The sequence below is a fragment of the Musca vetustissima genome, unplaced genomic scaffold (genome assembly GCF_032173495.1).
Source record: "Musca vetustissima isolate MV318-11 ecotype Yass unplaced genomic scaffold, APGP_CSIRO_Mvet_v1 utg7560, whole genome shotgun sequence".
Taxonomy (NCBI): domain Eukaryota; kingdom Metazoa; phylum Arthropoda; class Insecta; order Diptera; family Muscidae; genus Musca; species Musca vetustissima.
In genome coordinates, this window is record NW_026878577.1 from 106,584 (window position 1) to 243,491 (window position 136,908).

Sequence of the window (136,908 nt, forward strand, 5' to 3'; positions counted from 1 at the left end):
TAAAAATATACATATATATATTAAGGAAAAGATACATAAAAAAGTGTTCAACACAAAACTTTAGACTTAGAAGCGAAAAAAAACCCAAAAGAAAAAAAGCAACGTCGTCATTATGAATTAACTAAATAAAGGAATCACATTAAACAAGAAAAATAAACTACTAAACTACAAGGAAATATTGCGTAATAACAATGAAATTATCTCTAGTTATATTTAAAAAATCTAAACAACAAAAATAAAACAAACAAAAAAATATTCGCATTAAATCTAAAACTAAATAAATTGTTGTGTTGTAAACTAAACATACATACATATTTAAAGAGGAACATTTTGAAATCGCTTGAATTTTATTTTCATTTTTGTTTTTTCCTATAGAAGAAATGCACGCCGTCAACAACAATTCGAACAAAATAATTATAAAGAAGTCAGTTTTTATTAAACTTTTGCAACCCAATCATCTATCCTTTTCTCTTTTTTATTTTATTATCATTTAACTAAACTCATTCAATTTCTAAATGTTCCTACCGTCAAAACGTCGTCTGTCTACCAAGCTACCCGCGTCCCTACTACATATAATCCCTCTAAATTATATATGTTTTTTTTATTGTTTCTAATAATAAAAAAACACCAGGAAATTAAGTTTCTCATAAATATATTTAATTTTCTTATATTTCACACGTTTTTTTTTTGTAATTTAAGCTTATTTTTAATAGTTTTTTTTTTGTGTTTAGTACAAATACTAAATACCTTCTTCAAAGTGTCCTATTATTTTAAATGGTTCTTGCTTTAAACAAAACTAATAAAAAAAATCAATATATTTAAATAAAATACCAGAAAAAAGTTATGTAATTATAAAAACAAAAACCTACAAAAACAAATTGTAATATTATGTTCAGATTTTTTTTTTTGTATTTTCTATAGGTTAAAGAGTTTTTATTGAACTGTGTGTTAAAAAAACAACAAATAAAAATTATTTTTTTTATTATTATTCTCAAATTATTTCAAGAAATACAATAAAATATATTAAAAAATATATATATATATATGTAGTTTTAATGTTTTTGGTTTGGTTAGGGATGTACGATTGTTAGTAACAACCGCCCACTCGGATACTATTGTCCATAGTGATCATCCCTTATACCTGAAAAGAAGGGAGGGAGGGAGAGAGGAAGGGAGAGGAAAAGGTAGTAGGTGAAGGGAGAGCCTAGAGATGGTTATTTTAGCCATATCAGATTTTTGACTAAGCCTAGGATCTGGTTGAGGGCTATTTTAGAGAAGAAGGGTAGATTATCAATTTCATATCTTTCAAACTGTTCTTCTTTGTCTAGTTCTTCTTTGTCCTCACATAGACGACAGTAATCCTTTCCGCTGGAGTCCCATTTCGAAGTGAGAAGAAGCGAAGGAGTTCTTCGACAAGAGAATTCAGGCCAGATAGCTTTTGAGATTTTGCAACCAGGTTCTTTCGACCATCTGTTACCGACTACCTCGCCGTAGATGGTTGCACAGATCTCTCAATCGGAAGATTGAACGATTGTGAGCACCCTCGAGCAAGCTCGTCGGCTATCTCGTTCCCTTCTATGTCCCGTATTATCGGCAGTAAGTTTACTATCTCGGTCGCCTTCGTGATTGCAAGTATTTCTGCTTGAAATACGCTATAAAGATTGTTAAGTTTATATGAGTTGTATATTTCTAATTCCCGACAGTAAACGCTTGCACCAGTAGCTTCCTCCATCTTTGACCCGTCTGTGAAAAATGACAGACCTGGTAGAGGTATGGAAGGAGCCACTAGTCCAGGATTCCCTACTAGGAAACTCTACTCTGATGTCATTATGAGATGGAACATAGTCACTAATGTGAGAATTTCTCCTCAATAACTCACATTCTGGCGTTATGTTGAGAATACTAGCGTGACCATAGTTCAGCGATTTCCAGGCATCCGTTTCTCGGAGCCTCAGCGCACATCTGTCCGCCTGGAATTTAATCAGAATATCATTTATTACCAAAAGCCACAGAAGGGGAGATAGTACTCCTCCCTGTGGTGTGCCTCTGTTAATAGATTTCCTCACGGAACTCTCTCCTAAGGATGAGTTGATAATTCTGCTATTCAGAATTCTATCAATCCAGTCCGTTAGAAGTGAGGGGATACCTGAGCTTACGAGAGCAGAATGGATGGCCTCTAGCTTTACATTGTTGCAAGGGAACGCTGCCAAAGTGTAGCCAGAGGACTCCATATTCTTCTCGATGCATCCAACCACCTCATTTAAGGCTGTATCCACTGATTTTCCTTTGATGTGTGCATGCTGGGAGTTGCTACGTTTGCTTTGGTCAATAGTATTTCTAATTTCTGAGTATAGTAACTTTTCTAAAGTCTTTCTTGTTACCTCCTTCTGTAGACTACGATAGAAGTAGACAAGCCCTAAAAATGTCTTGCAGAGAGGCAAATACTCGTTCATCTGCCCGTATTTATACAACACATACACACAACAACACAAATATTTTTTTTTTTGGTTAATGATCCTTTTTCTCCCTCCTTCCTTAATCCTAATAAATCTGCCTATGTATATTTAGTATATATTTCCTCCTACACACACACACACCTCTCCTAAACTATTCTTTGTGAAATAGTCTTATGATGATGGATTTCGAAATAAGATAATGGAGAAATTGAAAAAAAGAATTATATTTTGAAAAACGAAACAACAACAGATTAACCCCCTTATAGCCCCGTTTTAATATCAATACCACCCAGACAGCCACATTGTGATTTTGTAATTCGAGAATTCCTTTTAAAATTTCTAAGCATTTGTACTTGTGATTCGATTTTGTAATTCAAATTATTACAAATCATGCAATTCAAATCATTTAATTTGTTATGAAGAATTTTAAATGGAATAATTTGAATTTCGTATGGAATAAATTGGATTATAAATAGAATAATTTAATTAGCAAATAAAATGTTTTGAATTACAAATAGAATAACTCGAACTACAAATGAAATACTCGAAATCCAAACACAATTTTAGGCCATTAAAATATTCACTTTAAATTCGAAAATTCCTTTTTAATTTCCAAAACATTTCAATTGATATTCGAGGAGAATTCCATTTGTAATTCAAATTATTACAGTTGTAATTCAATTCATTTAATTTGTAATTTAAATTAATCTGCTCTCAAATAATTCCTTTTGCAATACGAACGAGTTCAATTCAAAAAAATTTTAACAGAATTATTTAAAATTTCAAATTTGAAAAATTCAAATGAAATAACATATAGAATAATATGAAAATATGAAATATTCGAGACTTGAATAACCAAAAATTACAAATTGAATTCTTAAACTTAATTCGAATATTCAAATGGTATTTTAATTAAATTCTTTGGTTATTCAAGAATTTCTTTTGGATTTTGAAATAAAAAATTTAAATTATTGCATTCAATTTTTTCAACATTTGAAATTCAAATAATTTAAATTTCAAATGGAATATTTTGAATTGCTATTGAAATAGTTCGAATTTCAATAAAAAAGTTATAACAAAAAATATTCGAATTTTAACTAAGATATTTTGAATTACAATGTAATTCAAATACAATACCATACGAAATTTTAATTATTCCATTCAATTTTTTTTCAACATTTGAAATTCAAATAATTTAAATTTCAAATGGCATATTTGGAATTGCAATAGAAATAGTTTAAATTTCAAAAAATATTTATCAAAAAAAAAAAATATATATATATATATATATATATATTGGAATTTCAACTAAGATACTTTGAATTACAATGTAATTCAAATTCACTTGTAATTCAAATTCACTTGTAATTCAATATTTTAAATTTCAAATGGAAAATATTCCATTTGCGATTGAAATAGTTCTTTGGTTATTCAAGAATTTTCTTTGGATTTTGGAATACATTTGTGCAATTCAATTCGAAATTTAAATTATTTCATATTTTGAATTACAATGGAATAATTTCAATACAAATCGAATTGCACATAAAATTGTATAACTTATTTTTTGGAGGTAATAATATTTCAACTTTATTTCAAAAAAATTTCCGGTTTTAAGTGTCAATATTTAAAAAAAAAAAATCGAATAATTCCAAAAGGAATATTTTGAATTTGGCATGGAATAATTTCAATTACGAAAAAAAATATTTATACGTAAAATACTGTAATTTGATCTAAAATGATTTGAATTCCAAAAAAAAAAAAAAATTAAATTGAAAATAATTTTTTAATTACAAATTACATTTGATTTATAACGAATTTAGCTATTAATCTAATACAGGAGGAACTAATTGATAGATTTATAATAATCAACCCTCAAATCTATAAGTAATTTTAAGGGAGATGATGAGCTTTTTGTTGGCATCTATTATTGAGAATCAACCGCTATCAAGGGTGGTTTCATCTATATCAAAATTTCTAGCAGCTAATTTTTGTTTCAATTTCCAAAACAAAAAAATCTCCATTCTCTACATATTTCGCAAACTAATCCATCTACAGTTGTATCAAAACTGTTCAGGTTTTATTTTCTTACTCTATTTACACTATAATTATTATTATTAATATTAAATATATATATAAACATGATTTACATTTCATTTGTAAAATCTTTCATAGCGAAATTTTTTATTTAAATAAGTGTAATTATTTTATATTATTATTGCTATTATTTGCTTCTTTGTAATGAACTCTATTTAAAGAAAAAGAAAAAAACATTTAAAAATTTAAAAAAATATACATATATATATTAAGGAAAAGATACATAAAAAAGTGTTCAACACAAAACTTTAGACTTAGAAGCGAAAAAAACCCAAAAGAAAAAAAGCAACGTCGTCATTATGAATTAACTAAATAAAGGAATCACATTAAACAAGAAAAATAAACTACTAAACTACAAGGAAATATTGCGTAATAACAATGAAATTATCTCTAGTTATATTTAAAAAATCTAAACAACAAAAATAAAACAAACAAAAAAATATTCGCATTAAATCTAAAACTAAATAAATTGTTGTGTTGTAAACTAAGCATACATATTTAAAGAGGAACATTTTGAAATCGCTTGAATTTTATTTTCATTTTTGTTTTTTCCTATAGAAGAAATGCACGCCGTCAACAACAATTCGAACAAAATAATTATAAAGAAGTCAGTTTTTATTAAACTTTTGCAACCCAATCATCTCTCCTTCTCTCTTTTTTATTTTATTATCATTTTAAGTGTTGCTAATTCCAAAATAGACAAACAGAATCAAAACAAAAAACTAAAATCATTCAATTTCTAAATGTTCCTACCGTCAAAACGTCGTCTGTCTACCAAGCTACCCGCGTCCCTACTACATATAATCCCTCTAAATTATATATATTTTTTATTGTTTCTAATAATAAAAAAACACCAGGAAATTAAGTTTCTCATAAATATATTTAATTTTCTTATAATTCATACTATTTTTTTTTTTTTTTGTAATTTAAGCTTATTTTTAAAAGTTTTTTTTTGTGTTTAGTACAAATACTAAATACCTTCTTCAAAGTGTCCTATTATTTTAAATGGTTCTTGCTTTAAACAAAACTAATAAAAAAATCAATATATTTAAATAAAATACCAGAAAAAAGTTATGTAATTATAAAAACAAAAACAAATTGTAAAATTATGTTCAGATTTTTTTTTTTGTATTTTCTATAGGTTAAAGAGTTTTTATTGAACTGTGTGTTAAAAAAACAACAACAAATAAAAATTATTTTTTATTATTATTTTCAAATTATTTCAAGAAATACAATAAAATATATTAAAAAATATCTATATATGTAGTTTTAATGTTTTTGGTTTGGTTAGGGATGTACGATTGTTAGTAACAACCGCCCACACGGATACTATTGTCCATAGTGATCATCCCTTATACCTGAAAAGAAGGGAGGGAGGGGGAGAGGAAAAGGTAGTAGGAGAAGGGAGAGCCTAGAGATGGTTATTTTAGCCATATCAGATTTTTGACTAAGCCTAGGATCTGGTTGGGGACTATTTTAGAGAAGAAGGCTAGATTATCAATTTTATATCTTTCAAACTGTTTATGTCTTCGGCCAATCAGTGATGGACATCTACAGAGGACATGTTCAATTGTTTCTAGTTATTCTTTGTCCTCACATAGACGACAGTAATCCTTTCCGCTGGAGTCCCATTTCGAAGTGAGAAGAAGCGAAGGAGTTCTTCGACAAGAGAATTCAGGCCAGATAGCTTTTGAGATTTTGCAACCAGGTTCTTTCGACCATCTGTTACCGACTACCTCGCCGTAGATGGTTGCACAGATCTCTCAATCGGAAGATTGAACGATTGTGAGCACCCTCGAGCAAGCTCGTCGGCTATCTCGTTCCCTTCTATGTCCCGTATTATCGGCAGTAAGTTTACTATCTCGTGATTGCAAGTATTTCTGCTTGAAATACGCTACAAAGATTGTTAAGTTTATATGAGTTGTATATTTCTAATAATCAATTCTGCTCTCTAACGAGAGCAGAATGGATGGCCTCTAGCTTTACATTGTTGCAAGGGAACGCTGCCAAAGTGTAGCCAGAGGACTCCATATTCTTCTCGATGCATCCAACCACCTCATGTAAGGCTGTATCCACTGATTTTCCTTTGATGTGTGCATGCTGGGAGTTGCTACGTTTGCTTTGGTCAATAGTATTTCTAATTTCTGAGTATAGTAACTTTTCTAAAGTCTTTCTTGTTACCTCCTTCTGTAGACTACGATAGAAGTAGACAAGCCCTAAAAATGTCTTGCAGAGAGGCAAATACTCGTTCATCTGCGTGTTGCAGCATGACCGGTATTATACCATCTGGACCAGAAGATCTATTGTGTTGAAATCTATATATCGCCCATACCAGTTTTGGGTAGATTATAGTAATTTCTACAAGCTTCTCCTTCTCCCTCGTTCGAACCATAAGCTGATGCGCAAAGAGTCTCACTGCCAGAGTTTGTCCACGTTCCATCACTTCGCTTAATATTACATGTAGATTTTGGATCTTTAGATAGTACTCTGCGAAATGTGGCCGCTGAGTTGACTCACTATAACAGACCCCAGACTCACGTTTAGCCTTCTTGATTTCGCTCTAGTACCTATTGAACTGTTCTCTATAACCGTCCCAATCTGTACGAATTTTTGTCTACTAGCTCTATTGCATGCTTTCCTTGCAGCCTTCCTCAAGGATTCAAGGTTTGTTACCACCATACCGGCTGAGATTTTTTCCCAGGGTATGTTAGGGGACATGAAGCCTTATAGCTCTTCAGAAGGGTGACCTCAACCGTTTTCAGATCTTTATGACCCAGGATTGAGGCTGCTGTTTATACCCTTCACCACACTGTGGTACAGGGTATTATGTCTTTGTGCATATGTTTGTAACAGGCAAAAATAATCGAGATAGACCCATGGTTCCTTTTGAGAATATACATAGAATCACTTTCTAAGTCGATTTATGCATGTCCGTCCGTCCGTCCGTCTGTCTGTCCATGTTAAATTGTAAACAAAGTACAGGTCGCATTTATGATCCGAATTGGATGAAATTTGGCATAGGTCACTTATTCGGCCCAAGGACGAACCCTATTGAAATTGGGAAAAATCGGTTCAGATTTAGATATAGCTCCCATATATATATTTAACCGATTTAATGTAAACGGTCCCTATATATCTTTCGATTTGCACGAAATTTGGTACAGCCTAATCATTTAGGTCTAGAATGATGTCTGCCAAGTTTCGTAAAAATCGGTCCAGATTTAGATATAGCTCCCATATATAGTTTCGTCCGATTTCATGTAAATGGTGCCCCAAAGTCCTTATATATCTTTCGATTTGCACGAAATTTAGCATAACGTACTGAATTGAGCTTAGAATGATGTCTGCCAACTTTCGAGAAAATCGGTCCAGATTTAGATATAGCTCCCATATATAGTTTCGTCCGATTTCATGTAAATGGTGCCCCAAAGTCCCTATATATCTTTCGATTTGCACGAAATTTGACATAACGTACTGAATTGAGCCTAGAATGATGTCTGCCAACTTTGGAGAAAATCGATCCAGATTTAGATATAGCTCCCATATATAGTTTCGTCCGATTTCATGTAAATGGTGCACCAAAGTCCCTATATACCCTTCGATTTGCACGAAATTTGGCATAACGTACATAATTGAGCCTAGAATGATGTCTGCCAAGTTTCATGAAAATCGGTCATGATTAAATATATCTCCCATATATAGTTTCGTCCGATTTCATATAAATGGTGCCCCAAAGTCCCTATATATCTTTCGATTTGCACGAAATTTGGTACAGCCTAATCATTTAGGTCTAGAATGATGTCTGCCAAGTTTCGTGAAAATCGGTCCAGATTTAGATAGATATAGCCCCTTTTATTATAGATTGATTTTAAGTAATTGACGCACCATATATATTTTCGCCCGATTTCAAGTAAATTGGGCATCAAACTCCTCATTTTAGCCAGATTGACATCAAAGTTTGCACATCGTACAAAATTGAGCATAAAATTATATAGTTGCGTTTTCTAGAAGTACAGACATAGCCCTACGGATGACCTATTTATATTTGTTTGAAGTCGATTTACATACTTTATGGATAGATCTAGGTAGATTCACATTTAGATAAATATCACATATTTTATTTCATCCAATTTCATGCTAATAGTCCTGTTTAATATACCCATAGTAATGAAGGGTATCATATAGTCGGTCCCGTCCGACTTTACTACTTTCCTTACTGGTTTTGATTTGATTTTGTCCCAGTTTGTCTTCCGAGGATTCCTATAAGGCTTCTGTTTACCTCTGGAGGTAGGAATCTGGAAAGATATCAGTCTATGATCCGAAAAGGAGCATTTCTCGGATACTTTCCGGTTCATATCCTCAGAGTCGTCCATATTAGTGAGGGATATGTCAATGACTTCGCCTCTCACTCTGTTAACGAACGTTTGTGTATTGCCCCTATTACAAATTCTAAGATTATAGCTAAGTATAAACTAAAAAATGGACTCACCTCTCGTATTGGTCACACCCGATGATGAGATCACCATTTCTGCTCATCTCCTCCATTAAGCGGCGTACTTCCATACCGGGCGGGTCAGGAGCCTTATAAGGGAGATAAATGACAGAGATTATCAGGGTTTTCGAGCTACCCCTATCCAGCCTGACTGTCGTCATATTTCCATTGGCCGAGTAAGACTCGGGTCGTTTCGGATCTCAGACCCCTCTGTCGTCGAATCTACTGGTACGAATAGTATCTATACTAAAAACATCTGATATTTGCAGTAAGACAATAGGAAAATAAATAAAACACATTTGTTTTTTATTTTTTTGTATTTAATATATATATTTATATTTCTTTTTATATTTCCTTTTTAAAATACATAAACATACATATGTCTAAATCGACGACATTTATCCGAAATAATATAAATTGTATTTTGTTTTATATTATAACTATATCTCGATCGGTGTTATGTCGGTCTGTAGTGTGGCGATCTCTCTCGATTTTCTTTCATTTAGTCATTTCTTTTTTTTTAATATTATTACTATTCATACAACTATAAATAAAAGTTGGTATTTAAAAAAATGTTTTTCTTTTTTTTTTGTAATAATTTTAATATAAAATAAATTTAATTTAAAAACTAGTGTTTTTTGTATTATTGTTTCTTTTTTTATTTTTCGCCATAGAGAATTATTATATAATAATATATAGTTTTAATTAACATAACATAAGAGCAGTTAAGATAAATTTAAAAATAATAATTAAAATAAAAAATCGGAAACTAATAAAATTATTAAAATTAAACAAATAGAATGGGTATATACTAATTATTAAATAGAGCAATATACATATAAACAACAATAAAATCGCGGTTTATATGTGGGAAAAAGTATGTGGGTGTGTGTGTTTGTTTGTTATTTAAATATAAATATATGTTACAATTTTAGTTTTATTCGTTAATAGTAATATAACTAATAACTAATTATATTACTCATAGAGCTCAAATGTACATGGTGGTGTGTGGTTTGTATATATAAAAAATGTTTAAAAAATGGAATAGATTTTTTGTTGGTTTGTTTGTTGAAAAGAAAGACAAATACGCACGCGTAGTTAAATATTAATAAAAATATATATAATAAAAATAATAGTACTATACAAAATATCTAAAAAAATGTTTTTTTTTTAATTTAGAAAATATTACACATTGTGCGTAATTTTTCATACATGGAATCATATCATAAATAAAATTATGTACGTAAATAGTAGTTACTATAAAATATATATATTTATGTTTATATTTATTTATGTATGTATATATATACCATCATCAGCATAAATGCAAAATTACGTTTTTTTGGCTTTGAATTATTTTTTTCGGATCAAGTTAATAATAAATCTGAATTTCCTTGCAATAATTTTGAAATCAGTCAGTCATGTAATTTTAAAGTTTAAATTAGAAGTAAATAAAATAAAATTAAAAAACCGAAAATTATTATAAAAAATAGGCCTTAAATGGGTTTGCATTTATGATGAAAATTTATTTATATATATGTATGTATGTTTTTTTGGCAAATAAATTGTTTAATTGATTGATATTGTTGTTAAATAGATGTTTTCCTACGTTGGAATAAATAAATATAAATTTCAGGTAGGGTACGACTATATCACACTAATACTCTCCTATTTGGATACAGATTTCCATTATCTATTTGACACGACACTAAAAGGTTACAGTTTAAACACCCATTCTGGCAAGAAGTTTTTTATTCGCCAAAAATCTGACATAGTAAATTTCAGAAATGTCGATGCAAAACAAAAAAAAATCAATTTATCCTGCAGAAAGCAGGAGTTGCCAATCTCCTACTAGACGCATCTTCCCGGGTGGCGGATGGGAAGGAGGATTTGTAAGATGTGCGGGGTGAAACCGATCTAGGTTAAACTAGGGCCGAACTTTTACCTGTACTTCGTGGAAACCTTGGAACAACAAAATGAATCGGGATAGTTCCCTTAAATAATTAACTAAGATGGGTAAAAAGAACAGGAGAAACAAAGTTACGTTGGATGGAGTTAATAACCCATTACCCGCTGTAATCGGTGGTGATACCAAAAGCCAAGTGTCGTCGGCTGCTCTAGGTGTGGATGCCTTAACACCAGCAGCTGAACCTGCTACCAGGCTGTAATCGCTGGTGATACCACAAGCCAAGTGTCGTCAAAATCAAGCGATTGTGACCCGGCTGCTCTAGGTGGGGATGCTTTGGCACCTGCAGCTGTACCTGCTACAAAAGCATCTAGTAGCTTAACCCCGATAAAAGATAATGAGCCGGCAAATTCTTAGTCGATTTAGTCAAGACTGATGAGAAACAGTCTACGACGGAGAAGACTGCAGTCTTAGGAGGGGACGAACTACATGGGACCCTTTGTGCCATATACGATTGTCTAAAGAAACAGAATAGGGAACTCTTCGACCAGACTGGACAGACTTGTACCGCAAAAAGCAAAGTGGTGATACACTTCCGGAGGAACTGCTACAAAATCTAATCCAAACTGATGATAAGAGCTGGACACCACGCTGATTCCGGCCAAGTCGTCTACACAGGAAGATTGCTGTGGCTCCAACGTAGGGAGTTTAGACACTGTTGGTTAACCGAATGCAAATCTGATTCCGACTAGTCCTGTGTGTCGGCACATGCCGACAATAAGCTACAGAGGCAGACCGCAATTGAATCGAGAAACTGCTACAAAATCTAATCGTAACTGGTGATTAGCTGATGATTTCGGCCAAGTCTACACGGGAAGATTGCTGTGTCTGCAATGTAGGGAGTTTAGACCCTGTTGCCCAACCGAATGCAAATCTGATTCCGACTAGTCCTGTGTGTCGGCACATGCCGACAATAAGCTACAGTGGCTGACCGCAATTGATTCGATGTCCGACAATGGGGAATCTAACGCCAAACAACGGTAAACGACTTAAAGCTGGGAACTGCCCGAGAAGCATCCGATGCGAAACATTATCAAAGTGCTGTATCATATCTTCGCAAGTTCGTAGGGTGTGATGCGAAGATTGCTGTGGCTCCAGCGTTGGAAGTTTAGACCATGTTGCCCAACCGAATACAAATCTGATACCGACAATGAGCTCCAGAGGCAGACCGCAATTGATGGGGAATCTAACCGACGATGGGGAATCTAACTCTAAATAACAGTTAACGACTTAAAGGTCGGAACTGCCTGAGAAGCGGCCGATGCGAGGCACTATCAACGTTGTATCATATCTTCGCAATTTCGTGGGGCGAGATGCGAATTTGCTTTCAAGGTTTATATGAAATTTGTGAGGAAATTCGAAAGAACATATCCGCACGCTTATCATCGAGAGCTTCAGATGGAGTGGATCATCTTCCTCCTGAAACAAATAGATGCTCGATCAAAAACTTCTAGGGAGACTTCCTTCAGCTGGTCCCTATAAAGATTCCCTTGAACTCGTCCTTATAAAGACTCCCTTGAGAAATAACTATACGCACGCTTTTCACCGAGAGGATCTTCCTCCCGAAACAAATAGATGCTCAATCAAAAACCTCTAGGGAGAGACTCCCTTCATTTCGTCCTTATAAAGACTCACTTCAGCTCGTCTATAAAGACTCCCTACAGCTGGTCCATGATGCAATAATAAGGTGATGTATCAAAACAAAAACCTTTGTTTTTGTCTCGACCATCTGTCAATTGTGCCATGAGCTGGTCTATAAAGAATATTTGAACAAAAAAATTTCGATAGGGTCTCAGGATATCGGAAATATTTGTTATAAGATTCTTGTTACCTTTTTTAAAATTTGAAACATGCATTGGGAAAACAATCTAAATAAACAAATATCAATCACTAAAAAATTTACTCAATTTTTTGTCTGCTTATGTATCGTTTTGTTTTATATAGAAATACTGTACAATAACACTATTGTTAGATATAAAGATTATATAATAAACGTTTTTAACGTTTTCATTTTTTTTTTTTTTTTTTTTTTGTATATAGATTTTGTATATGTATTTGTTGTTTGTTTTTTTTTTACTTTTATTAAATAATGTTATTTTTTGTCTTTATAGGAATTTTCAGTTTTAATTTTTTTCGTCTGTATATCGTAATATTTTTTTTTATATTTAACACTGCATTTGTATTTTTTTAGTTTTGTTATTTTTATTTGTAAAATTTTGTCTTGAGTTTGTTGTTTTTTGAAGGTGCCTATTTCTTTTTAGTTTTTTCGTTTTTTGTACATTTCAAAATCCTTGATGTTGTTTATTTTTTGTTTTAATATTTGTCATAAGATTTTTTTTTATTTTTGTGTCTTTGTAAAATTTGTAATAAAAATGGAAAATTGTATTATATGGAAAATGTGTATATATAAACAAATTTGATTTTATCTTGTAATTTTTAATCCGTTTGTTGTTTTTCTTTCAAATAAATATAATATACTGGAAATTTAAAATTTTTTTAAGTTTAATAGCTTCGATATATAGGGGGAGAACAGATTCAATACCTTTTAGATTTTTATACAAATTATAATTGAAAATAGTTGGGAGAAAAATCTAGTTGAAAAGTTATTTGAATAGCAATCGAAAATAATTTTATTATTTAATGGCCAGTAAAGACAAGAATAGAAAATATATGGAATATATATTTCAAATTAAAAGAATATGTTTGTCTATTTCTTTTTATATAAAATATTATATATGTACATTAATAATGATAATAATAAAAAAAAAGAATTTTTGTAAAGCGGAAATATACATTTTTTTCCACGCTACAAGAAAGTTTTTTTTTTGTAATTGAAGGAAAAATGATTTAATATTTAATTTCAATAAAAGAAAAAATATACTTTTGTAATGAGAAAATGTTGAATATATTCCATGTTACAAAAACACATTTTTCTTTTTATTAATTTATAGTGGAAATAGGTTATGTTAAAAATGTATACAAAACACATTTTTCAAGAATGTTTTTTTTACTGTCCTTGCTCTTGTACTTCTTCGATCATATTATCATAATAGAGAATAAAGTATTCCATATTATAAGAACATGATAAAAATAGACATATATATTAGGTCGGGCCAATTTGTATCGAGCAGAAAATTGCGATTAAATCCAGCCCCTAAAATGATTCTATGGACAGACAATTCTAAGAAACTTTGGCACTATCAATGTGTTGTATCGTATTTTCGCAAGTTCGTAGGGCGAGATGCTGAACGACTTCATTCCCAGTGCGCCAGTTATTTGGATGTTTTCCAAGAGTAAAATTAAGTAAAAAAGTTAAGTGATATTACTGTAGTCTCCTCCTCTTGTTTTTCTTGCATCATATTATCATAATAGAGAATAAAGTATTCTATATTATAAGAATATGATAAAAACACACATATATATTGATAGATCCCGATTGAAAATCCCTTAACCAGCTACTTATTTTCAATAGTCTTTTGAGAGCCTTCTTTCCCAGTGTGGTGGCCACAATGAGGACGTTTCATCAGAGGCACCAAATATATTAACTGGCTGATTTCTATGCAGGTTGCTTTTCGTTTTTGTTAGCCCATTAATCGAACATCTTGATCCACCCAAAACATATATATGGCTGACTTTAATCCTTGATGGAACAAATTTGATTTTGAATTCTCCTGATTTTACTGTGATTTCGGCTACGTCATTGGAAGAAGACTGCTTTTATAAGAACTTCTTTTCAGTCTTACAGGTTCAGTTTGGTAGTCTCAATTGGTAAATGGTAAGAAATTGATGACGATTGATGTTCAAAAAAGGCACATCCGCAATTTTTTTACAATGAAAGCAAGCATTTCTAATTTTTCCATTGTAAAAAATTGCTGATGCGCCTTTTGGAACACCTGTTTCTATATGAAGGCGTTGCCAGATCGAAACAAAATTTAACATGTGTTCATAACAGAGATGGACGTTTCCAAAACACTTAATTTTTTCTGTTTATACCGCGCTTTCTAGGCTAGGCTAAGAACTGCCCTCTAGAGGATGATTTTTTTTCTTTTGTAGAATAAAAAATAATTTTAAAATAGAAAATAAACTCAATTTTTTCTATTTCAAGAATATTTTCAATTATTTATATTATGTTTGGCAAGAAAATTTAATTTAAAATTTTGTATATTTCACACATTTTTCCACAATAATATAATTTCCATTTTTTTCATTAATTTATTTTAGAAAATTTAAAAAAATGTTAATTATGCGCCTGCGCTTTCAGCAAAAAAAAAAAAACTTTATTTTTGTTTTCTTTAAATTTTGATTTAAATTTAAAAAATGAAATGTATATGGAGGAGAAGAGTTTTTCCTTATGAATTTGTTTTTTTTTTTTTATTTTTGTACCTTAAGGAAAACAGTTTCAGTTTGGTTTTGTGTTTTAGTAACATTATTTTTCATGATCGTGTATAAGTTTTTTTGTATTTGTCTTTTGTATAAAAAAACGTTTTAGTATAAATAATTTTTTTTAGTTTTGTTTTATTATTATTCTGTTCAAAAATAGTTGTTTCTCGAGTTTTTTGTATAATATTTGTTTCAATTACAGAAAGGCACAATTGATTTTACTTTTATTCCATAATATAAAACAGTATCATTATTTTTGATGTAAACGTCGTGTGTGGAAGAGAGAAATGAAATGAAAAAAAGAAAATGCAGTGTGTATATATATGTAAAAAGTTTGTTTCACTTTTTTGCGTATAAAAATTCAGTCTATTTGTTTTGTATTTTTTTTTTATATATATATATATATTTACGGGTTTTCTTTCCATCTTTTTGAGATTCATTTTTTTTCTTTTTGTATTGTTTGCAAAAATAATGTCATCAAGGAATCTTTTTGTTACTTACTAAAAAAAATTGATAAAAGAAAAAGAAAACAAAACTTCAACGCAAAAAAATGTTTAGTCTTTTATTATAATATAATCTTTTCTTTAAAACAAAAATACATTTTTTTGCAATTATGTAAACTCTTGTACATGTTTACATATTATATATGTAATTGATTTTGATATATATATTTGTTGTATATACTCTCATTTTATTTAATTAGTTTTCTTTTTCTTCTAGATTTATTTCGCGTTTCTTTCTTTCTTTTTGTTTTTTTTAATAATACATTTTAACTTATACAATTTTTTCATATATCTTTGTTATTTGCGTTGCATGTTAATAGTTTGTTTTTATTTTTTGGATTATTACTATTATCATTATTATTTTGAGTCTGCAGCTAAATGCATGAATCGTTTTATGAAATAATTTTTTTTATGTATACAGAGCAAGTCCTTGAATGTGAAAATGTAAAATAAACTACTTAATCTCTCGCTTAACTTTCTCTCTTGTTAAAGAGTGTATACTTGAAATTAAATTAAAAAATAATAATGAATGTATATAAACTTAAGCACTTACATATTCTTTCTTTCCTAGTCGTATTAATGCTGTGTTGTCAAAAGGGAAGGGAAAATATGTGTGGGAGTGAATGCTTCCAGTCACATTCAATGCTTGGATAAATTTAAGGGTACATCTGTAAAGAAAAAATAAAAAATAAATCGAACGAAATATAAAATTATTCTGAATTTAAAACAAGTAAAAAAGTGTCAGTCGGTGTTACCGACAGATATATACCCCCACCATATGGTTTGTGAAGGAGGTCTTCGGAGTTATACACATGTTTCATTATTCGTTTTATATAAGATAAAAGGTTGTGCCAAATTAGGTTCAAATCGGGCATTTGTTGAAAATGTATACCATTTGTGTGGGAGGTACCAAAAGGAGTGGACCAATTGGTCCCATCTTCAGACCTGATCTGGCATTGGTAAAGATAATAGATTGTACAAAGTATAATTCAAATCGGACATTCCATTCACCTGATAGTTGATTTATAAATATTCAAAATTTCGACCTTTTGTGGGGAGGTACCAGAAGGAGTGGATCAATGGATCCTATCTTCAGACTTTATCTGGGCTTGGTAAAGATAATAGGTTCTGCAAAGTTTGGTTCAAATGGGACATTTCAATCGCCTGATATTGGAATTATAAATACTGAACATTTCGATCACTCGTGGGGGAGGTACCAGCAGGAGTGGATTGGGACCCGTTGGTCAAACTTAATCTAGGCTTGTTAAGGTTATAGGTTGTGCAAAGTTTGGTTAAAATCGGACATAGAATTAGCCTGATATTGACTTTATAAATATTGAAAATTTTAACCCTCTGTGGGGGAGGTCTAAGCTGGGTAAAGATAATAGTGTGTACAAAGTTTCGTTAAAATCGGATAGTCTGTTTGCATGTAATTATAAAATTAATTTTTAGCACAATTTTCACCATTTTGTGGCGAAGGTAGCAGAAGGAGTGGACCGATATTCCCCATCTTCGAACTCAAACTAAGTTTGAAAGAAATATTAAGATATGCAAAGTTTGGATGAAATCGATTATTCCCTTCGAGAGTTATCCTGCGCACCAGCCAGACAGACAGACGGACAACGGACAGACGGACATGTCTAAATCGACTCCAAATTTTCTGAAACAGATTTGGTCCAAAGAAACATGGGGTCTAAAACCAATTTTCTTTTACGTTCAGGGTACAGGGTATTATGTCTTTGTGCATATGTTTGTAACAGGACACAGAACAAAATACACCCATGATTCCTTTTGAGAATGTGCGTAGAATCACTTTCTGAGTCGATTTATGCATGTCCGTTCGTCCGTCTGTCTGTCCATGTTAAATTGTAAACACCGTACATTTTGCATTTATGATCTGATTTAGATGAAATACTCATTTATTCCAAGGACGAACCCTATTAAAATTGGGAAAAATCTGTTTAGATTTAGATATAACTCCCATATATATTTCGGTGCCACCTGGGGTAGCTATTTTCATCCCCGTTGAAATAGTGAGCTGATATGTGCCGCGAGTTCACTCATAAGAACTATAAAAAATGGGTTGAGGCGTCGGGTTAGTTGCCCACACTCGGAAAACCCAACCTACTATGAAAAAGCAAAGAAAAAGAAAACCAAACCCCCCTTAATGTTGACGACCCCCGCAAACGTATAAAGGGACCACGACCAACGAATCTGCACTTGGAATGTGCGCACGTTGTCAAGAAGTACAAATCCGATATTATTGCCTTACAGGAAATGCGATGGAAAGGGACTGGCGTAAGTAAATCAGATGATTTCGCCCTGTATTATAGCTGCCATGAAACGAGACATGAATTTGTCTGCGGATTTATGATTAACAGGAGAATAAAAGACCTCGTCTCCAGATTCATTCCAGTAGATGAGCGAATTGCTATAATCCGCATAAAAGCGAAGTTCTTCTACATCATTCTTGTTTGCGCCCGTGCTCCGGCCGAAGATAAAGATAAACAGGCCAAAGACATATTTTACGAGCGCCTAGAAACAGCATATGACCGCTGCCCTGCCCATGACATTAAAATTCTGCTAGGAGATTTTAAAGGCATAATGGCAGAGAATTGCCCACTCCCTACAAACTGCAGCAAAAGCAATACTTGGGTACCAAAGACCACAATCAAGAAACACGTGGTACGATCAAGTGTGTCGTAATGCTACTGATGTGAAAAACGCAGCGTATAGGACACCCTGCAGACAGTAGCAACACGTAATGCGTTGGAGAATTATCAGGAGAAAAGAAACGTATTTTCAGAAAAAAAAAGAACAAGAAAAAAGTGAGTGTGAGCAAATCGAGATGTACAGGAGGAGTCAGAATGAAGTCCGGAAATTGTTTCCAACGCGTAAAACAACAAACCGAAGGCTTTGGCGCAGGCACATCCTCCTGTAGAGATGGTGACAGATACAGACATCGTGTTGAGGATCTGGAAGGAGCATTTTGAAAAGCTTTTGTTATCAAATAGGGGTGGTGAAGAAGATACCCCATAACAAATACGAGATGACGGTATAGAGTGTGTACCAGCTAGCCGACTGAAGAACAATATATGGATTACCAGCCGAACTATTCATGACCGGTGGGGTGGTTAGATCCTGGTCAGGAGCATGCACCAGCTTATTTGTACAATTTGGCTAGAGGAATGCATGCCCAATGATTTTATCCTCAGCGTCCAGTGTCCCGTGCACAAAAAAGGAGACAAGACGATTTGTGCCAACTATAGAGAAATTAGTCTCCTTCCCATCGCATATAAAGTGCTATCTAGCGTGCTGTGTAAACGACTGAAGCCAATGGCCAATGACATTATTGGACCATACCAATGCGGCTTCAGGCCTGGCAAATCCACCATTGACCAGATTTTCACTCTACGCCAGATCCTGGAAAAAAATCCACGAAAAACACATCGACACATTCCGCCTATTCGTCGACTATAAAGTCGCATTCGACAGCCCTGTTCGTTCAGAGGTGTTTAAAGCCATGTCTGTGTTTGGCATTCCTGCAAAATTAATACGGCTATGCAGTATCACTTTAACTGGTACAATGTCAGTAGTTAAAGTAGGAAAGGTCCTATCGGAGCACTTCGTCTGACCTGTTCAACATCCTGCTGGAAAAGGTCATACGAGATGCAAATGTGAACATAAATGGCAATATGTACCCCAAACAGCATAAGTTACTCAACATCGACATAATGGGTCGAATATTGCGAGCGGTAGCAGTCACCTTTGAACAAATTGAGGAGTCTGCCAAAGTGGAACAAGCAGTAAATTGCAAAAAGACCAAGCTGATGGTATTGACGCGCAAGACGTTCAGTAGACTCGGACCAACTGTGGAACTTGAAAACTACAGCTTCGAGGTAGTGAACGATTTTATATACCTCGGTACCGCCATAAACAAAACTAATAACATCAGCTTTGAAATCCGGAGTAGAATAGTGTTGGCAGATGCTACTATGGTCTGAATAAGCAACTCAAAAGCAAGGCCACCTCTCGCCAGACCAAACTCACACTCTACAAGACGCTGATATTACCCGTTGTATGGATCTGAGCATGGGTACTTGCGCAAGCGGATGAGGCAGTTCATGGAGTGTTTGAGAGGAAAATTCTCCCAAAGATCTATGGGCCGATCTGCGTCGATGGTGAATATCGCCATCGAGTTGCAGCAACTACGTTGACTAGGCCATCTTGTGAGAATGAATGAGAATGCCCCAGCTCTAAAGGCATATAAAAGCTAGCCAAGGGGAAGGCCACGAATCCGATGGAAAAATCAAGTAGAAGACAATTTCTCAGAAAATGGTCTTCTGAAAAACTTTTTTAAGCTCGACTTATGGAAAAAAAACCGTTGTCATAAGCCAGCTAAGTAAGTAAGTAAGATGTGAATATCATATAAACAGCCGCGGACAATCAACGGTTCCTGGAGAGGGGAAAGTCTCGGAGGAAATGACCAAGTGCCTATTATCCCAGGACTGACGAGGCGAGAATGGCGCCTTCAAAGGTTTTAGGTCACTACCTTCCAAAGTGACCTCCCTAAGGCTGCGGTGTCACCGTGCCAGTGTTCTACAGCTCGCAGTTAGGGTCCCGACTGTATTAGACCGGAGCCTTGATGATACCTGGACGGCTCAACAAGTTTTTTAGGCTTAGTTGCCGGACCTACCATGGTAAGTGGCTATTGCCATGGCCGACCTCAAATCATATTTTTCTATGGAGCCGAATTTTATTTAATCGTATGATTTTCTCTATAAATATGCAGATTTGGAGGTGGTAACTTGTATGCGGATCTAATCATAATTTCCTCGGCGAAACAAGTGTCAGAGATATGTCCAAAAATACCGATTTACTCTTCCGTGTTGACTTATCATGCTTGATAATTAAAATTATTATGTACTTCTGTTCAATCTTACATACCTGTTAATTGTGAAGAAGAAGAAGACGATAATGACGTTGATGATGAAGATGAGCTAGCTGTGTAATTGTTCTTTGATGCTTTGGAAAGATCTGTTGTTATTGTATCAGTCATTGGTTGTGCTGGACCTAATGTCGTAGCTGATGTTGGCTGTGGTAGCGGTGCTGCTGCCGATGATGAAATGCCTGTCGCGGGGACTAAACCTGCTGCATGCATGGCGGCTGGATGTGACGATGACGATGCCGTCGTCATGCCATGAGCCGTTGGATTAAACATTGATCCTGGCGGCGGCGGTGGTTGTAATACACTGCCCGAGTGGTGTTGTGGTGGGGTAGCCGCTGACGTGCTACCGAAACCAGCGGCAGCAGCCGCAGCTGCCAATGCGGCTGCATTGCTTACACCATTATATTGAAAACCATGATACGGTGGCGATATACGTGATGCTGCTGCTGCCGCCGCCGCTGATAACATGCCAGGATGTCGAGATGCTTGTAGCAGAGCAGGATTTGCAACTGCGGCTGCAGCAGCATTTTGATAGTGTTGCATCCACATTTGTGGATGACGCATTGCCGCCAACGTAGAAATATATGGATGATAATAGGGAGATCCTACAACGGTTGGAATGTATGAAGCAGCTGCGGCTGCCGCAGCGGCGGCGGCTGCTGCTGCAGATGAATTATTTGCTGTTGTAGGCGAAACAGCAGATGTAGAATGATGTGGACTATTTGTGCCAGGTCCATAAATGTACGAATACGGATGCATGGGTGATGTCTGCATATTTGATGCCGCCGCCGCACTGCTAGGCGAGGAGCGGTGCAACATATGCTGTTGCTGCTGCTGATGTTGTTGATGGTGTGATACAGGTGTCCGGCGATCGTTGTCTTCAACACGATTTTCGGAAGAAGGTGACGGACAACTACTATGATTATTACTCGTTGTAGTGGTGGTTGGTGAAGCGAATTGTCGTCGTATTGAAGCAGTCTTTTTTGGTACAGTACGAGGTGTAGTTTCACGAGGTGAAGCTGTCGTTGATCGCTGCGGAGATAAATCCCCCCGTGGAGTCGTTGGAATGTTATGTTGTTGTTGCTGTTGATGATGAAGATGACTTCCACCGCCGGTGGTGGATGATGTTGGTGTGGTTGCTCTAAAGGCGGAAGAATGGTGACGTGGTGAACGGGAACTATTAGTAGTCGACGTTGTGCTTGTCGAAGATGTCGACGCCGTCGATGGGGAAGAAAGGGTGCTAGCGGCGGCAGACAATGTTGACGACGCTGGTGGAACATAATGTGGTGAAGTCATATAGGGCGAATAAAAACTTTGCGGAACATGATGTTGATAATGTTGCTGTGGCGGTGGCTGTGGTTGATGGTGCGGAGATGAACCCGCCGAACTTTCATGTACTCCAGAATATTTCATCTTATTATAGATGTCTGTCATTAGTCTAGGTGATCGTCGGCCATAATCATAGCTATGTGTCGAGTTGGCGCTAGGACTTCTTGAATGTGTTTCTCGCATGGGCGAACTGTATGGCGGAGACCTTTTCAATTTCGAGGAAGAAGGAGATTTACCGCCACATGTTGACGCTTGATGACCACCATCTGGGGATTTTGGCGAATGATGAGGCGGTAATGATGAAGCAGCAGGTGAATGTTGATATGCTAATGATGAATATCCCATAGAATTGCTTGTTATGGTTGCTGGTAAATCATGTGATTTCTTGCACGACGACGGAGACGAAGATGAAGAACTTGAAGAATTTCCTCCCAATAGGGAATGTATACTGTATGAGCTATATAGTTTGGTGGGAGCTGAAGATGCTGTGCTTGCGGCACTTGTCCCTGATGATCTAATGCCGGTGCCGGTGTTGGAACTGTTGTGGACATTATAACTAGCTGGAAATGATGATTTGCTGATGGGCGATGACGATGATGATGATGATGATGATGTCATATTTTGAACATTGCCAGTCCCACAACCGGTTGTCATATTGACATTGGTGTTGTTGCTGCCTTTGGCACGACTTCTTTTACCGCCAGCAGCAGTTGTGGAATTATCTTCCAATGATACCTTTTCAAATTCTCTTAGTATACGTTTTCGTGGTGACACATGCTGTTGGTGATATTCGACTAGACGTGAAGCGGCTGTATTAGATGGCGGAGATACTTTGGAACTTTGGAAATGTTTATGGGATCCATCTACTCCTCCACCACCAGTAGCTGCGCCGTTATTAGTATTGACCGACGGTGTTGGTGGCGAATGTTGTTGTTGTTGGTTGTTTATGGTTTTGTTCGATAGAGGAGGACCAGTCTCTGCTATTCGAGATGCAGAAGCATCTATAAGCTTTTGTACGATTGAAATGAGCTTGGCTCTTGATTTATTACTTTCCGTCGTTTTAAGTCTTTTTTCCTCGTCTCCTGATTTCTGACGACATTCGGTTTTTGTTTGTATTTCGTCTTTGTTTGGCAACACAGTTCCTTGAACATGATTACCGCTGGAATCTTCATTTGGGATATTACCATTTAATGATGATGATAATTTCTTCGACGATTCCATCGTCGTCAAAATATCTGCCTCGCAGTCACTGGTATTCATTTTTTCCACCACGTCCTTTTCTTGGTTACCATCGTCAGATTGGTTTTTGTTTTCCGTCTCACGACTTGACGGCGAATCCTCTTTCTTAATGGATGAAGAAGATATCTTGGACATTTCCACATCTTCACAACATTCATTTGAGATTTTTCTTTCTGAATTTTCGGCATTTTCCCCCGTTTGATCATCAGCAGTTTTCCTGGTGTCATCATTTGTTTTCATCTCTTCATCATTTGCATGGTGTTTGGTGTTTGCCTTTTCTTCTTCATCCGCTATGCCGCCTTTAGATTCTTGATTGCAGTAATTTTCATTTTCACGTGGCTCAACTTTCGCCTCCACATCTTGCGTATATTTTGGTGATTGTTGAGTTTGATTATCCAATGTTTCCAGAGGCTGAAGCGATCGATCATCATCACTACTATTTTTTCTCTTGGCTTCAAATAATGATTCACCATGTTCCAATGTTATCATGTTGTAGGGATTTCTACGTTTTCTCTGTGCCAATAAGAGAGCCGGAGTTGTAAGTTTTCGATATGCGGGCTTGTGATAAAATAGCGACATTTCCTTTGAAATATTTTTGTGTGGCGCCGTTTGTTTCCAGCCATGATCTCTTTGCCATGGTGAAGATTGTAGGGAACTATTGTCATCGGAAACTGAAAAAAATGAAAACAAAAGAAAACGATAATTGTTGACTATATTCAAACCACTTTAATTATACGTACAACTTAATGAATTGGAACATTCGTTCTTAGTATAGGAAACGCCGGTCGCGGCATTATTGGCGCCATTGGCGCCACCAGCACCACCGCAGCCGATTATCGATGCTGGAGAAGCGTGTAATAATGGCGATGGTATTACTCCGCCAGATGTTGGGGCTGTTGCTGTTGGAGTAACAGTTGATGACGTTGCTGCTGATGGTGTACGAAATATTTTTCTGGGAACCGAAACCCAACCGCCTTTTTCTCCATCTTTGGAACGTGCTAGTTCCAAAATAAATTTGCCATCTGCAAAAAAAAAAAAAAAAATGAAGAAGAAATATTTTTAGAAGGAGGAGTTAATGGGTTGGCATTGGACATTTTCTTTTTGAACAATGTTATGTTTTATTAGTGGGTGTACCATCATTGTTCAAAAAGGAATGAACCCAATCCTTAATAATTTTCAATTACATACCTTTAAAAAATTGTAAACGTCCACCACCAAATCCTCCAACACCACCACCGCCACTAACATTGGTTTTGGCATTATGAAAATGATTATTATTATTGTTATTTGCTGAAGATATCGGATTCCTGCCAATATCTGAACGATTATATTGATGCGTATTGTTATTATGGAAAATTTTATGATGATGATGATGATGAGGATGACTACCAGAGTTGTTGGTATTTGCAGATGAAGATAGATTTATAATCGCAGATGACGAGGAGGAATTGGTATTGTGGTTGTTGTTATTTTGGCTACTTGACGACGATGAGTTTACCGTATAATCAATAACACCCAAGTCACCAATGGAGGATACTGTTGACATTGTGTTTGTTGTTGTATTGGCGTTACCGCAACTACCCTTCTGGTTAGAAGATTTAAATGGTTTGGCAAATTGCGATGTAGCTGTGGTGGTGCTGGTGGTGGTGGAGGCGGCAGTACTAGATGCGGGTGTTGCCGCTGATGATTTCGTTGACGTTGAATTTGGAGATCCCAGCAATGAGCCATTGTTCAATTGTTGATTTGTCGATGAGGAATTTTTTGAAGACGCAGAAGAAGAAGAAGAAGAACTATTGTTGTTGTTAAATGCAGAACTATTCAAGGCAGCCAATGTATTGGTCAAACGTTTATGATGATGTATATTAGAGGCATTTACCGCAGCAGCAGCCGTTGCTATGGCCACTAAATGTGCAGCATGGGCTGCAGCAGCAGCAGTGGCATTGGCAGCAGGCGTTGTTGACGACGAAGACGGCGACGACGTAGGAGATGTAGATGATGTTGAGGACTCTAGATTTTGCTGCTGTTGTTGCTGTGGCAGCTGAAAATTAGCTGCCGCAGTTAGAAGGGTTGCAGTGGCTGTGGCAACAGCAGCAGCTGCAGCGGCATTGGTACCATTTAAGCCATTCTTTAATAGAATTTTTGCTGCTTCGGCAATTATTAAATCACTGTTGCTACTATTTGTTGCTGTTGTAGTATTGCTAGTACTCCTGTTCGAATTGTTACTGCTAATAGCATCGGAATCTTTGTCTTCTAAATTTTTTAACGAAGTATTACAATCCCCTGTTGTTGTTGTAGTTGGTGGTGACGGTGTTTTTGTTGATGTCAGCTCATCTGTCATTGCTATTGCTGATGACACGGTCCCAGGTGGTGATGGTGCTGTGACACTCGGATGATGCTGTTGCCGCTGCTGCTGCTGCTGTTGTTCGGCAACATTTTGCAATATTTTATTCTTTAACGTTTTTGCTTTACGCTTTTCAACTACAATCGGATGTTGGAGTTTTTCCTTTTCCGTAACGTTGTCATTCGTTGCCGTTGCGCTTGCAGTTTCGTTTTGCAAAATTTTCATGACATCGTCGATACGGCAACAAAATACATGTGATAAAACTCAAGACGACGACAACAACGGTGGCAACAATCCCCAGGCACAAATAATATGAAGATTGTTTTTTGCGGCTATATGGAGGTATATTCTTCACATTTGCCAAATAAACGTCAGGCAATTATTCCTATAAAACAATAAAAAAATTATATTAAATAAATACACAAACAAAAGAAAAAATATTATTATTTTATATTTTACAATTCTTGAATTAATTTTCATATAGCCAGCCAGGCGGCGACCGTATTTTTTCATCAATATGCGCGCATGTGTGTGTGTGTCTGTTTGTATTTACATTGCAATTCTTTTTTCCTTTTTCAATTTGTTGTTCGTTCCATCATGCTCTTTGGCCAGCCACCACTTTTCATCTTCATTTGAAATGGATTTACACATTAATTTCATTTGTCAATTCATTTTATTTCATTTTCAATTTTTCACACTTCAATATATATATTTCACATTCCTTGCATCATATTCTTTGGAAAATGGTTGATTTAAGAAAGAACATAATAATTATACCAAGTAAATAATAAATCTTTATATTATTTTTGTCGTAGTTTTTCCCACTTGTCTGTGTTGTTTCGTTCGTCGTTGTTCGCTCACCACTCACATCACATCACACAACTCTGTACAGAAGAGTGAGTGAGTTAACATTAACATTAAGCAACCGCCTTGAATGTTGTTGGCTTCAATGAATGTTTGCTAGCTCGCTAGCTGTTATCGTCTGTCAGCAGCTTATGTTGTTCTATGCAATGTGGAGAGCAAGCAACAAAAAGAGAATGTGAATATATGTATTTGGTAATGGATGCACAATTGATGGGGAGCCTGCAGGCCTGCTTACCTACCTCTCTCATTCAATGTTTTGTTTTATATTATCTTCCCATTTTATGTTGTTATTCACAAGAGTCCTATACAAATGTTATGCTGCAGTTGAACTATAACAGTATGGTGGGGTTTTTTCAGACAATGTTGTCAACACAACGTTTTTGATTAAATGTAGTATTGGTCTGTTTCCGTACTGCAAGAATCTAATAGATTTTACTATTTTTCGTTAAATTAAGGAAGCTAATCACCGATAAAATCATTTACAGTTTAAAATTTTTAAAGAAAATCTGTAAAATTTATCAAAATTGGCAACAATTTGTACAGTACAGCTAACATTCGGAAAATGCAAAATATGAAAATATGAATAGAGTAATGCCTACTTTATCTATTTTAGCCTCAAAGAAAGAACAATTTTACAGTTTGACAAAAAATATAAAATCTTATCGATACTCTGAAGTGGCTAAAATTTGAATAAAAAACTCCTTTCCAGAAAGTTTCCCAATTAGGTTCACGATTTTTACATAGCTCTTTTTTCATTTTACCGAGTAAACAATGTTCTAGCAGGATATGATATAGTAACCATATGGAGTACCCAAACATTTCTTGAGAATATTTTAATATACAATGTGGAGTATATTAAAATATACTCAAAAAATGGTCCAGGATATAAAAAGTTCTCACCAGCCGAACTTTAAGACTTTTTATATTTTTACAGATGTACTGATCCTTTTTTTAACATTGGAAAATCATGTCCATAGCGTGAAACTTAGAGACATTTTAATGTGTCAACGTGAATTCGAAATAATAACCAACATTTTAACTAATTTCAGAAAAAAATGCTAAACAAGGTGCTAGATCACTAAACGAAGAATTTAAAAAGTGCTAAACCTAGCATTAAAAATGCTAAATTGGCAACACGGGTGCTAACCCACATACCAAATTGCAACGTTTGTATCAAAATAAATCTCATCTAATAACAATGATAATTTAATACAGTGTTGCTCAACCCTTTACGTTTTCGTGACAACAAACCACACATATTCTCTCTCAATTTAAATTTGCCGTTAGTATAGCATAGCAGGAGAGTAACATACAAATGTCAATGCAAGTATTATGAGCATCACTGATTTAATACATTGTTCCCTTTAATTTTTTTACAGAATGTTGACAACACTGTTTCAGCAATTTGACAGGCAGCTCATTCGACGGCACTCGTCGTGTCATTTGTAAAATGCATAAATATTGCATTGCATTTGCTGGCTGGCACCAAATACAAAAAATCTTTGTGAATTTTTTATTCTTCTTCTTTAGTTAAACACATTTATTTAGTGTTTTTTTTTACATAACAAATAATCTCTTCGTAGTAGCAAGCTTAGCTTTAATAACTATGGCGAAAGAGCAAACACACAAGTAACCAATATTAAAAAACCAACAACAACATCAGAAGAATAAAAGCAAATGACAAGAGCGACGGCACAAGCCAAAAAAATAAAATAACACCACCACTACAAATATAAAAAAGAACAACAACAAAACAACTTTTCAACAGTGTTTTGGTTTCCCCTTCTCTTGATGTGAATGAACTGATCTGGTGGGGGAGGGGGATTACTACTACAAACTTTTCTTTCTGCAGTATTTATTGGGAGCATCATATTTAGTTCAATTTTTTTATTTGTCGTTTTTTTTTTGCTGTAATAGAATTAGCAGTGCAATTAAAATATTATTAAAAAGAAGAAGAGGAAGATCTATGCAAAGTGGCTGTCATTAGCTAATAATGAGAATTGACTTACTTTATGAAAACAGTATCGCGATACCATAATTAGCATACCATCTCAAGCAGCCAAAGTGCTAAGTAAAAAAAATTGGATTTTTTAAAGAGGAAATTTGTTTATAGGTTTATCCTTTTTTTAATATTATTTTTTAAAGAGAGAGATTTTTGTACGCTTTGAAATTAAAATATTAATAAAAAGAAGAAGAATATCTATGCAAAGTGGCTGTGAAAACAGTATCGAACCCATAATTAGCATACCATCCAAAGCAGCCAAACTTCTAAGACAAATAGTTAGATTTTTTAACTAGGAAAAGTGTACATATATTTGAAAGATTTGATTAAAGATAGAGATTTGTAAACGCTTTGTCACAAATAACGTTTTTAATAAAAATACGCCACTTTTCACGTTTTTATTCTTAGAATTTTACATCTAGAAACTACGTGATTAAAATCATAAAAATTTACTTCACACGATCTGATTTAAATGTGATCCTTCCTCTAAATCTCAAATCGTTGGATTTATTTGACTAAAAATGACATACTCCCACAAATTCCGAGGACGTCTTCTACTTTATATGAATTACATAAAAGTTAAATTGCAGCCAATTTGATTGGAAAATTCTTTGAGAATTTGACCTGACGATTGACAAATGGCATTGGTGTACAAAATGTCAGCCCCCAAGCCGTGTTGCAAATTTAGCACTTTAAATGCTATATTTAGCACTTTTCAAACTCGTTTAGCACCTAAAAACGATCTAGCACCTAGCACCGTTTTTAGAATTTTTTTTTACTAAAATTAGTTACAATTTTGGTTATTATTTCGATTTCACAATGACGCATTAAAAAGGACGCAAAGGGGTGGCAACCTTTATATAGCAATAGCCCAATTTTCCATCAATTCTTAGATGAAGATATGAATCTTTCAAAAAAAAAAAAACATAATTCAAAAAGATCCCGGGAACTTTCTCTAATAGGCATATGTCGATGATTTTTTTTGGGAATTTTTTTCAGAGGTAGGTATTTTTATCCTAATTTTGGGGATATCCGGTTACCCGACTATTTGACCCGGAAGTACGTGTACGGATACCCGGTTATACACGTTTCTACGGATCCGATTAATACAAATTTCAAAGCTCATGAAAATCCATCAGCTCCATCAGCAACCTTGACTCACATGATAGACTACAATTTGCCCTTTTCATGACCTTTTTATCCAAATTTTGGGGATATCCGGTTATTTGACCGGGTAACCGGTCATACCAGATATGAAGGGGTTATCTCAACGTTTGGGAAAAACTGGGTTTTGGACCCTTTTTTGAAAAACTCACTAAAATTCAAACTTGGGTCTATTATAGTCCCTCACCAATCCTGACTCAAATGACTCTTCACTACATTTCCCTTTGTTGTGGATCCAAAGGTATGACATTAAAATCCATTTGTGGTCGCCCTTCGGCCTCGAATTTAAGACTTTCTCCTATGGACAGATACCCATTTTGTATTAATCGGATCCGTATAAAAGGGTATAACCCGGTAATCGGGTACGTCTACAAAGTAAAAATATATCCCGAAAATTAGGATAAAAAATATATTAAATTTTTTAAAGCGATACGCCTTCGTCTAGACGACTTTAGTCCAAGTATGTCTTGACTTACGTCCCCCAAGAAAAGATATATGCCGAAAATAAGGGTAAAAATACCTAGGTCTGGAAAAAAATCAGAAAAATCCGATCCTTTTGACTAAACTATAGTTGTTACGAATCTCCTATGGCCAACACCGGCTATGCAACATAAAAATATAGGTATTAAAAATTTTAAAGCGATCCGCATTTGTCTAAACTTCAGTCCAGGTAAGTCTTAACATATGTCCCCCAAGAAAACATATCCTCAGGAAAAAAATTCAGAAAAATCTGATCCTTTTTACCAAACTGGAGTTGTTCCAAATCTCCTATGGCCAACACCGCCTATGTTGCATTATATTTAATATTTAAAGCGATCCGCCTTTGTATAGACGACTTAAGTCCAGGTAAGTCTTTACACTCTGATCGCGAAAATATAGGGAAGTCCATCGTTCCCGAGATATGGACGAAAAATATATCCCGAAAATTAGAGTAAAAAAACCTACCCCTGGAAAAAAATTCCAGTAAATCTGATCGTTTTTACAGAAACTTCTTCTAAATAGATTTTTTTTTTGTGTAGATTGAAGACTTTCTTCTAAAGAAGAAAGCCACATGTCGCACCATTTTGGAAAGGGCAAATTGTGGTCTATAATTTGAGTCAGGATTGGAGGGGGACTATAATGGACCCAAGTTCGATTTTTAGAGGGGGTTGAGATAACCGCATCCGTAGAACCGGATATAACCGGGTACCCGTACCCGAACTTCCGGGTCAAATATATCTGAAAAAAATATATCTCCATAATCAGGGTAAAAATACCTACCTCTGGAAAAAATTTCAGAAAAATCTGATCGTTTTTACTAAACTAGAGTTGTTCCAAAAATCCTACTCTCTATTATTCCCATTAATTGCAAAGGTAGCACATTAGTATTATTGCATCTCAAAGGGGAAAAATGTACCGATCATCATTGTTGAAAATTGAGATCCAACAACATGAAATGCAGCGGCAGTGCCGCAGTGTGGCAAAACGTATCAAGAATTTTTTGTGGCAGTGAATAAAAAACACAACACACAGGCTCTTTGATGCACACAAACACACACACACCCATGCTCACTCACAACAGTTTACACATCAATAAGAGAAACACCAGAGGGACCGACCAACCGACCGATCGAAAGAAGAGTTGCACTTAACAGTACTGAATTGAATGTTAACACATAAAACCGACAACAACAACAATACCAGCAGCAGCAATAATAACGACGAAGGCACACCAACCAAACACAACACAACAAAATAAAGTAGTGTAAAGCCATAATGTAGAAAGGAAAAACACAATGGGAGCACGAATAAGCGAGCGAACGAACGAGCGACAAATGCAATAAGCACCCCTTCTTCTTCCTTCCGCCTTAACACGGCTGACAAACAGACTGCCATTCAGACAGTCAGCCAGCCAGCGAGTCAACCAACCAACAAGACAACAACAACAGCAAATATCTCTGTGAGGAAAAAGTTGTTGGTGTACAATTGAAAAGTCTATTTTGCTGGTGCTGCTGCTGGTAATACTCGTCGGCAGGGCTGCTCTGACGGTTGTGTTGTTTTTGTTGTTGTTATGGATTTCCTGTCTAATTACTTTAAAGAGGGAAAATGTGAACACGGCATAGGACGGACAAACTGACATATGAGACAGACAAACAACAACAGAAGAGGGAAGAATGTATGAAACATATAGTAACGGTTTTGATGACAATAAGCCCAATCTTTTTTTCTCAATATTGAACGAATTTGTTTTTGTTTTTTTTTTTAATTAATTTTGAAACAACTCTAAAATGTTCCAAAATTTGTTTTATGACTACTTCATCTCAGCAAGAGAGGTGGGAGGAGTACAATATGATTTATTAAATGATTTCAAGAAATGTAGAAAAATAGGAGAGAACTAACACTCACTGATTTTGGTGGTTCTTCTCTTTGGAGTTTTCTTCAACCATCCAACCAACCACACACACACTCAGCAGGAAAAGAAACGTCAACGTTTTTTTTTCTTTCCTTACAGTTTTTCCCAACTATTTTTTTTTTTTGTTTAGTTTGTGTTTGGCAATAAATTATTATTTGTTTGGCATTTTGCACGGAAATTCATCGGAAAGATTGTTTTTGTTATTTTTTCTTTACATGGAATTTTAATCCAATTTTATTTTTTGTTAATTATTTTCTTATTTTATTTTTTGTCGTTTTTAACACAACACATTTCTGATGTAGACACACATGCACAGAAACATCTCTTTTTCACGCACACACAAACAAACACCACACCACGGGCATATGTACACGAAATACATTAGCAGCAACAACAACACAACACAAAAAAATAAAAGCATGAAGTCGCGTACGAGTTTTTAACATAGACGAAGAAGAAGAAGCAGCAGCAGAGAACATACAATTTTTTCACGTCTTCTTTCTAATCACCAATTATCGCAACATGTTTTTCATACTTATTTTGTGATATTTTCAATAAAATTTGTATATTCTTACATGCACACAATATTTAACGTTCGTTTTGCGTTAATTTTTTGTAAAAAATTATTAACAAAATAGAATAAAAACCAAAAAATGCGGAGCACAACTTATAAATTTGTTAGCAGACACACACGAACGAAACGACGACGACAACGATGAAGAAAAAATCTCATAAAGTGTTGCCATATGTGTGCCGACTGCAGGCTGCGCTGCATTCGGCGTGCAGCCAAGGGAATTTTCTCACGCGGTTACAACAACAACTCGTGAGAAATTTCCCATGAGCGTGGGAAAATGGAAATAAAAAATGGTATTTTTTGTCGTTATTGCTGTTGCTGTTCGCTCGCTTGCTTTTGTTGTTTAATTCATCTTCCTGCTATGGAGCGGCCATTCTTCTTAATATTTTTTTTTTTGGATGATGATATTTCACATACACATATATCCATTTGTTAAAATCGTTAAGTGAATTTATTTATATTTACTTCTTTTTATTTTTTATATTTTTGTCTTGTATTAAATTAAAATGTTTTCAAGTATTTTGCATTGACATTAAAACAAAAGGTGTAATAGGAAACTGGTTGCTAGTCAATTGGAAATGATAACACATGATATGTCATTTTTCGAGGAGGGAATCAAAACAACCAACAGAAAAACCAGGGCTTTAGAAATCGATATCGATTGGAAGTCGACGAGGATCATCACAAGCATAAAAATCGCATTAGTCCTGATTTATATTAGGCGAGTTTACTTGCGGCAATTTTAATCGTTCTCTTTTGAACTTGCTCCATGCGTCTATACAAGGCAATTCGGTTTCCAAAATATTCTTTTATTTGTTGTTTTTTTTTCACATTTAAATATATATAAAATGTCAACAAATATGAAATACACAAAACGAATTGCCAGAAAATTGTCGGTACGAGCAATTTTTTTCATTTCTATACCCCTTGCCCCTCTCTCCTACAAACAAAGACTTGCCGCAAGTAAACTCGCCTAATCTAAATCAAGACTTAGTAATTAATTATTTTTTTAAAATGATAATTAATTCTACTTACCTCCACTGCAGAAAATAGAGACTAGAATATCATAAGCCTTTATTTTCTTTTGCTGTAAAAATATATTGTTTTTGTTGCGACGAATGCACAAAAAAGAGAATATAAAACAAACTCTATACCTACTAATAAATGGAGTAAAGTGACTTTTCCATAAGGAAAATTTTTATTTGGCAAATTCTGAGTTTGTTGGCGAGAGGGGTGCGAGGAAGTGAAACAAAACTTTGCCTGTTCAGAATGTGCGGTACACGCAACTGATGGAGTGTAGAATAGATGTTACAAAGGAAATTAACATTACCGTAGGATAGCGATGTGTAGGTAGTTTTGGAGATTTGTAACTGTATGCACGAAATGGTATCATATTTAGTACAATTTGGATTTGAAGGAACCGATAGAACTGGAACAATGAAATTTGGAAATAAGATTACTGCAGCATTGTCGAATTGAGGTATTTTGGTAGATTGGGAAATTTAGCATGAAGTTTGGAGTTAGGATCAATGTTGGGGTGTAGGATTCGGGTATATAGGAAGTTTTCTACTAATGTGTACTAAATTTGGTACAATTTGGATTTAGGTGAACCGATAGAGCTGGAATACTGAAATTTGGAAATAAGATTATTGTTGGAGTAGGATGAGGGTGAGGATGTAGTATTGGAATTTTTTACTTATGGGTACTAAATGGTACTAAATATAATAAAATTTGGATTTAGAGCTGGAATAGTAAAAATGTTGGAGTCTAGAATTGAGGTATGTACGTAGTTATGTGAATTCGTACTTATGCGTATAAAATGGTACTAAATTTGGTACAATTTGAATTATGGGTGAACTGATAGAGCTGGAATCCTCAAATTTGGAGTTAGGGTCACTGTTGGGGTGTTGTAGGATTGGGCAATGTGTACTAAATGGTACCAAATTCGGATTTGGGTAAACCGATAGAGCTGGAATCTTGATATTTGGAGTTAGGATCACTGTTGGGGTGTAGAATTGAGCTGTATAGGAAGTTTTGGAAAATTGTACTAATTGGTACCAAATGTGGTGTGAGCTATATAGGAAGAATTGGAAAAATTTGCTAATGTGTACTAATTGGTACCAAATGTAAATTTGGGTAGACCGATAGAGCTGGAAAATTGTACCAATGTGTACCAAATGTGGTGTGAGCTATATCGGAAGTTTTGAAAAATTGTACTAATGTGTACTAATTGGTACCAAATGTAAATTTGGATAGACAGATTGATATCGAATCTTGAAATTTGAAGTTAGAATCACTGTTGGGTTGGGTGTAGGATTGGGAAATGCAGAATGTTTTGGAAATTCATACTAATGTGTTCTAATTGGTACTAAATTTGGTACAATTATATTTGGGTGAAGCAATCGGCAAGGAATCCTGAAATTGGGAAACATGATTGTTGTTGGATTTTTTTATTAAGGTGTGCTAAATTTGGTAAAATTAAGATTTGGGTTAACCTCTAGAGTTCGAGTCGTGCAATTTGGAATTAGTTTTGGTGCCACATGAAAATGAACTCGATCGAATATGTCTTTATTGCAAGATGTATTTCTTGGCCTACCTCAATTTTAGGAAAAAAAACAAACAAAACATTTTGTAAAATATATTTTTTGGTTTCATTTTTATTTATTATAATAAATACAAAATAAATCAATATTTTCAACACATCACTCACTCTATATATACATTCTATTCATCTTTTAAAGCCACATAGTGAAAATTTGCTTATTTAAAAGATAAATTCTTAATATAGGTGCGCGTGTTTTCCTAAAATAAAAAAGAAATAAACAAATGTTGAAATTTGTTGCAGTCATAATATTTACACATTTTCATTAATGTAAAATTTACCATTTTATTAAAAAAAATCTAAAAATTACTTATACTGCATCGAAGAAATGAAAAATTAAAAATCGAGCAATGAGTAAGTTCTTCTGTTCATCACAACTTATGATTAATCGGAAATAACATAAAAAAATAAAACTGAGATATAACTAGCATACATATTTGAAAATTTATTTCATATTCCAAAGAAAATCACAGAGGCTAAGTTAAAATTTGTACGATTTCTTAAGAATAAAAAAAATAAATTTTAAAATAGGTATGTCTGTCTGTCTGGCGTGGTAAGGTAATTATCGGATCGAACAAAATTTCATTAACTAAGACATCTCTTTTTTCGTTAAATTCCCCGGAAATGTCACGGTGTCTACATGTACACGTATCTAAATGTATATAGAGTAACTTAATAGCTAAGTTATAGGATTTTTATGCTTGAAAGAAAAACAAAACATAACAATGGATTGCTGACTAATTTCACTTTTATACAAATTGTTCTTGACTATTTGCCGATAATTCCATTAGCCTCCAGGCAGCTTTGGGATTCAATTCATTGGGATCCCGACACAATACCCAAACATAATTTACACGCATCACTTTTTCGGGATCACCTTCAACAACTTTATTGGAACTGCGCTCTCGCACACACATAATCTGTTGAGCCTGGAAGGTAACAATGAGTACCGGACCTTGATCCATAACTTTGCCCATTGCCAAGTCGATATTTTCAATATCCAAAATTTTTGAATCCAAATATAAACCAGCCTTTATTGCTTGACTTATTGGCGTGGAAATGATATTGAAGGTACTTTCAAAGCACCAGTCTTTTAAGATTTCCAAATCACCACGTACCATAGCCTCGAGGATATTTGGTATGATGTCAGTTTCACAATCTTTCAAAAATTGTTTTTGATCGAAGTTGGGATCGATTTTACACAGTTCCGTCAGTGTTTCGGAAAGTTCAGTTTTCGAGAATAGGCCACCCATTACATCGGAAACTTTGTCGGTCAAAAGTCTGGATGCACGAATAACGGGATTTTCCGACTCCTCATATTTCATCTTCCAATCGAGCACCTTGTTCACATAGGCGTTATTGTTTTTGAAATTCTCCCAGGATTGATAGAATTTCGAATCTTTGTGCAATTCCATACCCATAGCTTCCATGTTGGGCTCGACAACACGTTCATCGTTAGCCAAATCGACTTCTTTACGTTTACGTAGACGAGCTGGAGATCTATATACACGGGAATTAATGCTTTGGGCATCCATTTCTTGTTTAATCATTTTCGTTGTATCCGATATAGCCTGGAAGGCTGTAGTCTGTCCGATTTTTTCACCCTTTTCTGATATGGTTTCTTTGGCAGTTTTTGCCTTCTGTGATAGTTCTTCGCCAATTTTTGATGCCTTCTGACCGATTTCCGTTTTCACAGCTTCATCGAGTACATCGGAAACCTTTTCCTTGATGTTTCCCAATTGATCCTTGAGTATGCTCGATGTTTTCTGAGTTTCCGATTCAACGATATTGAACTTTTGTCGGGCCGACTGTAAGGCTTCGGACTGTTCCAACTTTTGGGCCTCCTCACGGAACTTCTTAATGCTTTCTTTCATTTCCTTGTTCTTGTCCATTTCATTTTTGATATTGTCAATGAATTGCGATAAGAATCCAGGTCTTCGGCCGGGTTGAGAATACCAGCGCTAAGATAAAAGTGGAATAATGATCAAAAAGGATAATTACTGCAAAGAAAACCCTCCCATTGGAATTTTCCATGGGTTCTAACAGGTGTCCCTCATCATGTTTCCAATGCCGATCTATTAAATGTACTTCAACTAGTCCTTACCTGATTTTGCAGCACCTGCAAACATTTGTTGCCGACCAAAACAGCATTGCCACTTCTCGATATAGCCACAAATTTGTACTGAAATGAAGAAAGAAAAAAGCACATTCTTCATTACTATTGCTGGCCATGAACTATGATGTCCGACTGTTCATAAATATATTTCGTATTGTTAACACATAATATATTTATTTTTTAATGTTTTTCACATACAAATCATATATTTATTACTCACCATTTTATAAATTTATATTAATTGTGTATTTTAATATAAGTTTTCTGTTAGTTTTCCGGTTTTATTCACTTATAATATGATGTATTTATGTAATTTATCGGTTTATTCGCTCAGGAGAGTGTATCTTGGTAAATCATGCCTGTTTAGTTGTCATTTGGCTGTCAGACTACTGCTAACATCTGATTAGAAAAAATGACAGCAGCATAAGATAAGGGTGTTGAGCTAAATCAAAGCGTTGGCGATTGACGGCAGTAGAGTTACCCACATTATAGAGTTTTGGGTTAAATCAATATTTTTAGTGAAAAATGGGAAATTAAATTGTAGGGAAAATACAAAATTCTGAAAACCAAAAAAGAAAACTGAACACATGATATGAGCAGTGCTGCCAGTTAAATTTCATGAAAAATCGTCAATTTTTCAGAAAAAAATCGGCATAATCGGCATTTGTATTTTTAAAAATCGGCAAAAAATCGGCAGCATATAATTTATAAATAAATTCATATTTTTTTGGTTAAATGTTTTTTGTTTTTGAATGGCCCAGTAAGTCGCATTTTCCCGAACTAGCTTTCAACTGCACGTTGCACAATTTACCAAAGAAAAAATTGTTCCTCATTTCTGCCCAACACTCCGTATCAGAGTCAATCCATTGTGATTTCTGCTTACGTCATGTGTGTTGTTCCTGCTGGACACTTGATGCACAACGATTTTCCTCGTCTGTGTTGTTTTCTATGAAAAATCAACAAATCAACACATGTATCCATGGTATAATAATAAAAGGTAACAGCAAGTGCTGTTGTACAAAAAACGATACAACAACCACATGGAAATTTGTTGTTGTAAGTTCTACTAGTGTCAACTCATTTGACAGAAAAATGCAAACAAACAAACAAATTATCATCAAATTATTTTTATTTTGAAAATGGAATATTTTCGAATCCTCAAAATAAAAATTGAAAAACATGAATGAAAATCTTTCCTTTAATTGAGCCATTGCCATATATATGTGTAACACATATGACAATGCTGGGAATAGCGAGTAATTCCTTCAAGAAAGATTTGCTTCTTCAAACTTTCCCAGCAGGCAGATTGAGTAAATTGAATACGGGAGCACATTTAATAAAGAACAATTTCAAATTGTATGCGTTCCCAATTTTCCTGTTGGGTGATTTTTAAAAACATAATTTGTCAAATTTATATTGACACTAGTATTACGCTGGAATCAAATCAGCTGGGATTTGCTGTTACCTTTTATAATTGTACCATGACATGTATCTTAGACACTATTGGTCTGTTCCCGTACTGCAAAAATCTACTCGGAGTAAAAAATAGTAGATTCTTGCAGTACGGGAACTATGGTCTGTTCCCGTAAATACCTTTTCGTTTTGTCAGGTATTTATCCATATTTATAATTAAATAAATTAACTTTATAGAATACACCACCAATTTGATACGTGTGCGCACTTTTTATTCGTTTATTTTTAATTTTGCCTTATTCGATGCAATGCTGACAAAAAATGCAGATATCTAAGCCATTGAAAACGGCTGCGGCGAGTCGCCGATAGTTATAATGATGTAAAGCTGCCAATTTTATATGTTTGTATGGTAACGCCGTTGAAATATCGGAAATTCTGAGGCAAAAATCGGAAAATCGGCATTTTCCATTTTTAGAGTGAAAAATCGTCAAAATGCCGATAAATCGGCAAATATGGCAGCCCTGGATATGAGTACATTTCGAAGGAGGATATTTTCATTTACATTTTGAATGTAGTCAAAACTAAAATTATGAGAATACCTTGTGTAATTATGCCCTGTAGAAATATAAGCAATATTGGTATACTTGTATGGTAGTCTAAAAACGGTACGCAACAGTCACAATTTTTGGTACTTTGGGCTCGGGTTTTTGGATTCTAGAAAGTCTCCCTACTAGGTTTCTAATGATGTTGTAGATTAAAGCAGGTTCCATATTTGAGAACGAAGTTAGGGACGGTGGAAAGTGAGCACCCACTAGTCTTTGCCGCTTGTAAGCCAGAATTGGACAGTGACACAGAAGATGCTCAATTGTTTCCGTCTCCTCCCCGTCAACGCAGAGTCTAGAGTAATCTATTGCATCAAGATCCCATTTACTAGTAAAGGCCCTGATATTGAAATGACTCCTGTCATTACTCTAATTTCAGCTTTGCTCAGGTTCAACAGTGTGTTTGTCCTCTTGGTTGACAGAGTCGGTCACATAGATCTTGACAGATTGCAGATTCATTGGCTCGTTCGTCAAAGAACGCCTCAAAGTTCCAAAAGAGATGACAGATGGGTAGTTTGATTGGCGCAATCGATTTCTAGATCTGTAGATTGAGATTATCGTCTAGCTAATTGGTCTGCTTATTCATTATCCATGATGTCACGGTGTCGTGGTACCCAACACAGCCGATAACTGTAAGTGTGTGTTTCTAAAACTGCTCTACACTCGATGATAACCTCAGATTTTATATAACAGGATTTGATGGCTTTAAGAGCCGCCTGACTATTCACAAGAGTAGCCTGACTATTGCCTGTACCGCAAATTCTGAACAGGCAAAGTTTTGTTTTTCTTCCTCGCACCCCTCTCGCTTACAAACTCAGTATTTGCCAAATAAAAATTTGCCTGTGGAAAAGCAGACTTAATTATTTTTTAAGAGAAATTTTGCCCATCATTGATTTAAACCGCTACAGTACTTACATTGAATACCCCTAATGATATTATAGCTGTTTGAAAAAAACTTCATTTCAATGATTTAGGGATATTTTAAATCGCCACATGCAACTGGAAAATACGCCAAATTGTCAACACTGTCTACAAGTGCAGTTATAATTTCCCATTTGAATGGAATTTCAATAAATTTTGATCAGTCCGGGATTACTTTGCAAACGAGACGAGCGCACGGTGATAATTTGGATTATAGAAAATATAAATTAGAACTGCGCTGAATTCATAAAAAGGGGCTATAATTCCAATCCCCCAAAAAATTGATTAGAATTTAGCAAAAACCCAAAAAAAACTATTAAATTTGTAAAAATCATTTTGAATTCATTTAAATTAAATTTCAATTGTTGTTGCTCAAAAATATAAAAAAGATATAATTGGAATTGTTGTAAAACAGAAAGAGGAGTACTGAAAAGTAACGGAGATTTTGTTCTTGGAATTCTTTTAAAGTTCGTAGAATTTTAATGCAAAATAACGACATGTACCGTAGCAGTCCCGAGTCAAAAAAGGTAAGCATGATATGATGGAACTTGTCTTTATTGTTGTTGATGTTAGTTAATTCATGAACAGTTATGTTGGAATATTTAATTGAATGCGAATTTGGTTTTTATTTTATTTTTTAATTATTAGCAACAACCCGAAATGCTGGGAAATAATATGCTTGGATTGGATTGCCTACACATGAAATGTTTCCAAGAAATGTACTTGGATGCATGCAATAAATTGTGTATATCTCCCACGCCATCTATGGCTTCCATGACCGATGGTACAACCTCATCGGGAGTATCATCATTGTCTCCAACACCCAGCATGTCGAGTTCGTCGTCATCCTCGCCAGAATTCGAGAATGGTGGGGGAATGATGACACCGGATTTGGCTGCATCTCTTTATGCCTTGCAACAACAACAGTTATTAGCAGCTTACCATAAGCAACAACAACAATTGGCAGCATCTGCTGCCATTGCTAATCATTCTAATGATGGACAACAGCAGCAACAACCACAACCACCAATAGGCACTGTCATTGGTAATAATGAGAATATGTCACAACAGCAGCAACAGGATGAAATTTGTAAATCATTGCAAATGTTTGCTATGTTATCCGCCTATTCAAATGAAAAAGGTTATTATTTAATTTTTTAATTTAATTTTGACTTTTGGCGAGAGATTAGGTTTTAATATTATTTTATTTTTCTTGTCTATATTTTTTTTTTGCAACTATTTTTAGATCCATCTGCTGGCGGTGTTGATGTACAACAATTACCAAAATCTCCAGTCGATGATGTAATGAATGACTTTGCCTGTAATGGTTACGTTTGTGATGAACTTAATCGTTATCATTTGGGTTTACATTTGTCTAATGCGGCAGCTGCCGCTGCTGCAGCAGCAGCAACATCGGGAAATAATATTGTTGCTGGAGGAGCCATTAACAATCCTAGCCTCTTGACAGCAGCTGTTCATCATCAGCAACAGCAGCAGCAAAATGGTACCAATCCAACATCCCCTACCACCACAAATCCCAATGTTGCTGCCTTGACACCACAACAATTGCAGCAACATAACATCAACATGAGTTTCAATCATAATTTTTGGAAAATTCTACCGGCCCATATGCAGCAACATTCACAAGCGGCCGTTACAGCAGCGGCTGCCGCTGCAGCTGCCGCCGTCAACATTGATTACAACTGTAATCAAAATAAGAAAATGCAAAAGCGTTACAATGGACCGAAGAATGAGAAATATGTAAGTAAAATGATTTTATCAATCAGAATAGGAGAACCTAAAATATCTAATTAGAACATGTTATAAGTTTATCAGAACATTAAAATTCAATTTTGATAATGATTACAAGGACCATATTGCAGGAGATCTTTTATTAATTCTTTTTGTTTTGTATTTAAAGTTGTCCTCGGAATGTTGTCGAGTATACTCCGAAGGTTATTTGACCGCTATATCGCCATGCACATTGAAAGGTTTTACAGGTTTAATTCTATTTTCTCCAAAAACATGATTAAATCATGTGTTTTATCAAATCCATATTTGTTAATTAAATCCACCGTGGATACTGAATTTTGAATACTAAACTTCTCTCATGTGTAAATTTTTTTAGACAACCGTATTAATTTATCAATCAAAAAATTACCTTTTACATTATTTTTTTATTGCTAGAAATCCGCTTAGACTATTAGTTTTCTGATTACAACGGTATTTCCGGAGATATGGCCCTGCGAAATTCTGTTGGGACCCTTTTATGTTCTCATGACTTTTTTTTTTTAAATTTACTAAGGCAAGGTACCAGATGGTGTGGACCAATGGACTAGATCTAGGTTGGGTAATGATAATAGGTTGTGCAAAGTTTGATTCAAATCGGAAAGTCCTTTACTTTGCTGGCTTGTTACAGAACGGTTGTGCCCGGTCTTGTGAAAGACTACGTTCCAAGACGTCTTCTACTTGGTCTTTCCATCTAATTCGTGGCCTTCCCCTTCTGTGTGAACCATCAGTAGGATAGGGTGTCAAATGCGGCTTTATAGTCGACGAATAGATGGTATGTGGCGATGTGTTTTTCGTGGGTCTTTTCCAGGATTTGGCCAGAGTGATAATCTGGTGGATTTGCCAGGTCTGAAGCCGCATTGGTATGGTCCAATAATGTCATTGACCATTGACTTCAGTCGTTCACACAGCACACTGGATAGCACTTTATTTGCGATGGGAAGGAGAGTTATTCCTCTATAGTTGGCACATATCGTCTTGTTTCCTTTTTCCAATCCTGAGGTACCAATCATTGGGGATGTATTCCTCTAGCCACATTGTACCAATCAGCTGGTGCTTGCTCCTGGCCAGCACCAAAGCCTTCGGACCTCATGCTGACTCCTGTACATCTCGATTTGCTCACGTGCACGTTTTTCTTGTTCTTTCTTCTTTTTTCTGAAAATACTTTTCTCCTCTCTCCTTTTCTCCTGATATTTCTACATCGCATTACGTGTTGCTACTGTCTGCAGGGTTTTGCCCTATACGCTACGTTTTTCACATCAGTAGCATTACGACACTCCTGATCGTACCATGGGTTTCTTGAATGTGGCTTTTGTACCCAAGTGTTGCTATTGCTGCAGTTTGTACGGAGTGGGAAATTCTTTGCCATTGTGCTTCTATACTATTATCGGGAAAAGAAGTACTTTCGTCAAGCAGGTGGGTAAGTTGAGAGGAGTAAGCCTCGGCAACATGTTGTGTGTGTATTGAGATGCTTGACTACCAAGTATTTTCTGGGGGACCGAAAATAATTTCCCTTCCGATTTTTGCATTGAAATCTCCTAGCAGAATTTTAATGTCATGGCCAGGACAGTGGTCATATGCAATTTCTAGGCGCTCGTAAAAAATTGCATCTTTGTCTTCCGTCGGAGCATGGGCGCAAATAAAACTGATGTAGAAGAATTTCGCTTTTATAAGGATTATAGCAATTCGCTCATCTACTGAAGTGAATCTGGAGACGAGGTCTTTTATTCTCCTTTTAACCATAGATCCGCAACCAAATTCACGTCATTTCATGACCCAAGAGATTTCTCCCTATCGAGTATCCAGAATAAGGCTGATAATCTTTACAATGACGCCCATATTATCATACGTTGGACTTCACAGAGAAGACCAATTGGTCTTCGCAGAGAAGGCCCAATTTGTCAGAGGGTGAAAAAATCCTGACAGCTTATATGCCCATATTTTCGGAGATTGAAATCAACAACAATATCATTTCACCAGACGGTAGGTTAGTTGTTGTTGTAGCAGACCTATTGCCCTTTTACTCAATGGGATGAAATGACAGACGATGACCGAGTAAGACTCGTGTCGTTTCGGATCGTAGACCCCCCTCTGTCGTGAAAACGACGCTAGGTAGGTTAGTAGTCTAGAATGATGTATGTTGTGTTTTTTTTTTTTAATTCGTTAAGATTATAAGATTTTTTATTTGAAATACAACATACTATAAATAATTTCCATTTTTCCCATTTTCCAGTCATCGGCAAAACATTGTGTTTTCTGCGAAAACAACAATGAACCAGACGCTGTTGTCAAATCTCACGCCGTGCGTGACTCAATGGGCCGTGTTCTTTGCCCAAAATTAAGAACTTATATTTGTCCAATTTGCAAAGCATCCGGCGATAAGGCACATACTGTCAAGTATTGCCCACAAAAACCCATCATTACAATGGAAGATGCCGTTAATGCGGAATCGTTTCGTCTATCCAAAGGAACCTATTACAAACAACAAATGAAGGTTTAAATAAAAACAAATTCTCAATTCAATCATCAAATGAAATGAAGGAGAAGGTGGTGAGTTAAATCAATATCGAATTGATTTTATCATCATTGTTTTAAGACAACAACAACAGAATATTATCAAAAGAAAAATTGATAAATTCTCGTTACACACCAACTATCCCAGTTAATTATGGCTGGGAAATAAACGAAAATGTTTTGAAAACATTATACACCATACATGAAGAATTTAATAGAGCGCTTGATGCGCAATCGTTAGATTTATTATCTATCCTATTTATTTAGTAAATAAGTTGATTTGAAATGCGTTTGAAACTCAAAATTTACATTAACTTACAATGTATATTCGCATTATCGAAACTCAATCAAATAATTCAAATTTATAATAACATCATTTCATAAATTAATTAATTCTGAATTTTATTTATCTCTCATATAATTACAATTTTCAAATAACTCCTCTCTCCCGTTTGTTGATCAAATGCTGGAGATATCGATTTCAATATATATAAAATTTTCATTAATTTATTTAGATTTTCAAGTGTTTTTTATGTGTATTCAAAAAAAAAAAAATAATCATTTCAAATAGTTATAATCTTCTAATGATGTTTTGTTTATTACACAATGTTTTTTTCTCGTAATATTTTAAAGTAATTGACATATTCATTTTAATATCTCGTAATTCATTTAAAATTGTTTAACTAAAAAAAAACATTTATCGTATTTAAAAAAAAGAAGTAATTTTGATTTTTTTTATTTAATTTGTATTGAAACTTGCGTTTCATAATTGTCTTTTTAATTTATTTATCTTATCGTATTCGCTTATTCAATATGAGAGTAAAGAATATATATTTTTAATTTTTATAAATATCATCCCACACTCATATTAACATATTGAAATATGTATGTTATATCGATGTGTAATCTTCTCATTACAATTCAAAAATCAGAAATAATCGAACTCTTCTAAAAAAATAAACACTTTTTAACTACATTTTTTAATACAATTATGTTTTATGATCTAAATAAATTTATTCCAAAAAAGTTAATCTGAAAATTTTAGTTTATTTCTTTTATTTTAATTGGGAAATTAATTGCAACAACAAAATATACAAAAGTGGGGTCATATCTCCGGAACTGTTTAACCTCTACCTTTCTGAACACAACCACTGGACGGCATAGAGATCGTAATATATGCGAATGATTGTACGATCATGGCGTCAGTTCCCATTATACATGACATTTCTGAAAGGTTAAATGTCTATATAGCAGATTTAGTATTTCTTCCATCTGATAAATATGTTAAATAAGAAGATCCACAGCCACTCTGTTCACTACAAGGACATCTGCAATGAAGCTCCCTCTGAACATATCATGGTCAATGGTTCACTAATTCCGACCACAAACTACCTGAAAATTTTTGAGTGCAAGCCATGGACCATTTACATGAGGAGGCATTGGTCTCAGCTGTACATCGTCACAACAGGATGTTGTCGATGCATCCAGGGAGAGAGAGAGAGGTCCAACGATATAACACAGACATGAACGAAAGGTATTCACAGAGAAAAAGACCCAAAAGGTCTTCATAATGAAGACCCCAAAAAAGATCCAATAGATCTTCACAGGGAAGGTTCAATAGTACTTTATAAAGGTCGTCATAGGAAATACCTAGAGGTCTTCACAGATAAGACATAGAGGTCTTTACAGGAAAGACCTAGTCATCCTTAAGGAGAGGACCAAGAGCTCTTCACAGAGTAGACCAAGAGATCATAGTAAATACCCATTAGGACTTCACAGAGAAGATCCAATAGATTCTACACAGAGATGACCCAATAGATCTACACAGAGTAGGCCCAAAAGGTCTTAATAGGGAAGACAGGTAGGATATCAAAGATCTCCTTATCGAATCCCAAGATGCCTTTTCATTAAAGAACAATACGAAGACAAAGGCTTATTCATATCCAAAACTAAGTAGTCTTAATATCAAGGACCAAGAGCTATTCTTAACGAAGAAGTCTTCATAACGAAGTGTTCCGAGATCTTCATATTGAATTGGTCTCAAATCCAAGAGGACATTTTACAATAATGTCAATTTTCTTTGCACTTACCTGATTAAGCCGCTAAAATAAACGATGGATCTGGCAGGAGCATTTTGAAATGCTTCTAGTATCAAATAGTAGTGGCGGTGAAGAAGATACCCCAGAACTTAGAAGAGATAACGGAATAGCCAAGATGAGGTCAGAATAACAATCAATCGGCTGAAGAATAATAAAGCAGCAGGTGCCGATGGGTTACCAGCTGAACTATTCAAGACTGGTGGGGTCAGATGCTGATTAGGAACATGATTAGTACAATTTGGCTAGAGGAATGCATGCCCAATGATTGGAACCTCAGCATCTCTGGCAAATCAACCAATGACCAGATTTTCACTCGGCACCAAATCCTGGAGAATACCCACGAAAAAAATACATTGACACATTCCACCTATTCGTCGATTATAAAGCCTCATTCGACAGCCTTATCCGTTCAGTGGTGTTTAAAGCCATGTCTGCGTCCGGCACTCCTGCAAAATTAATACTGCCATGCAGTATATATTTATCTGGTACAAGGTCAGCACTTAAAGTAGGAAAGGACATCTCGGAGCTCTTTAATACAGAATGAGGATTTAGACAAGTTGACAGTGACTGCTGGAAAAGGTCATACGAGAGGCAAGGTGAACCGAAATGGCACTCTGGAACATGAGAACTATAGCTTCGATGTAGTGAACGATATTATATACCTCGGTACCGCCATAAATAAAATAAATGGCATCAGTTCTGAAATTCCGAGAAGGATAGAATAGTTTTGTGTGCCACTATGGTCTATGGACCGATCTGTGTTGAGGGTGTATATCGCCGTCGATATTATCCGTGCTGTTATATGGATGTGTAGCATGGGAACTTGCGCAAGCAGATGAGGCAGTTCTTGGAGTGATTGAGAGAAAATTTCTCCGTAAGATCTATGAGCCGATCTACGTTGAGGGTGAATATTACCGTCGAATGAACCATGAGTTATTCCATTTATTCTCGGACATTGGCATTGCCAGACGTATCGAGCTGCAACGACTACGTTGGCTAGGTCATGTTATGAAAATCGATGATGATGCCCCGGCACAAAAGGCACATAAAAGCGAGCCAACTGATGTCTCACGCAGAAGGGGAAGGCCATGAATTAGCTGGAAAGATCAAGTGGAATAGAACATTTTGGCACATGTTACATACCGACGCGCCAGAACATTCTTTTTTATGTTCGGCTTATGGAAGAAATGTCAAAAGCTAGCTAAGTAAAAAAACAATTTATTACAAATTTGCAACAAAAAACCTGTTTATTCATTATCTTTCGTTTTAATTGCTTCAAATATAGCTATAAATAGTCCATCTGTCATATCCGAATCGGGTCGAGTGTATAGACAATTTTTGCCAATTTTCTTATATTCCTGACTGCCGACATTACGCCATTTATTACGTAATGATTTTTTGGCACTCAATAATTTAAACGACGGATTCAATTGCAAACATCTCTGTACGACCTGCTCATTTTCCTCCTCGTACAGGGAACATGTTGAATAGGCAATACGTTTAACATCGGGAAATGCCGACATGGCATGTGATAACATTGTTATTTGTAAACCAGCCAGTCGTCTCAAACGTGCCGGATCTTTTTCTTCCGAGTGTACAGATATACGATTTTGCATACCCGAACCGGAACATGATGGATCAACAAGAATATATTCAACACCGGGACATTTTTCGGGTGTAATTGTAAGAGCATCAGCATTGATGGGCGTAACAATTTTGCAACCAGCTTTTTCTGTCATGCGGCAGAGGGTTTTATAACGTTCGGAATTCAGTTCAACGGAATAGATAGTACCTTGATTGTTCATAACATTGCTAACGTGTATGGTTTTCATGCCCGGTGCAGCACACATATCCAAAACTGTGGAACCGGCCGGCGGACTAAGGAGTTCTGCAACCAAAGCGGTGCCCTAAAATGGATATGTATTACAAATATTATTTTTCAGTATTTGTATTTATATTCTAGAATTATGGAATAGAAGAAAAAAATCCTCCAGGTGGAAGGTAATTTGCAATGTAGGTCCTTTTTTTAAAAGCCCCCAAGATCTTAGGCTTTCATGATTTAAGAAAGAAGTATTTTTTGTACTGCCCTGAGAATGAATCCCAAAAAATCTTACCCACCTTATCTTGTAGCATAAAATAATTGTCTCGTGCATAACTATGATTGGCCCAATAGTGCTTCTGTTTCGGATGAAATATTAACAAATCATCAATGTGCATATCGATCATATATTCATCTTCCTGTAGTTCCTTTATGGCCTTCAAGAAATCATCATAATTTTCAAATGGTGGATATTCTTTTTTACGCCATTCTTCGCTGGCCAAAAACTCATGGGCCTCTTCAATGCTGAGCAAGTTTCTGTTAATGCGTACATAACGAGGTTTTTGATCTATACAGAAATAAAAAAGAAAACATTTTAATGAGAAATGAGCTGAAACTTTATTTACAATTTTTTAATGAATACAATACAATAATCGTACTTATAAAAATACATATTTTTAAAAAAGGGAATACTTTGAATAGTAAAATTTAGTCGTTCTTCTAGCATATCCTACTGCTGTACAGTATGGGTGGGGTTGCGGGGAGCTATGTTAGCAGTCTATGGCCGAGTAAAACTCTGCTCATTCCAGAGATGACTGGCACGCACTTTAATTAGTTTTCTTGTTTTCAATTGGTGCCGCGCCGCCATCAGAACTATTGTTGCCCGGGATGGGTGTAGTCTTTTCGGTAAAAGCTTTAAACACATACAAACATAGTATGAAATTAACCACCAATACAGAAGCTAAAACTGAAAAACAGTTCGTTTGGAATGTATCAAAGTCAAATGATTCCTGCAACCAGGAACGAACACCATAAAATGTCACAAATGGAAAGGTGAACATCAACACGGAAAATGCCAACAGCCATAGGAAGGCATTTGTACTTCCGTTATCAATTTCAATTGTCGGCGTAACCTCCGGATGTTGGGTCGTCAATTCCTGATTATCATCATCAGCATGTTCTTTAGCCGCCTTCTTAACGTTTAACTTATTTTTACCCATTTCCAATGCCCCTTTCAAACAGACAACAGACAAAAATGAATTATAATGTGCTGCTTGCCTTTTTTATATTCCGATTTGTTAGTTTCGATTGTATCAACGCCCAATGCTTCGGCTAAACGATCTTGGTATGCACGTACTGTCTGTACCGGTTTCGATTCTCCGTTTAACTTTTTCAATCCCAACAGCAGCTCTGTTACAAGAACTTTACACAAAATAGGACACAGACGTGGATTGTCTTGAAGAATTTGAGATTTTTCGATTGCTTCGTCAATGGCTCCTTTATTATCAAAGTATCGTGTTAGAACTGCTTGCATGGAAGGTAAACGCTAAAAGAAGAAACAGAGAAGTGTACAACAAAATTATGATATTGGTGTAATCGTTAATGTGCTGGGGATTGTTTATATTTATTTTTGTTATATACTTACCGCATGTTTTTCATTGAATATCAACGATTTCAAAGATGTTTTACTTTCCAATGCGGTTTTCAATACTGCAGCAACCCGCTTGTATTGCGTTGGAACTTTTATCGAGTGTTGTTTCTTTTCGGTCGACATTTCAACGTTGTTTGGTTTGTTTTCTTCGTGCACGTGACAATTAGGGATGTATAGGTCGACTTTGTGATAATCGATTAATGTGTGAAAATAAACTAACGGCAATGGTGTTATCGTTTTTTTTTACAACCGGAAATGTGAAAACTATTAAATGCATTTTTTTTTCAAATTTTATACAGAAAATAGGTCTTTTCGATCAAATTTCCTATAAGGATGGCAATGAACTGAAATGATCCATACTGTCTTCTTTAATTCTTTCCTGCTTATAGAAATCATGTTTTAGATTTACGCTAATGCGGTGTACACACTAGCATTTTTGAATGGCACTCTTGCCCAAATTTTGCTTTGTTTGCCTCACATGTTTGTCATTCATCAGGCAACCACAAAAATATTTATGGTTGTTGGACAGTCAGTAAAGGGCTAAGCAGAATGCTCGTGTTGAGCCATCGAAAATACAACAACCACAAGGATAGCATAACATTAAAGGGAAGAGCGAAAAAATTCATTTTCATTTTTACAGAAAACTAAATATGTTAGAAGAGCTAATCAATCAATTTAGTACGCATTTTCAAAACCTTGATCGCAATAGAAATCTAAGTCTATACTAAATTTGTATTAAATTTAGTACCATTTATTACACATAAGTATAAGTTTCCAAAACTACGAATCCCAGACTCAAACAATAATCTTAATTCGAAATGTCAATGACCCTCATTCCAAATTTAAGAATTCTAGATAAATCCTGACAAGTCGATAATAAACATCTTGGTTATCGAAAACTAAATTACTCATATATCTCAGCAAAATTCTTATTCGAATTAATGTCGTAATAAAAACAATCAGTTTTTTATATTGTTTTATATAATTATATATTTTTTATTATTAATATTGCAAGTTATGTTTCGAAATGTAGAAAAAAATTGTTTACCAATTTCGTTTAACATAGGTTTTAGATTCTTTTTGTGTGTGTTATTTTTTAGTTTCGTCATGTTGAGTTTATTAATATTGCGCAATGCTAACAAGAAGTTTTTAACTTCGCTAATAAGAAATACCTTTTTTGTTTATATATGTTACTAATAATGTAATATTAATAATTATAATATAATTGAATATTAAATACTTAATAATATAAGATAATGCATTATATCTATTCCATGTTGTAAGTAAAATAAAAGAAGATTTTGTTTTGTAGCGTAAACGAAATATTGGATATTTATTTGTATAGCAATAATGCATTTTTTAAACAAATTAATAATTTATTATATTGTTTCCACGATTGTCTTATTTTTTTAAATTAAATAACTTAACTTAATAATAAATCTTGGCTTTTCCCATTCATGAAAAAATAAATAAATTGAGAAATTAAAATTTAATGTTTTGTTTGGTTTGCGATTTCCAAAAAATTAATTGAGCATTTAGACGTGTGTGTTAACAATGTGATTTTGAATCAACATGGAATAAATATTAATAAACTAATTACAGAGTTGAAATATTAACGCGAATGAACGATATTAAACCAAACGTTAATGGTTTAGTTTGTAATAATGATAATTATTATTCTTTTTTTTTAATTTTTCATGTCCATAGAATATAACATCTATCTACAGTTTCTGTTTAAATATATTGGACTTTTTGCTGTTCCAATTTGTTTGTGTGTTTTTTTGTTCTAAGTGATAAGGGGAAGGTACACCTTTCATTTGTCAAATTGATAAATGTTGTTATACTTTTAAACAAAGGAGGTGAAATAATCAATGAAACTTTTGTGTATATTTGTTGTTAAATCTTTTTTAATGGTAACAAATAAATTATACAACTAGCATGGCAGTTATAAAGGATTGTATGTGATTTCGGCATATTTTTTGGGAAGTCCATTTCTTTTGAATATAATTAAAAATTGTTACATTTTATAGAGAGATCAGCAAATGCTCACAAATTAATATTGCAATTTGTCCGGATATTTAAAAACAAGTATTTTTTATTTTCAAAATTATTGTTATATTATTATTTTTTTCTTCAAAATTACCTTGACAATTTTTGGACCTTTATTGTTTATTCTGTATATTAGAGTTTTTAGGTGTAGCTAACATAATTTGAAAATAATTCAATAATAATAAAAAAAGTCCTAATTAAACACAACCTCACTTTTTGAATTTGTTGTTTTTAGATCTATATATGATATTTTAATATATAATGATATTTTAATAATTATGAAACAATTTCCATATATTAATTTTCCAATCAAAGAGAAAATATATTTAAATTTGAAATGAACAAAAAAACTTCCTAATTTTGTTGTAGTGAGCAGCTAAAAAAGCAAAACAAAAAATCTATAATCATATTATGATTGTAATTATAGTATTTGGAGCGTATTAATTTCTACTTAGGATGAAAGTTTACTAATAAACTCCTCAAAACACTTGCACTATGTAGCGGTTAATGCATTCCATTCGAAACGCGGATTTTTCGAATGTGTCACTGGTAATGTATCTGGTTCAACCAATTTCCATTGGCCATCGATTTCTTCGACATTTGCCAAACTACAATAGGGTATTTTATGTATTACCTGACGCAGTTCATTTGTGTTACGTGGCGCCTCGCCAATTAATTGCCTGGTACATGTATCTAAGGTGGTGGCATGTGCAACAATGAGGACATTACCAGCTGGAAATTCAGTTTGGTGGTTATTGGAATAAATACAGTTCTTTAAGACAGCAAGTATTTACCTGTTGAATCGATAATTTTCCTTAAAACGTCATAGTTACGTGTATAAAATCCCTCTGTGGTCTCTTTAATTGATTCGTTTAGATTATTGATGGTGACAAAGGGTTGATATTCGGTATCGATATTATAGTTAGCCGCTAGCAATTCGTCTTTTGTTAGCCAATCTGGTACACCATCTGGATACCATGCCATCCATTCAAATAGACCAGGTTCCAATTTTATTTTATGTTTTCCCGTTAGCTTGAGACCTGCAAAAAATGAATTTTTTGTTTAACTTAAATTCTGTTCTTAGCCGAATTGTTAGGTTATTAAAATAAAGAAGAAGACACAGTAGATGACAATAAAAAATAGGGTCCCTATAGGTTTAGGGGTCCCTATTATAGTTTAAAGGTATTAGCTTTGTTTGTCTAATTAATTGACTATCCTGACTATCCACAAAGATAGTCACCATTTCAACGACCTCTGCATCAATTCCGCGCTGCCTTCCAAATAACAAAGATTTCAGCTTGGAAAACACTACAGATGCTATTTAGTTTGTAGGTAAGTTCAAAGCCTAGCCTTTCACAATAGACGCCTGCCCCTGTACCTTCTTCCATCTTGGAAGTCTTAATTTCAATATTTTAGCTTCAGCCGTTTCGTATGGTTGATAAGGATCCTTACATACTTTTATTTATATAGATTACCTTCTAAAGCGCTTGTACAGGTCTGTATACAACGATATGCCGGCGAACAATAGACATGATCAATTTGTACCCGGGCATCGTACAGAGCCTCTCCGATTAGGCTGGCCTGGTATAAACCGATATTTGTCAAAGGCGAATCATTAAGCCAGCCATCTGGAATATTGTTTCTAAAAAATCAAAAAAGAAAACAAACAAAAAATGGTATTAAAAAAGAAGAAAACTTTTTCATTTCCTTGTGGTATAAAATCTTACCTTTTTGGCAGCGTTTTTGGCATATTCAAATCTTTGCGCATATAATTATTGAATTCATCAAAACAATATGGTATCCATGTGCCGAATGTAAAATCCACCCTTTCACCATGACGCATTATATAAACACGTCGATTTTTCGATGATAATGACATGGAATTTTCGGCCGAATGTTGACTGAGCGTATCATCCGCTTTGGGTGGAGCAGCTGGTATGGGCTCAACTTTAATGTCACCACTGGCATTTGGCGTTGACATACTATTGGGTGTAATTTCAATAAGGGGTGTGGCCTGCTGTTGTTGATTGCTGGAGTTGTGATTATTTGTTATTGTTGGTATGTCCAAACAGGGTTTTAAAGTTTTGCGTAAATATTTTTCAACACTCTGTTCGGAGTCTTCGTTAAACGATGAGCCTTCTATTAGTTCGGAAGCGTGTATGCCAACTAGAAGTAGATTTTTTTTTATTAAAAATTACTTATATAAGTAATGTGTAACAACATACCCTGGGCCAAATCACGATGTCTCAAATGGTCTTCGGTCTCTGTTGATAAACTGCGTCCATCCACTAAATCACATTCTTCATTTGATGTCAGGGAAGGCGTTATTGATTTTGATAGCTGAACCACACGATGCAAGGTCCATGCATCCGATTCGGCTGTACGTTCGGTATAATTAACAGGCAAATGACCCTGTGCTCCCGTCAACCACGATATACCCTCGGCCCAACCGTCTGAGGAGTTGTCCACTGCGTCACTATTCAAATAGATATAATCACCAATACGCAATTCCAGTTCATCGATTTCATGTGGACTGTGTGGATAGACAACTTTGTGAACCTGTGAAACGGAGAACAAAAAATACCAAAGTTTCATTACATGTCTTTTCATCACATCGGGGAAGAAAAAAGGCTTTGCTTCCTTTGCTGCTTCTCCTACTAGGATAAGATATATAATATAAAATACAAAATAAACAGCAGCAGCAATGACAACAAAATGAATATTTTTATACGTATATAAAATATGTACTTGTTTGGTAGCCAATCTGGGATCACGTGAATATAAACGTAATTCCCAGTTGGAGGCACATGATGCGTCTAGTGATTCCACTAAAGTTTTCAGTGCATTGAATTGGCTCTGCGGAAATTGATACGCTAAAGTCAGGTGCAAGGATTTGACGTGAGGCTCCAACGAAATTGCTATTTATTTACGAAGTTGTTGTTATTGACGTTTGTTTGTTGTTGTTTTGCATCGTTGTATGTAAAAGAAAAAAAAAAAACAGAGTAAAGAAAAGAAAAAGAACGAACAATAATAAAGAATATTTCGTCTTTTGTAATAATTGTAAGCAAAATAATTGCATTTAAAATACTCTATTTATTTGCAAACCACAAATATATTCAAACTATATATTATATATAAACGTATGTTGAAACGCACGCACATATACACAGTGGCAGTTGTATACAAAGAACCAAAAAAGGACAAGCAGGCAATCAGGCGAACCGTAAGAATATCAAATGTGCTACTAAAATGTAATGAAAAGGAAATGAAAAACACAACCCAAATTCTATACTAGATACTACTATTATAACTAAAAACTAAGAAGGAACCCAAAATGTATGTCAAGCAATGCAGAATATATTTTGTGGCGCTGTTGTCGTTGCTTTTGTTGAATAGTATACATTGAGGCTAATAATAAAAACAAAAACAACAACCACATACTGCTAGTTGTTTTTCTTACATGCTTATATTTTTATATATAAATAAGAACTAGTTGTAATTTTTTCCTTTACAATTTTCTATAGTATACGTGTTTACACATACTGAAATGCAATTGTTTTTGGAGAAGATATTGATTAGGGTTTCAATTTAATAAAACATGCACACCATCATTCTATTTCAATATACCGCTAGGAGTTTAAGGATCTACTGAAGTATCTAATAATATATCATACCAACAATTTTATTGCAATTTATTTGAAATTGATAATATCTATTGCGAAATATATATGCTTGAGTCCCGTAATAACTTGTCTTTACTACTGAACGATTTACTTGAATTTTGTTTATTTTATCGTCTATACCCCCAAAGAAAAAAATCATTATCAGAATATTGAAGCAATTTTGGCAAGTCATTTTAGATACGGTAACATTAGAAAACAAAATAGATAACGCGCATTTTTTAACGCCAGATGGTTAATGGTATCCCAAAAATAAAGAAAACCTTTAAAAAAGTTCAGTTGGTGTTGCCGAAAGATATATACCCTCAGAATATGGTTTGCGGAGGGCTTCGGAATTACACACAGGTTTTATTATTCGTATTATATGTATATGTTTTAAGTTAGGTTTAGGGATGTCCAGGTCCATTGTGATCATCCACGAAAACAAAAAGATATGGAAAGATCTATGGGGGGAGAAAAATTTACTGGTAAAGCCCTGCAATTGCAATTATCAGTAATGATTTGTCATTACTCTTATTTCAGCTTTGCTCAGGTTCAACCGTGAGTGTGTCCTTTTGGTAGACAGAGTCGGCCAAATAGATCTTGACACATTGCACCAAGGTTTCTTGTCCCAAAGTTGATAGGCTCTTTCGTCGAAGAACGCCTCAAAGTTCCGATAAAGAAGACATATGGGTGGTTTGATTGAGCCATCAATTGCTAGATCTGTAGATTGAGATCCTCGTCTAGCTTATTCGTCTGTTCTTTCCCATTATTCGTCTGCTCTTGCCCATGACATGATTTCATTACCCGATAGCTGTAAGTAAGTTCTTTCAAAACTATACTACACATGAGGACGGCCTCAGATTTGATGGCTTTAAGAGCCGCATGACTATCAAGAAAGATAGTCACCAGTTCGACGATCTCTGCATCCAGACTTTTTATCAATTCCGCTGTCCTCCAAATAACGAAGATTTCAGTTTGGAAAACACTACAGAACTGGTGATATATAGTCGCTTAGTTCTACGCGTTGGTCCAATGTCATACCTAGTTCGTTCAGGATACATCTATGCCCGTAGCCCGTACTACAAGTTTATCAGCCTTATTCTGGACATCAATTCACCGTGAAGTTATTCTGAACCAGAACTCGCAGGTTTACAGAGAGTGGGAGAATGCGATGACATTTTGAGGGAATTTTTTCGCTAATAAAATTTAAGTGAGCTGACTACAAAAATATACAGCCTTATTCTGGATATTCGCTAGCGATATTTCTCGCATGTAAAAATGTTGCGAGATGCTGATTCGAATTTTCGAAAATGGTGGTTGAAAAGAAGATTCGTGTTGCCATATTGTAATTTTAGTTATGTGTGCTGCCATATTGTAATTTAACTTGTAATGTGTGTTGCCCCATTGTAATTTAATTTTGTAATATTTTTCATTGTTTTTTTATTGATTTTTTAAAATAAAAATTGTTACATTTTATTGTTATTCAAACTTTATAATAATAAAAATGTAAAATATTAAGAATCCGCTGTAAAACTGCTATGTAATTAAAAGAAAATAAATTGAAGTTTGAAAATATGGCAACATGCGTGTGAAACAGCTGTTTGTTTTGATGCAATTTGGTACAACTACAACAGATTACAAATAAAAGAACATTTTTTTGATGATGGTAAAAACCATAAATTATGTCAAAAATACACAACGAATAATGGGAAGAAATCTGCGATTGAATTAAATTAATTTGCAGTTTTTTATTTCACTACAAAAATGTGTGCCGTAAAACTGTACACTTCAGTATATTGTACAAAATTGTGTGCAGGTTGGCCAAACTTTGGGTCTTTAGTGCACAATATACATTAAATCGGACGAAAATATATATGGGAGCTATATCTAAATCTAAACCGATTTTCACGATTTCACACATCATTCTGGGCCTAATTCTGTACCCTGTGCCAAATTTCGTACAAATCGAAAGATATATAGGGACTTTGAAGCGCCATTTACCTTAAATCGAACGAAAATATATATGGAAGCTATATATAAATCTGACCGGATTTTCGCGAAACTTGGCACACTTCATTCTAGACTCAATTCAGTACACCATAAAAAATCGGACAAAACTATATATGGGAGCTATATCTAAATCTGACCCGATTTTCTCGAAACTTAACACACGCCATTCTGGACCTAATTCAGTACCCTATGCAAATCCTTAAATCGAACGAAACTATATATGGGAACTATATCTAAATCTGAACCGATTTTCAGGAAACTTAATACACATCATTCTAGACTCAATTCAGTACACTATGCAAAATTTCGCGCAAATCGAAAGATATATAGGGACTATGGGAGCTATATCTAAATTGAACCGATTTTCTCAAAACTTAGCAAACTTCATTCTAGACTCAATTCATTAAGTTGTGCAAAATTTCTTGCAAATCGAAAGATATATAGGTTTTTTGGTACACCATTTACCTGGAATCGGTCGAAACTATACCTAAATTTGAACTATACCTAAATTTGAACCGATTTTTCACAATTTCAATAGGGTTCGTCCTTGTGCCAAATTAGTGACATGTGCCAAATTTTATCGAAATCGGATCATAAATGCGACCTGTACTTTATTTAAAATTTAACATCTACAGATGAACGACAGGCGGATGGACGGACATGAACAAACCGACTTAGAAAGTGATTCTATATATATTTTCGTTTCTATCTCCTCGTTTCCTTTTGCCTGTTACAAACATATGCACAAAGCATAATACCCTGTATCACAGTGTGGTGAAGGGTATAAACATATTGCTGTGGAACTGGTTATTCGTATCGTAGACTCACACTGCAGGGCGCATATAATGTAAAACTAAAGTTCTGTGGTAGTGGTATAGGGTATTAAATGGTCAGTCCAGTTAATCGAGATGTGGCATTATAATACTAAAAATTGGGTCTAGCGGCGCTATCAATTTGACTAAACACAAACAATAATAATCTCACATAGTTTTGTAATGTATAAAAATCAATGTAAATAAAAAGAAATCAAAGGGAATACCGATAAGTATTCGAATAAAAATATATACCAAAACAATGCAATTATAAAAAAATAAAACTCGAGGGGGTTTCAACTTTATATACAAAGAAATTTAAAAAATATTATTCTGGTGATTATTTTCATGTAGAATTTCTATTGTTGACTCTAAAGAAATTACTAAGGAAAAATTACTGGTAAAGTATACAGACAAATTTTGTAGATGATGAAACAAAAAATATTTACGAAAACTGGATAAAACGTTAAAAATTAGAAAAATATTATCGATATTTAATGCACATCTTGATGTAGATGCATTTGATACAAAACGAAGGGTTAAGGAAAACAAATTTCTAAAAATGGGAAATGAACAGAATCTCTCAAAATTAATCTTATTTTGTGTTACCCTAAGAAAAGCAAAGCAACAAGCCAGCTATTCAAAAGCATTTTTAAGCATTAAATAACTAATTTCTTTTTTTTTAATTACTAAAAGGTAATATATTAATAATTAGAATTAGCTTACAGCGACTGCTACGCGGAATACAACGATTTCCCGAAGAAACCGCACCACACCAGGGAAAACAAGCAACTATTGCATCAAGTTGCTCATATGTATCGCTAATAACTACAATCCGATTTTTTTCATTTGCATTTCAATGATTCCGTTCAGTTATTATTGTCGGCGTTTAATCATGATCAATATGATTACATTCAAATAAGCAAAACCAAAAAAATTAGTATGTATTTGTTATATTCAACGATTATAAATAGAAATGTGGCAATAGAGAGAAATCCATTTGTTTAGCATTTATGAGATATCATCAAACATACATACATAAATGGAAAACACGGAAATAGAGAAAAAATTGGGGGAAGAAACAAAACAAAAAAAGTAGAAAAACCTTTTAATAACGCACCCGTTTAAATTGGTAGTAGTAGTAAAACCATCATCCCACAAAGTTTTAGCAACATATCAGGGGAATAAAAGACAATGAAGGGAACATACTTGAATTGGAGACTTCCTTAACATATTGCAGGGCCAAACGTTTTAAATAGTTTGCATCATCTTCAGCCACAAAGAAACCCATGAAATTTTGACTCATATATAATTCCAATTTTATGGGACGATCCAGAAGTGCACCGGTCATGTCGACAACTTGTTTTAGTGCCTTCGACAATTGCAGTGAACATTCGTCGGGTGCCTGAAAAGCATTGAGTTTTGAATTAGTATTTATTTTTTAAAATATATTAAAATTGTTCTACCTTAAAAAAGGAAACCAATGTTATGTGCGGCACATAGTTGTGGGCTCCATTCCAACCACATAATTGCCTTGATTTTGTCCAAAAATCTTCTAATTGTTGTAGAAATGGTCCGGTTGGACAAGCATAAAGTATATATTCCCGTGGTGTACATTCATCTAGTGTGGTATCATTGACATGGGCCAATAGCCAATCGGATGCTATTTGTACACCACGATTTCCTGTGGAAGCCAAAGCTTTTTCGCTAAAAGAAAAACAAAAACATTTAACATATGTTTATAAAATTATATTTAATTTATATATTTCAATTTATTTATTTTTTTTCTGGAGTTTTATCACAATTCCAATATTAGGAAAATACATTCCGGTTTTCTAATTTCATACAAATTAAACAGTATTTTTTTTTCAAAATATTTAAAATACAATTTAAAAACATAAGAGAAAAAAACAACAACATCCTCTCCAATTGTGTTATCAATGAAAGGTGAATGACACTTATGAGCAAGAAGAAGGCCATTAAAACACACCCGCCCCCACACACAAACATTCTACAAAAAAAAATCAATATCCGTATGGAATCTTAAATAAAAAAAACTCTTTCTCTATTAAACACACTAAACCACTTTTTTATTGTTTATAAACTGTTTACTTTTCATTAATAACTTATTAACTTACGCCCTGTGTTTTTGGAAGCCCATTTGCAATAAGGTCTGGATGGGAGTTAAATGTTGTTTAGATATCCGTGTGGGTGTCGGATTTTTACGTGGCGGCAAGTTAGCCATTTTTATGTTGCGGTATTTTAGAACAGATTCACGTTATTTATCAAACAATTTCAAATTCAAGTTGTGATTATTTTATTAAATTTTACGATTTATTGTGTGCACACAACTGCTAACAGTGAAAATTTGTAAAAACAAACTACACATACACGGTAGGGTTAAGTAAATCGACTTTCGACTAATCGATTAATCGACTTTCTGTATTGAAATGTATAATAGCCGAAGTCGACTTGTGATATCTGAGGAAACCGCAAAGTCCATGGTGCAATTATAAAAGGTAGGGGAGCTTTTGTCAGAAAGGAGGGAAATAAAGAAAACAAATGCAACAAGTCGTTCTGTTCATTTGACATATTTCTAACATTTTACCAAAAAAACGCGAAAAATTAATGGAATGTTAGGTTTTTTTCAAATACTTGGTTTATTGTCAAAAAGCATACAATTCCCAAAAATTACATATTGCAGAACTTTATTTCATCTGATGACAACTTTTCAGGTTTGATAAAATCGATAGATCGAAAAGTCGACTTTAAAGTCAAAGGCAAAAATCGAAAAGTCGAATTTTACTTTCGATTACGTATCCCCATGGTATAATTATTACAAGCTGATTACAATTTTTTTCTCTCAAAATACATTATTTGAGTATGTGTGTGTATTATTTTGAATACTATGTCAAATAAATTCAAAATAAATTGAAACATCTATTTAAATTTAATTGAAATGATGTGCTTTTTTAAACGCGTTCGTCCGGAAGTAATTAATTTGTTATTGATGAAACAAATATTTCATGGTATTCCCTACTGGATTTTGGAAAGAAATCATATCCTTTCATACATTTTTCGCGTTTTTAGTTATGTGTTGAAAAAACAAAACCACTTATATTATATACAAAACCACTTATATTATATTTGGCAGAACAAGCCACCACCTACATAGTTTTTTGTTATTTAACTCAAGCTGCCCTATTATTTTACATTATTATTTTACCATGCGTATCCCTAATACACGGCCAGAGTATGAAGCTTTTTGAATGGTTTCTGGACGCCGACGTTAGCAACATTTGCAAAATGCTGATAGGCGTTGATTGTGCTAGATGTGGCTGAGTATTTAATCTTATGGAAAATCGTTGAAATTCCTGTATATATATTCATCATATTCATCAAATATTTAAAATAAAAATAAATATTGAAGCAAATAATAAATACATGGAAATAAATTAATTGAATCATATGTACCATTTAATCAACAAACAGGAACTAGTTCACATCGTTCATTTTAATGAATACTTGCATTGTTTAGTGTGCAGTCGAACGGCACATAGCTCCACATCCCTATTAGTTTATTACAAGATTGATCATCGTTATAAATAAATTATATTGAAATAAGATAATAATTTAAACGGTTAACATCCGAAAATGTATAAACCCAGCATTTATTTGTTGTTAACATTAAGCATTTTTCTGCTTTCTTGTTCGACATCATTTGCCGACAAAAAGGCAAAGAAATATTCTCGCGAAGCAAATGACCCGCATTTTAATCAAGTGAAAGCTGAAACCTATGATCCCGACTTTAGAACATTGCAGAGACCATTTCGAATGGCCAAATTGAATTTGGTATGGGCCAAGGCACAAAATGTAAGTTTGAATATTACAAAAATATTTGGATTTTTTTTTATACATTTTTTGATCCCATTTTTATAGCGGTTGACAGAGCCCAAATTGAAGTCCCTATATATGGAACTGAAAATACAAGACAAAGAAGAAATTGCCTGGAAGCAATTAAATTCACAGCATAAAGATAAAGATGGCCTCAAAGCCGATGAGTTGCGTCGAAAATTGATAGGCATAATGAGTACATATGATTTGTTGGAACACTTCGATGAAACGGAAGATAAGGAAAAAACTAAACCCTACAAAAAATTTCATGATCCCGAAGATCGTCACATAAACAAATCTCTTTTTAAAGATAAGAAACTAAACAAGCTGTGGGAAAAGGCTGAAGTGTCGGGTTTCACTGCCGAAGAGTTGAATTCATTGAAACAAGAATTCGAACATCATCAAGATAAAGTCGATGTCTATTATAGTCTATTGGATAATCTGGGAAGTACAGTTGATGTTAATAAACATGAAAGTGAGTAGGAGAGGTGGTAATTTGTTAATAAATTAATCGAAGACATTCGTCTTTTATTTATTAATATATAATATATTTTTTCTATACTTAGATGCCGTCAATGAAGATGAATTGGATATCTTCAATACAATTTCAAATGATCCCAATGACAATGAAATACAAACACCGGAAATGATACGCGGTAAATATGAAAGCAGTATTAATGAAGTAAGAGATCATCATCGTGCCATCAAAGATCATTATGAACGTTTGGAACGTTTGGTATCATCGGGACCACACAGTCAAGATTTCATTGAACCTAAGGTTCAGGGTCTTTGGAGAGTAGCACAAAGTAGTAATTTTACCGACAAAGAATTAGCCTCGATTAAGACTGAGTTACATCATTTTGAGTCGAGACTGCTAAAGTTACGCCATTTACATGCTGAGCATGCTCTACAGAAAGAAAAATATAAGGTATGGTATTATTTAAACATTTTTCATGTCTTATTGTTTATATTTCGTATTTTATTTTTAGAATGAAAAACACAAGGATAAATCAAATCGTTTCGAAGACATGGAGGAAACGCTTAAAAAGCAAACCCGTAAAGTTGAAAAGATTCAAGAAACGATTGAGAAAACTATTTTCAGACATACTGAATTATAATTCGCTCTCTGTTCTAATTTAATAAAATAAAAAAAAAAAATGATAAGCAGCCGCAATGTCCCAAATTTAAGCCAAAATGAAACAAACTCAAGTTTTGATTAGTTCGTAAGATAACATTATCAATGTGTGAAAAATATTAATTTTGATAGAGTTGTCTATTTTTTTGTATGTATGTATAAGATTTTTCTTAATAAACAAAAATGAAGATTGTAATCTCAGTTTAAAAAATTTAAATACAAATTGATTTTTATTTTTAAATTGTAGAGATAATTTAAATTGGTACGGGAACACACACACACACACAAATAAGATGTGTGAGAAATACTACAAAAAATAAATAGCATCGAAACATTTCAGATCAAGAAGATAATTTGTATGTAGAATAAATTGTAGGAGACTCTAGACGACGTGTTTTTCTTTTCCAAAAATTCTTATAATGTTTTATATTTTAGTATAAGACATTCTAAATACTAGGACAGTTCGGAAAGTTCTTAGCCTAGCACAGAAAGCGCGTTATAAACCGAAAAAAGTTAGGTGTTTTGGAAACTTCCATCTCTGTTATGAACACATGTTAAATTCTGTTTCGATCTGGCAACTCCTTCATATAGAAACAGGTGTGCAAAAATTTAATTTTGTAATATTTTTTATGATTTTATTTATTGATTTTTTTTTAATTGTTACTTTTTATTGTTATTTAAACTTTATAACAATAATAATATTTTTAATGATTTTATTTATTGATTTTTTTAAGATTGTTACTTTTTATTGTGATTTAAATTTAAATATGAAATATGAAATATTATCAATAGGATTTCTAATGTCATTTTATTTGTTGTTTTCGAGTTAGAAATTTGTATACAATCATTTATAATATTCCTAATCGCCATAGAATAAGTATTGTGTAGATATTTTTCTTTAAAATATTTAATACTTCTATTTTTGTAGTCAGCTTCCTTTAAATTTATTAGCGAAAAATTTCGCACAAAATGTCATCTCATTCTCCAACTCTCTGTAATCCAGAATAACAATTTTTCCCCAAAGCGGATTTTTTCGCTTCCGAACTTCATAAAGCGAAAGCGAGAATGCGGAAAAATTCACTCCGAAATGTGGTTCAGAATAAGTCGAGGGGGAAGAGCGAGTAAATTCACGTGGAATTGACATCCAGAATAAGGCTGGTTGTGATTGAAATTATTTATTACAACATTTCAAATTACAGATATACTCCATTTTTAATTGAAATAAATATTTAATCATTCCATTTCTATTATTTGCGTTTTGAAAATATGATATTGGAGTTGTTTGCTTAACGCCACGATTGTGTTTCACATCGCTGGCGATAGCAGTGACAATTGTCAGTCAGATGTCACTTTTACTAATAACAATCGATAAATCGATTAGTTGACAGTCGACATAGGTATCCCTAATTAAATTCTAGTTCATTTTGATTTCATCTTTATTGGCCATTTTGTCTTGTCCTCCCATTCGTTAGCAGGTGGAACGTTTTTCAATTTTTTCAGTCGTCGATTGTTGAAGATGTGAAAATAAGGTTTCCTAAAATTTAGCACAAATAATAAGAAATTGCTTTAAATTTATAGGAAAATCATATAAAAATATAACAAAAAAGTGAGTGAATGAAAAGAATCGAAAATTGACAAGAAATGGCGATGTAAACAAATTAAAAACCTTAAGAAAATAGTGCGTGTGGCCTATATTTTTGGATTGTGACAGTGTGTGTATGTTTTTTTCTCTCGCTCTGTCACGCTTAGTCACCGCCCTGATCATTTATGCGTTTTTTTTACTGTATGATGAATTTTGGAATTGTTTATATCCGTTTTGAGAGTGTTTGTGTGCGGGAGAGATATAAATAAAAAATATAATAAATGATATATTTTTTTTGACTTTATGATAAATTGTATTTTGTTTTCTTGTTGGCACTTGCTGCTGCCCCCCTCATAGAAGCGCCTCAACGTGTGAGTCTCTATCCAGCCAAGGGTGTAATGGTCATGGGTGAGAACATAATGGACGAATTAGCATCACTGATACGCACGGAAATTCCCGATGGACGCCAAAGTCTACGCGATAGCTACACCAACCTGGAAAGGGTGGCGGATTATTGCGAGGATACCTACTACAGAGCTGACAATAAAAAGGCTGCATTGGAGGCTACCAAAAACTATACAACACAATCATTGGCCAGTGTTGCCTATCAGATAAATACCCTGGCGTATAGCTATATGCAGTTGTTGGAATTGCAGGCGCAACAATTAAGTGAAATGGAATCACAAATGAATCATATCGCACAAACGGTGCAGATCCACAAGGAAAAGGTTGCCAGAAGGTGAATATGGAAATTAGTTAAGTGTACATACACAAATATTAACATAAATTTATTTTTTTTCACTTACAGAGAAATCGGCGTTCTCACTGCTAATAAAGTCAGCACTCGTCAATTTAAGATCGTAGCGCCCATTAACCCCGAAAAGCCAATTAAATATGTACGTAAAGGCATTGACTATTCCATACTTGATGACATTGGCCACAGTGTAAACACCAATCAAACGAATCGCAATCAAAAACATCGTGGCTCTTCACATGGTTCGGTACAATCATTGGCCCAGCCAACTGTGGGTCCACCGCCGACCACAAAACCACCAACTCCACCGCAAATGTCACGTGGAAATACCGGTACATTGGGTAAATCCTCAGCAATCAGCAATACTGGTACATTGGGAAAAAGTTCACGGGAATATCGTACGCCACCTGTTGTCAATCCACCACAAGTACCATCGCATTATGCTCCCAACTATCCTATCGGTCATCCCAAACGTTTGTCGACCGCTTCGTCGAGTACCACAGCTACGGGTGTTAGTAGTACCGGTATCGGTGGTGGTGGTTCAGTAACCAATAATGAACGTGCTGCCGGTTACAGTGCCCTCCCAATGCCGCCAAGTCAACAAATTGCAACACATGTTAATTTACCATCAGCTGGTATGATGCAATCATTGCCACCACCACCACCCACGACTTATGATGATCGTAATAGTATGCCACGTAAGTGTATTTAGTAAAATTATTTTGTAACAAAATGGATATGCTAAAATTAAATTTATCTTTTTTCTTGTTATCTCTCTAGCACCACCTTCTCCATTGACGGTGCCACAACATGAAATAACTGAACAAAGTCACATTGGTATGCATACCTTGGGTCGCAATCATAATAGGTGAGTATGCAAGCATTTGTGCATGATTGTGTTCGTTTTGTTTTGTCGATGTTTTTTTTTAATGTTTTGTTTAAAATGTAAATTGTCTATTATTATTCTATTTAATGCTGCCATTTTGCAACAGAAACGGCAACAACAGGTAATTGTTTTGATAATATCCTTTATACAGCATACTAATCATATTAACAATAATGCGATAAAATTATCAATATAGGTCTGGGTTTTGACATGGCCAATTGACATCAGAATCCTGTAATCCATAATTTATACTTACCGCGAGAGGGTACCAAAAGGGAAGATAGATATCGCAATATATATGATAGAGTATTGAATTTGAATGGACATTGCTATTGCTACTACTCCAAGGATATTGGGAATATAAAATGGGATATGACTGTCCATGTTATATTATAGTTTCCGAAGAGACTGAATTTCGTATTTCGGTTTAAGAAGAAAATATTTCGCAAAAATTCTTAATATAGGTCTTGGTTTTTACATACCCTAATATAAAGGTACCGTCGACTTGTTTTGGTGGGGTAAAAATTGACCCATATATATGGCTGCCGACTTTAGATATTTTGAGCGCCGCTACTACTGATAGAGACTATATATACAGTGCGGCCAGGTCTACTTTAATTTGAAATTAAAAAAAAACAATAGTTACTAACCCTAGGATATTGGGAATATAAAATGGCATAGGTGCTGATTTTAGATATTTTCAATGCCCAGTGTTCGGTCAGGACAAACTTAAGACCGTTTTTTGTCTTTGTGCATATGTTTGTAACAGGCAAAAATAATCGAGATAGACCCATGGTTCCTTTTGAGGTTCCGTCCATGTATTTTTGTGAACAAAGTACCGGTCGAATTTATGATCCAATATGGATGAAATTTGGCATAGGTCACTTATTTGGCCCAAGGACGAACCCTATTGAAATTGAGAAAAATCATTTCAGATTTAGATATAGCTCCCATATGTATTTTTATCCGATTTAACGTAAATGGTGCACCAAAGTCCCTATATATCTCTGGATTTGCACGAAATTTGGCACAGCGTAATGAATTAGGTCTAGAATGATGTGTGTTAAGTTTCCTGAAAATCGGTTCAGATTTAGATATAGCTCCCATAAATATTTTCGTCCGATTTAACGTAAATGGTGCACCAAAGTCCCCATATATCTTTCGATTTGCACGAAATTTGGCACAGCGTAATGAATTAGGCCTAGAATGATGTGTGTTAAGTTTCCTGAAAATCGGTTCAGATTTAAATATAGCTCCCATAAATATTTTCGTCCGATTTAACGTGAATGGTGCACCAAAGTCCCCATATATCTTTCGATTTGCACGAAATTTGGCACACCGTAATGAATTAGGTCTAGAAAGATGTGTGTTAAGTTTCCTGAAAATCGGTTCACATTTAGATAAAACTTCTATATCGGACCAAATGAAAAATTTAGTATAGGTTGCATGTTTATGGATCCAATTTCATTTTACTGGTCCTTTAAAAATGCGACATCTGTTAGGATTCATCTGTTGAATATACTCAAAGTAGTGAAGGGTATCATATTGGTTACTGATGCTGATGACTGTATTTCATTTTTTTCGTTAAAACTTAGTGCAAAACTAACCAATATATGTGTGTGTGTAGTCGTCAATAATTTAGTTTAATAGAAAACTTCTAACTGTTCTAGGAACCATTTCAGCTTGAACTTTGCTAGACCTGGATCACAGTCGCCACCATTGCCGCCACCACCACCACCAGAGGAGGAACATCAAGATTTTGGACGGCCACGTACCTCGGCTGGTCAGGGACAATTGGCTCCAATAGTGCCAGAAGATCAAAATCTACCGGGATGGGTACCAAAGAATTACATTGAAAAAGGTAAGGCAATTTAACATATAAAAAATCAATTAAAATTATATAAAATTTTATTTTTTATATTTTGTAGTGGTTGCAATTTATGATTACTATGCCGATAAAGATGATGAACTTAGCTTCCAAGAAAGTTCAGTATTATATGTTCTGAAAAAGAACGATGATGGCTGGTGGGAAGGTGTTATGGATGGTGTTACCGGTTTATTCCCTGGCAATTATGTAGAACCATGTGTTTAAGGTATACACACACAATTGTTCCCACATAGGTTTTTTATACAACAAAAAAAGAATATTAAGAAAAATTTACAACAACAACAAAGCAAGTAACAGCCTTTTTCAAGAATTCCATATAATAATAAAAAATAAATAACCACAAACATACCCACAACAACAAACCACAAATAATTTAGATACATTTATTATTATTAATGGTAATAGGTATTGTTAACAATAACACAAACAAACAACCATTCATACATACATATACATATATAAAAGAAAAAGTAATCAAGTCTGCCTCCAAAAAAGAAAAACTTTAACAACAAATTGAAAATAGAACGCTGTATAAACAAACATCAAAACAGAGTCTTACGTTCATTGAAAGAAAAACTCATACAAAAAACGATGACAAACACTGGATGTTGTGTTTAATCAGGAAAATAAATTAACAAAAAAATAATTATATATTAACATTTTTTACAATAACAATTTTCTACGCCAAGAGAAAAAACCAAAATAAATTAAAAAAAATGTTTATTCATTTCTTTTGAATAAACCCAAGTGCATATGAACACACTCACTGAACAACAACACAAAAGACGACGATGACAACAACCTAATTCCTACTCTCTCCCATAGCTAATTAAACTATTAAGCCCATTATATTAAAAAAATAATAAATAAAATAAATACAACAAACAAATGTATTGTCATACAAACGAATCATTAATAAATAAAACATTTCTAACAGAAAAATAAATACCAATAAAAAAACATAAAAATTAACATAATAGAATTTCAACAATAACAGAACATGTAGCTTCTTTAATTACACACAACACTCAACAAGATATTGGCAATATCTTACTTTATATCAATTGTTTTATTCAAACAATTTATTTAAATTTATTGTTGTTTAAAAATTTAGAACGCTACACTAAAACAAACAATTAAATCATGCCGATATTGCATTTGTTTGTTGTTTTATAGAATATATACTATATTCTATACAATAAAAAGTATTCTTTATATATGTCTATATGTGTTTAGCGCCATTTTTTATAGCTATTGCTTTTACTATTATTAAATTAACACTAACATTTATTTTTCAATATATCATAACTACAACAATGATAAAAAAAACAAAACACAAGGAAAACATTTCCAAAATCTGTAGGGTATTTAATTTTCTTTATATGTAATACATTTTGTGTGCATTGCTTTTCGCTTTAAAAATGTCTTTATTGAATACTTTTTTTTTTGGGAAAAACCAAACACATAAAAATTTTGGAAATAATTTTATTTTTAAAACTTAATAATAACAAAAACACACGGTTTTTTATATTATAAACACACAAACACATTATTATATATATTTGTATTATTTTGAATTTAGTTAAACTCTAATTTCTTTTTTTTGCCCATAAATATAATAGTCATAATATCGAAATCTAAAATAAAACGAAAAAATCATGATTATAAGAGTTGAAAAGAAATGATTAGTTAATAAAAATTATATTCTATTATGATGCTACATAATATATGGTTTTCTTTTTTGATATATAATTTTTATAGGTCGTTGAAAATTTTTATTTAAAAAATCACGGTAGTCTTTGAAAATTCTTTTTAAAAAATCCACGCTTTTGCGGCTAAGAGTCCTTGAAAATTCTTCCTTAAGAAATCCATGATTTTAGGGCTAAGAGTCCTTGAAAATTCTTCTTTAAAAAATCCACGCTTTTGGGGCTGATACATTGAAAAGTCTTCTTTAAAAAATCATTATTAGCTATAACTTCTTGAAAATACCCCCAATTACCCTTGAAATTCTTCAGACACCTGTTTGGCGTTTTCATTCCATACTTTATTATTATTAATTTTTTTAATGCTTACTTAATAAATATACTATCTTTAAATAACAAGCTTCATCTTTCGATAGTTAGAGAGAGACAATTTCGGAATTTCCCTGAGCTACTGAGCATTTAAACGCGAGGACAGCCGTCATATATTCAGAATAAACATTTAAGTAGTAGTAGAACTGGTATCGTAATCCTATGCGCATCTATTTCTTCATTTTCATAATTCGTTTGCTGGCTCCCACCGTTGCGGCCAGTTTAGGCAATCGGGAATGTACCGCAGGACCCATATGACGATCTGGATTATCTTGTAAGAGGCTGTCAACTGAGGCTGAGGCTGCCAATTGTCCACCATCAATGGGTGGTAACGGCGACGAGGGTGACCATTCGGAACCCGAACTTGAACCAGGTGAATCGGAGCTGTAATGTGAATGAATTATTTGTAAAATATTTTCAAGTTGTAGTTGTAAATATTTAAGAGTACCCGGCTGTGTATATGGGTGGTAATTTCCGTTCGTAGGCTGCCGTTGCCGTCACTGTGCCTGCATGAATTTCCTGTTGATATAAACCATATAGTTCTCGCAGCTCATCGGGTAATTCGACATTTCCTTCTTCTATCAAACGTCTTTGCGAACTAATGATATCTGTGGGGAATATATGACCATATGTAATAATAATGTAAAAAAGGTGCTATAGGCGACATACCTTCACATAGTCTTCGTTGTCTTTCGGCTCTTAACAGTTGTAAATCTCTTCGTCTCAATTCTGCTTGTCGGGCCAGTCGTTCGGCTTGCAATGATACCTTGTCGGCTTCTAATTCATGAACCCGACAGAGTAGAGCAAGTAATTCACGTTCCTCGTCACTGCTAATTCGTTCGGGTAGTTCCTGAAATAAAATAATAGATATCCTTGAAAAATCTTCTTTAAAAAATCCACGTTTATTGGAGCGATAGTTCTTAGAAAATCTTCTTTAAGAAATCCATGCTTATTGGACCGATATTTCTTAGAAAATCTTCGTTAAGAAATCCATGCTTATTGGACCGATAGTTCTTAGAAAATCTTCTTTAAGAAATCCATGCTTATTGGACCGATAGTTTTTAGAAAATCTTCTTTAAGAAATCCACGCTTATTGGACCGATAGTTCTTAGAAAATCTTCTTTAAGAAATCCACGCTTAGTGTACTGATGGTCCTTGAAAAACTTCTTTAAGAAATCCACGCTTAGTGTACTGATGGTCCTTGAAAAACTTCTTTATGAAATCCACGCTTAGTGTACTGATTGTCCTTGAAAAACTTCTTTAAGAAATCCACGCTTAGTGTACTGATGGTCCCTGAAAAATCTTCTTTAAAAAATCCTCGCTTATTGGATTGATAGTCCTTTGAAAATCTTCTTTAAAAAATCCACGCTTATTGTATTGATAGTTCTTAGAAAATCTTCTTTAAAAAATCCACGCTTATTGTATTGATAGTTCTTAGAAAATCTTCTTTAAAAAATCCACGCTTATTGTATTGATAGTTCTTAGAAAATCTTCTTTAAGAAATCCACGCTTATTGTATTGATAGTTCTTAGAAAATCTTCTTTAAGAAATCCAAGCTTATTTTAGCGATAGTTCTTAGAAAATCTTCTTTAAGAAATCCACGCTTATTGGACCGATAGTTCTTAGAAAATCTTCTTTAAGAAATCCACGCTTATTGGACCGATAGTTCTTAGAAAATCTTCTTTAAGAAATCCACGCTTAGTGTACTGATGGTCCTTGAAAAACTTCTTTAAGAAATCCACGCTTAGTGTACTGATGGTCCTTGAAAAACTTCTTTAAGAAATCCACGCTTAGTGTACTGATGGTCCTTTGAAAATCTTCTTTAAAAAATCCACGCTTATTGTATTGATAGTCCTAGAAAATACATCTTTAAAAAATCCACGCCTATTGGACTGATAGTTCTTAAAAAATCTTCTTTAAATAGTTACACGCTTTTTGGGCTGAGAGACCTTGAAAAATCTTCTTTAGAAAACCCGCTTATTGGGCTGATAGTAATTGAAAATTTTTCTTTAAAAAATCCACGCCTATTGGACTGTTAGTCTTTGAAAATACTTCCTTCCACGCCTATTGGACTGATAAACACTTCTTTAAAAAATCCACGCTTATTGGACTGATAGTCCTTGTTCTTTAAAAAATCCACACTTAATGGAAAAATCTTATTTCAAAAAAATCTACGCCTTTTGGGCTGGTAGTTCTTTAAATATATTCTGCAAGAACCCTTGAAAAAATATTCTTTCCAAAAGCTTACATCTTCCAATTGCACTCCTTTCTGGCGACACAATTCTAATTCCTGTTCAGTTCGTTCGCGTATCTCTTTGTAACGCCGTGTTTCCTTTTCAATGGCCGCCAATTCGCCCCAGGCATTTTTCAAGGCAATAGAACCCTCCGATTCAACTTCTGTGGAGAAAAAAAAAACAAAATATTATTACCGAACTGCAATTCCACATATTCCAACTTACCATCATCGGTGGGGGTATCATACAATTTACCCATACGACCCTGCCAATGTGAAATGATCATATGTTGGCGTTCTGCATCCAATTCTAAACCCAGCAAATGCGATTCAGCCTCTAATAATTTTCGTCGCAGTTTCATTTGTTGCTTAAAGGTCAGCACAATCTGTTCTCTCAAATATCGTAATTCACTTTTACGCTTCTCATCATCTTCGGCACTGTTTGCGGCCGTTGCCGAGGATTGATCCTGTTGTGCTTGATCACTGCCGGCTGCTGCTTTGGCAGCTTCATTAGCTGCCGCTGCACCACTTCTCGGCCGATCTGATAACATTTTATTGCGCAAACGCGAAACCTCTTCGCGCAGTTCAAACACCAAATGTTGATAATGTTTAGTGGGGAAATTCTGCAGTTCATCTACATAGACGGAATTCTGCAGACGTGTTGTAATACTATTGGCTCGATCAGCATAGACCAGGGTATTTTTCGTCTCATCACGATGTTTACTCTCCGGTGCAATGTGTGCAATCATAACGGTTTTGCAGCGACCACTTAGGGCCTCTTTGAGAAGACGTGTCAATTTCGAGTCACGATAATTAACATAACGTGCCCCACCCGACAGAGCATTAATGCAATTACCCAAGGCGAGCAGGGAGCGATTTATGTGGGCACCCTCCTGTAAACGTTTACCACGATTTTTAGTTTTCTTAGCTCTTTCTGAACCCGCCAAATCTGTGAGAAAGAGGCGACCCTGTTTTATACCCAACGAAGTTTTTGTCTGTACCGTAATGCTGAGCAGGGCATGGCTGCGTGAGGATGTTTGATTAGCTGCCGTGGGTTCCATGGTGCGCGCCTTATTGCCTTTCATTAGGAGGGATACAACTTCTTTGCGACTCGATGTGGTAATTTCCGACAGGCCCGCTACAGTTATGCGCTGACCTCGATTATCTTCACGCAATTCGAGTGGCCCACCCGGATTCAAGAGATCACGTATCAATTCATTGTAGATTTCCAAATATGAAATGGAAACCTGGAAAATATATTCATTGGTAAATAGATTTATTACATACATATAGAATATGTGTACATTTGTTGTTTGTGTATTTGTTATAACGTACCTTACACGATGCCGGATCTTCAGACATTTCTATATACTGGAATATTTCTTCTATTGCTCTGACCATTAGACCACTGTCATTTGTGGGCCCATCCGCTTCGGGTGTTGTACCCTTTTTCCTGGATGGTCCCAGCATTGTGTGTGTTTTTCCCGATCCGGTTGCACCATATGCAAAAACCGCTGCATTATAACCTTTAATAACATCTTGAACTAAAGGTGCAGTGGTAGCTTTGTATACCATTTCCTAAAAAGATGAAATTAAAAATTTAGAAAGAAATGAGTTTATACGAAAGCAGAATAATCCTTAAGAAACAGAGGTACACCACAGAGTGGGTTGGGAAGTTTGATCAGCAATAGAAACTGGGAACTTGGGACCACACATCATGCACTTGTTACCATTGTGGGATCCCAAATCTTCAAGCATATTGAACTGATAGTCCTTTAAAAATTCACGCTTATTGAACCGATGGTCCTTGAAAAAAATTCTTCTAGCAAATCCGCGCTTATTGGATTGATAGGAGTGCAATGATATTCCCGGTAAGCAGAGAATCCTTAACGAGTGGACTTTTTAAAATCCTTAAAATCCAGGCTCATCGAACTGATAGACATTGAAAAGTATTCTTTAAAGGATCCACCATGATTGTGGTTCTTGAAATATCTTCTTTAAAAATCGACGCGAATCGGAATGATAGTCCTTGAAAAAATCCTTGAAGTATTCTTTAAAAATCCACGCTCATTGGACTGATAGTCCTTGAAAACCTTCTTAAAAAAATACACACTTTTTGAGCTGTGAGTCCTTGAAAAATCTGCTTTAAAGATCCACGCTCTTTGAGTGATAGTCTTGAAAAATCTTCTTTAAAAATATACGCTCTTTAGTCTGATAGTCCTTGAAAAATTTTGGCTCCTTGAAAAATGTTGACTCTTTGGACTGATAGTCTTTGAAAAATCTTCTTTAAAAAATCCAGGCTTATTGGATGGATGGACCTTGGTTTTTTTTTTAAATCCACCCTCATAGGACTGCTAGTCCTTGAAAATTCTTCTACAAAAATTCAACCTTATTGGACTGATAGTCCTTGAAAATCATCTTTAAAAATCCACGCTTTAAAAATCCAGTGATAATTGTTGAAAAAAATTCTTATTGCAAAATCCACGCTTATTGGGTTGATAGGAGTGCATATATATATATATATATATATATTGTTGAACATCAGGTCACAGTGATATTATAGGGAATGAAATAGCCGAAGATCTTGCTCGAGTTGGTTCAGAGAAAATTAATATTATGGTTGATGCTACTATTAAACTATCTGTTAGCTATTACATTGGTGGAAACCGTAGTACCTACTTCGAGAAAGCTTGAAGCATGAACTAGATGGCGTGGGGAACATGAATGCAGAACCTCATTGATTTTTCTCGGTAAGAAATAGATGCAACTAACTGAAGGAATTAGAACAAGTCTCTTCAGAATTAGATCTATCACATCCAAGTGGTTAATTTATGAAGTCGATTACTGTCGTCTATACGAGGATGTAGATGTGACAAAAACAATCGAACATGTAGATGGCCAATACTTCGCACCAGCAGACATCGGCTTTTGCCAAATACGAGATATCATCATTTACATCGTTCCTAAGCTCAAATTTTCTCTTTTTTTCCTTTTTCTTTTCGGGCTCCTGAATGAAGCGACAGCTACTATGATAGCCACGCATTCTTTAACCTAACCTATGTAAGTTTGGTATTAAACATTGTATATAGTAATACTCTCTATTTTCGGTATTTTTTCAGCTGCAATTTTCAAAAGGTTATGAATGTAAATGACTCATCAATTCGATTTGTGAGACCTTGTTGCAATATTATAAAATTTCTCCGAACTGAGTTACAAGGCCCAACATTCAAAATGTGAGGGAGTTATCAACAAAAAGTTTTATGTTTTTATACCCTTAACCACACTGTGGTAGAGGGTATTATGTCTTTGCGTATATGTTTTAGAATATGCATAGTATCACTTTCTGTGTCGATTAATGCCTGTCCCTCTGTCCGTTCGTCCTGTCTGTCCATGTTAAATTGTAAACTAAGTACAAGTCGTATTTATTTTCCGAATGAGATGAAATTTGGCACAGATCATTTATTTGCCCCAAGGACGAACCCTATTGAAGTTGGTGAAAATCGGGTCAAATTTATTTATAGCTCCGATATAATTATTTTTTTTGCGATTTTTAGCAAATGGTGCATCCCATTGTACCAAATTTTACCTAATTCGTTTGAATAGCGTGCTCACGAACTCCAAAATATCGAAAATTAGAATTTCAACTGCTTGCAGACAAAAAAAAAACAACTTTAAGAATAGTTTCGATGAGTTATAAACGGAAAAACAAATTTAATATACCTCCATGCTATGGTGGAGCGTATACCAAATGTACCAGGTTATTGATTATAGGGTTAAGTCGGTTCACATATAGACGCAGTTCACATATTTAATTTGGTCCAATTTGATGTCAATGGTGCTTCAAAAATGCGAGGTATGTTAGGCCCAGCCTTTCGAATGCCTTTGGAATTTTGGATTCGGATTCGGTCATCGAGAAGAAGGACATTGAGCGGAGTAGTACAACTACCACTGAAAACTATTTTTTTTTTGTGGAACTATATTAACATTGATCATAACCGGAACATCATGTAAATTTTTAAAGCGATTGGCGAGACTTTTACGGCCTCCGAGGACACACAAACATATAAAGAGCATTAATTGAAAGTTCCTATGTCCTTTAGGAGGAAATACGCCATAAAATGAAAATTTTGTAATTTTTCATACAAAAATGTTGGTCAATGTCCACCGATCATCATCAAAACACTCATGCTTATTCCATGGTAAGACCCCTTTATCTGTGTAAAATTTTGTGATGTTCGGGTCCTAATTATGGCTTATAGAGCGACCAGAAAAACATTCACTAATAAAGTTTTTGGTCCATTTCATCTCCAAAATATTAAACGATGATTGCGAAAAAAATAAGTGCCTTCTTAAGCCAGAACCCGTCCTACTCAGCTAGTCGAGTTATGGTAAAATAAAAGGTGTGTCTAGGACCAATATTTGACGTTACAAACAAAATGGACCTTTTTCGAAATTTTTCGAAATAGCTTGATCCGGGTATTTTTAAGGTTTTATAAGCATATCTCTAATATTTACAATAATTTTTCGGTAAAGGTTCATATTTCGACATAGATCCAATATAAAGAAGTTCCTTCCTCATTTTATGTATTCTAAAGTTTTTAGCTGAATTTCCATACCGAATTTGCAATAATTTGCAGAAGATTTTCCATATAGATTCAGTTTTCACAGACGTGTCCCAGACGGGTCCCAACTTCGTACTTGATCTAGGCTTTGTAAAGATAATAGGTTGTCCAAAGTTTGGTTTAAATCGGATTTTCTATTCTCCTGAAAGAGTACCAGAAATAGTGAACAAAGGGGTCACATCTTCGGACTTAATCTATATAATAGCTAGTGAAAAGTTTGGTTCAAATTGGACATTCCATTCGCTGATATTGGATTTGTAAATTTTGACCCTTAGTCAGGTAGGTAGCAGAAGGTGTGGATCAATGGATCCCATCTTCGGACTCGATCTGTGCTTGGTAAAGATATTAGGTTGCGCAAGGTTTGGTTCAAATCGAACATTCCATTTGCCGGATATTGGATTTATAAATATTGAAAATGTTGACCCTTTGTGGGGGAGGTACCAGAAGGAGTGGACCAGTGGACATAACCTAGGCTTAGATACTAGGTTTTGTAAAGTTTGGTTGAAATCGGATTGTATGTTCGCCTAATATATTAAAAGACATTATAAACAAAATTTAGACCATTTTGTGTGGGAGGTACCACCACGGTTACGGTTACTCTCTTTGAGAGTTATCGTGCGCACAAACCGGCCAGACAGACGGAAGGGCATTTGTAAATCGATTCCAAATTTAAAGAAACGAATTTCCTCAAAAAAAAAAAAAAGAGAAACATGGTGTCTAAAACTAATATTTCGATGATATATATTTTTGGCGTATCAAATTGTACAGCCATAAGGCTGAGGGAATAAAAATAACTTGAAAATCACATGACAACTTACCTGTGTATCGGATTCTTTGAAAACATAATCATAAGAATATTTTCGCGCTTTACCCCTACCGCCATCGTCGAAGAGCAGTGAAGTTGGTGAAATAACTTCAATACAACGTTCACCATTATCGAATGAAGGACGGACACGGACAGCAACCTGCAAATATAAGAAATATATAAATAAGGGAATCACACCCACAAACAAAACAAAATATATTACAAGACAAACCAAAAACATGGAAAAAACCCAAGAAATTTGTTTATCAAGAAAAAAAAACACAAAATAAAGTTTTTTTATTGATTCGTATCGTTCGTCCGTCCATCTGTCATCTTGTTGGACAAACAAAGTGAATCAATATAGAGTTACCACACAGGCCACGCTGTGTAGTGACATAAGCCTACCAAACACTTCACTTACCAACAACCGTTCCTCTTGGGGTGGTGCTGTCGTTAAACCTCTACTTTGTGAAGTTGATGAACCGCTGCCACTGCCGCTAGACCAAGTTCCGCTGTGTGCCATTGTCCGCTACGAAATGTCTGCACTTAATGACGCGGCGATTTGATTTGAATTTATCTGTAGTTTTTGGTTTTTTGTTTTGATGACTTCTTCACTCGTTTTCTGTAAATGAAAGGTTTGTGTTTATTTAAGGAAATCGTTTTTTGGGATATTTTTACACATTCCATCTCAAGGGCAAATGGAATTTGTTGAGGGCTTAAGGCTCAATTCGGTAAATCGAACCACTTAATGGTCTGCTTACAATTAGTGGTCGTTCACTCATTAGGGGGCGTCCATTTGTCAGTAGTCGATTAGTATTTGTATTTGAATTCGAATTGTATTGTAATTGATTAGTTTTTAGTTTCTGGGTAAATTATTGTCTCACTCGTTTTTTTCGTTACATTATTTCGGGTGTATTTTGTGAATAAAATAAATGGAAAGAACTTTTTTCAATACAAATACATTTCTTGAAGTAAAACAACATTTACTTTAAGAAATGTATTTGCATTTAAAAATTGAAACTAAGTACATCAATGAGTATGATTATTACGGTAGTGTATACGCTACGGGTTTGGGTACATTTCTTGCCCTCCCCCATGACGTGGCCTTTCAAAGTACTTAAAATCGGTATTTATATGACAGTAATTAACAAAATAACAAAGTTTGGGTGATGTGCCAAAAAGTTATAATTTTTGGTAGGAAGATATGAGAACCCAAAATATTAGGGCCAATTCGGAAAAAATACGTGCAAAAATCCCCAAAACACCGAATAATGGAATAGTGTAAATTACTATCCATTCGGTTGACAAGCATGTCCACCTTATGTTGGAGGGTATAAAAAGTATTAAATTATATGTGAAACGGGTGAAGCTGCATTCTCGAAAGTTCCATAGCTAATTAAAGTCTACGTTTTTATATCCTACACAACTATGTTGTCAGGGTATTATAGTTTTGTACAACCCCAAGAGATTGTAACGTTTTGTAAACCCAATACAGGCCACAGTTATGGACTAATCGTCACGAAATTTTGCACGTAGGACGGGTTCTGACCAAAGGGGGTGAAAGGGGATGAAATGGACCAAAAACTTTATATTTGTCTGTTTTCTTGTCGCTCTAGAGACCACAATCACGAAATTTTAAACAGAGAATGGGGTCTGACCACAGAATAAGCATGATTGTTTTGATGAAGATCGTTAATATTAAATTGGTCAAATGGACCCATACTTTTGTGTGAAAAATTACAAAATTTGTATTCTGGGGGTTACTCCTGAAGGACATAGACTCGATAAGTTGATAGCATATTCAAAAATAAGGACTTTTCTTTAATCCCATAAAACAACAATAAAACCATTACCAATAAAATTTTGTAAATTATTGTTCCTTTCCTTTAAATCTTCAAATATATATCTGCAAAGTTGCAAACCTTAACAAGCTTTGGTATTGATTTACCAGCCCATTGAAAATTTAAAATCGACAATTGGAGGGGTTCCCTTAAATTGATACCAATTATATTGTTTATGTACTCCGATGTGGGAGTTATAAGTAAATATTTAAAGCTGTATACGTCACTAGAGAGCGGAAATGTTGCGTTGATCGCTTTGAAATTTTACACGAAGCTTCGGTTATGGACAAGGACGACGCTTATAATGTTGAGATGATAGTTTGGGACAGCAAAACTTGATTTTTGTCAGATTTTTTAGTCTCTCTATGTCATTATTATATGCAGAACATCATATATTTTGAAGGGGATCTGACCAAATACTTAGAACGGTGATGTTCGGTCAATATTTCGAGTGTCAAATCAACCAAAACTGTAAGTGACAACATTTTTATATTATGGCGTAAATATTCACATCGGGTAAACAATATTTACAAAAAAAAAAATATATATATATATATATGCAATGGTAGGAAGGATGAGTTGTTGACCTCTAATCGGTCAAGGGAGTGCAAATATCGCGAAATATTGTCCCCACGTAATTAGCACACATCTGAAAGGAAAAGTGTTTTGATTAACCCTTGAATCGTTTGGAATATTTTTAAATAGTTTTTTTTTATTGAAAATGCTTATGTGTGCTGTACTTGATCGATTGAGTGTGAGAACAGAAAATTATCAATGGAAATTTGTGATATATAACGGTATTTATGAAACAAGTCAAATTTGAGGGGGACACCTAATTAGCACATCTTGAAATTTTTATATTAAATGTCTTCGATATTAAAAAATATACATATAAAACTACTTTGTGTTAACAAATTAAGTCTGATGAATGATTTTGAGAAGAAAAAGTAAAAAAATCTGTAATATCTAATTAAATTGGCAACAATTCGTACTGAAAACCTAAAATTGGAAAAGCCAGCCTTTGTATAAAAAAAGAAGCGAATGCCCCAGAAATTGCTAGAATAACTAGAGATCGATAAACATTTATAAAAATAAACAAAATTTTGAAATAAAAACTCAAAATTTAGAAATTCACTTGAAGGACACGTTAGACTTCGAAAGGCTTCGAGGAAGAAAACCAGTATATTTTTGCATTATGTGACGAAATATCAATTGGTAATGACATTTGATATATAAAATCAGCTGTTTGAGTAGAACAAAGAAGAATTTTATAAAAAAAAAAAAAAAAAAAAAAAAAATTATAATTTATAATTCCGAATTTACACGAAATTAGGTAGTGTCCATAGATATATGCGTTTTTTTGTGCAAGGATCGGGTAAACGTGGAAGAGGACTTCGAAAACATACGAATATCGATTTCTTGCCTTTGAAGAATTCATATGGGTGACATTTTTGTAGAGAATTTGGAGGTCAAAAAATTGTCTTGTGTTAGTTGGCACGCCACTCGAGATATATGAAGAAAAATTCCTCATTCGATTTAACTGAAGACATGCCATCTTAAAAATAACCAGCAATCTTGAATAATTTTTTTAACTGGAATGTTGACAAATATTTAGGTCCATTTGGTCGTAAATATTGAAAAAAGTGAATTATTTTGTGACTCTCACATGTTCAAGAATTCCATGTCGGGGTATTCCGGCAACTTTTTCTTAACATGTTCTTTATTAATTACAAAAAAACATTCAAGCAATTCACTCTCAAATCTCAATTAATTTGGCAATGCAGAAACTATTTGATAAAGAAGCATGTTTTGATAACTTGACTATATTTTGAAATTCTAAGTTCTTATTAGTTATAAAACGTTTTCTCTGAAAATTTTCTATATTGGTATATATTTGCAATATAAATCTGTCGACTTGAGGACGTGTGGTGTGTCCTCAAAATTACTTAAGTCTTCATATGCGGTATACAAAAGTTCGACGATGTTTTCCGTTGTTGTGGTCTCCTTGGATAATTTTCACGTTCGAATACGTTTTCACTTTATTACAACTTATTCTAAAAATAATGTTTCAATTACAATTTTGGCTTCCTTTACTCAAACAATTTAATATTCAATTTTAATAATTATTTGCATAGTAAAGTTTTAGGTTCGCACCTTCAAATTACTGATATGAATTTCTTCTATAAACCAATAATGTGTTATTATTTGAATTATTTATTAGCGAAAAAATAACTATGGATCTGCATGTCTATGGTAGTTTGGTAGGCTTGAGTGCCTACGTGTAGGAGGCTCCTCAAACACAAATTGTAGGACATACTTCAATTAAAAAGTTCATTTTATCCACTTCGATATCTTCGTTTATTATTTAAATTATATGTCGCCACTGTCAATATTTACACTTTGGCTGTTGCGGTCGGGTTTGATGATGTTAACGATGACACCGTTGCCTCGCCAATAATCATTATTTTTGTCAATACTTTGTATGTAGGGGGGAATAATGTGGTTCAATAATTGTTTTATTGAAAATGGGGATCAGAGGATAGAGATTAAGGGTGAAATCGGGGGCCTTTGGAAGTAGAACATTTAATAAAACCAATGGGAAGAAATTGAATAATTTGTATTTTTATATTTTCTTGAGCAATAAATATCATCTATTGTTATACCCTACACAACTATGTCGTCAGGGTATTATAGCTTTGTGGAGCCCCAAAAGTTTGTAACGCCGCGAAATATTGGTCATAGACCCACCTTTAAGTATACCGACAGTCATATCTCGACTAGCTGAGTCGATCTAGACATGTGTGTCCGTCCGTTTGTCCATTATAATTTGTAAACACGATACAGGCCACAGTTATGGACCAATCTTCACGAAATTTTGCATGTAGGATGGGTTCTGGCCAATGAAGACCCCTATTTGGAAAAGATCGGTTAATATTTAGGGGATGAAATGGACCAAAAACATTATTTTTGTCGGTTTTTCTGGTCGCTCCAGAGGCCGCAATTATGGCCCAAACACCGCGAATTTTTGCATGGAGAAACGGATTTGGGCAGAGAGTAAGCATGCATGTTTTGATAAAGATCTGTTATTATTTAGCGGGTCAAATGGACCCCGACTTTTGTGTGAAAAATGACAAAATTTGTATTCTATGGCGTATATGTTTACTCCCGAAGGACATCGACCCGAGATGTTGATATTATATCCAAGAGGAGTGGTTGACCTTTAAATTGATACCAATTATATTGTCGCATGTACTCGGATGTGGGAGATACACTTAACTAGTTACAGGTGCTTACGTATTTATATAGTATTCAGAAACCCATTACCACACTAGAGGGCCGAAATATAGCGCTGATCGCTTTCAAATTTTCCATGAGGATCCAGGTATGGTCAACTACTACGGCTATAATTTTCGGGAATGATCAGATACTAATTTTGGGATGAATTGGACTGAAAAGTTAAAATTTTGGTATTTTTTTGAGTCGATATATAGGCCACAATTGAAAGCCGAACATCACAACCCAACCCACCGTGAAGGGAATCTATGTTAGATTTTCGTGGAAGTTGTGTTGGGTATCATATGGTCGGTCCCGTCCGACTATACTGCTCCGCTCACTGGTTTTCATAAATGTTTATGGCAGGATATTTTCATATATAAAGGCGGAGAAACCGTAATTCAAATAGAACAAATAATTGAAATCTTTTCTCTACAACAAATTTATCTCAAGTGATTTTGGTTTTTGATAATGACCCTCTATATGACCCATTAAAGACTCAAAATCTGTGAAGAGCTACAAAAATCGCCAAATTTGTATTGAGGCCCCTCCAATGCATAACCGTATCTTACTTTCCCGCACAATTGTACAATCGTACAACTTAAATCGATTTAGTTGACAATTTAGAACGACATACAATTTTCATTACTCATTCAAAGCGATTGATTTGTTTCTGTTGTCATTGTTTTAATCTTTCCCTGTATTTTTTCCTCTCTCCACTCCATTTGTAGCATTTAAATAATGTCACAAAGGATACTGACTGTGTGACTTTTTAACGGGTGTCTATTTGAACGTTTGACCGCATTCGGGGAATAATTGCCCAATGACACGAATCAATTTAAAAGGCTTTACGAGAATTATTATTTGTTTTGCATGAATATTATTTGCACGTACATGTATACGTATGTATGTACATGATGCACACAAACACACGGAATTGCATTGGAGAGTGTTCTAGTTTTGTTTTGAAATTCGAATGGGATTCGTACTATTGTTTAAAATTTATTGAATAGTTTTAGACAATTTATAAATGAAATGTGGTATTAGTTTGAAAATTTTATAAAAACGGTAATATAAAAAACAAGTGAGCGGAGCAGTATAGTCGGACGGGGCCGACCATATGATACCCTACACGACTTCCTCGAAAATGTAACTTTCTGTGGATAACTACTTATAAACTTCGCGATATTTGCACCCATTTACTTGAAATTATGAGGAAAATATATTATAAAATATATACTAATATTCAGTACAGCCCTTCTAATTAATTGTCCAGATTTCCTTCACCGTGGGTTGTGTTGTCATGTTCGGCTGTTAATTGTGGCCTATCGACACAAAAAAAAAAAAAAAAAACACAACAAAATAAGTTTTCGGTCCACTTCATCCCAGTACTATTATTTGATCATCACCGAAAATTATAAGCGTTGCCCTTGACCATACCTGGATCCTCATAGAAATTGTCAAAGCGATCCGCGCTTTATTTTCGCTCTCTAATGTGGCAATGGTTTACTAAATCATATATGAATACGTAAGCACCTGTTAATATTGAAGTGTAACTCCCACATCCGAGTACATACGACAATGTAATTGGTATCAATTTAAAGGTCAACCACTCCTCTTGGATATACTATTAACTGACCGATCTTTATCAAAACAGGCATGCTAATTCTTTGGCCCGATCCACTTCTCTATGTAAAAATTCGCGAAGTTTGAGCATTTATAATTGCTAGGTTATAGCGACCAGAAAAACCGACAAAAATGTAAAATTTGTGTCAATTTCATCCCCTATAAAGATCTTTACCAAAATATATATAGGGGTCTTCATGTAAATCTGAACCCATCCTACATGCATTTCGTGAAGATTGGTCCATAACTATGGCCTGTAATTTATATTACAAAATTGTGTGGCAATCGGGCAAACTTTGGGTCCTTGGTCCACAATTTACATAAATTGAAAGAAAAATATATATGTGAGCTATATCCAAATCTGAACCGAAACTTAGCATTTTTTATAGGGTTCCAAATCTTTTGGAAGAAGTGTCAATAGCCCTATAAATACCGAAAATGTGGATTGTGTAGGTTGTATAAAAATGAACTAAAATTGCCGATGTTTAATAAATAATAAAGTAAAGTTAATTTTTAAAATAAATTCCAGTGAAGATTTTTTAAGAAATAAATAACTTTAAAAAAACCGAAGAAACAAATGCAAAATTTCCTTTTGAAATATAAAATAATCTATGAAGAAATTGGCATAATTTGTTCATGGTCAAAACTAAAACAACTTTTTGATATTTTCTTATAAATTAGTAAATTTTGTTAATAATCGACAGCATAATCATTAGTTTTGATTACGGCAGCACATCTACGATGCATTGAATCAATAAAATGCTCAATTTGATCTTTGGGTATTTCATTCCTCGCACCCTGAACCTTTGGAGAGAGGTTATGCCCATTTGTTTGTGAAATTCTTTTGATTTTGCTACCCATGAGACTTTTAAGATTTTTGTAAGGGTGAAAATCTGATGATTATGTTGGACATTGTAAAAACCTGATTTTTTATTACCGCAACCAATCCTTGACATGTTTTGGTGTATTTTTAAGGGAATAGTCAAGCTCAAATGGTATTTTTTCTTCAGCGAAGGGAACCATAGTGTTTTCCAACACATTTATATAAACAATCCGATTCATTACTTCATAGATCTCGTAAATATATCGAACTTCATAAAAAGAAAAAAATGTGCAATACCATTGTAGACCCTCATTCATGATTGCAGTACCCTGGCAATACTGAGGCTTGAGTCTTTAGTTTTTTTAACTTTCTCGCGGTAATTTTTTCGTGTCTGGCCCTTTAATATTAAACTTTTATTCATCTGAGAACATAATATTTATCCCCTGAGTCGGATTCCAATAAGTATGGGCTTTTGCGAAAGGCAATCTTCCTTTCCGATTCTTTTCAGAAATAAAACAACTTTTTTGATAGTTTCCGGGCATGTAGGCCTGCTACCATAGCTCGCCCACGCTCTGTTCTTGAGGTTACATCCAACGATAACAAAATCCGTTAACCTCTTAAATGGATATTTTTTGCAGCAATGACAATTTGTTGATCTGCAAGAGGACTGATGTGCTTTTGCAGCCTTCCTTCGTGCTGAACTGTCACTACTGATATAGTTGTATAAAATCAACTTATAATTCGAGAAATCACTGATTTATTCATGGAATATTTCTCCGAAATCATATTCTGTGATAAATTATTTTCACAATCGATGGTAATTATCTGTTTTATCGGAGTAATGAATTTGTTTCTAGCTGTATTTACTAATTCTGGTATCAAATGCCTTGGAATAGTTAACACAATTATCATAAAGTTCGTCCGGACCAGATTGTGTTCCACCTTCCAGTCTGTTCTTTGTACTGGCGCTAAGTCGCGGTAAAATAATTACAGGAAGCTTTTTATTCTTCTGGTATATTTTGGGATAAGGTATTTAACACCCTTGAAAAATCCGGAATGCCAATTTACAGATATTTGGTTAACATTTTTATACAATACCGAAAAAGAGGTTTTTAATACCAAACATATGAGAATAATATAAAACGTAGGTCGATACAATATTTACTAGTGGCTCCTTACCTCTGCCAGGTCTGTAATTTTTTCACAGACAGCGTTTACTGTAGGGAATTATAAATCTACAACTTATATATACTAAACAATCTTTGTGGCGTTTTTGAAGCAGAAATCCTTGCAATTACGAAAGCGGCCGGGATAGTCAAAACACTTACTGTCCGGTGACTTACGGGACCGGTGACTATATATGTCGATAGTCAGGCGGTCCTCAAGGCTTTAAAGTTGTGCAATATGAACTCAAAAGTTCTTGTTTGCAAGGCTGTTCTGCATTATATACGACGCATAATTAATTTATGTTGGGTTCCAGGATATTGCAACATAGAAGGGAATGCGGTAACCGACGAGCTTGCTCGAGGCGGTTCACAGTCGTCCAATATTCCGATTGAGAGATCTGTGCAACCACCCATTTATTTGCAAAATCCGTTTGATCTACGGCGAGGTAGTCGGCAACAGATGGTCACGAGAGAACCTGGTTGCAGAATCTCGAAAGCATTCTGGTCTGAATTCTCTCGCCCAAGAACTTCTTCGCTGTTGTCACATAATAATATGGAGATCAAAATCATTGTGGGCATCATAACAGTTCACTGCAAGATTAGATCCCTCACTTCGAAATGGGATTCCAATGGAGAGGATTACTGTTGTCTATGTGAGGACGAAAAGGAGCTAGAAACAATTGAACATAACCTTTGCAGATGTCCATCGCTGAGTGCCAAAAGACACAAACAGTTTGAAAGATATGAAATTAATAATCTAGATTTCTTCTCCAAAATAGACTACAGGCATGGCTAAAATAACCACCTTCTAGGCTCTCCAACTCCAACTATTTCTGCCTCTCTTCCATTCTCTCTTCTCTTCAGGTATCAAGGATGATCACAATGGTCAATTGTATCCAAGCGAAAGGTTGTAATTAACAAGCGTACATCCCTAACCTAGCCTAACCTAACTGTTATGATAATTTTATACCTAGAGGGAAAACTTCACTATAGGTGAAGTTTTTGAATTATGGTCTGATGTTTTTTTGTTGTAACTCTAATTTTCATGAAGAAAAGCTTTATATCTTCGGTTGTGGCTATTGCAGATTATTTTTGATATCAGTAAAATCGAATAAGGAATATTTTTCAAAATACATCCTCCTTTTATCTCAAGTCCTTGTGGGTCTTTTCATCATTATTCATGAACCGTCTGAGATATTAATCAACAAAGTGGACTCCGCCATGCATCGGATAAAAGTTTTTGGATATAAATATAAGTGTTCTATCATGGTCGATTACAAACCAATTAAATCCTGTAAGTATTCTCCGATGGTGAAATAGAAAAAAAATGAGAAATTGTACTTCGTTGGATCCAATATTTCGAATTTTTTGTATTTTCAATTCTAACTGCGTAGTAAATCGATCCAAGGATCCAAATATATGAACCCACAATTTAAAATTTCAGTCTGCGAGTATTTTATTATAGCTATATCAAAACGTGGACCGATGTATTTTCAATATCAACAATTCTAAAAAGTTGAACAATAATTTTCTGCTATTAAAAAAATATATATCAAATTTATTGATCTCCGATGGAAAACCGGCGTTTTTACAAAGCTTATATTCTAAATAGACCAAAATGTTTTCATCGGTATTTGTGTGATTTGAAACCTCATTGCTGAGTCTATTAACTCCAATACCATTCTAAAAACTCGAAATGATACCAAAACGAGGACCAATATGAACCATCCCAAATGTAATATCAATGCGAGAAAAATTGAAAGTTCTATTTAAACAATTTTATGACATGCACTTCTCCTGTACGCTTTTATGGTTTGTGGAGGTTGCCCTATAGACCAAAACTCCGGATTTAATGTACATAGGTTTGGTAAAAATAATGTGATGTGCGATCAATGGAAAGAGTTGGATATTCCATTTACTTTATACGAAATGTATAAGTTTTTAATATGTTGACCCTATGTGGGAAAATGCCAAAACGAACATAATGATGGGTCCCATTATCGGATCGGACTTGATAGAGATTTGGTATAAATTTTACGATATGCATTGTTTGGATCAACTCAGACATTTCTTTCGCTTGATGTTTGATAAAAAACGTTTTCAAAATGCTGACCCTTGCTTGGGTGGTACTAAAAGGAGTGGAGTGAAACGCCTCAGTTTCAAAATGGCGATGTGCAATGTTTGATTCAAACTTTTTTACGCTTCGCATGATATTATAAAATTAATTTTCAACAAAATGTTAACCATTTTGTGGGGTAGGTACATTAAAGTGTGGATCGATATTCGAACCTACACGAATTTAAGAATTTTACTTTAAAATTTAAAGAGAAAATCTCAACCACAACCAGTAAGGAAAGTAGTAAAGTCGGATGGGGCCGACTATATGATACCCTTCACCACTTTGGCATATTCAACAGATGAATCCTAACAGACGTCGAATTTTTGAAGGATCATTAACATGAAAATGGATCCATACACATGACTTTCTGCCACCTATACTAAATTTTTCACATTGGTCAGATATAGGGTTGCTTCTTATGTTATAGTAACTTCAGAACGTAGTGCAAAATTTTGTGCCGATTGGACCCACCTTGTTAAAGCATTTATATCCAACCTCTAGGTTATACTAAATTCAGTAGGTTGTGCAAAATTTGTGTCAATTTGGCGTAAAATCGGACGAAAATATATATGTAGAAGATATATCAAAACCTGAACCGATTTCAATGAGACTTGCCAGAGATTAACTACAGTTCATTGTACAAAATTGTGTGGCAATCGGATACACAAGTGCACAATTTACATAAAATCGGAAGAAAATATATATGGGAGCTATACCTAAATCTGGACCGATTTTCATTCTAGACCTAATTAATTACGCTATGCCAAATTTCGGGCAAATCGACAGATATATAGTGACGTTGGTACACTATTTACACAAAATCGGACGAAAATATATATGGGGGCTATATCTAAATCTGGACCGATTTTCAGGAAACTTAACACACATCATTCTAGACCTAATTCAGTACGATGTGCAAAATTTCGTTGAAATCGAAAGATAAATAGGGACTTTGGTACAACATTTACATTAAATCGTCCGAATATATATGGGAGCTATATCTAAATCTGGAACGATTTTCAGGAAACTTAACATACATCATTCTGGACCTAATTCATTACGCTGTGCCAAATTTCGTGCAAATCGGATGATATATAGGGACTTTGGTACACCATTTACATTAAATCGGACGAAAAAATATATGGGAGCTATTGTTAAATCTGGACCGATTTTCATGAAACTTAACACACATCATTCTAGACCTAATTCAGTACGCTGTACCTAATTTCGCGCAAATCGAAAGATATATGGGGACTTTGGTACACCATTTACATAAAATCGGACGAAAATATATATTGGAGCTATATCTAAATCTGAACCGATTTTTCCCAATTTCAATAGGGTTCGTCCTTGGGCCAAATAAGTGACCTATGCCAAATTTCATCCAATTCGGATCATAAATGCGACCTGTACTTTGTTTACAATTTAACATGGACAGACGGACACGCATAAATCGACTTAAAAAGTGATTCTATGCATAATCTCAAAACGAACCATGTGTCTATCTCGATTCCTTTTGCCTGTTACAAAAATATGCACAAAGACATAATACCCTGTACCACAGTGTGGTGAAAATCGATGAAATTTGAAATCGAGAAAGGAGGGGGTTCCGTTAATTCGAAATTTTGATGGAACAATAAATTACGCTTTATAATAAATACAGTCAATATTTTATAAATATTTCTAAATAGTATTATTATTTTCACGCTCCGGAGTTGTGGCCGAGGTACACAAATAATATTAATCAAAATTTTACTTGATTTTACTCAATTACAAACTTAGTTGACCTTCAAAGAAAAATCACTTCATTATTGGAATGAAAGTTAAGTTCTATATGAAAACTTAACTTTCCTGCAATTACTATATTATAAATCTTTTGGTATTAGTTTTTATTCTTTTTTGATTGCTGATTTGTTTTGTTGGTTTCGGTCAATAAACCACTTTTAATAACTAATCAATAATGTCTTCAGCATTTCGATATTCAAATGGGATGAAATCTTCCCCAAAACAAATAATTGATTTACCTTTTACGATTAGTTCAATGGCTTCGTTTAACAATTACGCATCGCATTCCGAATGTTTAGTAACCACGAACACACACAATACACAAAATAATTACTTTGACTTCGCACTCGAACCGCCGAACCACTTGTCACCATGTGAGAGCAATTAAAAACTAAACAAAGTGTAGAAAATAAATGTTATTGCTTTGGGCTATGCGAGGTATCTGAGGGATTATCCTGTCAGCATTTTTCTCGAAAACAATAATATACATATGTACTGATTATAATCTTGGGGGTATTTTTTCTTTGGCGGCCAGCAATGCTAAACTTGCACTTTAACGCTTGGCTTTGGAATGTCCACTATTCCATCAGCCCACAAAAAATAAAAGGGGTGAAATGAAATTTCACTGGAATCGAAATAAAATGCCAAACAACATTTATGAACAAATAAAGTGTTAATTTCAAATAGCACTATTGCCTTTTTTTAATTTTTGGGGAACAATTTGGTCGGATAGGCCAAATTTTGGTCGGAAATAAATAGAATAAAATAAAATACCTTTTAGACGGATGGTCCTTGAAAAAATATTCTTTAAAAAATCCACGACTTATGGATGGTCCTTGAAAAAATATTCTTTAAAAAATCCACGACTTATGGATGGTCCTTGAAAAAATATTCTTTAAAAAATCCACGACTTATGGATGGTCCTTGAAAAAATATTCTTTAAAAAATCCACGACTTATGGATGGTCCTTGAAAAAATATTCTTTAAAAAATCCACGACTTATGGATGGTCCTTGAAAAAAGATTATTTAAAAAATCCACGCCTTATGGATGGTCCTTGAAAAAATATTCTTTAAAAAATCCACGCCTTATGGATGGTCCTTGACAAAATATTCTTTAAAAAATCCACGCCTTATGGATGGTCCTTGAAAAAATATTCTTTAAAAAATCCACGCCTTATGGATGGTCCTTGAAAAAATATTCTTTAGAAAAATCCACGCCTTATGGATGGTCCTTGAAAAAATATTGTTTAGAAAAATCCACGCCTTATGGATGGTCCTTGAAAAAATATTGTTTAAAAAATCCACGCCTTATGGATGGTCCTTGAAAAAATATTGTTTAAAAAATCCACGCCTTATGGATGGTCCTTGAAAAAATATTGTTTAAAAAATCCACGCCTTATGGATGGTCCTTGAAAAAATATTGTTTAAAAAATCCACGACTATTACAGGCCTTGAAAAAAATATTTTTAAAAAATCCACACCTACGATGGACCTTGAAAAAATATTCTTAAAAAATCCACGCCTTATGGATGGTCCTTGAAAAAATATTCTTTAAAAAATCCACGCCTTATGGATGGTCCTTGAAAAAATATTCTTTAAAAAATCCACGCCTTATGGATGGTCCTTGAAAAAATATTCTTTAGAAAAATCCACGCCTTATGGATGGTCCTTGAAAAAATATTCTTTAGAAAAATCCACGCCTTATGGATGGTCCTTGAAAAAATATTCTTTAGAAAAATCCACGCCTTATGGATGGTCCTTGAAAAAATATTCTTTAGAAAAATCCACGCCTTATGGATGGTCCTTGAAAAAATATTCTTTAGAAAAATCCACGCCTTATGGATGGTCCTTGAAAAAATATTCTTTAAAAAATCCACGCCTTATGGATGGTCCTTGAAAATATTCTTTAAAACCTTCACGCCTTATGGATAGTCCTTGAAAAAAATATTATTTAAAAAATCCACGCTTTATAGATGGTGCTTGAAAAAATATTCTTTAAAAAATCCACACCTTATGGATGGTCCCTGATAAAATATTCTTTAAAAAATCCACGCCTTATGGATGGTCCTTGAAAAAATATTCTTTAAAAAATCCACGCCTTATGGATGGTCCTTGAAAAAGTATTCTTTAAAAAATCAACTCCTGAAAAATATATTACCCTTTTTGATAGAACATACGGCAACCCATTTTCACCATCGAAGGACACTAATTTTTCTTTCATTAATTATCCTTCATTTGTGGCATTGGGTTCATTAGTCTTTATTTTATTTATACGACGATTTTCTTAGTTTTGTTGTCTTCGTTTTATTTTACTTGGAACAAAAAACGAAACGTGTCTGATTAATTAATCGAGGCAAGAAATAAACATTCGCCTTTCTATTGACCAAAAAGGAAAACTATTCAATGGTCCTTGCTTGGGTTTTAAATGAACACAATAAATATTTACCTTGCTTAAACAAGGCATCGGCGTTATGTTTTGAATACTTAGGTGCATAGAGGTGTAACCGTGTGTGTGTGTGTTTAAGAGAAAGAGGTCAATTTTATAGTTGAAGTCACGTCAAGTCGTCTTTCATCAAGAAGTCAAATTCTTGACCTTGATGTCCTTTCAGTTTTAAAATTTCTTTAAATCACGAGATATTTAATGATGTGATTGAATGATTCGTGTTTCTCGTGCCTAACGATTAGGCTCAAGTTCAGTTTGAAGTGTAAATAAAATTACAATTGAAAACGAAAGGATTTAACAACAACACAATAAAAAGAGCACAAGGATATTTGCTAAAGGATTCAAATACAACAATGCAGAGAATATACACTTTTAAAGTCAACGACACTTGGCAATCGTCCTCTTTTATCGAAGGAAAGGAAGAATCAATTAAGATGGGAGGGAATCGGGATATCCATTTTGTGTCCTCACAAAAATGTCATTCTGAGTTCCTATATATGTATTTGTAGACCCCTACCTTAATTTAGAAGAATCTATGAAAAATATCATAATGTTGGATTCAATCAAATCTTACAGTGGAATTCCTAATAACAATAAATCGTTCCCTCCGTTTTCAAAATCTTCCGATGACTTCATAAAATTTCACAGAATCATGACGACTTTTGATTTGCTATTTTCACCTCATTGCTGTTTAGTTACCGGTCTTAGGTTAAGTGGTTGTCTCGCCTCTCCATATCCAGTGACATGAGTATGTGTATGAGTATGCCAAAAAATTCCATTAATCATATCAGAGAGAAAGTGTTTTATTGTAAATTCTAATTGTGCGGAAATGTCTTTCATGTGTCAGCAATTAGTGGTGCAGACAATTTGTCATGCCGATTGTTTTTCTGCGATTACCTTGCAATAATTTATGAAAAAAGGGATAAGGTTGTTTCACAGTTAAATTTAATAGTCGTTAAAAGCTTACAATGTTTAAAGAATATTTTTGTGTATTATAACAGATATAAAATAATATTTTTCATGGATATTTTACAAGGATTATGATAGCCATGGGCTTGGATTGTCAAAACAAAGCAAATATTTTCCAAGGATAACATGTGGATTTGTAAATAATATTTTTATGGATTATAACATATATAAGCGTGGATATTTAATGATTATTTTTTTTTTTAAGAATTACAATACATATACGGGTGGAGAATTAAAGTACCTATTTTTAATGATTTTTTCAAGATTATAATAGTTATAGGTTCGTATTTTTAAAAGTTTTCAAAGGGTTCAGTAGCCACAAACATAGGTATTCAAAAATATTCTTAAAGTAAAGGGACCAAATGAACTGAAAAATTATATATAAAACTAGCAAAGTGCCCGCTACTTCGTATGCGGAAAGTGAATACATAAAATATTTCATATGACATCGTGAATACTATAAATTTGTTGAAATATAGTTTTCGATTTAGTAATCTTCATAAACATAAGCACTATTTTCCGAAATTTCTCGTATTTCCATTAAACATATTAAAACCAGTAAGGAAAGTAGTAAAGACGGACATGCATAAATCGACATAGAATGTGATTCTATGCATATTCTCAAAAGGAACCATGGGTCTATCTCGCTTCCTTTTGCCTGTTACAAACATATGCACAAGGGATAATTTCTGTACCACAGTGTGGTGAGGGGTATAAATAGATCAGAACTCCAATTATATATTTTAGCAAGTACGTACAGGTTCCGCAATTACTTCCATTTAGTACTTTTCGAACACATAATTACACATTTTCAAGTCTACCACCATACCACCACTACTAAATTTAGTACCAGTTAGTATAAACACCTTTTTGGTACTTCTTTCTAACTCTCCGTCAGTGACCCACATTACAAACTTTAGGTTTCCGAATCGAAATTTAGTGCATTTGCTACTGTATTTACTATTCATAACACCAATTCGAGTCTTCACTACTACACTTCAACAGTAATCTAAATTCCAAATCTCAGGTTCCAACCAAATCCAAATTGTTCCAAATTTAGTACCATCATACTCATAAGTAAGAATTTCTAAAACTTAATTAATTTCACCAAAGTCCAAATTAAGTACTTTTCGTACTCATAAGTACGAATTTCCAAGTATACCTCAATCCTGATTTCAAATAGTAATCGTAAGTCAAAATTTAAGAATTCCAACTCTGTCTGCTCATCAAAAACCAAATTGCACCAGATTTGGTACAACTCTGTACTTTTCAACCATATTCCAAAAATCTAAAACTCCCACAGTAACCTAAGTTGCAACTTTCGTCCAAATTGTACCATATTTTATACTTTTCGTAAACATAAGTACTAATTTCTAAATCTACACTAGTCTGTTCTCCAATAACAACCTTTAGTCCAAATTCAAGGATTCCAGGTCGATCCATTCACCAGCAACCAAATTTAGTACCATTTATTACTTTTCGTAGAGGTAAGTACGATTTTATCCAACTTCCTCAATTCCACACTCCAACAGTAATTTTAATCATACATTGCAGGATCCCAGCCCTATCCTTTCACATAAATCCAAATTGTAGCATATTTAGTACCATTTAGTAATTTTCATACTTTAAGTTTGAATTTTCAATACTGTCACAATCTTGTACTCTAACAGTAATTTTATTTTCAAATATAATTTTTTTATTTCTTTCTCTATCAAATTGCACTAAACTTAGTACCATTTAGTACATATAATCATGCATTTTCAAAACTACCTCCATATCTCAATTCTACACTCCACCCTTAATTTTGATTCAAAATTTTAGGATTCCCGCTCACACAAAACGAATTGTACCCTATTTAGTGCTTCCAATACTACCTTAATCCTGTGATTTGCATTCCAAATTTAAATTTTCCATCTCTATCTATTCACTCTGATCTAAACTGTACCAAATTTAGTACCATTTATTACACGTAATGACAAATTTTCAAAACTACCGACATATTCAATCCTGTACTCCAACAGTAATATTAATACAAAGTTTCACGATCTCAACGCTATACATTGGTACAATTTAGTACTTTTTGTTTCTATAATTAAGAATTTCCTAAACTACGTCAATCCTACACACTAAAAGAAATTTTAATAGCAAAATTCTGGAGTCCAACTCTATCCATTCACACTTAATCAAGGTGTACCAAATATAGTACCATTTAGTACACATAAGTACTAAGCTTCCTATATTATAAAAGCAACCATTATTCCAAATTTTACGTTTCCAGCTCTCTTCGTACACCCAAATACGAATTTCCAAAGATGTGTCTATAGCTCAATCTTCAACCGTAATCAGAATTCCAAATTTCCGGGTTTAAGCTCATCCGTTTAAGCAAAATCCAAATTGCACTATATTTAGTGTCATTTAGTACTTTTCGTACCAATAAGTACGAATTCCCAAAACTACCTCAATTCTACACTGTAACAGTCATTTTAATTTCCAATTTCAAGACACCACCTCTATCTGTGAACTGAAATCCAGCTTGCACCAAATTTAGTACCATTAAGTACTTTTCGTACACAAAAGTACGATTTTTTAAAGTTACCTCAATCCTGCATTCCAACAGTAGTCCTAATTCCGATTTTCAGGATTCCATCTATATACACTCAACTAAATGCAAATAGTACCAAATTTAGTACCATTTAGTACTTTTTACAAAAAAAATAACTACGAAAATCTTAAACCATTTCCATACATCAACACCACTTCCCAACCTGTATTCCATCTAAAATTTCAAGATTTTAGCTATATATGTTCAATATATATACAATTAGAACTAAATTTAGTACTTTTAGTACACTTATAGGTCGAATTTCCAAAATATTTCCTTTTGTACATATTTCTAACATTCCATCAAGGACCCACATGCCAAATTTCAGAATTCTAGCTCTTCCCGTTCGCCTAATACAAATGGTTTCATATTTGGTACATTTTAGTACTTTTCGTACCCTTCTAGTTCGAATTTCCAAAAACCCAGCCTTATCTCACGGCTACACACCAACAACAACCCACACTCAAAATCTCAAGCTTCTATCTTCAGCCGTTTCGTCTGGGCGATGATCTGTCAGTCACTCACTCACTTAACACTAAGCTCTTTTATATATATAGACTAGCAAAGTACCCGCTACTTCGTATGCGGAAAGGGAATAAAAAATATTTCATATGGAAATCGTGAATACCGCATAATTAGTTTTACTATAGTTCTGAATTCCACCTCTATTCCTACATTTAATATTAAGTTTATTACCATACACATAAGCAATATTTTCCGAAATTCACACTTTAGCAAAAACGTACAGGTTCCACATGTAATTCCATTTAGAACTTTTCATTATACATTTTCAAGACTACCTCTAATACATTTTCAAGACTACCTCTATACCGTCACCTCCACTAAATTTAGTACCAAAAACCCTTTGGTGCTTCTTTCTAACTCTCTGTCAATGACCAATATTCTAAATTTTAGGTTTCCAGCTCTCTCCGTTACCCAAATTCAAATTATTCCAAATTTAGTGAATTTTCTATTCTATTTACTATTCAAAAATAGCCCAATACTACACTTCAATAGTAATCTAATTTCCAAATCTCAAGATTCAACCGAATTCAAATTGTTTCAAATTTAGCACCATTTAGTAATTCTCATACTCATAGGTAAGAATTCCTAAAACTACATCAATCCTACACTCTAAAAGTAATCTTACTTCTTAGCTCTGTATGAAACCATTCCGCACTTTTCGTACCCATATACCAAACCAATCTCAATATTCCAAACCTGCTTTCAATCGTAAGTCCAAATTTAAGAGTTTCAGCTCTATCTGTTCACTAAACTGTACCATATTTGGTACCATTCTGTACTTTTCCTACAATCCCAGAGTAACCTAAGTTGCAACTTTCAGGATTCGAGTTCTACCCGTTCACCAAAGTCCAAATTGTAGCAAATTTTTTGGTTGTCGTACCCAAAGTATAAATTTCCTAAAATACCCCAGTCATGATCTCCAATAACAACCTTAGGTCCACATTTAAAGATTCCAGCTCTATTCGTTCACCAACATCCATATTGTACCATTTATTACTTTTCGTAGACGTAAGTATGAGTTTCTAAAACTGCCTCAATTTCCCACTGAAACAGTAATTTTATTCATTAATTTCAGGGTAACATCACTATCTCTTCACATAGATCCAAATTGTACCATATTTAGTACTTTTCGTACTCATGAGTTCGAATTTCCAACACTGTCTCAATCCTTTGCTATAAGAGTAATTTTCTTTTCAAATCCATCCATATCTGTCCATTCACTCAAATCTAAATTGTACTAAACTTAGCACCATTTAGTACAGATAATTACATATTTTTAAAACTACCTCATCCTACACTCCAACCTTATTTTTAAGTCACAAATATTAGGATTCCCGCCCACACAAAACGAATTGTACCATATTTAGTACCAATTAGGTCTTCTCGTATCCATAAGTACGAAATTCCAATAATTCCTTAATCTTGTAATTTTAATTCCAAATTTACGTTTACTATCTATATCCGTTAACTCGAATCAAAATAGTACCAAATTTTTTTACCATTCAGTACACATAATGACGAATTTTTAAAAATTACCGACATATCTCAATTCTGCACTCAAACTGTAATATTAATTCAAAATTTCAGAATACAGCCCTATAGGTTCACACATTTGTAAGCTTTTCGGTACCATTTAGTACTTTTTGTTTCTATAATTAAAAATTTCCTAAACTATGTCAATCCTATACTCCAACAGTAATTTTAATTAAAAAATTCGGGAGTCCAGCTTTATCCGTTCACACGTAATCAAGTTGTACCAAATATAGTACTACTTAGTACACATAGGTAATATGCTTCCATATCTCAATTCTATATTCAAACATCAACCATTAGTCCAAATTATGGGTTTCTCCGTTCACCCAAATCCATCTAGTGTCATTTAGTACTTTTCGTACACATAAATACGAGTTTCCAAAGATGTCTCTATAGCCCAATCTTCAACAGAAATCTTAATTCCAAATTTCAGGTTTTCAGTTCTATCCTTTCAAGCAACATCCAAATTTACTAAATTTGGTACCATATATACCTTTCGTACCAATAAGTACGAATTTCATAATCTACCTCAGTCCTACACTCCAACAGTCATTTTAATTCCCAATTTGAAGACTTCAGCTCTATCTGTTCACCTAAATCCAATTTTAGTACCATTTAGTACTTTTCGTACAAATTAGAACGATTTTTTAAAGCTAATTCCGATTGTCAAGATTCCATCTCTGCACACTCAACTGAAGGTAAATAGTACGGAATTTAGTACCATATTACACTTTTGTACACATAAGTACGAATGTCTTAAACCATTTCCGTACATCAACACCACTTCCCAACCTGTATTCCATTTAAAATGTCAAGATTCCAGCTATATACAATAGGAACTAAATTCAGTAAAGTTTAGTACCTTAAGAACACTTATAGGTCGAATTTCCAAAAACCCTTTTGCACATCTTTCTAACTTTCCATCATTGACCAACATTCCAAATTTCAGAATTCTAGCTCTTCCCGTTCGCTAATAAAAAGGGTACCATATTTGTTACATTTTAGTACTTTTCGTACCCTTCTACTTCCAACAAAACCTGCATACCACGATCCTACACCCCCATAATGATTCCAAATTCAAATTTAAATGTACCAAATTCAGTACAAAGTAGTACGAATTTCCAATACTTCTTACTAAATCCACACCCCCACAGTTATCCTAAATCCAAGTTTCAGAATTCCAACTCTATTGGTTCATCCACAATTCAATTTGTACCAAATTTAGTACACTGTAGTACGAATTTCCAAAACTTCCTACTTAACCCAAACATACACTCCACAGTGATCCTAATTCCAAGTTTTAGAATTCCAACGCTATCGGTTCACTCACAATCCAAATTGTACCAAATTTAGTACACAGTAGTACGAATTTCCAAAACCTCCAACTTACCCTAACCCTACAACCCCAACGTGACCCTAAATCCAAGTTTCAGGATTACAACTCTATCGGTTCACTCACAATTCAATTTGTACAAAATTTAGTACACTGTAGTTCAAATTTCCAAAACTTCCTACAGACCCCAATCCTACACCCTCACATTGATCCTAAATCCAAGTTTCAGGATTCCAACTCTATCGGTTCACCCTCAATTCAAATTGTACCAAATTTAGTACACAGTAGTATGAATTTCCAAATCTTCCTACAGACCCCAATCCTACACCCCACAGTGATCCTACATCCAAGTTTCAGGATTCCAACTCTATCGGTTTACCCTCAATTCAAATTGTACAAAATTTAGTACATAGTAGTACTAATTTCCAAAACTTCCTACATACCCCAAATCCTACAACCCCACAGTGATCCTAAATCCAAGTTTCAGGATTCCAACGCTAACGGTTCACTCACAATCCAAATTGTACCAAATTTAGTACACAGTAGTACGAATTTCCAAAACCTCCAACTTACCGTTACCCTACAACCCCACAGTGGCCCTAAATCCAAGTTTCAGGATTACAACACTTTCGGTTCACTCACAATTCAAATTGTACCAAATTTAGTACACAGTAGTACGAATTTCCAAAACGTCCCACATAACCCAAACTTTCACCCCCAGATTGATCCTAAATCCAAGATTTAGGATTCCAACTCTATCGGTTCACACAATTCAAATAGTACCAAATTTAGTACACATTAGTACAAATTTTTAAAACTTCCTACATATCTCGATCTTACACCCCAACAGTGATCCTGGCTCCAAATTTCATGATTCTAGCTCTATTGGTTCGCATAAAATTCAAATTGTACCAAATTTAGTACCATTTAGTACCCATGAATATAAATTACTGAAACTGAGTAAAAAAATTCCAAAACTACGTACATTCCCAATCCTACACTCCAACGGTAATGTTAATTTCAAATTTCAGGATTCCAGCTCGATTTTTATCTCCAAGTTGAATTTGTACCAAATATAGTATCATATAGTACTTTTCATACACATGAGTACACGCTTTCAAAATCATCTCCTTAAATAGGCTCTACATCTCATCCCTAATTCGCATTCCAAATTTCAAGTTTTTAGCTCTATCAATTCACATGCTACGAAATTGTACAAAATTAAGTACATTTTAGTACTTTTCGGATATTTATAGTTCGAATTTCCAAAAACCCGTTGGTACATCTATCCTACACTCAGCGACCACCAATCCAAATTTCAGAGTTCTAGCTCTACCGGTTCGCCATATATAAATGGTATCACATTTAGTACTTTTTAGTACTTTTCGTACCGTTCTAGTACGAATTTCCAAAAACGCTTTTGTACATCTTCCTAACTTTACATCAGTGACCTACATTCCAAATTTCAAAATTCTAGCTCTTCCCGTTCGCCTAATACAAAGGGTACGATATTTGGTACATTTTAGTACTTTTCGTACCCTTCTAGTTCGAATTTCCAAAAACCCAGCCTTATCTCACGCCTACACACCAACACCAACCCACACTCAAAATTTCAAACTTCTAGCTTTAGCCGTTTCGTCTGGGCGATGATCTGTCAGTCAGTCACTCACTCACTCACTTAACACTAAGCTCTTTTATATATATAGATTATTATAATATGATGATAATTATATATCCATCTAAGAAAAAGAGTCCACCTGGACTGAAAGATGCTAATCTTTTGGCGGTGGGGGGTTTTAACCCCCCGATGATACACTGGACCATTAAGTGCTGGACAATTCTAAAATTCACTGCCGCAGTATGGTGGATAATAATGGATAAAGGCTATCAGGCTATTTTCAAAGAACGCGTTTGAGTCAGACTGAATACCGGAGAGAGACTCATGGACTAACGTAACACTGGCACATATGCCTTCTTGCAACTTTTTTTACACAGATACCTGCCAACTAGCGGGAATGACTGAGACTCTTAATAGAACAACCGGGGACTGAAATTTCACTTCGCGTAAGGGATAACAACATCATTCTACAGGCGGATATTTGAATTGTAGCTGAGTGTCTAAGTTCAAACTTTATACTAATAGCAATTCAAGCAGTGTGGACATTGGCTATAAAAACTACAACCTTCAAAACCGTACTGGAGTGCATAGAAAACAATATCTCTCAACGCGGTCTAGTACGAATTATTATGCTTTAACATATTAAAGCATAAGTGATACATGTCAGACCCTCCCACTCCCCACTGGAACTTCGGAATCCGAAAATTCCAATGGTGTTAGAAAGAGCACATGTCTGTCTCTCGTATGAACTAGGATTATTGACTTCGCTCTAAAATTAACAAAATGGCGGACCTTTGAAAAAATATTTTTGGAAAATCGCCGATTTTTGACCAAAAACCAAGTTAAAAAATAAGGAAGATCTTCACCGATTGACTTTATCCTAGTTCATACGATAGCTATACACTCACAGAGAAACGTGTAAAAATTTGGATTGGGTTATTAGTTTTTGAGTTATCGTGCCCGCCATTCGCAAAAGAGAAAAACGCGTTAAAAGTTTGAGAAGCCCTTTAGCTGTCACTTGATGCTGACACAATAAATCGGCTATATCTTCAAGAGTTCTTAAGATTTTCACTTGAAATTTTGTAGGGACATTCTTAAATTAGTGTACATTCTAATTAAATAAAAAAATTTTGACCCCGAAAATGGGGGGGTCCCCTTAAATTGACAAAATGTTGTTCTCCTGTGTGTCCGATTTGACTAATAGTTTTTGAGTTATCATGCCCGGCAATCATTTCGTTTAAGAAGTCATTCTGCCATCGCTTGATGCTGCCACAAGAAATCGCGTATATCTTAAAGACATAGCTTCCATATAAGGGTACCCCCAAGTTTTCGGTATTTTGGGATTCTTGAGCGCATTTGAGGTTCTTGAGCAATTTACTGTAATTTAGAACTTTCGGTTCTTATTTTGTTCTAAATTTCTCCACTAAAAATTATAAATATAGGTTCACTTTTTCGTAGCGCCATAAAACGGTAACTCAAAATTTCGATATTTTGAATTTTTTATGCGGGTTTTTTTAACCAAATTCGCTTAAATTTGATATTTTTTAGTCGCATGTGGTTACAAATCTCTCTCCCAAAACTTATTAAAATTCTCCCCCTTTATTGGTAGTCTCCATATAACCCTCTTTATATTAAAATAGTTAACAGATTTGTTTCGCGTTTTGGGGTTGTCTTCATATAGCGGTATCCCAACCTACAAATTATGGAATTCTACCTCTTGAGATCGCCAGGTTCGAGAATGAAGGGATACCTACCGATTTCAGGTATTTTAAATATCTAGCGTGGTGGGAGGTATTGTGATGCTAAATATTATGCTCGAAATCGACCTATATCGGTCCTTAATTAGGCATAGCACCTCTTATAATGATTACTCCAAATGTTCGGTAATTCCTACACGATGTAATCAATATTGGTCCCGCTTTTGCTATAGCCTCGATGGACGTACGCATACGAAAGTTGTTCGTAGATGAATAATATGAAACAAACAGTTGCCGATTTTTTGGCCAAACTGGTCATGTAGTTATGCCAAATTTTTTTCGTCTAAAGTCCTAGTATCTTTATTGGCAATATTCTGAGAATATATTCGGGAGAATCCAGCTAAATTTTGGGAGTTTGGACAAATATTGGGAGTTTGGTGCATCACTAACATAAAATCGAACGAAACAATATATTGGTGCTATATCTAAATCTGAACCGATTCCAACAAAACTTCGCATACACCAATCACGACCTAATTCAGTACTCTGTGGAAAATTTTGAATCGGGCCATAATTAGGAGTTTGATCCACCATTTACAAAAAATCGGACGAAACTATATATATATATATATATATATGGGAGCTATATCTAAATTTGAACTACTTTCTAGACCCAATTCAGTATTTCGTGCAAATCGAAAGATATATAGGGACGTTGGTGCACCATTTACATTAAATCGGCACCATTTATATTAAATCGGATGAAAATATATATGGGAGCTATATCTAAATCTGAACCGATATTCAGGAAACTTAAGACACATCATTTTAGACCCAATACAGTATGCTGCGATAAATTTCGTGCAAATCGAAAGATATATAGGAACTTTGGTGCACCATTTACATATAATCGGACAAAAATATATATGGGAGCTATATCTAAGTCTGATGCGATTTTCCAAAAACTGGCAGACATCATTCTAGACACAATTCAGTACGTTATGCCAAATTTCGGGCAAATCGAAAGATATATAGGGACTTTGGTGCACCATTTATATTAAATCGGATGAAAATATATATGGGAGCTATATCTAAATCTCAACCGATTTTCCAAATGTATATATTTATTATAATATAGCTTTGTGCAGCCCCAAGAGTTTTTAACGCCGCGAAATATTGGTTGTAGACCCACCTTTAAGTATACCGACTAGCTGAGTCGATTAGCTGAATTGATTAGCTGAGTCGATTTAGACATGTGTGTCCGTTCGTCCGCCGTCGAAATTTTAAATCGACAATCCGGGGTCTTCTTAAACCTGATATATTTTTTTAAAGAATAGTTTTTTTAACCACCATAAACTCTGGTGTATGCTAATGACAAGCTTTATGGTTTAAAAACAAAATATTATCCCAGATACTTTAAATGGTAAGTCTAGATTTTTCGTTAGTAGAATGTCCTTAACTGGGTGTCTCCATTATTGGTCTATCGGTTCGCTTTGCACATTCTAGAAATTCGCAGAAATTATGTGTGTGCCATTGTGTGTGTGTTTGCAAAAAATACATATTTGAGTTTGAAAAAGTGATAATCTATCTTTTTAAAAGTACACATTAAAACCACATGCCGTTTGACACAAATACCATGTCCGATTATTTTTATGCATAATGGAAATAAATATATTTATCACAACGTATGGACATATAAATATCCTCTACTGGAGCTATATAGCTGGGGCATAGCAACATGTATTCTGAGTGTGTGCAAGTATGTGTGTGCAGCCATTGCATGTCCTACCACATAGAATACACTTCCGTATCCTGTTAAAGTTTGTTTGGTGCTCTTAAAGTATGCCCAGTTTGTTAGTGCCACGGTATGCTCGTTTTTGGTCGAAGTTGTTTTTTTAGAGTATGCTAAACAACAATAACAACAACAGTTTGACATAAATACATACAAACGTTTGTATATACGAGTAGATGGACGGACATTTTTTGCCAATGTTCGCGTTTTAACCGCAAACGATAAACCGCAAAACAAAACAAGAACAAATGAATAGCTCGACACCAACAACTAAATAGGAGAAAAACGCGATGAAACTATTATCGCGTTCTATACAATACAGGCACACAAACATATGTATATTGTTTGTAAATATGTACGACATGGTGTTTTCTATTGTTGTTGGTAGGAAAACAAAGTTAGGTGTGCTACGAGGCAGTGGCTGGAAATTTTTGCCCGTTCCGATTGGCATTGCAAGTGGGTCAATCAAATGCGGATTTGGTCAAAATGTAAATACGAAGAGGGGGAAAGCTGCGCACAGAACCTACACGCCAACCCAACAGAAAAAGAAAACAGAAAACTTACTCACCAACCAACCCTTAGGCAAACTCCATTTTTTTATTAGTCAGGTCATTATAATTTCAATATTTTAGGTAAATATTTATTTTTCAATTTCTGCGCAATATTTTACTCAATTTTTTTAATGGGAAATTTATTGGGAGGGGAGGATTTAAAGGCCACATCAATTTGTTTTAATCGGACTAGAAAACGGAACTCACTTTTTATTTAAAAAAAAAATTCTTTTATTTTTCACGATTTATGATTTTTTTCGAGGGGGATTTATAATAACCTTTGTTTTATGGTACCGCAGTTAACACTATTTTTTTAAGTTCGATTTGCGTTAGTATTGTGTTTATTATCCTTCGTGCCGTCGGTAGTGTTCGTTCTCATAAACGTTTCACGTTCAATTCAAAAACTCAACTAAACTTCAGTCCAATGGTAGGTCCTCATAAATGTGGTCAATATTCAAATGTTGTTTAATTTTTTCTTTATTTCATTAACAAGGACCAAACAAGGCGTGGATTTTTTAAAAAAAATTTTCAACAAGGACCAAACAAGGCGTGGATTTTTTAAAGAATATTTTCAACAAGGACCAAACAAGGCGTGGATTTTTTAAAGAATATTTTCAACAAGGACCAAACAAGGCGTGGATTTTTTAAAGAATATTTTCAACAAGGACCAAACAAGGCGTGGATTTTTTCAACAAGGACCAAACAAGGCGTGGATTTTTTAAAGAATATTTTCAACAAGGACCAAACAAGGCGTGGATTTTTTAAAGAATATTTTCAACAAGGACCAAACAAGGCGTGGATTTTTTAGAGAATATTTTCGATAAGGACCAAACAAGGCGTGGATTTTTTAAAGAATATTTTCAACAAGGACCAAACAAGGCGTGGATTTTTTAAAGAATATTTTCAACAAGGACCAAACAAGGCGTGGATTTTTTAAAGAATATTTTCAACAAGGACCAAACAAGGCGTGGATTTTTTAAAGAATATTTTCAACAAGGACCAAACAAGGCGTGGATTTTTTAAAGAATATTTTCAACAAGGACCAAACAAGGCGTGGATTTTTTAAAGAATATTTTCAACAAGGACCAAACAAGGCGTGGATTTTTTAAAGAATATTTTCAACAAGGACCAAACAAGGCGTGGATTTTTTAAAGAATATTTTCAACAAGGACCAAACAAGGCGTGGATTTTTTAAAGAATATTTTCAACAAGGACCAAACAAGGCGTGGATTTTTTAAAGAATATTTTCAACAAGGACCAAACAAGGCGTGGATTTTTTAAAGAATATTTTCAACAAAGACTAAACAAGGCGTGGATTTCTTAAAGAATATTTTCAACAAGGACCAATAAGGCAAACATTTTTTAAAGAATATTTTCAACAAGGACCAATAAGGCAAACATTTTTTAAAGAATATTTTCAACAAGGACCAATAAGGCAAACATTTGTTAAAGAATATTTTGAACAAGGACCAATAAGGCAAACATTTTTTAAAGAATATTTTGAACAAGGACAAATAAGGCAAACATTTTTTAAAGAATATTTTCAACAAGGACCAATAAGGCAAACATTTTTTAAATGAATATTGATGTGTTGGAATTTTATTGTGTTGGCTGGTTGGCCGTTAGAAAACCTAACAAAACAGGAATCGAAATTTGCATATTGATAATAGACTACGTCACGATGTGTAAAGTAAGGATTAAGTATAAGGATGTTAAGGTTATGCGGTAAGGTAGGTGTGAATTTTCGATTTATAATAAGTGGTTCTATTTGGATTTATGGTTATATACAAATTTTAATTACAGATCCGGAATAAAGTGAAATTAATACTGACTGAGAACCTAAAATTTCAAATTAAAGGATCATTGTTAAACTCATATAGTATAGTTATAGATTCTGTACAAAAAAATTATATATTGTTTCAAATACAAACAAAGGCGTGGATTTTTTAAACAATATGTTATTCAAGGACCAACGGAGGCGTGTTTTTTAAATAATATTTTATTCAAGGACCAACAGAATCAACCCAATTGTAGGTTTTTAAACAATACATTTTCAAAAGGCCGTTATTTGCATGGACCACCAAATTTGTGGATTCTTAAAGAATATTTTTAAGGACTACTAAAGGCGTAGATTTTTAAAGAATATTTTTTCAAGGACAACTAAAGGCGTGGGTTCTTAAGGAATATATTTTAAGGACTGCCAAATGCGTGAATATTTAAATTACAGTTTCAAGGACTGCTAAAGTCCTGGATTTAAAAAAAAACATTTTTTCAAAGACTTCCAGAGGCCTGGATTTTTAAAGAATGCCTTTTCAAATACTACCAAAGGCGTGGATTTTTAAAGAAAAAAATTTCAGGGACTTCCGTGGATTTAAAACAATATTTTTTTAGGGACGACCAACGGCGTGGATTTAAAACAATATTTTTTTAGGATTTTTTAAATATATTTTTTCAGGGAACAGGCGTGGATTTTTAAAATATATTTTTTTAGGGACTAACAGGCGAGGATTTTTTAAATATATTTTTTAGGGACTAACAGGCGTGGATTTTTTAAATATATTTTTTCAGGGACTAACAGGCGTGGATTTTTTAAATATATTTTTTCAGGGACTAACAGGCGTGGATTTTTTAAATATATTTTTTCAGGGACTAACAGGCGTGGATTTTTTAAATATATATTTTTGGTATATTTTGTTTCAGGGACTAATGAAGGCGTGGATTAAAAAATCAAGGATTTATACAGACATTGATTAAAAAATCAAGGACTAAAGAAGGCGTTGAGTTTTTAAACAAAGAAATAAAAACATCCAAAGGCGTGAGTTTTTAAAGAATATTTTTCGAGGGCTACCAAGGCGTGGAGGGCTACCAAGGACTAATACGAGAGATATGTTTAAAAAATATTTTTTAAGGTCTAATAGACGTGAGTATTTTCAAAATAAATATTTTCAGGGACTAATACACGCGTGGATTTTTAAAATACATTTTTTCAGGGACGAATACGAGCCTCGATTTTAATTTTTTCATGTTATAAGGACCTTTGCAACTATAAGCCTTTCCTTTCGTATACATATAAAATAACTTTTTATGACAAAACCTTGTTGACTTCCTTATTACCTTTTTTTATGAGATGACCTTTTGAAAACCTCCCGGAATTCTATTAGGTTTTATGGTCATCAATGAGAAAGTCTTCTGGTTGTTCATTAGAAGATTTTCTGGTATGTTTTGAGAAGATTTCGGACTTTTATGAGAACATCTCTAGGTTTTATGTGAGAAGACTTCCTGATCTTTAATTATGGTATTTTGTGTGAAAACATCGTGGACTCTTATTAGAAGATCGTATGATCATAGACTAATGAAAATATAGGCGACGAAATGCTCTCACCAGTCCTCTCTGAATTGAGTCTGCTGAATGCGCTACTCAATTTTAAATGCTGATTTACTTAAATATTTGAACCTTTTAATTTGGAATGCCACTAAATATAGTTAGTTTTAAGCCAAAACTATATCCTCAGATAAAAACATTAAAGGAAAATAGGCAATTTTAACAATTTTTGAGTTTTTTATTTTGAGTCACTTGACCGCGCATTTTTTGAGTATTTCGTCGTCTATATCTTCATTAGTCTATGGTATGGTGATTCATAAGAGGACATTCTCATATTTAACGAGATTACTTGCTGGGCTTCTATATGAAGGTCTTCTGGTCCTTCATGACAAAACCTTTGGTTTTCTATGTGAACAGCTTCCGATGTTCTATGAGTAATATCTTTTGGTCTACTGTGGTGAGACTATCTGATCTGAAAAGACCCCCTTCTATTAGGAAACATTCTAGACTTTTATTGGATGTTCTTGTCTCTTACGGAAATGCCTTATGGTCTTAGATAAGGAGATTCTTCAGCTTTCTATGGTTTTCCTAGAGAATACACTGTGGTCATCTATGAAAAAACGTTCTTGTCTTTTGAGGAGGCCTTTCTATAGATCTATATATGAACATCTATCTTCTGACAATTATAAATGTTTCTATTTTTCTATGACAAGAACTTCCGATATTCGGTGAGAACAACTTCCACTTTTCTATAAGAAATCCTTCTGGTCAATTATGATATTCTTCAATGAGAAGAAAATCCTATTTTCTATGAGAACATCTTCCGGTCTTCTAAGGGAAACCCTTCTGGTTTAATACGACACGACCTTCTGATCTTCTAGAAGAAGTCTTTCTTGTCTTCTGTTAATAAATTTTCTGGACTTCTATTAAATTTTCAGCTCTGCTATATGTCTGTTGTTCTATACGAAGACTTTCCGAACTTCATGCTCTTCTATAAAAAGAACCTCAATAGCAAGATCTTCTGGTTTTCTAAGAGTCTTCTATTAATATTTCATTTAGGGACCATAGTATTTATAAGCATTTACGTCCATCGATTGTTTTATGTCTCAGGATCAGAATTATTGCAATAGAGCTTGGAAATTGCTCATTTTCGTTATTTATTTGCAGAACATTTGTATATGATTGGCGTAGCTCCATATAAAGGTCCCGGTTCTTTATAAACATTCTTATGATTCTATACCCATTTTCAAAGCTATATGGATATAAGAACACATTTCGGATTTCAAATTGGTCCTTTTTATTGGCACTTCAAGACATCATAGTTTAGAAATTCGGTTGGTGCTGCACTTCCGAGTGTATGTATGTTTACATGAAACATCGTCGCAGAAAATCGTGTATGTTAGACCTACTTGTGACATAGTTTTCATATGAAGGGTTCCGCATTATTTTAGGGATTTTTACATTAGGTGTCATCATCTAACTGGCAGACACGCTACAATGACTTAAACCAATATAAAATAATCTCTATCTCTTCTTGATGGAGAAATATGGAAGTTGTTGTTATTATACCCTACACAACTATGTTGTCAGGGTATTATAGCTTTGTGCAGCCCCAAGAGTTTGTAACGCCGCGAAATATTGGTCCTAGACCCACCTTTAAGTATATCGATCGCCATATCTCGAATAGCTGAGTCGATCTAGACATGTGTGTCCGTCCGTCCGTCTGTCCATTATAATTTGTAAACACGATACAGGCCGCAGTTATGGATTAATCTTCACGAAATTTTGCATGTAGGATGGGTTCTGCCCAATGAAGACCCCTATTGTTTTTGGTAAAGATCGGTTAATATTTAGGGGATGAAATGGACCAAAAACATTATTTTTGTCTGATTTTCTGGTCGCTCTAGAGGCCGCAATTATGGTCCAAACACCGCGAATTTCTACATGGAGAAGGGGATTTTGCCAAAGAATAAGCATGCTGGTTTTGATAAAGATCGATCAATATTTAGCGGGTCAAATGGACCCTAACTTTTGTGTGAAAAATTACAAAATTTGTATTCTATAGCGTATATATTTACTCCTGAATGACATAGAGTCGATAAGTTGATAGTATATCCAAGAGGAGTGGTTGACCTTTAAATTGATACCAATTATATTGTCGTATGTACTCGGATGCGGGAGTTACATTTAAATATTTACAGGTGCTTACGTACTCAGATATTATTTAGTAACACATTACCACACTGGAGGCGGAAATACAGCGCTGATCGTTTTGAAAATTTCCATGAGGATGCAGGAATGGTCAAGGATAACGCCTATAATTTTCGGTGATGATCAGATAATAATATTCGGATGAGGTGGACCGAAAACTTAATTTTTTGTGTTTTTTCTAGTCCATATATAGTCCACAATTGAAAGTCGAACATCATAACACAACCCACCGTGAAGGGAATCTGGACAAGTAATTAGAAGGGATTTACTGAATATTAGTAATATTTGTTGACCTCTAGTTGGCCAAGAGGGTGTAAATATAGCGAAATATTTTCCATGCTCAGAATATATAACCACAGAAAGTTAAATTTTTGTGGAAGTTGTGTGGGGTATCATATGGTCGGCCCCGTCCGACTATACTGCTCCGCTCACTGGTTCTAATGATATTATTCAAAACACCCTATTAAATAATAAAATGTCCCCTTTTATGTTACTAAAGTCATTCGTCATACAAAGTCCATGCAATTTCCCTCAAAGGAATGATGACATCTTTTGCGTATTTCTTTTCTTATTTCCTTTCTTCATTCATTTTCAACAAGGGTTTTTCTTATGAGTAATTATTACATCCCATACTGAAGAATGTTTGAAAAATGCAAAACGTTTTGTAAACGAGACGTAATAATAAAAATTCTTTACGTTAAAACGCATTAAATCGTACAACAAAAGGTATGCATGCTTTGATTCAAAGCCAATGAAACATTTTACATCGAAGGAAATAAGAAAATCAATTCAACCCCATATATCCTTTTCAAATGTATATTTACCTTACCCCCTACCTTTTATTGTTCCCCATTTAAAATTTCTCTTGTTTTCAAATGGCGCCCAATCTTCTAATACAACTGGGACTATAAACTGTCTTCCTCGTTTCTTCTAGCCCCCCTCCGCGTAACAAAATGAAGGCCTGTATTTTATGGAAATTAGTAATCAACTTTTCACTTTAACATGATTGAGATTGATTGAGAAATTGAAATGGTAAATTGTTTTCACTTTTTTATGAAAATTTAATGAGAAACGAAAATGTTCGACTTTGAACGGTGACGAAAACCATCATTACTTTAGTAGTTTGCTTTTGTATGTGAATTTCTGTGTGGCATGTGTGTGTTTGTATGAATGTGAGTGATTTCGTGTTTAAATTAGACCAACAATGGGTTAGGTTGAGACACCCACTAAGTAAATGGGTAAATGTACAGCCATAGAATGAGGAAGACACCGTTTCAGATGTCACAGTGTGGTGAATACCAAGTAATTCAGGAAGAATATCTCTTTCAGAATTATATGATATCTTATATATTTCTGATATTTATACAATGTACAACTATTTGGTAATCGCCTTTGTGTGGCCCGAAATATATGGACCAATCGTGAGTTATAAGAAAATATTTAAAGATGTCTATAAGTTATAATATTTTTATACCCTACACAACTATGTTGTCAGGGTATTATAGCTTTGTGCAGCCCCAAAAGTTTGTAACGCCGCAAAATATTCGACCTAGACCCACCTTTAAGTATACCGATCGTCATATCTCGACTAGCTGAGTCGATCTAAACATGTCAGGCCACAGTTATGGACCAATCTTCACGAAATTTTGCACGTAGGATGGGTTCTGGCCAATGAAGACCCCTATTGTTTTTGGAAAAGATCAGCCAATATTTAGGGGATGAAATGGACCAAAAATTTTATTTTTGTCGGTTTTACTGGTCGCTCCAGAGGGCGCAATTGTGGCCCAAACACCGCGATGTTTGCATGGAGAAGGGGATCGGGCCAGAGAATAAGCATGCATGTTTTGATAAAGATCAGTCAATATTTAGCGGGTCAAATGGACCCTGACTTTTGTGTGAAAAATGACAAAAATTGTATTCTATAGCGTATATATTTACCCCTGAAAAACAAAGAACCGAGAAGTTAATAGCATACGCAAGAGGAGTGGGCCAACCACTCAAATTGATACCATTTATATCGTCGCATGTACTCAGATTTGGGAGTTACACTTAAATATTTACAGGTGCTTACGTACTGAGATATTATTTAGTAATTCATTACCACACTAGAAGGCGGAAATATAGCTCTGATCGCTTTGAAATTTTCCATGAGGATCCAGGTATGGTCAAGGGCAACGCTTATAATTTTCGGTGATGATCAAATAATAGTTTTGGGATGAAGTGGACCAAAAACTTATTTTGTTGTGTTTTTTTTTGTGTCGATCTATAGGCCACAATTAAAAGCCGAACATTACAACACAACACACGGTAAAGGAAATCTGGACAAGTGATTAGAAGGGCTGTACTGAATATTAGTAATAATAATATTTGTCGACCTTTAATCGGTCAAGGGGTGCAAATATCGCAAAGTATTGCCCAACATCAGAATGTAGTACCACAGAAAGTTAGATTTTCGTAGAAGTTGTGTAGGGTATAATATGGTCGGTTGTGTAGTCGCTCTGAATTTTTAAACGGTGTTCTGGTTAACGGCAAGATTGGCGCCTATCATTTTCGGTGATGATCAGAGGATACGTAGGGGATGAGAAGAATCGTATACTTTATTTTTGTATATTATCTTTGACGCTCAGGGAACCAAGAAGGCACTAGAAGGAGTGAACCGATACTGGGTTGGTTAAAATATTAAATTGACGATTGGTTCAAATCGGTTAATCCGTTTGCATGATATTATATAGTCGACGAATAGGTGGAGTGCGTAGATTTTTTTTCATGGGTGTTTTCCAGGATTTGGAGCAGAGTGATAATCTGGTCAATGGTGGATTTGCCAGGTCTGGTCCAATAATGCCATTACAATTGGCGTCAGTCGTTCACACAGCAAGCTGGATAGAACTTTATATGCGATGGGAATTAGATTTATTCCATAAATTTTACATCTTTTTTTAATTTTATTGAATGAAAGCAACAAATGTCGGAAATAGCATCAACTTTTAGAAAAAGGTTAAGATTTGTTCGAATTGGTCACTTTTGGCACAAGTTATGGCCTCTGCGGTATTTTGGCCCATTCCCGACGAAGCGCTTGCTTGTGGTGATCGACACTTTGATATTTTTTAGTGTCAACCTTGCTTTTCAAAATACTCCAGACACAATAGTCCAACGGATTGGTATCCGGAGATTTTGGTGGCCATTGTGCGCTGGAAATGAAGCGAGGAACATCATTCTTGAGTGGCGAGTAATGAGTGCGATGCTGCTGAGTCTTGTTGGAATGTCCAAGGTCTGCGGCAAAAATGTTTGCGTGCCCAAGGCTATAATACACCCTGCAGAATATTTTCGCGATAATATTCGGCATTTATTCTGAGCAGACCATCGGCTGTTATGGCGGCCCACACAATCACCATGTCCGGCGCTTGAGTTCTGGTGGCCAACCGAAGGTGCACATTTTCAGCTGACCTCTTTGGCAAATAAATTTAAATTAAATTAAATTCCATCACGAATAACTTGTTTTCTGGAAAATATCTGCTACCAGGTTTCCATCTTCATGTCTACAGGAGGATGTGCCTGCACCAAAGCCGCCGATTTGGTGTTTTACTCGTTGGTCTAATTTTCGGACTTCATTCTGATTCCTTTCTTTTGAAAATACGCTTCACCTCTCTCCTTTTCTCCCGATAATTCTCTATCGACGTGTAGCTACTGTCTGCAGGGTTGTCCAAATCAGATCAAATCAGACGGTGGGACTAAAAAATGTTTCCTTCCGATTTTTGCATTAAAATCTCCTCGCAGAATTTTAATGTCATGGCTGGGATCATTTTTGTACGCCCTCGAAAAATATATCTTTGCTCTGTTCATCTTTATTTTCCATCAGAGCATGGGCACAAATCAGACTGATGTTGAAGAACTTCGCTTTTATACGGAATATAACAGCTATAATGCATTGCGTAATTGTCCGCTTTACTTACGCCTTTATCTTTCCATCGCATTTCCTGTAAGGCAATAATATCAGCTTTGTAGTCCTTGAGTAAAACCGCTAAAGAGAAAACTGCGCCTGCAGATTCACAGATCGTGGTCCTTTATACGTTTACGGGGGCCATCAACATTAGCGGGGTTTGGTTTTCTTTTTCTTATCTTTTTCATAGTAGGTTGGGTTTTCGGAGTGTGGACAACTAACCCGACGCCTTAACCCATTTTTGATAGTTCGTATGGGTAAACTCGCGGCACATATCAGCTCACTATTTCAACGGATGATGAGAATAGCTATCCCAGGTGATACCGCGGGAGGTCATTGTCCACAATTGATATGAAAGGGGGACCAAGATAAGCCTGGGCTTCCCCATGTTAAAGCCAATCATAGCCGTTACTTGGTATCTATCATCCCCTAGGTCACCCAATTTTGAAATTATACATTGCTATTATTCTTTGGATGTTTGGCTGGTTTTTGAGGTTGAAAAGTTTAGTCCGATCGAACGAAGTGTTAATTTTGTTATGTCTACTTTCAGAACACTGTTCGTTCGTTTTTTATTTTTCTTATCCTTTATTGGGTCTGACTGACTACCTTGACTTGACTGTGAAAAATTACTTCTAATCAAATGATGTTGACTTACCTGACACGCATGTAAAATTTAGGTGGACTAACGTCAACGAAGCATACAAATCGTTACTAACTAGTCTTTCAACGAAATTTGAGAAGCTTTCAATCACAATCAGAAGTTTTTAGTTTTCACTCCGACTCACTCTGGCGGGCGGGTCAAGTACGTTATGTTGTAAACGAAATAACGAAATTACGAAATGGGTCAAGTGTGCCATTATTATTGCAATTGTTACGGGCGAATGTCAAGACAAATTGTTTCATAAAACGAACAAAGAAGTGAATTCGGTGCGAGTGAATGTGTGATAAAAATCAAATAGCCATTAATCATTTGAATTAATTTGTGATGAAGTGAAAGTCGTAGAAAAATTTTAAATTTGAGCTTTAAAATAAAAATATGCACCCACAACTGGTAAACAATTGTTGTGCATCAATGAAAATGTAAATCATCATCATCGTCATTAGAATCCAAATCCAAATTATTCTTTATGAATTGTTTTTGGGGTATTCTGAATGCTGCATCATCTCATGAGACATAGATTTCTATATAAATTTTGTGAATAGCTGAAAATATTCTCGACGAAGCATCGCTGTAGCCTAAATGGGAATTGATTGAATGAATTCATTCACTATTAAAGTTGTTGTTATTTGTCTGTTTGTTATTTTATAAGCATCAAAACAGTTTAGTACTGGAAATGTCATAAAAACACCCCTGTGGGTATATATGGGTGACTACATACAATATTTATAAATAAAAATTAAGTTAAGTAATAAAATGTGCTGGAATCCCAGCCTTGGGAATATCATGTGCATGAATTAGAATGAAATTATATGAGTGTTTTATTTGTTATATTTTGGTATAGCCCACATATAATGGAGCCTCCCTAATGTTGGTAAATTGGGTAGTTTGGGAATGTATCTAAACCAAATTGGCTGTACCATAAACATACACATTGGGCAGAAAATTCACATACCAAAAAAATATTTAGAAAATCTTAACATTTTCCTTTTATGTCGTATATTTATACTCCGGAAAGAGATGGTCCATAGTAACATGTATATCTTACTATGTAAAACCAGTAAGGAAAGTAGTAAAGTCGGACTGGGCCGACTATATGATACCCTAACAGACGACGCGTTTTGTTATAAATCTATATCTGAACCGATTTCAGGGAAACTTGCCAGAGACTAATTTATATAACATCAGTACGTTGTGTCAATCGGCCTAACTATGGATCTTTTCACGAAGGTTAGCAACATCATTCTAAACTTAATTGAGTACCCTATACCAAAATTCGTGCAAATCGAAAGATATATAGGGTCTTTGGTGCACCAATTACCTTAAATCGGATGAAAATACATATGTGAGCTATATCTAAATCTGAACCGATTTTTAAGAAACTTCGCAGACATCATTCTCGATCTTATTCATAACTATGTGCCAAATTTCGTGCACATCAAAAGATTTCCAGAGACTTTAGTGGACTATTTACCTAAAATCGGGCGAAGCTATATCTAAATCTGAACCGATTTTCACGAAACTTTGCACACATAATTCTATACTAAATTTAGTACGCTGTGCCAAATTTCGTGCAAATCTAAAGATACATAGAGACTTTGGTACACAAATAACCTTAAATCGGACGAAGATATATATGGGAGCTATATCTAAATCTGAACCGATTTTCACGAAACTTTGCACACATCATTCGTGACCTTATTCATTACTCTGTTCCCAATTTTGTGCAAGTCAAAAGATTTCCAAGGACTTTAGTGGACTATTTACCTAAAATCGGGCGAAGCTGTATATGGGAGCTATATCTAAATCTGAACCGATTTTCTCAAAACTTTTCACACATCATTCTAGACTTAATTCAGTATACTATGCCAAAATGCAAATCAAAAGATTTCCAGGGACTTTAGTGGACTATTTACCTAAAATCGGGCGGAGCTATATCTAAATCTGAACCGATTTTCATGAAACTTTGCACATATCATTCTACACTTAATTTAGTACGTTGTGCCAAATTTCGTGCAAATCGAAAATATATAGGGACATTGGTGCACCATTTAACTTAAATCGGAGAAAGATATATATGGGAGCTATATCTAAATCTGAACCGATTTTCTTTGAACACATCATTCGTGGTCTTATTCATTACGCTGTGCCAAATTTCGTGCAAATCGAAAGATATATATGGACTTTGGTGCACCATTTACCTTAAATCGGACGAAAATATATATGGGAGCTATATCTAAATCTGAACCGTTTTTCCCAATTTCAATAGGGTTCGTCCTTGGGCCAAACAAATGAGCTGTGCCAAATTTCATCCAATTCGGATCATAAATGCGACCTGTACTTTGTTTACAATTTAACATGGACAGGCGGACGGACGGACATGCGTAAATCGACTTAGAAAGTGATTCTATGCATATTCTCAAAAGGAACCATAGGTCTATCTCGATTATTTTTGCATGTTACAAACATATGTACAAAGACATAATACCCAGTACCACAGTGTGGTGAAGGGTATAAAAATGGACCTCTATTAAAAGCCTAAAACCTTTATGTTTCTCGATCTTTATGCCTCGGTAGCTGAGTCGACCTAGAAATGTGTGTCCGTCGACCTGTCCATTTGTAAACACGATACAGGCCACAGTTTCGACATTTTGCATGTAGAACGGGTTCCGGTCAAAGAAGGCTCCTATTGTTTTTGAACAATACCTTTATTCGTAATTTTACACAGAGAGAGAGAGAGAGAGAGGGAGAGAGATACAATATTTAGCGGATCAAATGGACCCAGACTTTTGTGAGAAAAAATACAAAAATTGTATTCCATGGCGTATATGTTTACTCCCGAAGGATATTGACCCGAGAAGTTGATAGAGCAGTGGCTGAACTTTAAACTCGTACCAATTATATTGTTTTGTGCACTCGGATGTGAGTGTTTTACTTAAATACATATAGGTATCTACGAATTTTGATATTGTTGATAGCTATGAAATTGAGGTTCCGCTTATGGTCAAGGATAACGCCTATAATTTTCGGGGATGAAATGGACCGAAAACTTTATTTTTGTCTGCTTTTCTAGTCACTCTAGACATCACAATTATAAGCTGAGCATCTCAATGGAAAGGCAATCTGACCAACTAATTCGAATAGGCGTCGAATGGAACGATGAATATGTAGCGAGTCAAACTTTTGACTGAAATAAGAAAAATTGAATTTTATAGAGTATTTTCTTACTCCGGGAAAATATGATTCAGTAAAAAGACGATAAAGAGGGTACAAATATAGCGGAATATTACCCAGACTTGTAATATAGATCCGCAAAAATTTAGAGCACAGTGATAGTTGTATAGGGTATCATATAGTCGGCAAGTATGTACAAAAAGTCAAAGCTCTATCTTAAATATTGTGATAATAGTGATTTTAATTAGCAGATATATATTTTTATTCCGATCAAGAATATATTAAACGTATTCGTTTCCCGAAAAAGAAATCGGTACAGGCCCTTATATGAGGGCTACTTCAAATCGGCAGGACCATCAAAATACATAGACCCGGTATATGGATTCTATGTCGACCTGTATGATAATCTTTTGCATTTTAAAGGGGGAACACATAAGAGAACTTAAGGCTTGGCATTTTAATTTGAATCTTTGTATGTGTTTCCTCCTTAAGAGCTCGACATGTCAAATTATAGCCACTTCGGTGGGAAATGTGTTTAATACCTTTAAGAACACGAAATTAGGGGGACTATTCATATTGAGGCTATGTCAAAAGATAGGCCTATATTGACAATTTTTGTGGGGGCTATGTCAAAACATATATTGACAATTTTGCTTTAAAGATGTTTGACACCCTGAATGCCAAACACCTGGTCCATAATCCTTCCACAATATCAAAAATCAATGTATTTAGTACTAACTTAAATATTGCAACATCTATCGGGATTTCATAAGACATACATATCCGACAATCCAGAGTTCATATTAAAGCGTCAAGTTTGGCATGTATGGGAAGTGGCAGAAGTTGTAGGATAGTACAATGATTAAACGTGGGAGGGAGGGTACAATGGACAAAATTCTGTAAATTGTTTACGAATTCTAATACGATTTTAATATAACAATTAATTCTTGTGTGTAACCACCCATATGTCTGCATATGATGTGCGTAAAAAATACAGGGTGGAAATTCACTCAGTCATGGAGTATTAATTGGCGGTTGATTCTATTGTTGGGACAATGGAACTGTGTTTTCTCCACGCAGTAAATCAAAATCATTCACATTAATGTAGACTTTTCAAAACAATTCGAATAGAACGACAATTCGACATTGAGGGTTGCTACTGTATACCATTCAGATATTTGTTTCTGCTTCTAATGGCTTTATGAACAACAAAATATTTATTTTTGTACATCAATATTATTTTTAGTATATTTATAATATTTAAAAGAAATTAACTAAATATATCCATAATAATATTGAATTTCCGAACATATAATATAAAGCCGTAAATGACATTTTTTCAAAACCATTGAATTACTGTTCCGAAGAAATCATTATACCCCCACATAAGGCAACATAGGCTTGAAATATTCCGCGGAGACCTCATAAAAATATTCCTCCGAAAAATATTCTTTACAAATCCACGCGTCTAATAATCCTTGAAAATATAAAGTGATTCTATGCATATTCTCAAAAGGAACCATGGGTCTATCTAGATTATTTTTGCCTGTTACAAACATATGCACAAAGACATAATACCCTGTACCACAGTGTGGTGAAGGGTATAAAAAAAGAATAAAAAGTCCTTAAAAACCCCCGAATGTATTGGCCTTTGTGAAAATGTTCTTAAAAAATCCAAAATCTCCTACCATAGTATGAAGGGTATATTAGTTGTGTTTTCCGTTTGTAACGCATCGAAATAATCATTTCCGACCCTATAAAGCATATATATATATTCTTGATCAGCGTAAAATTGTATGACGAATTGAGATAGATCGCAGGCGGGTCAAGTTCGAAGATGGGAGTGCGTTTTTTAACCAAATTCGCTGAAATTTGGTACATTGGTTTCTTATTGGGTACTAAAAAAATTAGAATGTGAGGTTCGAGAATGAACTATATCGGCCCCTCAGTTAGGTCTAGTTCCCATACAATGATACCTACCGATTTTCGGTATTTTTAATATTTAGCTTTAATTTTTGCATTGTGATGCAAAAATTTTAGTTTCGAAATTGAGCTATATCAGTACTCAATTAGGTATAGCACCTCATATAATGATAACTTCAAATGTTCGGTAATGCCTACACGATGTAATCAATATGATCCCGCTTTAGGTATCGCCTCCAGGGACGTACTCATACACATTTTTTCTGCAATGAAAAATTTCATATTGAACCAGCAGCTTCCACCCAACCTCCCGAAATAATACTTGCAGTATTTTGGGAATGTTCCATCCTACCATGCGTCGTCAATATCGGTCCACTTTTTGGCGTTTTTAAGACAAATATATATTTTAGGAACAATTCCCATTAAAATTTGCTGTAATTTGTATTTGGTGTGCATAGTGGTTTAAATAAATCCGTTTATAGAATTATCGCTACAGGTTCACTTTTTGCTATTTTCCCTATATATGGTATTTTCCGAACTTGACGTTTTTTCACTTTTTGGTATTTTCCCTATTTTTTTCATTTCAAGTATTTGTCAGTATGCTTATGGTGGAGGGTTTCCAAAGTTCGGACCGGCCGAACTTAATGTTTTTTTCAAATCTACTATTGTCAAAAACCTTTGTTCTACGACCTTCAGATATGCCGTACCCTCGCAAAAATATCTGAATATATCCAGAGAATAATTAAACATTTAAATTTTCTTTTTAAATTGCAAACTTGAACACGAACATCTACGCACACATAGCCCTTTGGAAAATACTCCCCATAGTCCAAACCAACCTAAAATAACCCCACAAAATATTAACATAAATGTGTAGCATTAACAAACCAGTCCATGTTCATATATCAGTATGTAAATTTGTTGCTCCACATTTTTTTCTGGAAACTATAATTAAAACGTAGTCACATTACGGTATTAAAAGAAAGTTAGAATTGGTTGTAAACACATTTTGTTAAAAAGCCGCGCTAAATAACCTGTCCATTTCATTAATAAGCCGCTGCCCGGTCGTGTAGGCTGGCTGGCTGCACTCTTTCAATGATGACGTGAAAAGTGGTTCAGTGGGTATTTATGTATGCATGTACGTATGTATGTTGTGTGCAGAAAGACACTTTTTCTAAAGTGGAACACTGTTATCGCTGTGTGATCCCTTAATAGAAGTTAAAACATTAGAGTGGGTAGCAAGAAATGAGAACTTCCAACAAATGAAAAGTAAATATGATATTAATCAAATTAAAAATAAAGCAAATTGTGTCAATCACTTAAAAATATAATACAATTTTCCATATTTGAACGATCCTAAAAATAGAGATTTTATTTTAATAATTTAACGTTAATATTTTAAAATATCTGAACCGACCCACTCTATTATAAACTCGGGTTGTTCATTTTGTATTCCCAACAGACAAACAATGACAATGTACCACAAAACGATAAAAGGTTTTCCTAATATATGTAACTGAGTAGGTAGATAGATGATAACCAGCCATCCAACTAACGTGGGTATTGTAGATCTTTTGTTTTGGCTGTTGCTGCTGTTTTCACAAATTCTCTCCTACTATTGTCTATTTGTTTTCTTATTTAATGTTTTGAAAATATCACTTCTCTTCTAATGTTTGTATAAGAGAAGAAAACAGAGCCGAATGTTTAACCAAGGCCGTTTGGATAATTGGTTAGTGAACCTGAACGCGAACACAATATCAGGTATTTTAGATTCAGTGAACAATGTTCACGGACAATTATCGTGTGGTGCGGGGTTGCCCAGCAATGTCTGTGTTTATTAAAACTTAAAATTGATTATTTCCAATACCCATGCAATAGAAATATGTGAAAATGTACCCCTTTGATTGACCTATCCGAACGAAGTATCATATTTAAAAAGAAAAGTGAAAACGTCTTTAATTTCGACATTCAGTACTTTTATAAGGGGCTATGTCTTGGAAATAACTACTAGGAGAAAGCAATCAGGTTGGAATAAATCGAAAATTGTGTTTACCGTTGTTATATGGGGGCTATATCAATACGTGAACCCATGTTTATAATTTTTAGTAGAAATATCTCTCACCCAATGTGAACCTAAAATAAATAATTGGAGGAGTTCCGGATTACGAAGTCCAAATTCCGCTAATACTAGTTTTATATAATGGAGAAGTATTTAGACATGCTACAACGCCAACCTAAGAACAAAAACTGTGGATCATAAGGAGACGAAGATCCTTCCTTTGCGCCAACATAGCAGTATTTGGTTTCGTTGCAGTATGTGATGGGATGCTTCCTAACCACCATATGGTGGATTAAACTTCCCCAACTAGGCGGGTCAGGAGTGATCTACATGATCTAAAGATATTACGTATACAAAAAGAAGCCTCTAGATTAGGAGGTTTATTGATCAGGGCTAAATAGCATTAACGTTGATACAGTTGCCGACGCGGTAAATGAATACAGAGTGTATGCCGAAGTCGGAGCCATCCCCTCATCCATCGCAGCTAAAAAGAATCAGCTGCCTAGGAAAACCGGAGTAGCTTTGACTTAATTACGTTCAGGATGGTGCATTCGTCTAAATTAATATTGGATAACGATTGATGATAATGTGCCAAATGCCTGCCTAATATGGGTTGCAGGTTAGCATATAGCTTTGCATTTTCTTAATTGCCCTCCAAATCGGAAAATTTATTGACTATTCTTCTGGGATAATTCAAATTACAGCCATTTATGTTGAACATAAGCAAAAGCGTCGTTATGATTGGCCAAACTGTTCATATCCTCCACTACATGCTGTACATTCGAAATTCCTTAATTCGGGAAGGACTATGAGGACTTTGTATGAAAGCATAATAAATAAATGGACCTATATTAAATATTTTTTGGAAGAAGTTTATTTATTCCCAACGATACGGAATGAAAAAATATAGCCACTTCGGTGGGAAACTTCGTATAAAAAAGTCGATAATGGGGCTCGAAATATATGGCCTCCAGGGACCCTGAATGACAAATTAGAGTCAATTTGGTGGAAAAGTTCGGCTAAAACCGGGTCCTTCATATTTAGGCTATGTCAAAACATTGACCCCGGAATGCTAAATTACAGTTCCTTTGGTGGGAAACTTCAGCTACAACCTTCAAAATTTCGAATATGGCACGATTCTGATATATTGTGCCTATACCACCAGGCCCCAGAGTGGGCCAGGGATGCTTGAGGAATCATCAAGGTGTTGCAAAAGGAATATTAGATTAAATGCACACACCTTAGGGTGAAACTATAGGAAAAATATATCCTCCGCCACAATCTGTCATAATTGTAAACCAGAGATCGGAGCAATATAGTCAAATAGGGCCGACCATTTCATTAAAGTACAATCCTGATACTGTGCAATATTAAAAAATATTAAAATATTAGGTTGGAAAAAAATCCATCCATCCATCCATCCAGGCCGGTCGTCGAAAATGTCGATAAAATCGGAGAAATGGTCGAAGTTGACCGGCATGTTAGTAGTAGTAACATCGCCTAGGAGCTATAAATCGACCATAAAATGTTTTAAACCATTTACACAAAGCTGGATTCAAAAAGAAAATCGATGTTTGGGTGCCACACCAACTAACTGAAAAAAAATAGAATGGATAGAATTTCCATCTAAGAAGCCTTGGCCAAACGGAATGAAATAGACCCATTTATTAAACGGGTGATGACTCGAGATGAGAAATGCATCACATACGATAACCCTGTGTGAAAACGATCGTGATCAAAGAGCGGTGAAGCACCTCAAACGGTAGTCAAACAAGGACTAACGGCCAGGAAGCTTTTGCTATGCATTTGGTGGAACTGGAAGGCGATTATTTATTATGAATTGCTTCCATATGGCCAAATGCTAAATTCGGATTTCTACTATCAAAAACTGGACCGTTTTAAGATAGAAACTGGCCAGAATTGTCCAACAGGGAGGTGTTGTGTTCCACCAGGATAACGCTAGGCCTCACACATCTACAGTGACTCGCCAGAAACTTCGGGAACTTGGTTGGGAAGTTATAATGTATCCGCCATACAATCCGTACTTGGCACCAAGCGATTATCATTTTTTTCTTGCATTGCAATATTTCATTAATAATAAAAAATTGGTATCGACTACTAGAGTTTATGCCAATAGAGAGCAGGACTTTTGAGAGAGGCATTATGAAGTTACCTTTAAAATGGCAACAAATCATACAATAAAACGGTGCAAGTCGGACATTCCGAAGCATGTTAAATAAAGTCCTATAATTCATATAAAATAATGGATTTCTTTTTTCCCAACCTAATATATAGAACCATGTATCCTACATCAGGTGCTGGACTGTCATTTTCGATCAAAATGTTCTTCACCAATGAAGTATATTTCTCACTCGGTGGGTATTTTAATTACGAATTTTTGTATTATTTAGGGTCTGCGAATCCTCAAGTAATTAAAGGGAGGACTTTACGTCCAAAAAATGTCTGCTTGATGCGATCTTCGTCACTTAGGTGCGATTAAAACCTTACTTTTTAGAAACGACGACTGTCACCATTAATTCGGACCTTTATAGTCATATTTTTTCTTTGCTTATTATTCAATAATACGACTTGGAAAATGTGTGATTCCACACATCTCGAGGGAATGTGGTTTTAGTGCTAGAGACATTTCCTGGTCCCGCAATTTCTCGTCGTGGTGATATCAAGATCATGCAATTTGACACTATTAGATTTTTTATGGGTTTATGTGTTTGTGCAGAGGAACCTTCAACTTCTGGACACTTAAAAACTAAAATTGGTCAAGTTATGATTTTTATGGCGCCCAACATGGGTTGAAAATTGCCTTAAAAGAGTCAATGCTTGCAACAGTTCACGTGAAGATTATTTAAATGATGTAGTATTTCACACATATTGCCAACGTTAAAAATTGTATAAAAACTTTTGAAACCACAAAATGGATAACCCTTTATATTCTTTATAGGGTATCTGACGAACATTTTTCAGGTTACGAACGGAATGATAATGTTAATACTCCTCCCATCTCATTGTGTAGGGAAAAACAATTATACTATAGACTTAATACTGCATTCTGTAAGTCTATTACCTATTGCCAAAAATCTTACTACTTGGTAACCCTAAATTCTTGTAATAGAAGAGTAGACATTTCGGTAGTCCCCTGAGTGGGAGAACATTACACGTTAGTGAGAAATATTTTGTGAAACCTGTGAAAAATGAGAGAACAATGTAAAAAGAGAGATGTAAACAAAAAAAAAAAAAAAAAACAACAACAGAACACATGAATGGGAAAAATATTTGTGGGTAGTAGCATCGACAGATAGCTGGATGGACGGACGGATGGATGGATGGTTGGGTGAAGAGGGTGACTGTGAGTGAATCGGACTGACTGGCATGTGTATTAGAGTACGGTTGGTTGGTGATTTTTATGCTTTTATGGGTTTCGGGGAACATTTACAAAACATAAGCGAATAAACATAGTTGTGCGTTCGTACGAGACGAACGTATTGCGTTGCGCGGTTGTTTTGACGGAAATTATTTTCTATGTACGTAGACGTACGTGAGTGAGCGAGTGCGTTCGTCCGTTTGTGGTGTGGTGGTTGTTTTGTGTCATATTCACGTTAGAATTAATGTACAAAAAATAGTAGTTAAAAATTCGAGTGTATCTGTGTGTGCGTTTAAGAGCAAACATTGTAAACAGAAGCAAACACCACGGAGCTGCAACAACAACAATTAATAATAAAAATACATATCTTGGAAATTCTACGTGAAGCCGTCGTATCTTTGAGGTTCTGGTCTTTTTCTTTGTATATCGACTTCTTTTATTATTCGTTACAATGATTATTATTGCGCAGGTTGTTGTTTTGCCATAGATACGTAGCCAGAACCCCGAAGGGAACCCATAACAACGTCCCCTTTTTAATATTTTCGTCCGTGGTGGAAAAATAAACAATACACACACTCTACTACGTTTTCCATGTGAAAAGAAAACACAACAAAATACAAACGAAGAATATGGAAAGAAAAGAAAAAAAGGAAATGAAAACAGTGAAGAAATTTTCATAAAGTTTTGAATTTTTATGGCAACCAGATGAAGTTACAGTGAAATATTAAAATTCAAAATAAAATAAAAAATAACAGAATTTTGGAATAAAATTTCAATAAATATTAGAATTTGAAATAACCTGCATAATTAAATATCAACATAAAAAGTGATACTACCAATCGGAACGGGTTAGATTACATTATCAAAAAATCGAAAATCAAAAATATGGCTTGGAGGCTAGTGAGGAAATAAAAACGGAATAACAAGAATTTTCATCTTCGGACAGACGTTAATTCTTTGTAAATACCCAAAACCTGTAATAGTTTTAACATCTAATACCAAAAAAAAAAAAAAAAAACACCGAAAGAATAACTGCTGACAGCATCAACTGGCCAACAACAACATCTTAACCAGCCTCGTCAACCCAGAAGGGTAATAACCCAACCGGAGAACCTACCAACAATCATGGATATTAAAAAACCAAAAACAAATCGTCTGTTTAAAGATCCAATCAAGCAGGTAAGCATTACAGCAAAACAAACAATAGCAACAACAACAAAACTAAACCTAGTAAAACTGTCAAACACATTAGTGGGACTGAAGAAAACTGAAATCATCATCTCAAAACAAAAAAAACTACTGATACCAAGATTTCATATCGTCTGTCTGTCTTTCCGTCCAATTGTTTGTTCATTGCGCAAAGTGTAAATGATTGTATCTCCTTTACATTACATACCAAATACACAGTACATACCATATACTATATAGGGAACTAACATGTGTTCCGGACACACATATCATTCCAAGAATGTTAATATTTATCATGAACACGAAAAAAATGTTTGTTCTTCTTCTCTTTTTGTTGAAAATAGGCTTTAAAGCTATTCGTCAAAATGAATTCAAACATTTGTATATCATCATCATCATCTTGTTATCTATTTGGTCACTAATGGGCTACAAATTTTGATGGAATTATTTTACATCGCAATCTACAAACCTACACGTATCTACACATGATTCTCTCATTTTTTGTGTAAATTATGATTCTTATGTTGTATTTTTCATTGACAATGAAAATTCTCTTTACAATGTAAGGCTCTCTCAGTTGTGGGGCAATTAACAACGAAGTACAAGGCCAAAATGTAAATAAACTCAGTGGCAGCTTTTTAGCACATTTGTGGCCAGTGATGCTAATATTTGATTTGAAGGAAATAATACTCAAAAAATAATCGATAATAGTTTAAGTTTCAGATTAGACCCCATATAACGATTACTCCTTTATTGGATATTTTGTGTTATTTTTTCAACATAATCGGTTCTAATTTGATATTTTAGGTTCAAATCTTCCTACCAATTATCCACCTCTGCCCTTAATTTGGTATATATATTTAGCAGATTTCAGACATGTTTCAGCCGAGTTGGTTTCAGTTAGCATGGTTATAACTCATTGTTTTCCTACCTAAAATTATGTATCGCTCGATATTTGGGTTCAGACCCCATATAAATTTTCAACCAATGTGACTATATTTTAGCATTAAAACGTGAACCGATATTTATAACTCATTGTAGGTTGGAAGACTTGTCGAAAATCTTCAAAAAACCAGTAAGGAAAGTAGTAAAGTCGGACTGGACCGACTACATGATACCCTTCACCACTTTGGTATATTCTACATATATATCTTAATAGACGTCGCCTTTTCGAAGGAATATTGAAATTGAAATTAAACGAAATGAGATCTTAATATGAGATCTTAATCTATATGTGAACCGATTAACATCAATCCGGACTTATATTCTGAAACCTATGCTAAGTTTCATTTCGTTCAGGCAGAATTAATTAATACACGCATTAGGAGTTTGGTGCACCATTTACCTAAAATGGATGAAAATGAGAGCTATATCTAAATATGAACCGATCTTCACGAAACTTAGCACAAATCTTTCTAAACTCAATTCAGTACGCTATGCTAAACTTCGTGCAAATCGAAAGATATATTCGGACTTTGGTGCACCATTTACATTAAATGCGACTATATATATATATATATATCTGATTTTCACGAAACTTAGCTTACATCATTTCGATTTTCATAAGGTCTTTGGGGCACCATTTGCATAGAATCGGAAGAAAATACATATTGGAGCTATATCTAAATTTGAACCGATTTTCAAGAAACTTAACACACATCATTCTACTCTTAATTCAGTACGCTATGCAAAATTTCGTGCAAGTCGAAAGATATAAAGGGACTTTGGTGCACCATTTATCTTAAATCGGACGAAATTATATATGGGAGCTATATCTAAATCTGAACCGATTTTTCCCAATTTCAACAGGGTTCGTCCTTGGGCCAAATAAATGAGCTGTGCCAAATTTCATCCAATTCGAATCATAAATGCGACCTGTACTATGTTTACAATTTAACATGGACAGACAGACGGACGGACATGCATAAATGGACTTAAAAAGGAACCATGTGTCTACATCGTTTCCTTTTGCCTGTTACAAACTTATGCACAAAGACACAATACTCTGTACCACAGTGTGGTGAAGGGTATAAAAACCGCAATTTAGTGACCAAAAGATATGAGACTATATCTGATTAACTACGGTATGAATATTTGGAAAGAAAATCGCGATGTATTAGAAATGGCTATCACTAAATATGGACGTATATAGTTCATTTTCGAACCTTACCTTTATTTTTATATCTAAATACCTTTTGTCACGCTAAAAATTAACAATAATAGTTATCATTATATTGGGCTATGAATAATTTGGATCGATATTGTTTATTTTCGAACTCAACTAGAATTCAATACTTTGTAGGGTATAAACTGACAATTTTGGGTTCCACCATTGTATTGGCGATATTCTGAACGGTTATATTTTAATATAAATCTTTTTGGTAGGGAATTTGTTACCAAATACGAATACTAAATTACTGGAAATTCGGCTTAAAAAAACACAATCCAAAATAACGACATTTTGGGGGTACCTTAATATGGGGTCTACCCGAAAAAGTGGACCGATATAGATTGATTTTAGTGTAAATATTTGGTACCCATTAAAAACACCAAATAAAACGAAATCGGCGGAAAAACACCGAATGAAACCCCAAAATACCGAACGGCAAATGCGCTCAAAACCCCAAAATACCGAATATTTGCGGTTACCGTTATATGGACATAGCCTTAACGCGAACCGATATAATCGATCGAACCTGACCAGCGTGTAGAAAAAAGACAACTATGCAACATTTAGGCGATTTATTTTAATTTGTTTTGAGGCTAGAGTGATTACAACAGACAAGGGGACCTGTGTAAGTCGCAATTTTTACACTGATTAAGAATATAAAGCTTATATATTTAAAGTCGAAAATTATTATAATATATTATAATAGGGTGTTCAAAAATATATCGGTTTCTTTATATAGAGATTATTTAAAGGTATACCTGTACAAGGAAATTTCACTATCGTACTGAATCAGATGTTTCAAATTACACAATTTTGGCTAGACCTCAGTTTACGTGTCTGCATATTGACATTTCCCTGCCAAAATGATCAATATTGGTTCATTATTATTTATACCGTTCATATATAGTGTCAAAGTGGGTTTGAAACCTTCATTTTGTGCGGGTCTTCACTTTATGTTTTTTAATTTTTCATCCGAACTCGGATTCAAATTTAATGCCAACTGCATCTAATTGCTTATACTAGATTTTGTTTTCGCCGGTTACCCATAAAATATATTTTTTTAGATCATAGTAAAATTCTGAGCTATTGAAATTAAAAGTCCCAAAATAACGTTGTTTTAAAGGCATTAATCGGATATCGTAACCGTTGTATATATTATTCGCTATTATGGGTTCTCCGGGATTGAAAGTAACTAACCTCCAATACTTGTTTTTTTGAATACCGCCCGTTATTTGTTTTTGAATACCCAATCGAAATAGCAGTTAGTTCAGAATATCGGAAATCAACTGACAACAAATTTACGCATGGACTGTATTTTCGCACTACGAGTTCTTAGAGGGTGAAAAATGGCTTTGCTTAAAGTTCTAAAGGAGCCAGTATGGGTAATTTTATAATCCAAGGTTCATGTTTCAAACCGATTCGGCTGACTTTTTTATTCTGGATTCTTAGAATATTACTAGTCTACTATTACTAGTCTACTATACTATAGACCATAATAGGTACTTCCTTGAACCGAGGTGCATTTTCAATTCTGATTTTGAATTGAGTACAAAACTTCTTTGCCAAATCATGTTCTTTTGGATCAACCTGTTTCAGACAATTTGGAGTCGATTTTAAAATGTCCGTCCATCTGGTCGGCTGGAGCGCACGATAGCTCTCGAAGGGAGTAGATTTCATCCAAAATTTGTGGGCTTTCATTCCCATAAGAAATGTTCCACTGAACCGATTTGAAAACAAACTAAAAATCCGAAGGTTATTACTGTCACATTGGTGCACCATTCTTAATTTATATATAAACCGATTCTAAATGGAATACACACCGAGGTATATATAAATCTTAACCATTCTGGAACATCGAGGATTCGACTTTGGGCCAAATTCCATATCAATTACAAAATAAATAGGAATTTATAGCATGGTTCGGTTTATGGTAACAAAATATAATAATATTAACATAAGTTCCTGCATTCTTAGAGGATAATATTCTACTTGCTTCCGATTTAATTAGCTTGAGCGGAAAGACGTAAAATTGTATTTTTCATGTAAGCTGTTGACAACACTGGTTTCTCTTGTGCTTTGATATTTGAAAATATGTGTTCTGGTTTTGGCGTATCAGCAATTTTTTGCGGCCTTACACTGTGCGTAAATTTTTATGATATACGCATATTTTGTATACGCTTACATACACATACATACAAACGTACACAAAATTGTGCGTATCTACCACACAAATGGGAGCGTTGATGCCTACCATATACCGACAGACCTCTCGTATATACATATGTAGGCATGTTGTTTGTAAGTTTGATTGGATGATGTCATGTGGTTCGCATTTTTCGTTACAACAGCCCAATAATTCGCTCTTTTTTCGCTCTCAACCAATTCCGTTCAATATTTATAAATTGTTCCAAAAACAATTATAAAACAAGAACTTGTGTGTGTGGCCAACAATAATTTGTTTTTGTTTATTTTTATGAGTTATTATGAGATTTTCAATGGCGGAATATTTTACATAGTTCGGAGAAGAATGATCACGACCATTTGTTGTTGCTATCTCATGGATTTTTTGTAAAATTACAACCTTGTGGTTCGTTTTGTAAAAAATAATTTAAACCACCACAAATAAGCGAAGAGAGATAAGAAAACAAATAAGCAGTTGATAATTTGTTGTATTTTTTCGGAATTGTTGTAACGCAAACACTTAAAATTAATTGCTGGGGTCATTGCCACCGTGACTTCTGCCAATGTCAGGTGCTAAGAATTTTGTTTCGTTGTATATTTTTTTCTTTAATATATTCGAATAAAATTGGGCAACCGGAAAAGTATAATTCATAAAAAATATCTATCAGCTGTTTAACGCTTCGTTTGAAGGGGTGAATAGGGATTTGCTAAAACCTCTTAAGGGTGAGTTTTTTTTTGGTCCGTGCCAAAGGATCAAGTAAACATAGCATGGGCGGGGGATGAAGATCACATTACACAAATTGGTGGCACTTACACCTTCGCAATTAAGGTAAACTGTTTATTGCCGAAAAACCGGAAAGCGGAAAATTAAATAATAGCCTATGGCAAACAGCTGCTGTAATTTGGAATTCACTTTCAATTTTTTTTAAAAATATTTAGAATGTTTTTTTCAGTTTTGGCCGCTCACCTCACCTTCATTGTCATCCGTATCTTATGCCAATATTTTGCACAAATCAATCTACCCAATTAAAATAACATTTTTTCGTTGTAGTTTATAAAACACAGATGAAATAATTAAAATAATTCTCATTTGGCCAATTTTCGTCCGACAGGTGTGTAATAGAGATTTTTTTCTAATTAAATGAAACGTGTTCTTTTCATAATTACATTTGGTTTATTTTATTTTTCAAAAGAAATAAACAAAATTTAAATAGCTTTCTTGTTTGTGGTTTTAAATATTATTCAAAATAAATATTGAACAAACGCCTACGATCGGCAACAGTTGTCGAATCTGTAATATACAACAGCTGTAATAATAATGGTATTTTAATAATGTAAAATATATGTAGGTACATGAAAATTTGATGTTAATGTATGGAAAAGTATGTGAGATATATATGTCAGTGTGTGAGTCATTTTTAGAGACACCCACACCCACAAATATGTGGGTGAACATCGCATCAAAAGAAAAGCATCACTATGAAATGTAATGTGATGTCAAATTGCTAAGGTGGTCAAGGTTGTGTGTTGATTTTTTTTTATAAAAGAACTTCCTTGAAAAAAAGACGCACAAACGGCCTTCTAGAATGTCATGCATGTATCACTTATATCTATATGTATAAGTTATTATTTACATAGACGTTTTACAGAAGATGATATACGGATATAAGTTGTACAGAAGGTATTATATTTGCAGAAAGCTTTTTAAGTGTGTGCTAGGAGGTACAGACCTTCAGACCTTTAAAAATACTTATTTATATAGATCTATGCATAACAGATCCTAAAATTCTTCCGCGAGGTAATAATCTGATGAGTATATCCCTGTGTAGAAATATCCAACTGGATTGTTGAAATCGATTTTGTTGAAATTCGCAAAGCGATGCAATATAGAGTCGTTATAAACTGCTTAATAAAAGTTGGACCAACATTAAATTTTGAAAATATACATACAATAACTTTCTGATTCGATTTATGCGTTTACGTACATCCGCCCGATATATATCGAATTTTTGTCGTCACCCCCTAAAATTTTTGACTATTCTGCGACTTCATACCCATAAAGCTATTTGTCTGACGCGGGGAAATAGCGTTAGAACTGGTATGCATTAAAACAAAAACTGACATGGATTTTTTCAACTTGGTTTCTTGCCGCTGATTTTAGCTGCATTTTTCAACCGAAGGCTGTAGTTTGGCATCTTGGAGGTGATAAAACATATTTAAAAAACATTTCAAAAATATAGGGTTTTTTTTTTTTTGCATAACCCCCATATAAGTACTCCGAAACGTTTTATGTATTTCATGATCCTAGGATAATTTTTCATCTTTGAAGGGTGAAAAGCACCTTTGCAGAAAATTTTCAAAATATTGAACCCCGCTCCATGCAACGTAATTTGATGGTCCTAGGCTTATTTTCAAAACGCAGTGACTGTAATCAGACATTTCGGTGTTATCGTATGAAAAAAGAACAAATTGTCTCCAAAAATGTTCAATAAAAAGCTCCCGGACAATTTTCGGTATGCTGGCCAATCTGCAGAAGTCCACTTTCATGGTATTTTATCTATAGAAAACATCGCAAATGGTCTTGTATCTATAACAGATCTTCTGAAATGTATTCTATCTACAGAAAAGGGCATTCCTTCAATGGAAGATCTTTTAGGGGGTATCTTCAGATGGTCTTTTATTTACAGAAGAATCCATAAAGTGAATTTTATAGATAAGATCTCATAAAGATTATCTCAATAATAATGGAGATTTTTTATCTATAGAAGGTATAATGTAAGGACTTCGTTCTATAGGGTCTACAGAAAACTTTACTACCTAGTGGAAGCATTATAAATCGTATTCTACTTATAGTATCAAACAGACAGAACACCTCACGAATCGTATTCATGGGTCATATAGGAGACTTCATGCGCAGTCTTTTATCAACAGAAGAACTCTATAAGGATTTTAAATCTATTAACATCTACATATCAATTTATGTTTATCGTCTGTCTATGGAAGACCTCAGTGTATATCTAAATAATATTTATTGAAATGTTATTTAGTGTATATCTGAATGTGAACAATACTATTCTGTGTATATATGAATAATATTTATTGAAATGTTTTCTGTCTGTTGAAGTTGAAGGGTCTCATATCATATATAGAAGACCTCATGATAATATGTGTTACTTCGATATAATTCCATTTATGAAGAACATTTATTCCTTTAATAATTAAAAACAAATACCCACCTCGAGAAAACAAATTTTGCATAATCAAACCGAAAGTCCTTTGCCGTCGATTGCGTAATGGATTTTATATTTGGGCCCTTTGAAAAAACGCGGGGCTGTTGGCGTAAAGGTTATCTTTCTCGAGACGTCACGTGCAAGAAGGCACAAGGTGTTAAATCACAAAATATCGACGGGTAATTGTGATCACATCTGCGAAAGAAATGCAATACGAAGGCTTTTTTCGGAAAAGAGCAACAACAATTGATAGTAGATCCCAAGTCCGTTTCAGATAATTTGGAATCGATTTTTATGTCCATACGTCTTTATGACTGCTGCGTACGATAACTTTCATAGGGAGTTCATCAAAACTTTGCACATCGTAACATTTCTTCGTAACTTATATCAATTTATAAGATAAGGAATATCGGCACATTCCTACTGGTAGCTTCCACACTAAATTGTCAAAAAATTACTGAAAATAATTTATAATATCATGCAAACGGACTATACGATTTGATCCTAACTTTGCACAATCTAACATTTTAACCAAACCTGCATAATGTAGATGGGTCAATATTTTGATATCCATCGTAATATTTTTATCAAACCTAAATCAACTACAAATTTAATCCAGACTCAGTCAATCGTAGTATTTTTACCAACTCCAAATCAATTTCAAAGATGGAAGTCCGTTTTCACTCTGTACATTGTAAATTTTTACCAAATTTACATGCAGTTCGAAGATGAGACCCATCGGACCACTCCTTCTGGTAACTAATCCACAAAGGATCTAGAAAAAGAGTTCTAGAGGACTAATTTTTCTGGTACCTCATCAGATATAAGACACATACCTTACATTAACCGTCTTTAAAAAAATTGAAGTTTGTCTTTTATATAATTCGAACCTTCAATAATTCACAAATGCCCCTTTAAAATTTTCAAGTGAAAATCTCAATAACTCTTGCAGATATAGCCGATTTATTGTGTCAGCATATAGTGACGGCAAGAGTGCTTCTAAAACTTAAAATACATTTTTCTCGAAACAGTTTTTTTACGAATGCCGGTCACGATAACTCAAAAACTATTAATCCAATCCGTTTAATTAATGCTATATGTTCTGT

The 136,908-nt window shown here is 34.4% G+C and overlaps 8 protein-coding genes across 11 annotated transcripts; 3 read left to right on the forward strand and 5 right to left on the reverse strand.

The window, feature by feature from the left end:
• Positions 1 to 20,830: 20,830 nt before the first annotated feature.
• On the reverse strand, positions 20,831 to 25,973 carry LOC133323339 (protein hairless). The gene is made up of 6 exons (XM_061532279.1): positions 25,890 to 25,973; positions 25,199 to 25,823; positions 24,596 to 25,087; positions 24,294 to 24,429; positions 24,148 to 24,185; positions 20,831 to 24,078 (listed from the first exon to the last, which is right to left on the reverse strand). The coding sequence occupies exons 1-6, from the start codon at positions 25,971 to 25,973 to the stop codon at positions 20,831 to 20,833; spliced, it is 4,623 nt and encodes a 1,540-aa protein (XP_061388263.1).
• Positions 25,974 to 36,095: 10,122 nt separating this feature from the next.
• LOC133323334 (mitochondrial import inner membrane translocase subunit TIM44) lies at positions 36,096 to 61,131 on the reverse strand. Its single transcript, XM_061532274.1, has 4 exons — positions 61,116 to 61,131; positions 37,683 to 37,739; positions 37,451 to 37,528; positions 36,096 to 37,307 (listed from the first exon to the last, which is right to left on the reverse strand). The coding sequence occupies exons 2-4, from the start codon at positions 37,683 to 37,685 to the stop codon at positions 36,096 to 36,098; spliced, it is 1,293 nt and encodes a 430-aa protein (XP_061388258.1). The 5' UTR covers positions 37,686 to 37,739; positions 61,116 to 61,131.
• On the forward strand, positions 40,886 to 44,686 carry LOC133323340 (protein nanos). The gene is made up of 4 exons (XM_061532280.1): positions 40,886 to 40,925; positions 41,047 to 41,539; positions 41,645 to 42,159; positions 44,420 to 44,686. Exons 1-4 carry the CDS (start codon positions 40,896 to 40,898, stop codon positions 44,684 to 44,686), a joined length of 1,305 nt encoding a protein of 434 aa, XP_061388264.1. The 5' UTR covers positions 40,886 to 40,895.
• Positions 48,047 to 50,392, reverse strand: LOC133323341 (28S rRNA (cytosine-C(5))-methyltransferase). The gene is made up of 4 exons (XM_061532281.1): positions 50,264 to 50,392; positions 49,897 to 50,164; positions 48,918 to 49,186; positions 48,047 to 48,706 (listed from the first exon to the last, which is right to left on the reverse strand). Exons 1-4 carry the CDS (start codon positions 50,390 to 50,392, stop codon positions 48,047 to 48,049), a joined length of 1,326 nt encoding a protein of 441 aa, XP_061388265.1.
• On the reverse strand, positions 52,749 to 61,047 carry LOC133323336 (ecdysteroid-phosphate phosphatase). The gene is made up of 10 exons (XM_061532276.1): positions 60,941 to 61,047; positions 60,269 to 60,509; positions 60,012 to 60,207; positions 59,529 to 59,630; positions 55,067 to 55,236; positions 54,544 to 54,877; positions 54,046 to 54,484; positions 53,794 to 53,960; positions 53,113 to 53,358; positions 52,749 to 53,050 (listed from the first exon to the last, which is right to left on the reverse strand). The coding sequence occupies exons 1-10, from the start codon at positions 61,045 to 61,047 to the stop codon at positions 52,812 to 52,814; spliced, it is 2,241 nt and encodes a 746-aa protein (XP_061388260.1). The 3' UTR covers positions 52,749 to 52,811.
• A 1,325-nt stretch (positions 61,132 to 62,456) lies between the features above and the next one.
• LOC133323342 (alpha-2-macroglobulin receptor-associated protein) lies at positions 62,457 to 63,823 on the forward strand. The gene is made up of 4 exons (XM_061532282.1): positions 62,457 to 62,675; positions 62,742 to 63,171; positions 63,263 to 63,624; positions 63,686 to 63,823. The coding sequence occupies exons 1-4, from the start codon at positions 62,457 to 62,459 to the stop codon at positions 63,812 to 63,814; spliced, it is 1,140 nt and encodes a 379-aa protein (XP_061388266.1). The 3' UTR covers positions 63,815 to 63,823.
• Positions 63,824 to 65,337: 1,514 nt separating this feature from the next.
• LOC133323330 (abl interactor 2) lies at positions 65,338 to 69,181 on the forward strand. Of its 4 annotated transcripts, none has more exons than XM_061532268.1 (7): positions 65,338 to 65,437; positions 65,771 to 66,152; positions 66,222 to 66,865; positions 66,948 to 67,035; positions 67,160 to 67,174; positions 68,724 to 68,914; positions 68,982 to 69,181. In XM_061532268.1, the coding sequence occupies exons 2-7, from the start codon at positions 65,812 to 65,814 to the stop codon at positions 69,143 to 69,145; spliced, it is 1,443 nt and encodes a 480-aa protein (XP_061388252.1). In that variant the 5' UTR covers positions 65,338 to 65,437; positions 65,771 to 65,811; the 3' UTR covers positions 69,146 to 69,181. The 4 variants fall into 4 exon arrangements, with proteins under 4 accessions (XP_061388252.1, XP_061388253.1, XP_061388254.1 ...); XM_061532269.1 differs by having other exon boundaries at positions 65,774 to 66,152; XM_061532270.1 differs by lacking the exon at positions 67,160 to 67,174.
• A 2,002-nt stretch (positions 69,182 to 71,183) lies between these two features.
• On the reverse strand, positions 71,184 to 79,196 carry LOC133323343 (kinesin-like protein KIF19). Its single transcript, XM_061532283.1, has 8 exons — positions 79,095 to 79,196; positions 78,687 to 78,833; positions 74,582 to 74,824; positions 73,473 to 74,493; positions 73,262 to 73,410; positions 71,683 to 71,863; positions 71,462 to 71,621; positions 71,184 to 71,397 (listed from the first exon to the last, which is right to left on the reverse strand). The coding sequence occupies exons 1-8, from the start codon at positions 79,194 to 79,196 to the stop codon at positions 71,184 to 71,186; spliced, it is 2,217 nt and encodes a 738-aa protein (XP_061388267.1).
• Between the last annotated feature and the right edge of the window lie 57,712 nt (positions 79,197 to 136,908).

Bases quoted from the DNA above. Each gene is read 5' to 3' on its own strand.
- LOC133323334 (XM_061532274.1), bottom strand. The intron at 37,308-37,450 runs GTAAGGACTAGT...CTTTTATCTTAG, and splicing joins TGCAGGTGCTGCAAAATCAG to CGCTGGTATTCTCAACCCGG.
- LOC133323341 (XM_061532281.1), bottom strand. From the start codon at position 50,392: ATGTCGACCGAAAAGAAACAACACTCGATAAAAGTTCCAACGCAATAC. The intron at 49,187-49,896 runs GCAAGCAGCACA...ATTTCTGTATAG, and splicing joins CAAATCGGAATATAAAAAAG to ATCAAAAACCTCGTTATGTA. The intron at 48,707-48,917 runs GTGGGTAAGATT...TATCCATTTTAG, and splicing joins ATTTTATGCTACAAGATAAG to GGCACCGCTTTGGTTGCAGA.
- LOC133323339 (XM_061532279.1), bottom strand. From the start codon at position 25,973: ATGAAAATTTTGCAAAACGAAACTGCAAGCGCAACGGCAACGAATGAC. The intron at 25,824-25,889 runs GTAGTTGAAAAG...GCCGAACAACAG, and splicing joins AAAAACTCCAACATCCGATT to CAGCAGCAGCAGCGGCAACA. The intron at 24,430-24,595 runs GTATGTAATTGA...TTTTTTTTGCAG, and splicing joins ACGTTTACAATTTTTTAAAG to ATGGCAAATTTATTTTGGAA.
- LOC133323340 (XM_061532280.1), top strand. From the start codon at position 40,896: ATGTACCGTAGCAGTCCCGAGTCAAAAAAG. The intron at 40,926-41,046 runs GTAAGCATGATA...TTTAATTATTAG, and splicing joins GCAGTCCCGAGTCAAAAAAG to CAACAACCCGAAATGCTGGG. The intron at 41,540-41,644 runs GTTATTATTTAA...AACTATTTTTAG, and splicing joins CGCCTATTCAAATGAAAAAG to ATCCATCTGCTGGCGGTGTT.
- LOC133323336 (XM_061532276.1), bottom strand. From the start codon at position 61,047: ATGGCTAACTTGCCGCCACGTAAAAATCCGACACCCACACGGATATCT. The intron at 60,510-60,940 runs GTAAGTTAATAA...TTTTTCTTTTAG, and splicing joins GGCTTCCAAAAACACAGGGC to CGAAAAAGCTTTGGCTTCCA. The intron at 53,051-53,112 runs GTAAATACTTGC...CTGAATTTCCAG, and splicing joins GAAAATTATCGATTCAACAG to CTGGTAATGTCCTCATTGTT.
- LOC133323343 (XM_061532283.1), bottom strand. From the start codon at position 79,196: ATGGCACACAGCGGAACTTGGTCTAGCGGCAGTGGCAGCGGTTCATCA. The intron at 74,825-78,686 runs GTAAGTTGTCAT...TCATCTTTTTAG, and splicing joins TCAAAGAATCCGATACACAG to GAAATGGTATACAAAGCTAC. The intron at 71,864-73,261 runs GTAAGCTTTTGG...ATTTTATTTCAG, and splicing joins AAGGAGTGCAATTGGAAGAT to GAACTACCCGAACGAATTAG.
- LOC133323342 (XM_061532282.1), top strand. From the start codon at position 62,457: ATGTATAAACCCAGCATTTATTTGTTGTTAACATTAAGCATTTTTCTG. The intron at 63,172-63,262 runs GTGAGTAGGAGA...TTCTATACTTAG, and splicing joins TGATGTTAATAAACATGAAA to ATGCCGTCAATGAAGATGAA. The intron at 63,625-63,685 runs GTATGGTATTAT...TTTTATTTTTAG, and splicing joins TACAGAAAGAAAAATATAAG to AATGAAAAACACAAGGATAA.
- LOC133323330 (XM_061532268.1), top strand. From the start codon at position 65,812: ATGGTCATGGGTGAGAACATAATGGACGAATTAGCATCACTGATACGC. The intron at 66,153-66,221 runs GTGAATATGGAA...TTTCACTTACAG, and splicing joins AAGGAAAAGGTTGCCAGAAG to AGAAATCGGCGTTCTCACTG. The intron at 66,866-66,947 runs GTAAGTGTATTT...TTATCTCTCTAG, and splicing joins TGATCGTAATAGTATGCCAC to CACCACCTTCTCCATTGACG.